We start from the raw sequence: 144179 nt of genomic DNA on the forward strand, positions 1-144179 counted from the left end.
AAGAAAAGAAAGAATGAAACGTATAAGGCGCTATCTTGTTTTTTAAACGGCTGGTTTATATTGCAGAATATTTGTGAGGCACCGCAAATATTAGAAATCGTTATATTCATGGATATTTGAGCCGTCTCTGAACCGATTTTGATCAAACAAGGATAAAATGTCATTTGAATTGTATCTTCTTATAACTTTGACACTCAGTTTTTCATTATCTCACAAAGATTTTTTTGTTTAACGCCCTAGGCAACGAAACTCAACTATCCCTTTAAAACGTAGCCCTCAGTGATCTTGAGATTATGCTGTCGATGTGTTTTGAATTTGAATTTATCTAGATAAAATCGTCACATGGCATCATTAAATTTTGTTACAGATATTTAAACCAAAAAGTTATCATAGCATTTTTCCCCCCCACCTATATAAAAAAAAATCACATTTCTCCACATAAAGATATAAAACATTTTTTATATAGGCCTATTCAATAATATTACAAATAGCTTTATAAATGTCTAGTTTCATTATGCACAAAGTATTTAAAATTCTCCTCTTACAGTTATAACACATCTTTCATATTCAATAAAATTACACATAACATTATTATCGTCTAGTATTAGGCTGATCAAAGTGCACGCACAGATTGTCTGCCACACATTGTGTACACTGCTAAAATCAGACTATTTACAACTCAAGATTATTATAATTAGGCTAGTCTTGTTTTTCCTGGCCACCTTGTACATAGTGCAGTAGGGCTTTTGTTACAATAAAATGTTTATAACGACGCTGTTCTAATACAAAGTTTCTATATAATGATGACAAGAAACTTACTCTGTACTGTGTTAGTTTCGACATCTCTATTGATGCAATTTATCCACTAGTGAAAAATTAGCTTCAACGTAAGGGTGGGGGGGGGGGGGGGTAAATACATGTACATTACAGTAGCTGTTGTCTATACAAAAATTAAAACATAATGATTATTTTTTACTTTTAAAGATTCACAATATACTTTTACTTGTTTATATTTAATACATATATATGATACAATTTGTTTACAATATATAAAGATTCAAAGACCATAGCGAGTCTTAATTAGTATAAAAAAGTTAAATTTTAAATAATCACTCTGAATATTATATGAACTGAGTGAGATATTAGCTTTAACAAAATTGGAACAATTTATATTGAGAACTTACACATAACGCACTACTTATCTATACACTTGTTTTGTTTAGCAAGAACACATAAAGATTTTTTTTAAAAATAAAATTCTGCATATTTTCAACGTGCAAACTATGACATTAGTGAAATAGATGTTCACTTGTCTATACGTCATCTTGGTCATCTTTCCTGGCAGCCTGGTACGATGCATTCTTCCTACACCTGTTTTGTAATCATATTAAAAAAAGTGTCGTGAGGTATCCAGAGAGAAATGACTATTTCAAAATAAATCAATTAAATATGTAATGTAATCTTCAAATTGGCTAGGTTTGTAACTTGAGTTTTTACATTAAAAAAATTAAGTTTAAACAATATTCATCCTAATTTTTTTATAAATGAAGAGCTTGATTCCAAAAGGAGCTAAATCCATATTTTATCAAAACTGAGTTTTTTGTCTTAAAATAATGGTTTCCCACATGGGAACAAAATGCACTATATCGCATTTTAAAATTTCACAAGGAAGTATGAATTGTTTTAGTTACAATATCATGTTTCATTCCAAAAGGAGCTAAATCCAAATTGGTTTCATTCCAAAAGGAGCTAAATCCACTTTGGGTAAATCAACTTTTTTGTTTCTCCCTTTTCCCTTCAGCCATGTACCTTTATGTTGCTATTTATGTTAAAGGTGTCGTCCTTGACCAATAATATATGATAAGAAAAAAATCTACCAGTTATTTCTGATTTTTTACTAAATTATTAAAATTTTTGGATTTAGCTCCTTTTGGAGTAAAACATGGATTTAGCTCCTTTTGGAATGAAACGGATTTAGCTCCTTTTGGAATGAAACTGTGATATATTGTTTACTTTCTTTGCAAAAGGTAATTTTAGATGTGATTTCACTGTTATCATTTAAAAGGAAAGGTTTGCAACTAAATTTAAATAAATTTCAGTGACTTTATTGAGAAAATATTCTAAAATTTCACAAATTTTAGGTACAATATCATGTTTCATTCCAAAAGGAGCTAAATCCACGAAAAATACAAATCTAAAAATTAATACAAAATCAGAAACAACTTCTAGATTTTTTTCAATCATATATTATTGGTCAAGGTTGACACCTTTAACATATATAACAGCATGAAGGTACATGGTTGAAGGGAAAGTGGAGAAATAAAAAAAGGCGATTTACTCAGAATTACCCGAAGTGGATTTAGCTCCTTTTGGAATGAAACTCTTCAAATATGGCTACGTTTTTCGTTTTTCCCTGAAAAAAAGCTCATTGTTGTCATCATGGTCATGAGATGAATCAATAGTTGGTATGTCACATTTACTTTGAACATTAAGAGAAAATTTGAAAGCCGTAAGGTTCAGAATTGCATCGTCACTTTCAATGACTTGGGTGTTACAACATGGCACCTGATTTGAAAAGTATTAAACCTTGATTGAATGGTCATATCGGTTTGTATCCTTTGGGGAAACAGTGCGAGCATGCAAATATTATCATTACTTTTACAGTCCTAGAAGTCCTGAAAATTAAAAAGCGACACTTGCCTCTTATAGTAATATGCGACTCCCAGAAGACAAATGATAATCCCAATTATCAAAATGCAGACGATCGTAATGACGATCATGGAACGGTTTGATACCTCCGGTTTGCTGTCGGTTGGGACGGCATTCTCCTCTTCGATAGGCAGGGTAATGTTCGCGATAGAGATGGCCTTTGAAGTAGCGTTTATGAGATAGGATGCTATGGCTGCACGGCCATTCAAAATGGCGTCTAAGAGGAGATCCTGAGAGATGTAAATGGGCTCAGCTGAATTATGAAAAAAAAAAAGAGAATTGGTATAGATTTCTCTTTGAATTTGTGACTGAGTTTGTAGTTGTCTGGGAAGCAGAGGTAAACAGAGATAGAGGAATACAAAAGTAATACGTGTATTAGCATGCAAAGTAATGGAAATAGTTGTCCTCGTTGAATTTATAAACACAGTCCTTTAGCATGTTCCGTTTTTTTCCTTTCCAATAAAAGAATAAGATTAAGACATTTTGTAGACGTATCTTTTAGTTTCGGGGGGAAAAAAGAGAATGTTGAGTTCTGGGGAGAGTTGAACAGTATGTTGTGAGCATTGTCATATTTATTATGCAAGTGTGGGAGAACATCAGATAAAAAATGTTCCCTAAAAAAAGCATGGCTCTTCAAATGCCTTCATATTCTAAATGTGACATGTAGCAGCCTAAAAATGAGGACCACATTCTTATGCTGCATGTTCGTGTAGTCCCATATAATAAGGGATAGATCAACGTCGATCTGGTGCTGCTCAGTTGCTGCCGGGCTCACGATCAATTGGGCAAAAAGAATTTCCGTTTCGGTTTAATAAAATTTGGAGTGGACTATTAGATTATTATTATTATTATTATTATTATTATTATTATATAAATCTATCGTTGTACAGTGCTTGTTACTTTTACCAAGTCTGCGCCAAATTTCCTATCATTTGGATGATTCCGGAAGCTTGCAGTACAAACCAATACGTATATGCTACATGTATATGATCAACTTTTTCTGATACGATTCGGCACGGTTTCTCCCCCAATGCAGTTGCATGACCAGAACTCAACTTTATTTTTAAATGAACTCATTTCTTAGAAAGGCAGTGAGTTTGATCCATAGGCATGGTGTAAAGGATTGAAAGGATTTGAATTCCAGTCTGTTAAAGTATTTGAGATTGAGAAAGGAAAAAAACTGAGTGAACACGATGTGGTCTGTTGCTTAAAGAGTGAGGAGAGGTAGGTAGGAAGTGTGGTTGACATCGCTTTAAAAACTTGAACAAGTATCCAGCATTGTATTACCTCAGTAATTAGAAGCTAGTGTAGTTTGCTAAACAATGGGGTTGCTTACTAATACTACCAAGCCAGCATCCACCATAGTCAAGCCCGGAGAAAACAAGTGCTTTGAAAATATCATGACATGTATGTCGATCCAAGTACCCTCTGATACGATTGAGATTTTTTTTTAAATGCCGGTTTAGGGTACGACGTAAGCAGGTGACATGGTCGGACATTCTGATTTTTCTATTAGACAATGCACCCAAGCTCAGGATTGTGAAAGAAATGTATATTTGTTGAGTATCAATTGAGAAAGAAATGACAATGAGCCGACTCAGATGGTTTGGTGATGTAGCAGATAAATTTTGCTTGGTTATATACTTGGGTAGCTTCAACCTGAAATCGTAATTTCCTGGTTCGCCAAAATAGCTATAAGTTTTCAACGTTGTCATAATAGTCAGATGTTAGGTTATCACAAAATAATTTACAGATTATAGTGTTAGCTTAGAATAATCACATATACTCATGAATACACATTAAGAGATATTGTAAAAGGGGAAAACACAAAGCAGCGGGCTGCACATGACTATTTCTCTTCGCAACTCCTCGCCACAATGGTCAGTCCTGCACACAGTTTAGCACAAGCTTGTAGGGAGAACCGAGCCATTTAATTGATGGCTCTAAATAGAGCAATTAAGCCATTGTTTTTTAATGTTCGTATGCATGTAAATATGCCTTTATACCGAAAACAAAACAAGTCAAAAATACACGTCTGATCACTTTTGTCATCCATGTGTTTTATTAAGAAAAGAAACCCTTTGTTTTGATATCACCCATCTAGTACCTTTTTTTTAAAGACATTTTTTGATTAAGTTGCCACCATCAAATAACGGATACTGACCGGATCGTCTCTGGACGTTGGAATGATCTCCTCGTCTCCATCGGGACAGTGGACCCGAAGCATCTGAGCATACATCAGGGCCAGCAGGTTTAAGAGCATAGACAATAAAAGAGCATGTGTATAGTTGGTCATCGTCTTCTTCTTTTCCTTCGATTACAGGATACCCATCAGCAATCTTCACATCGTCTACCGTTACAAACTGGATTCGTAGAGATTTACTGTAAAGTAAGAGAGTATGAGGTCTTAAAAGTATTGTTTGTTACCGTTCTTTATCGGGATGGATGTGCATTTATCTTAATAGTGAATAACGAATCCTGAAATTCGTTTTAGATCTACGACAGGAGAATATGAGACTACATTATGCGGTGATAAAAATCAAACTCAATCAGCTGCAATATCCAACTGTATATTCACCTCAAAATCTGTCCTCTTCCGGGACAGCATGTATCGAAATTGTTGGTGCAGAAGAGATTCAGCTGCTCTGTCACAGATGCAAGTAGAGGCTCAGCACTATCCTGCCACTTTACGATGATTTAAAGTTAGGGAAGAAAATACGGAATTAAAAAGAAAAATTCCTTTTTGTGATTGTTTACGAAATACATAAATATTTTTTCCTCATTTAGAGAATCTATTTCACATTTAAATCTTACAAATTAATATAACATTACTCATACAAAAAAAAAGAACAACATCAAATATTAATACACATATCAGTCAAATTTTAAAATTTACTTCAACATTTCCTTGGATGATTCATGTTTTCGTTTTGTTTGTACTATTTCATTTCTGCTAACTTGTATTTCTATTCCTTTTCTGGATTCTCTTTGAATCACATATTTCCATACAGAATCTATTTTACCTTTTTTTTTATAGATTTGTTGCGTTCCAAAATAACTTTCTCTAAACTCCTATTTCTATTTTTAGTAAGTGCAAAATGCCCATCTGGGTTGTTGGCACATTGTGAACATCTTACAGTATAACTTCCACATGCATACATAGATTATGAACTTTATCTGAAAACGTTCAGAAATAATACCTCATCTTGGTTCCCTCGAAGATCGACCTGGACACCGTTCTTGAGCTGTGACTTCACATCTAATTCAGATAAAGCGATATGTATTAACGGTACTATGTCCCTTTTGCAGCCAACCTCAAATTCTGTAGAACTTTGCAGGAATTATGAATATGTAATGTATGTCCTATCTGTGAAATTTAAATGTTAGCAGTTTCCTAATATTCAAATTATGCAAGGAAACCTATTTACTAGCTAGACTTCACTTTTAGACACTATGAGTGACTGACTGGCTATTTTTTTTCTTTGATATTAACATACATAAAATGAGCTGTAAAGGGTACATGAGCATTTGTCTACATCAATAACCCACTTCTTGTGATGGCCAAAATTAAACTGATTGAATTTTTGCGCAGCATAAAACGTATGACCATTCAGTGCAATGGTCTGAAAATCAAGACTATTACTTATTGGCTCTATAGCTCCTTAGTCAATTTGACAACTAATAGTTGTTATTTTCCTACTTGAAGACGTTTTCAAACACCAACTTTTTTAGGGAAGTTCTAAATTAGTATTATCTTTCAAATGCCGTTGGAATTTAACCTTTTCATATTTTCTTCAACATTTTAGAATAATTTAGGCCTGAAATCGAGGAACAGCGTACTGTTTATTATTCAAATGACTGTGAATCTCCTATGAAAGCAACAAATATTAATATGAAGTTTAAATGAAATCATTTCCGAAAATAAACGTTTTATGATTGAACATTAATGTTCGTTTAGCAATGCATTGAATCCTTCTCTACAGACAACAGAACAAATCTATTTTCTATAGTAAAGAAAGGATGCTGTTGTGACCATCACGTACATTCGCAATATTCTCCCGGGAACTCATCGGAGCAGGAACATAAGCATCTCCTTTCGTCCAAAGTCCCGCCATTGTAACACACCATACTATCACATGGACCTGGTTTGGGCGGTGGAGATGTAGGGATGACCCTCCTGAAAGTCGCCTTAACTACATTTGAAACTGGACTCGTCAGACCCGCGTCATCAGATGCTTGCAGAGCAAAGGCATACGAGAATGTTGTAACTGCTGTGACGTCAGGAACCGTTATGACGTATTCTTCTAGGGATCCAAAGGGTTTTGGGCTGGACACATTCCCTTCCAGGATTTGATTGAATTCAAGCTGAGTTGCGTTTGAGAAATTGGCCAGAAGTAGTGCAGGGGAGTGAGATATTCTGATGTCATAACTCATGGCTTTGAAATGCAATGGAAAAGACAGAGTAAGTGATGAGTACATCTGTGCTTTAAGGTCAACTATAATGCAGATTTGCTATGATAATAATCAAATTTGTATAGCGCATAACAGTAAGTTTATACGCGCTTTACATTGTAATTATTATTACTCCGGGCATTGGACTCAATTGCTTATCTGCTCATAGAAGTGCACACTCTCTACTCCCTGGGGAGCATTCAGGCCAGGCCCCATTTTACAAGCGAACACATGCCAATCCAACCTCATTAACGTTCACATCATACCGGGTACCCATTTAACACCTGGGTGTACAGTGGCAATTATCAGATCAGATAAATGTCTTGCTAAAGGGCTTTAGTGCCGGGGTGGGACTTGAATCACAAACCATGTGATTCACAGTCCGGTGATATATCCACTAGACCTGGACACCTCTATAGTATTGACATCGCATTGACCATTCTCTAAGTAACCTCAGTTTGCCCTAAGAAATGTAAATTTGCGGATATAACAGCAACCACCACCTATCACAATCCTATGTATTTCAAATGCCATCATTGGTTCATTGAGCAGGCTAAAAAAGTAATCTTATATGCTAATATAAACACCTCTTGGAACGTAGATGCTATTGCTCACAGTAGCTTTGCAGATTATCATTGAATGATCTCACAATAAAAAAAAATTGTTTTTCACTTTAGTAGTCAAATCTGGGATATATCTTAAAGAGCTGCTATATTTTACAATGAAGGGTTTTGTTTCGATATTTATAAAAAAATGTTGAATAGTTTTAATTTCGAAATATTTATCAGTATCTTTGTTGCAGCTGTTGTTATTAGTTAGTAAATAATAAGTAATAGCCAAATGATATCATCTATAAAGCACTTACCAGTTCCCGTGTCTAGATCATCACCTGGTGCGGTCCAGGTCAGAACCACTGAAGATTCATTGAGAGATGTAAGTTTAACCCGCAGGTCCTGGACCCGGTTCGGTGGGAACAGGTCTTGTCCTGGTGTAAAGCCTTGTGGAAGACTTGGTACATTGGTCGAACCAGCTGACGAGCTTCTCGTAAAAGGTGCCGCTTTCTCAAACACCAAGCTGTCAAAGACTTGATCTCCGGGTAGACGAATAGTATAGTTTCCTTCAGTAGAACAAAACAAAAGATGTATCATGTGAATTCGGCTTACTTCATAAGTCAATCAAGAAGTTTTAAATCAAACAAATACAAAACATATTAGGTTGGCCTTTACTCATTCTAGGAGCTTCATATTCAAATTGTCCTCATTAAATTTCACAATATTCTACCATTTATTCCCCAAAATTTGAAAGAAATACGAAATATGTAAACTATGTCTAAATACATCATAATAGTTTTGGACGAAGAGTAATGCCTCGTACAGGAACCTTGCTATATTTGTTTCATTTTGATTTAGAACCGGTATCACTTCACTTTATTCCCTTAGTTATAATGGTCGCTTCTTTTACATTACATCGCAGGAAAGCAATTACTTATTTTAGAGCTTTAGAGCTTTAGAGCTAGTCCAAAATAGCCTTCCAGAAATCAGCTCATAGAAATTCCAACACCATGATGTTCGGATTACGCGATTCGTCATCATATTGTTTAATTCAATTTAATTCAATTTTATTTCATTCAGTTAAAAAGACAACATTTCATAAAACAAACAGCTATATAACATAAAATACACATTAAGAACATATTTGACATTTGGACATATGTTCGCACATTTCAGTAAATGATGAGCATGGCTACTGAACTTGCCTTCGTCTGATTTGTCCATGGTAGTGGGGACTACTTTTTATAGTGATATATAAGGCTATACTGTTAGGTCAGGAATATCAAGTCTCAAATGGCAATTTCTTTGTTTTCTGGAGATATAATTTGAAGTTCATTTCATAGTCAAATGAATCCGACGTCTTCCGCCATTGCATATTTCTCGTAAATCACAATTCTTATTAAATAAGAATTGTGAAATGCCACAGGTGCGCGTTTTGGATGAAGCAGAATATATTTATTTCCTAGAGATGTGTGTGTGTGTGTGTCATACCTATAGATCCGTCTGATACCACCTGTCCGTCTTCCGTGATATTTATAAAAGCTGGTGCCTGAGACCCTGTTTTTCCTTTCAAGATCAAAGCGCTGCCATCATTCTCTGCTGTGATGCCGATACCATAGAAGCCTTCTCCAGTGTAGTTAAGAAATGATCGTGTATACACTCCATCATTTGCAGTCACATCAGCCCCTTAATGCAAAACAGATTTAAAAATCAGATTGATCTATTTTAAACCATGGCATATTGATAACATTTCTAGGAAATACTACAAAATTGATAGACACGTCTGCACATCCAGGGATGCGGATCTAAGAAGAATGGAAGAACCTATACAGAAGGTATATGTTGACGTAAAAATTAAACAGTCCGGGAACGTTGCAATGCATTCGGTCCTTCTTTTCTCCTTTTCTCCAACTTCTTGATGCTCATCCTAATTATTAAAGGAACGAAAAAGGAATTACGGTTGTCACTTTACCTGCACCATTGTCTAGGAGATCATATGTTACAGCAACACCCCCAGGTCTTTCCACTGTGGCTCGTACGGTTGCATTGATGACAGGGGAAGAGCCTTTCATGACTTCAGCATATGTGACCAGTGCTTTTATGTCTTCAGATTGGTTCAGGACCGAGTCACTGATGTATGACTTGACAGATATAACGCTTCCATCTTGCACTTCATTATTAGGTCGGGAATAGACCGAAAAGGTGACGGAATGTGTTCCGGGAAACGTGTTAGTGATTTCATAAAACCATTTGCCAATCTATGTGAAGAAAGAGAGAGAGAGAGAGAGAAAGATAAGGTATGAGTAGTTTTTTTCGAGGAAATGTCGGTGTTTCAGACTAGCGCGAGGTGACTAACATTTATTTATGTAATTACCAACTTCTTAAATGCTTTTTGCAATGACGAAATCGTCATTGCCTTGTTTTCGTTCACATTCTTCCCATTAATATTCTTCTTCTTCCTTGTTATCGTCGTTTTGCACATAGCGTTTGTTATTCCTAGTTAGGTGCTTTTCTCATATCCATTTCCTTTCAAATTTCATAGGCATAGTTTCTAGCATCTCATCAAGGTCACTACATTCTTCGATTTTCGAAATCACTCATGCATAACCATCCAGGCTCCATTTTGTCCGTTTCTGATCCATTTTAAGGCGTTACTTTCTTCCTTCCTATCTCTACTATCCTAGATCCTACAAACTTCTAACAAATTCCTTTAGATAGTGTAAGAGATTTTCTTTCATCTGCGACACATAACCCGATCTTCAAAATGCCATCTTTGTACTCAAAATTCAAATCTGAAACCGACTCCGTCAAAAATCTCTCAAATTCTTTAAAAATGGACCCCTAAAAATCTAAAATTGTAATAACACTTTAATTTCGTCTCATTTTCTCGAAATATCTTTATCTCATAATTGCACATAGCCATGCCAAATTTCACGCTCCAATGGCTATGCAAAACATAAAGAGCGCCCTCTAAAGTTCTAGGAATGGGCTTTCTTTTTGTGGCCCGCGTATCTTCATTATGGCCTGGCAAACCCGTACCCTTTTTAGGATTTAGATACTTGAAGATATGCCCTTCCCAGCCATATACCAAATTAATATACCCTAACACTGACCAAATTTGAGAAAATTGCTCTCCAAATATGCAGGTTTCAAGAAAATTGCGAAAAAAGTTCAACTTTCTCTAAAATTACGATCCTTTGACCTACGTCAATGAAACTTTGCAGACACATGTATCCATATACGTGACAACTGTCTGCCATGCTTGGTTAATTTCAATGACGTCAGCGCAAAGTTATCGCCAAAAATGATGAATTTACTATGTATTACGTAATAGCGCGTTTAATGCGTGCAGTAGATTGCGCGCTGATGTTAATGGTGTCAAACTGACCGCAATGAAGTGCCCTTTCGAATGATATCAAGTATGTTCACTCAAAATATTGTGAGTTAATCGCATTTTAGACACCATATTATACTGTTTATGATTATGTTAGTATAGACGACCGTTAGTGCCATCGCCCGTCATTGTACGCATATCGTTGTGCCAAGATTGCAGGTCTAGTTTGATTTTAATTTCATTTATATTTTTAAAACGAGGGAACAATGGAAATGAAAGAGAATGTACATATAGAATTGTTGCTGCGGTGAAACAGTCATAACAGTATTACCTCTGCTCTGCCATTGATAAAAACGCTGATCACCTTTCTCTGGGCATCTTCGTTGTATTCAAAGCTGCCAGGAGATATGGTTTTCCCATTCGGCTGGGTGAGGGTTAGGATAACACCTAATAATGAAACAAATCATAATCATGATTTTGGAATATGTTAATAATTAAATGGCCATAGGGCATAATGCATAGGAAGATATTACGATGAATATGATGAACAGAAATTGAAACAAAATATGTTCAATAATTTGTTATCATCATTGTTACCATCATTATCTTAGCAGTCAGGTAAAATAACCACCATAACATCACAATGTGGTAAACAAACAAACTAAACTGTAATGAAGAGTGTGTACATTACCGGGTATGATATCTGAGCCGTGAGTGTAGGTTACAATAAACTGGGTTCCAGAGCCAATCGATGGATCAATATAAAAGTGTCCACTGGTCACCCCTCTTGTACCAAGCGTGAATCCTACGGAAGAAAGCTTCGGAGGACAGGGGTATGGGGTATTCATTTAACATTATGTCGCATGCGATAACGCAAATCTGATACATTGTTGCAATCTTCGTTAAAATAGGGGTTTTATGTGAGTAAGATTGAAACCAATTGAAATCTGTTCTCATTGTCGACCGATAAGACACCTATATAGTTAACAAATTGAACTTAATATATATTTTTGATAACATTTTTATTGTTGTTGTTCTGTTAATTATTAACGCCAATAAATGCTGGCTGTAAGAATGTTCCGTAGGCCTACTAATGCAAAAAACACGAGTTGAAAAATTAATATGCTAATTATTCATGGAACAATATGCCTTTAACATGCAGGTAAACGGAGCTCATTTCTTTTCAATGCCACACATGAACCCTCCAGAATAGCGTTATTTTGTTGTTGTTTTGTGACATTTACCTAGTTAGTTGCACGTAAAATGATTTTTTTTTTAAAATTCATACATACATATGGAACGGAATAATGCTATCCTTACTGATGTGATGATACTGGCAAGACCCCCCCCCCAAGAGGTTTACATTTATTTGTGTAATTCTTTAAGCAATATCGTTTTTACCGTTTTTATTTTCTCTAAACTAAGATAAACAAGTCAACGCAAAGCGTAGTATCCCCTCGCGTGGTACAAATGGCCTATATACGTCAGAACAAGTTACCTCCATAGGAATACCGGTATACTATTATATTACTAGGCAATGGAGTTAACCACATTTTGACATATATAATTAGGTGTTTTTGCATATTTAATGAGCTATAACCTTTCACCTTTGACCTACATACTCATAAATCAAACTTAGGCTGTACATGTGTTTTGATACCATGAACTTTCTTATCAAATTTCATAAAAATCCGTCAAACAATACTAAAGTTATGGATTGGAAACCAGATTCGCATATCTAAAGAGCTATGGCCTTTGACCTACAAACTCGGAAATTGATCCTAGGCTGTGTTTTGATACCATGTACCTTCATATCAAATTTCATTAAAATTCGTCAAACATTACTGAAGTTATCAATCGGAAACCAGATGTGCATTTTTCGCATATTTAATGAGCTATGACCTTTGACCTTTGAACTACGTACTCCAAAATCGAACTTAGCCTGTATTTTGATATCATGAACCTTCATATCAAATTTCATTAAAATCCGTCAAACAATACTAAAGTTGTGGATCGGAAACAAGATTGCGTATTTAATGAGCTAAGACCTTTGACCTACATACTCCGAAATCAATCTTTGGCTGTGTTTTGATACCATAAACCTTTATATCAAATTTCATTAAAATCCGTCAAACAATAGTAAAGTTATGGATCGGAAACCAGATTCGCATATTTAAAGACCCAAGACCTCTGACCTACAAACTCGGAAATTGAACTTAGGCTGTGTTTTGATACCATGTATCTTCATATCAAATTCACTAAAATCCGTCAAACATTACTGAAGTTAACGATCGGAAACCAGATGTGTATTTTTCGGATATTTAATGAGCTTTAACCTTTGATTTTTGACCTACGTACATCAAAATCGAACTTATCCTGTATTTTGATATCATGTACCTTCATATCAAATTTCATTAAAATCCGTCAAACATTACTGAATTTATCGATCGGAAACCAAATTTGTTACGGACGCACGGAAGGACGCACGGAAGGACAGATGGCAGCGTTACTATATCCCCTCCGACTTCGTCGGCGAGGGGATAATTACTAGTAAGCAGAATGGTCACTCCTTTTGTATCCTTACTTGAACGCGTCCTTTCGAAGTATCCGTTCCCGAACATGTCTCAGCAGTTTGAGTTAGAGCAGTGATAAGTTCAGCTCTGCCATCATTATCGCGATAAGAGAAGCCTAATCCTCCTGAGATGGAAATTGATAAAAGAGTGCATCACTAGCATTTATGCTAAAAGGATGTTTAGTCAGAAAAATATAAAATACACACGCACATACATACGTACACATACATGCACACCTCACCCTATTCAGTAGTTCTCACTTGTATCAACAAGGACCAACTACGTCATGGGATTGTAAAATATTGTTTATTTTAACCGGTATATGTTCAGCATTACTATAAGCTGATATAACTTTTCATTGTTATGCCTGTCGGACGATAAGATTGAAATTCGAACACAGGTCGCAGTAGAGGGCCTAGAGGCAGAAGGTTGACCATTACATCGCCCGAATAGATTCCATAACCTAAGACTCATGAGTAAGAGAGTATCAGTCCGGAAAGCATGCCTCCCTCCTGATAAGGCTCCGAGAAAAAAACTCGCTTAGATTTTCTATCCTTACTCGAGGCTATGTTTGTTTGTTTCTTTTTCGACATTGGGTGGCCATCCCCCCCCCCCCCCCCTCTTGGATGTGCCTTCGATGCAAACATGGACCTACATGATGCAAAGCACCTTACCTGTTTCTAAAGAAACGGTGTTGAGTTTACCGTACGCATCATCTCCTATAGCTACAGTGTTGATCCTCACTCCTTCTTCTATGGCAGTCTGCCGAGCAGGATGAGTAGCAAAGCCTGCATCTTCCCCATCAGTCATTAATAGTATGTCTGCTCCGCTAAGTATCCCGGAGGGATGTTCTCCCAACACCTGGATGATTTTGTTGGAGTTTTAAAAAAAAAGTCTTCTAAATTCCTTTTTTTTGCGGTATTGATGTTTTAAAAATACCACCTATGATTTATGTTGACAATTTCCGAATCATTTGAGAGGATGATAACCCGCTACTTCTAGATATATATATATATATATATATATGTATGTCAATAAACTTTTTGTGTAATTATTTTGTCGTTGCAGTAATGTTTGCAGTAGTTCTGTCTATATTAAGCTGTACTCTACACCATGATTTACCTTACTACATAAAATTTAATCCTCGACAAAGATAAGTTTAAAATAACAACCATTTTCCCGGTCAAAAGCCAATTTTTTCTTTGATCAAATCGTACACCCCCTATGGCATGCCCGTTTAACTCTATAGAAGCCATAAAGAAGAAAAAACAAGAAGAAGAACAAAAAGAAGAAGAAAAAGAAAAAGAAAAAAGAAGAAGAAGAAGAAGAATAAGAAGAAAAAGAAAAAGGAAAAGAAGAAGAAAAAAGGAGGAGGAGAAAAAGAAGAAGTAGTAAAAGAAGAGGAAGTAGTAAAAGAAGAAGAAGACAAAGAAGAAGAAGAAGAAGAAGAAGAAGAAGAGGAAGTAGTAAAAGAAGAAGAAGACAAAGAAGAAGAAGAAGAAGAAGAAGACGAAAAAGAAGAAGAAGAAGAAGAAGACGAAGAAGAAGAAGGAGAAGAAGAAGAAGAAGAAGACGAAGAAGAAGACGACGAAGAAGAAGAAGACGAAGAAGAAGAAGAAGAAGAAGAAGAAGAAGAAGAAGAAGAAGAAGAAAAAGACGAAGAAGAAGAAGAAGACGAAGAAGAAGAAGAAGAAGAAGAATAAGAAGAAGATGACGAAGGAGAAGAAGAAGAAGAAGAAGAAGACGAAGAAGAAGAAGAAGACGAAGAAGAAGAAGGAGAAGAAGAGGAAGAAGAAGACGAAGAAGAAGAAGAAGACGAAGAAGAAGAAGAAGAAGACGAAGAAGAAGAAGAAGAAGAATAAGAAGAAGATGACGAAGGAGAAGAAGAAGAAGAAGAAGAAGATGACGAAGGAGAAGAAGCAGAAGAAGAATAAGAAGAAGATGACGAAGCAGAAGAAGAAGAAAAAGAAGAAGAAGAAGACGAAGAAGACGAAGAAGACGAAGAAGAAGACGAAGAAGAAGAAGAAGAAGATGACGAAGAAGAAGATGACGAAGGAGAAGGGAAAGGAGAAGAAGCAGAAGAAGAAGAAGAAGAAGAAAAAGAAAAAGAAAAAGAAAAAGAAAAGAAAAAGAAGAAGAACATATACCTGAAGTCCACTCTCTAGTCCACATCCTATACACGTGCCTCCATCTGCTGAGAAACTTAATGTGTCGCGTAAGGCAGATCTATCTGCTTGGGATGAGACTTGTATTAATCCATGCCTGATGGAGGTACTTGAAGTAAAAGTCACGATGCCAACCCATGTTTCTTCATTAACCAGATCGATGAAAGCGGTGGATGCACTGATAGCTTTCAGGATTCTGTCACTTGTCTGTAAACAAATATATTCATTGGATATACAATGAGCTGATGGCCCATCATTCGGCTATTAAGAAACAAGAATCGGTAGGTATGTCACTTGTTCCTGCCAAAATTGCCCGGCGTCAATTTTCTACACTAACTGAATTCTTAACTTAAAACCTGGACACAACCAACGGTGTCGATTTGTATCCGTGGTTGGGGGGGGGGGGGGGGGGTGATAAGTGCCAAAATATTTTCGGCAATGGATTAAAGCAACCAAGAGGTAGAAGCGTGTGGCAGGTTGCACCCCCTCCCTTCCAAGTTATTAACGTTTTCAAGTCACCCTCAATAAAGATGACATATGGGACCCATGTGGTTCCCACATGGGCTTGCTACCTGGGTTATTATCCTCTCAAACACGTAGCAAGGATTTTATTTAAGGGGGGAGGGGCGGTAGTGAGCACGCGAAGTGTGCGAATCTCTTACAGAGCGCGCTTCCTTGAGGAGTGGGTGCAGGGAAAGTTTCATTAAATTATTGGAGAAAGAAGACGATTCGTTGTACCGTTCTCGACTCTTAATTCTTGTTTGAATCAAGTTCCCCTTCCTCCGCGCGTAACGCGGAAGCTCTGACGTTTCATTAAATTATTAAAGAAAGAAGACGATTCGTTGTACCATTCTCGACTCTTAATCCTTGTCTGAATTCAGTTACCCCCCCCCCCCTCCGCCCGTGCGAAGCGCGGAAGCTTTGACGTTTCATTAAATTATTTAAAAAAGAAGACGATTCGTTTTACCATTATCGGCTCTTAACCCTTGTCTGAATTCAGTTCCCCCCTTCTACCCGTGCGAAGCGCGAAAGCTTTGACGTTTCATTACATTATTAGAGAAAGAAGACGATTCGTTGTACCATTCTCGACTCTTAATCATTTTTCTTTCTACGTCCTCTTTCTTCCGTATATTTATGGTCATCTTACGAGTAATAACTACCCCCCCCCCGGATCGACACCCATGGACACAACATTCCACTTAACCCTAATCCTGACCCTTTACTTTTTAAAAATGCAAATCTGACCCAAAATCTATGCCTGACGAATTAATGGCCGGAGTAATTGTCTCAGGAGCAAATATCGAATCACCTTTCACCGTATAATACACATACAAACATATGCACAATCAAAAAAAGACGCAAATGTATTAATATGGGACAATCCCACAGGACAACATTCAGTGAAAAATTTACCTCATTACATTTGCCATGGATCGAGTAAAAACTTCAAAAAATCATTGCAAGCCGACTTGGGCTTTCGGTCTTGGCCGTTGTTCTACAATTTTGTTTTAAATGTCAATTTAGGGGCTATCGGTTTTATGGATCTCCACATTTCTAAGACATAGGTTATACCTACATGATGGACTATAATGAAAGAACTTACATCCATGCTCCCTGATGTATCAATAACTATAACTATCCGACATTCATCTCTAATACGTGCTTGGGCCAGTGTGAATGACGGTAAGATATCAGCATCACTCAGATCCAATGGTGGGGAAATGTTGTCTGGTAATCATACATGAAAGAAAATTATATTTTTTTTTTATTAATCATAGTTAATTTCCCTGTTGTATAGATAATATTTTGTAAGTGATTTCAAGCTTCCAATTATCTATAAAGACTTGTTAATTGTTTGAATATGGAATAAACACCTCTGAATGAGGCAAAGAGAAAAATAATCTTTAAAGACTTGATGTAATTTTAACAGGAAAAATGCATCACGTTTTTATTTTGAAGGAATGACTTTAAAAATCCGAAGGCTTACATTGTGAAACGCGTTTATAAAAATGTACGTTATAACAGTTCAATATCAACGAAAAAACTATTTCACACTGTTAATTAAAAGAAGAAAAGAAGAAGAAAAGAAGAAGAAAAGAAAAAAAAGAAAAAAGAATACACTACTGTATATAAAATAATACGGCAATTTGAATAAAAGTCAAGTCAAGAATTACATGTACCTTTGAAATCTTCATGTTCCCTCATGACTTCCCATGCACTCCTTGAGTTACAAAGTCGATTGTGTTTATTTGGGGCTTCTCGGTTATGAAGGTTGTCAGGATCACTCTTGTCGTTATCACAAAAATGTTGTATCTTAGAAGAAGAAAAGAAGGATTCTATAGTAAATGAAAGAAAAATCGTACTGAAATTAAATTACCAAAAATATCATTCATCTATCACTTCGTGAATTGCGGATGAGTCGTAGTCAAGTAACTTTCTCCCTTGAATGGAGAGTCGAATGTCGTTGGGTCAAGCCCTAGATAAAGGCACTATGATTACATTGTGATTCGAACCCTCAACCCTTGCATTAAGACTCAAGTAAATGAACCAATTACCATTCATCTGTCCAAATGGATTCAGATGATGCATTCTTTATGTGTGTGATTGAAACCAATGTCCGATGAAAGAAATTATATATTTTTGAGGAGCTTCCCGTATATTTTTTCTTCATTATTATTATTTGTTAATATACGTAACCCCTAATCATAACATATAGTACGGAAATCTTAATCATGCCTTTCTCTTTCTCTTGGGTGAAAACCACGAATTAACACCTTGTAATTATATAGATGTATATAGCAACCAGTCTCGTTTTTTGAATTGTAATATTATACACAAATCTTATTTATAGGATTCGGAAATACATTTTCAATAAACTTTATTTTAGGTTTTTGATAACGAGAGTCAGACTCGACTAGCACATGTGCTACTTTGACTCTATTTTACCATCGATCACAAACTCATTGGTCATTTATTGTTTTACTCTTGACACTAAAATTACTTATAACTCTTTTAAAATATTTGTATAACGTTCATGTATATTGTTGTAGAACATGTATTTTTATTATTCATGTCATGAATTTATGTTATATTGACATTGTCATTGTACATTTATATATTTTTGTTACACCGGAGTGTTAATCCAAGATGTCTACCAAAAATGTCAATTCGTTGTGAAATATTATCAAGCAAAAAGAAGGAACATTATAATTTCTATTTTCAATTGAAATAAATTATATAGGAGAAATAAATAGAGAATACAATCATGATTTTGGAACTAGGGGATTAACATGGACATAATACACTTGTTAACATGAGCACATTATCTCTTATTCATTCTACCTCCATTTTTTCAGACTGTTTTCAAAACAATATCATGTGTGTCGATCATAGTTCTATAAAGCTTAAAGTCTTATGGTAATTTAAGCAATCTAAGCAACAATTTCTGAATTTTAGCGACAATCGTTCGCCTTTGCTGCTTTTTAATACTATTATGACGTGCAGTAACAAATTGAAATTTTAGAACTCGTGATAAATTCGGTTAACAGTTGATTCCACTTGGTTGATTCTATTGTTCGGGTTATTTAGCAGAACGAGATAGAAATTGACATTCTCATGGCTTACGACTTTGCATTAGTGTTCATCGTCTTTACAATGCTATTTGAACAATATTTGGTGACAATAGATGGCATTTCTATGTAGCGTCAAAAGCCGTCAAATAACGAAAAAATGGCACATAAAAAGATCCTCAGTACTGGGTCTGATTTAAAGGAAACTTAATTTGAACCCTGCCATATTCTGTCTCTCTCTCTCTGTGTCGCTCTCGTTTGTCATTTCCTTCAATTTCCCTCGCTTTCTTCATTCTTACCACGGAATATGTAATGTGTATGCACGTGTATGCCTCAATCATTAAGAATATACTCACTAATATCGCTGAAATGATTCTTCTCCTACCCCTTTTTCTTCATTTACTTCTCCTTAGTAGTTGTAGTTGTAGAAGTAGTAATAGCAGCAGTATCATAATAATCATTATTTTTATCATTGTTATATCTATTATTATAGTAAATATCGTAATTATAATCATTATTATAGTAAGTATGTGTTATTGTTATTATTCTTGTAGTTATTTGTATGCTTCTTCTTCTTATCATTATTATCGTATACACAATACGTCATGTGCCAAGAATTTATTGCTATGATACATCCAAGATGTCTACCAAAACTGTCAATTCGTTGTGAAATATTATCAAGCAAAAAGAAAGAACATTAGAATTTCTATTTTCAATTGAAATAAATTATATAGGAGAAATAAATAGAGAATACAATCATGATTTTGGAAGTAGGGGATTAACATGAACATAATACACTTGTTTACATTACCACATTATCTCTTATTCATTCTACCTCCAATTTTTTCAGACTGTTTTCAAAACAATATCATGTTTGTCGATCATAGTTCTATGAAACTTGATGTCTCATGGTAATTTAAGCAATCTAAGCAACAATTTCTGAATTTTAGCGACAATCGTTCGCCATTGCTGCTCTTTAATACTATTATGACGTGCAGTACCAAACTGAAATTTCAGAACTCATGATAAATTTGTTTAACAGTTTATTCCACTTGATTGATTCTATTGTTCGGGCTATTTAGCAGAACGAGATAGAAATTGACATTCTCATGGCTTACGACTTTGCGTTAGTAGTTGTTCATCGTCTCTACAATGCTATTTGAACAATATTTGGTGACAAAAGACGGAATTTCTCTGTAGCTTCAAAAGCCATCAGGTAACAAAAACATGGCAGATAAAAAGATCCTCAGTACTGGGTCTAATAATTTAAAGAACACTTAATTTGAACCCGGCCATATTCTCTCTCTCACTCGTTTGTCATTGTCTTCATTTCCCCTCGCTTACTTCATTCTTACCACGGAATATGTAATGTGTATGTGTAGGCCTAATTATGTTAATTAGGGTCAATGGTCAAATTGTCTCAATATATCTTCCATACATCCATAATGATCAAGGCTAAACAGTAGAAACTTGACAATGGATAGATCATAATGGGAGAAGCCTTTTATATAAAAATATGACATCGTGAAAATGCATTCTTCATTATGTAAATCATGAGCATACGTATTAAAGTCTAGTTATTATTATTATTATTATTATTAATATTATTATAATGGTGAATAAATTCAATTCAATTCGATTCTCTCTCTCTCTCTCCTCGCTCTCTCTCTCTCTCTCCCCTTTCTCTGTCTCTCTTCATCTATCTTTCTCTCTCTTTCTTTAATACCAAATTGAACAACATAGTTGATTTCAACATGCAGCAGGTAATAACTGACATCTCGAATTTATTTCTGTTTGCATAATTGCATTATCCTTGACGTTTAAAGGTTCTTTGTTATTCACTTATTGTACTTGAAAAAATGCAGAAATAAAATAAAATAAACTTCAATCGAATTCGGCTCATTTGAGCCGATAAATTGAACATAATATACCTGATCAAACTTAAGCAGTCCGTACATGATAGAGCCAGTGGATAATCCTGGTCCTGAGGTTATCGCCATGCACCCTTCTTCATATCCATCATCTTCATTCCCCTCACAACCTCGATAGTCGGAAGCGTCGTTACTTTCATCTTTGATAAGTGCCCTGGTGTAAATCCCTTGGTTACACCTAAATAAAAAGGCATCGGGTGGAAAGGTAGATCATGAAATCGAGATAAATCCCATTAGAATAAAGTAAAAAAATTAATAAAGTCTTGTCCTGTCTTAAAAATACAGCAAAAAAAAAAACACATCAGAGCGGCTATTGGCGTGCATCATCTTAATTGAAAAGTCATGCATCATCTTGACTTAATTGAATATTCTTGTATCAATGAAATATAAATAAGAGTACATCCAACACTCTGACAAAAAATTGCACTACGACGGTCGGTTATTTGTTTTGTTTTGTTTTGTTATTAATTTCTCATTGCTTACATTCCTTTCCTATCGAGTGTATTATGATATTTATTGAGTTTGAACATTTAAAAAAAATCAAAAAAAATCATGTTTTTTTTTTTTTTAATTGTTACTGTTCATTGGTATTTTAGAAACGGCTTGTATTGAATGAAACAATATTTTCTACTATTTTAGTTATTTAAATGCGTTTTATTAAATGCGACTTACGCCACGGGCTTCCATTTTTCATCTTCCATTGATTGGTAGTAATGGACTATATCCTTTTGGTCTCCCACGGGATCAGGATATTCATTGAAGAGCCCCCATCTAAGATGACCCCACTCATGTATCAGCACACGCCCTGAATTTAATACGTCAGTCAAAGATGTAACCAAGACTAATCCTCAGAAACAGTTATACAATACATGATTATTCGTTATTTGGTTAAGGGTTTTCATTCGAGTTCAAAGTACAAACTGTAATGATAGAAATGCTGTAACGAGAGAAATACTTGTATCAAATATGATAAAAGTGAGATTCGTTGTACATGATTAAGTACAATAGCATTTTGCAGGACTTAATTTTACTACTTTTTCCTTTATTTTGTTGGCCTTTTGAACATTCTGAACTTCAATACTTATAAAATATAAGTAACAGGCATTAGGTAATAACTAAATAGATGAAAATCCATTATTAAACGAGAGAGATACCTTCATTCGAACTCGATTATTTTTTTTAAAATAAAAAAATAGCTTTTCTGAAAGGTTTATTACCTAAGGGTCCAAAGGTATCCTTCGTTTCGGAGCTGGTTAAGAATTCTTCTATGAAATGAATGTAACTCCCTGGCTTTCCACATCCTTGCACCTGGTGTGTGTAAGGATTTGGCGCCCACAGAGAATTGGGTGGTGCAATTCTGACGTCGGCATCGTCAAAGGTCAATCGTCCTGGTGACCTGTACTCTGCTTTAGTTGACCAGGTAGATGGGATGATGATGGTGATGCTCTTGAAGTAGACACGTTTCCTTGTCGCCTGATATAAATATCCCGAACCATCAATGAACATGCGCTATAATATAAGAGAAGACAAAACACAACTTAGCCGCATGACCTACATTGAACTTCAAGTGCATGAATTAAACATTTTTTCAAATTTGGATAAGAAATTGGAAGGGACTAGTATTACTGTTGCGTCAAGGCTAAACAAAAATTAGATGAATATCATAATGAAATAAAGGATACCACATTCGATCAAGAGCAGACTGGACAAAATATGGGGAAAAGTACAATAAGTATTTCTTGAATTTAGAACGGCAACGTAATATTAAGTCTAGTATCCAAAAATTAACAGAGGGTAATAGCGATTTAGATAACGAAGAAGAGATTCTTGAGCAGATAAAATAATTTTTACGATATTCTATATTCAAAACAATCAGTAAATGTTCATGGCGAAAATGCTATGAAGTTCTTAAACGTAAACGGGAATTGCTTATTTAAAAAAGCAATGGAACTTTGCGAAGGCAAGCTGTCTAACGACGAGTGCTTTAAAGTGCTATGTGAAATGCCTTCCAGAAGGTTTCCTACCTAAAGAACTTTACGTTCACTTTTTGGGAACTTATCTCAGAATCATGGTTGCCCTCAATAATTTATATCTGCAATTTTCAAATAGTAACAAATTAAGCATGATTAAACAAACATTAAAACCGAATAAAGATAAGAGAAAGTTACAAAATTATCGACCCATTTCATTGCTTCATGTGGACGCCAAACTATGGTCCAAAGTCTTATCCGCAAGAGCACTTAATGTTTTGGATGAAATAATCCACCCCGATCAACATTGATTTATAGAAGGGAGGATAATAATTGAAGCTATACGCAATATAAATGATAAATTATATTATCTAAATACTGAATTATATCGGTAGACTTCCAGAAGGTATTTTATTCTGTCGACCATGACTATATTTACTGTGCGCCTGAACAGTTCGGTTTTGGCCCTTCTTTCATTAGATGGTTATATTGTGATATAGAAGGCTGTGTTCTAAATAATGAAACATCTACTGGGTATTTCCAAATAAGACGTGATGTAAGACTGGGGGGGGGGGGGTCCCTGTCTCAATTTTTTTTAATTTTTCTAGAAACTCTAGCAATTCGTTTCCGCGCTTCCAAAGATATAGCAGGAATTAAAATAATCGATAAAGAAATTAATTTGTCATTATATGCAGACGATTTTTGCTCCTTTTGCCACAATAATCGATCTATAAACACTTATTTGTTATACTTGGAACAATTTCATAAATGCTCAACTTTTCAATTCAATACAGAAAAAAAAAGAGATCCTAAAAGTCGGACACCAAAAGGATACTACTACCAAACCAATTGAACAAGATATAAAACAGATGGACGTAGTTGATACTATCAACCTTTTAGGAACATTTGTTGGATGTAACGAAACTCTTTTGCAAGATGAAAAATTACGTGAACTTATATCTGGACTTAAACATTTTTTGAATTTATGGAAATCAAGAAAACTAACTTTGTTTGGGAAGATACAAACTTTGGAAACATTTGGAATCTCTAATTTTACATATTTGTGTTCTTCAATTGTCATACCCAACAAAATATTAATGGAGATAGAAAATGCATGATATGACTACTTTTAAAATGGACCGGATCGAGTAAAACGAAACGTCATGATACAAAATATTAAATAATGGAGGTTCGAAAATAATAGACGTTAAGTAATTTGTAGACTAGCAACAACAATTTTGGGTCAACAACGTGAGGCCTGGAAATAGGCAGGTTGGTACCATGCCCTGAATTACTATGAAAAGAAATATGGTGAACTATTCCTGTTTAACTGCAATTGTGAAGTAAATAATATTTCTTTGAGTATGCCTGCATTTTATAGATTACTCTTAGAGAAGTGGCTTTCGATAACAATACTAACATACCAACTCTTAAGAACACAGATCGTATGAAATGGTGAATCGTTGTATCTACCGCGCTGAGCTCTCGGGGTGGGGAGTGGGAGGCGGAAACGGTTCATGGGGAAAAATCTAATTTATACAAGCCCTGAAAATTAAACATTGATTTCCTTTATTACATTTTACAAGATGCCATAGAAGCTTTAAAGTGGTTTTTTGTTTTAATTAAGTCACAACTCTGTAATATATCAAATAATATTGAATTTTGTGATGAGTACCAAATGAAATTTTCATTTGGGAAAAAAAAAAATACATCACACTTTGAGTTGCCAAACATTTTTGATGGATGATGATGAATGATAATATTGATCGATGAATGTTTTACCCGACTGCTAAGGAAGCATTTATATGTTTGTAGGTAAACAACCAGGGAACAAACGGCTTTAAAGGGCCCATACAAGTGTATTCCTGTTGGTGTGCAGTCCTGCATACATCTCATATTTTGATATGTAAACTTCTGAATTTGTTTCATAGATTTTTTAATATTTTTTGAAATATATGTTTTTAAAACTTGCTAAGCTCTACTCCAAAAACGTCAAGATCTCATTCCCCTTGCGACATGTCTGACATAGCAACGTTACGTGTTGCTGTTGTGTGTGGTATTGTAATAGGTGGTCAACTTTGGCAAAGTTACATGCCACTTTAAGTCCTCTCCGATGGTCTTTGTAATGAAGAGTAATGCCTTACCAAAAGGCACGAGAGCATTGACTTGGTTTCGAACCCGGGTCCTTCCGGTAACGAGACAACTGCTCTACCACTGAGCCATTGCGCCTCCTCAAAGGGTTATATAAGAAAGTGGTGTTACTTACCTGTATCGCCTGAACCAAGGCGTCATTCTCCTTCAGACTCTCATCAATAGCAACCACAATATCGGTATATCCGCCGTTCTCCAGCACAATAGATGACTGTGATATCATTGCTCCTACCTGCCTCATCACCATCAAAGATGCCAGACCAAAGATAAAAAAATGCAATTCAGCCTTGAATTTCATTTTGTATGGTTAATGTACCTTTCCACTGGCAGAATAATTCCAATTTTCCACCATGAAATCATGTTTTCTACGCTTATGCAGTATCCTCCGAATGCACGAATGTATCGGGACTTACAATAACATAAACACTGTTCCTCTCAATTGTTCGCAACGCCACTGTCAAGGAGTGTCCCGACGAATTTTTGCCATCCCATCATAATACACACTTCACCATCCCACCCTTATACAGACAGAACACACACATACAGACAGAACACACACATACACACACGCCAGCTCTGCCTAAAAGAGAAGTACCTTTTATTCAGAACAACATCCCAATGTTCGTGAAAAGCTATAGAACCTTATCATATCAGTGTTATCCGGGACCAGGCACGTACGCAGGGGGGTGTTTGGGGGGGGGGGTTAAACCCCCCTCTCTTTGGTATGTTTATGTGTATAAACCCCCCTAAAAAATAAAAAAAAATCCCATGGCTGACCTAAAAAAGGAGACCTTACCCCCCCCCCCCCCAACGGAGCAAAATGTCAAATTTTTAAATTTCGAGACAAAAAAAAAGAAAAAAAGTGTCCTCTTACCCCCCCCCCCGCTTATTCAGCGGCTGGCTGAGTCGATGCGAAATTTTCGGCCCGAAAAATGTTAACCCCTCCCCCCCCCCCCCCTTGAAAAAATCCTGCGTACGCGCCTGTCCAGGACAGTCACCGCGCACTACTTTTTTCCCCCCAAAAGAATCCCCAGGCTTCTTCATCCTTGGTTCACTCTAATACCATTCCAACTCTATTTTTAAAATTAATTTCCCCGCACCAGCATCCTTATCACTCCCCTTCTCTCTCTCTCTCTCTCTCTCTCTCTCTCTCTCTCTCTCTCCCTCTCCCCGTTTTTTTTAATCCGACTATTAAACATAGACGTATGATGATATGGTCATTTTGGCTCCTCCTATAAATCATACTTAACAAAATTAGACTCTCGAGGGAGCAGAGCGTGTGCATTTTCATTGTGTGGATTGTCAATTGAATCCAATGACTGGGGTAATGATAGTTTCAATGTAAAGCGCTTAGACAAGTACTATAAAGCGCTATACAAGAGTGACTATTATCATTATTATGTTTATTATGCATTCAGATTATTTAAATTGTATTATATTACATCAGAGTGCATTGTTTCATCATTACACTACTTCTATGTCTTTAGCCGAATGTATATGGGTAGGGGTAAGGGTAAGAGGGACGCAACTGTGTTGTAGGTAATGGTTAGGTATAATGTTGGCTACATATATCAGCAATCGAGATATCGGCTAGTGTATGAACAAAATGTTGTTATTAAATTATAGTGTGATATTTATGTTAGGGAACCTTAATTAAAGCTTTGCTTTGTCTGGTTTCCTACAGCTAGCATTTATGTATTTACCACTTGAATACGATAAATACCAGCTATATATTTTTTAATCCTCAACTGAATTAATGTCAACATTTAATATCATTCTTAAATGTTGATTTTTTCTATCTTCATAATGATTTGTCAAGTAAAATTCGTTGTAAATTTAATTTCTGTTATTGTCAACATAAATGAAACTAAGTATGTAGCACAACACTTACTCATGTAATCAATAATATCAGAATATCCTTTGAACTCTGCAGCCTATGCATGACACATTAAAACCATTATGAAGAGGCTTCAAATATTTGATTTGAATTTCTTTTAAATTCTTACAAAAATACCCATGAAATGTTATCCATGAGGATTCACACACCTTCTACGAGTATACTCGAGTCAGAAAGAAAATAATTTTAATATAATTTTAGGCATACGTCTTTGTTAAGTGTCTTGTATAAAACATTTTATTCATCTGTTCCAACTACTTGTAATCTAAACTCTACGTGTTAAATAGAGAGTTGATTAGTATTACCTTCCTGACAGTCAATTGTGACGCAGTGGCATATCTTCGGTTTGTGTCGATGTTGGGGGCGGGGGTAGAGGCGTCAATCGTCCAGGGTTACACTTGAATGGGTGTGAAAACACAGAAAGAGAGGGCTAATGTACAATAGAGGGTTCTCTGGTGATGTTATGATAGAGGACAAAGCAATAGCAAACCCGTGCACTAGGACCATGAAAACAATGACTGTTCATAGTCCGATGCACATGTTTTTATTGTTTGTCCTTCAACATGGCTGCTTCACCTGCTTGGGGGAAACCTCTATTATAATAATGTCAATTAATAATTTATAATGCTTTTCCCCCTCTAAATATCACTCTCTTTGCTCCCCGTTATATGTTAACGATCTCGTAATAAGGGGGCCGCTATCTACGATATTGTGTATTATACGTTTTCAAAGGTTCGACGATTCGAAAAATGACAAACGATCGTGGCTTCACTGCTTTGCATAGGATCGTGTCCATCTGCGTACCATACAGGATGAATGTATAAAATAACATTGTTGAAGGTTTCATACAAACTTCCGGTGTCTTGGTCAATTTGTCGACATTTGAGTCATCGAGGTTTTTATTATTTTTGCTTCCTAAACACAGGAAGAGGTAAATGGAAAAGCGATTTATAATGTCCACAATTAAAAAGACACTAATGATTAGTTGCAATGCTCCCTTGCGAATTCGCCCTAAGGGTATCATTCATAATTTTATGCATCCTTTAGAGGTGAAAATTTAAACAATAACAATACCGCTCGGTCCTCCCCATTGCCTTGTAATGACTTATACAATTTTAACATCCATTTACGTCATGTTACGTGCATGTATACATAGTTCATAAGTTCTAAATTCAATGCGGGAATTAATCTGGTTTTGATATTTTAGCTCCTAACTTCTTGCAGGAGGGACGCACATTTTCTTTTTGAATCCCTTTCGGACTCTATAATCCCGATAACCGCCACTGGAAAACATCCATGTTTCTTTTTCTTCATTAAAAACAATTGACTGCCGTTCATACAACAAGCAACTTCTGTAGTATGCGTGTGCTTCTAGATTATAGCACTCTTCCATTTTTGACGATTAATTACCTCACACTATCTACTACCCACATCTTTCACGTTTCAGCGATCACTGATACAATGCTTGATCAATGATCTAAATTGCAATCAGTCTTAAATGGTCATTGTAATTGGCCATGTAAATTGGTCGTCCAGGCGTAAATTGGATGAATTTGTTTGGGTTGAAACATGTTGGGGCTTAAGTGACAGCTTTAGGCACAGTGACAGTGTCGTTGATTGGTGTTCTGAACCTCCAGGAGGCACAGAGCCATTTGCTTATACTGTAATATATGCATGTTCGTGTTTTTAAGGAAATGAGCCAATCGACTAACCAATCAGGACGGTCAGGCGCAGTTTTAGAAGAATATTTACTTTTTTTGCAGATGCCTGGCTCAAATGAAATTATGAACGTCTTTTTTTTCTCGGGAGGATTAACTCTCAAGACCCCAACCCCAGCCCCACTATAAGACAGTTTCTGACAACTGTGCTATAACTGCTCGAAGGGTGTCTAGATTCAAACCCTTGGTTCTTTATTATGACAAATGTTGTGGTCGTAAACCTCCGAATATTCCTCTTTCTTTCTTTCGCCTCCTTAGATGTCAATCACATACTGCGTGATGATGCTATGTGTAAACGGCTGGTGCGAGGAGACTATATCAAGTTTTGTTTGCCATTGTTCTTCTGATTTTGCAGGGACGAACTGTTAAACGAGTAATTGACCTTCGTCCTGAGCATCATGCATGAACAGGTTGTTGGCAACCGTTGCTATGAGACTCATCTCCGATGCTAGTCACCTCTTTACCTAAAAGTGCATTTCATGTACTTAATTAGAAATCACACTGCCACACGTAATTTAATATTCAAGGTCGGTCTCTTGCTGGTATGTTGTATCAGGGATAAGGCTACATAAAATAGCTATTACATGATATTTTGATGACATGAAATCTTGAAACTCCGATGCTATTAATGCAATAGAAAGAATGAAAACAATGGAGAAAAGAGAGGAAGGTAGAAAGAAAAAAAATCTGACTAGGCTTGCCGTTCATCTACAATTTAAGTGAAAGTGCCCCATAGGCTCATCATTCAAGGTCACCATCTCCCAGCCAGGAATTGTACCTACACTGTCTTATCACCATAAAGAACCAGATAAATAAATAAAAGATAAAAAAGTAAATAAGTAAAATTAAAAATACAATTAGTAATAAAAACGAGAGGAATGATAAGAATAATAATTACGATAATAATAATGAAAATTATACCATGACAGAAAAATCATGCCTGGTTTTATTATTTATTAAATAAATCTATGTATCTACCTATTATTTGCTAGTTTCCCTAAACTACGCAGCCATCGAGAACTAAAAACGTCACATTCGCGCATGCCCCACCCCAGTACATTGCCTACCTAGGGTCACGTGCGCAAACGCACGCCCGCCATCATCCTCTGACGAGCCACCTGAGACAACGCCATAGGCATGTTGCTGGGCAAGGAGCCCGCAAGGAGAGGGAGCGGAGGGAGGGACAAAGGTAGATACATAGATTTATCTAGTAAATAATAAAATCAGGTATGATTTGTCTGATTTGATGTATCTACCCATTATTTGCTAGAGTAACACGGATAAGTCCGGGTTGCATGTCCCAAGTGGAAGGGGGTTAATTGTAATTTATGGCAGACGATGGCGCCCTCAAGGATGAAGTCGCAAACAGTACTTCACCAGAAGGAACGTCTCTGATATAAAAGGAAGTGAACGAATTGGGAGACCGCCAAAAGGTGGCCCTTATAATATCTTCCAGGCCATTACATTGACAAAGAGCTGGTCGTCCTAACGATAACTCTTGTCCAAGCACCATTTCAATGCCCTCATCTGGCTCCAGACTTTGTCCTCCTTGACCGAGGAGAAGTCAGAAAGGGGACCGAGGAAAAACTCAACCGGCCCGGAGGAAACCGACTGGTTCTTTGCAATAAAGGAGGGCCTTGGTATAAGTCTAACGCCCTGTCCCTCCAACCGGATATGGCCAGGGGAGGTACACAGGGTATGGAGAGTACTCATCCTCTGCTGGGACGCAATAGCGATGGGGAACATGGTTTTGACCGTCAAATGTATGAGAGAAGCTTTAGAAAGGACGCATCAGTCGTGAGGAAAACTGACGGAAGAGGGATACGAAGGGGTTTGCCCTGAGTTATAAACGACTCGTTTGTCCAGGGGACGAGAATACGCAAGATTTCCCTCGGTAGTGGGATCCATACCTCGAGGGAAACCACGCTCGGCGTGAAGAACTTCAAGAGGTGCCTCTGAAAGGGCCACATCAGAAGTTTGCAATCTGGAAATACCTCCGCCATACTGGGGAGGTAGCCCGGGAACTTAAGCCAGTACATGGCTAGTCCAGAATCTGGCCTATTTAATTTTGATTTCCATCACACCAATGCTACCTCTCCCTACTTACTTGCTACCAGCCGATGATGGCGTGATCATTAAATTAGGACAGCCGGCGAAAGAGCCTCAGGCTGGGCTGGTGAGCATAATTATGAGTTTGTTGATAACGCCATCTTCGACGGCTGGAATCAAGTGTGTAGGGAATTATAAAGGACCGTGCAGATTCTGGACTATACTTGAAGCTACACTGTAATTCTAATGTGTGTGATAAAACAGCTGTAGACCTTCTTCTTTGAAAGTGGGAGATCTATAATGCCGTAAAACACACATCGGCCTGGGCTGGTGAGCATAATTATGAGTTTGTTGATAACGCCATCTTCGACGGCTTGAATCAAGTGTGTAGGGAAATTATAAAGGACCGTGCAGAGTCTGGACTAGTACATGGCTCGCACTCTGCGAGAAAGAGGCAGGGACCGAGCGGCCAAGAAAATCGTGCGAATTCTGTCGTGGTTGGGGCGAGCGACCTGGTATGGGATGTCTATCTCCGCACCCAAGTACACTTGGGTACGGGTGGGGAACAGCTCCGATCTCTCCCATTTGTCTATAAAGCCTAGCTTCTGTGTAGTCAGTTATCATTGTTGTTGTTGTTTTAGTTTTTATTGGTGTGTATCATTCACTTATGAATATTTACGCCGAATTCAAGTTGCATTAACAAAATTAAATGGAAGCAGAAAAGAGAAGGTGGGAAAAATCTACGCTGTTCAATTTTTCGCATTTTGCGGAGATTCCAGACAACCTGTCTACATAAAATCATTGACCGTTTTGTGTGTATCTTCTGGCCAGCGCGGTTCGGTACATCGAACAGGCTTCTCGGCTTGCATGTTCATGCGCAGCCTAGACCCTACAATACCGGCCAAGACTATGCGATGTCTGTCGGTGTGATTCTCTCCTTTCCAGGAAATAAATCATGTTAGTCATGCCTTAGCCTTCTGTCTAGAAGGTTAGAGCGGTTGGCGAGGACTATATCTTGCTTTGCTATCTCCGCCGCCTGTTTCCGAGAGTCAATCTCGCGCTGAAGGACAGCGGCAAAATGGTTCCCAAACAGATGCTCCTCCGAGTGGGGTATCCCCGTCAAAAGGGAAGGGATAGCCCTTTTAAGAAATCCTGAGGTGGAAATGCGAATTCCCTCCTATAGTTCATGGTCAGGACGGTTATCCACAATAGACTGTAGTGTTATGAAAACCGTTAGGAAAACGTAAATTATAACCAGACAGGCGATCGGCTTGTAAAAGTCATGGGGTTCCTGACTGACCTAAAGGTTTATGATTATCATTGCAGCATTAGCTAAACCCAGAATTTTGTTTCAGAATCTGGGACAAAGTTACCCGATCCCTTTAAGGTGAGCACGATCTCATGACACCAGACCGTCAGACTCGGAAATCTCAAGTTCCCGAGACCTGACCCTGAGGCGGATTAGTGACCCCAGATAGGCAGTGAGTGGCATGCCAGATCTGGCGTGGGTCTCGGAGCCACGTACGCCCCTGTTTATCCTTTGCCCTACAGGCATGGCTACGAAAATTTAGGCCAGGGTCTCAAACCCACATTAGAAATAGAAAGCCAAGCGAGTCGTGGGACATAATTAGTCAATTTTGACTGAAGTGCCTTAAAACCCAATCAAACAACAACAACAACAGGGTCGGAAGGCGTACCTGCGCGTCGGCTGTCAAACCACGAGGGGTTTGGGGCTGCGCTGACTAGTGACTCAGAAACAGAGTCACCACCCCGACCCTCGAAATGAGCTACATGAGGAACCTGGTACCAAGAGGCGGCCGCAACCACGAGTTGGCAGTCTCCTCGCCGGGTGGGGCGCCAAGCGCCCCCGGTATAGGAAGGGCAGCTCTAGCCAGGCGGCTCTGTACTTGCCGTGATCGAGCATAACCGTGTTCCAAACCAGTGGGATAAACCGGATCCATTAGGATCGAGGTACCTGTAAAAACAGCGCGAATGTGACGTTTTTAGTACTCGATGGCTGCGCAGTTTAAGGAAAATAACAAATAATAGGTAAATACATTGATTTATTGTGGTAAATTGAAAGTAGCCAAAAATAATAATGATATTAATAATATGACATGTTAACACGGGTAGCCTCATCAGAATGAATACTGTTTATCCTGAGGGCCCTGAAATTATATAACTACCCCGGCTACAACAATACGGCGCTCAAACATTCGAGGAATGTCGTTAAGTTTTAGAAAGAAAAAAAAATTGTGTCTCAACATAACAAATAAAACTATATGGCGCACATAATGCATCTTAAAAGTCATTTTTTTAAATTTAAAAACAACAACGATATCATGATTACATAAAACAACTATTAGATGATATCTTTGGTGTTATAAATCTTGAAGAAAAAAATCGATGCTTATCCCTACCAGAGAAAGAAAGAAAAGAATAGAGAAAGAGAGGAAGAAAGAAAGAAAGTCTGACTGGGCGTGCCGTTCTCTTACAATTTAAGGGACAGGGCCCGGTAGGCTCATCATTCACAGGTCACCATCTCCCAGCCAGGCATTATACCTACTTAACATCATGACTACCAGAAAGACATATCTTAATGCGAATACTGAACAAGGTAAATGAATCAAAGATTATCATTTTTTTAAGTTAAAAAGTAAAATTAAATAACAATAGTAATAAATACGATAGGAATGAAGAGAATAATAATTTCGACAATATTAATGAGTATAATGAAGATTATACAATAATACAAAATTAGTGATAACAATACAAATAATAATAATAATAATATGACATGTTTACAGAGGATAGCCTCATCTGAATAGATTCAGTTTATCCTGAGGGTCCTGCAATCATATAACTACCCCGGCTACAACAATAAGGCGCTCAAACATTCGAGGAATGACATTAAGTTTTAGAAGAAAAAAAATTAAAAATTGTGTCTCAACATAACAAATAAAACTATATGGCGCACAAAATGCATCTTAAAAGGCATTCTTTTTAAATAAAAAAACAACAACGATACTATGATTATATAAAAAATATATTACATGATATCTTTGGTATAATGAAATCTTGAGGAAAAAACGAGGCTAAGCCCTTCCAGAGAAAGAAGAAAAGGATGGAGAAAGAGAGGAAGAAAGAAAAAAAGAAAGTCTGACTGGGCGTGCCGTTCTCCTACAATTTAAGGGACAGGGCCCGGTAGGCTCATCATTCATAGGTCACCATCTCCCAGCCAGGCATTATACCTACACTTAACACTTTAACTACCAGACAGACAAAGTCTTTCCGCGAATACTGAGCAAGATAAATGAATAAAAGATACAAAATAAAAAAAGTAATAAAGTAAAATAAAAAAGTAATAAAATAAAATTAAATAACAATAGTAATAAAAACGATAGGAATGATGAGAACAATAATATCGATAGTATTAATGAGTATAATAAAGATGATACAATATTACAAAATTAACAATAACAATACAAATAAAATGATAATAATAATATGACATGTTTACCCAGGGTAGCCTCATCAGAATAAGTACTGTTTCCCCTGAGGGCCCTGTAATTATAAAACTATCCTGGCTACAACAATAAGGCGCTCAAACGTTCGAGGAATGTCATGAAGCTTAAAGCAATAAAAACAAAATATGTCACAAAATGGCAAACATTATTGATCTCTAAATTGATTAAAGATATTAATCCAATGTCACGATAAACCGAAAAAAATGATGCTAAGCTCTACCAGAGAAAGGAAAAGATAAAGGAAGGATGGGAGGAACGGACAAAGACAGAATGAAAACCTGACTGGGCGTGCCGTTCTCCTACAATTTAAGGGACAGGGCCCGGTAGGCTCATCATTCACAGGTCACCATCTCCCAGTCAGGCATTATACCTATACTCAATAACATGAACACCAACAAGGGAATATTCTTGACCAGCAATAAAATGGGTGGAATCTAGGAAACTGGATGGTAAGCCTTTAAGGAACCGACTGTGTGTGCCATTCTTTGATGGGAAAAGACAAATAACTATATGGCACACAAAATGCATCTTAACAGCCATTCTTTTTAATTAAAAAACAACAACGATATAATGATTACATAAAAAAAAACTATTACATAATATCTTTGACGTTATGAAATCTTGAAGAAAAAAAAAACCATGCTAAGCCCTACCAGAGAAAGAAAGAAAAGAATGGAGAAAGAGAGGAAGAAAGAAAGAAAGTCTGACTGGGCGTGCCGTTCTCCTACAATTTAAGGGACAGGGCCCGGTAGGCTCATCATTCACAGGTCACCATCTCCCAGCCAGGCACTATACCTACAATTAACACCATGACTACAAAAGAGACCGTCATAGGCTTAATACACACATAATGAACAAGATAAATGAATAAAAGATTGTTTCAAAATATATAAAAACAGTAAAGAAAAAAAAAGTAATATTAATGATAGGAATGATAAGAAGAATAATAATATGACATGTTTACATGGGATAGCCTCATCAAAATAAGTACTGTTTACCCTGGGGGCCATGTAATTATATAACTACCCTGACTTCAATGATAAGGCGCTCAAACATTCGAGAAATGTCATTAAGTTGTAGAAGAAACAAATGTGTCTCAACATAACAAATATTATTGATCTCTAAAATGATTAAAATATTAGTCGTATGTCACGAAAAACCGAAAACTGATGCTCAGCTCTACCAGAGAAAGGAAAAGATAAAGGAAGGATGGAAGGAAGGTAGAAAGACAGAAAGAAAGTCTGACTGGGCGTGCCGTTCTCCTACAATTTAAGGGACAGGGCCCGGTAGGCTCATCATTCACAGGTCACCATCTCCCAGCCAGGCATTATACCTACACTTAACACTTTAACTACCAGACAGACAAAGTCTTTCCGCGAATACTGAGCAAGATAAATGAATAAAAGATACAAAATAAAAAAAGTAATAAAGTAAAATTAAATAACAATAGTAATAAAAACGATAGGAATGATGAGAACAATAATATCGATAGTATTAATGAGTATAATAAAGATGATACAATATTACAAAATTAATAATAACAATACAAATAAAATGATAATAATAATATGACATGTTTACCCAGGGTAGCCTCATCAGAATAAGTACTGTTTCCCCTGAGGGCCCTGTAATTATAAAACTATCCTGGCTACAACAATAAGGCGCTCAAACGTTCGAGGAATGTCATGAAGCTTAAAGCAATAAAAACAAAATATGTCACAAAATGGCAAACATTATTGATCTCTAAATTGATTAAAGATATTAATCCAATGTCACGATAAACCGAAAAAAATGATGCTAAGCTCTACCAGAGAAAGGAAAAGATAAAGGAAGGATGGAAGGAAGGTAGAAAGACAGAAAGAAAGTCTGACTGGGCGTGCCGTTCTCCTACAATTTAAGGGACAGGGCCCGGTAGGCTCATCATTCACAGGTCACCATCTCCCAGCCAGGCATTACACCTACACTTAACTTCCTGAATACCGGAAAGACCGTCATAGTCTCAATACACACAACATGATAATACACACATAAATGATGATAATATGACATGTGTACCCAGTGTAGCCTCATCAGAATTAATTACCCTGAGGGCCCAGTAAATATATAAGTACCCTGGCTACAACGATAAGGCTCTCAAACATTTGGAAATGTTATAACATTTTTTAATTATGGCACAACATAGCAAATATTATTGATCTTTGATTAAAGATATCAATCCGATGTGATGAAAAAAAGGATGCTAAGCTCTACCAAAGAAAGAAAAAAGATAAAGGAAGGATGGAAGGAAGGTAGAAAGACAGAAAGAAAGTCTGACTGGGCGTGCCGTTCTCCTACAATTTAAGGGACAGGGCCCGGTAGGCTCATCATTCACAGGTCACCATCTCCCAGCCAGGCATTATACTTACACTTAATAACATGACAGCCAACAAGGGAATATTCTTGAAATACAAGAAAAGGTAGGAATCTAGGAAACTGGATGGTCAGCCTTTAAGGAACCGACTGTGGGTGCCATTCTTTAATGGGAAAAGACAAAAAACTATATGGCACACAAAATGCATCTTAAAAGGCATTCGTTTGAAATTAAAAAAACAACAACGATACTATGATTATGTATACAAAATATATTACATGATATCTTTGGTATAATGAAATCTTGAGGAAAAAACGTGGCTAAGCCCTACCAGGGAAAGAAGAAAAGAATGGAGAATGAGAGGAAGAAAGAAAGAAAGTCTGACTGGGCGTGCCGTTCTCCTACAATTTAAGGGAAAGGGCCCGGTAGGCTCATCATTCACAGGTCACCATCTCCCAGTCAGACATTATACCTATACTCAATAACTTGAACACCAACAAGGGATTATTCTTAAAATTTAAGAAAATAGGTGGAATCTAGGAAAATAGGTGGAATCTAGGAAACTAGATGGTAAGCCTTTATGGAACCGATTGTGGGTGCCATTCTTTAATGGGAAAAGACAAATAACTATATGGCACAAAAATGCATCTTAACAGCCATTCTTTTTGATTAAAAAACAACAACGATTTAGTAATTACATAAAACAACTATTACATAATATCTTTGACGTTATGAAATCTTGAAGAAAAAAAAACGATGCTAAGCCCTACCAGAGAAAGAAAGAAAAGAATGGAGAATGAGAGGAAGAAAGAAAGAAAGAAAGTCTGACTGGGGGTGCCGTTCTCCTACAATTTAAGGGACAGGGCCCGGTAGGCTCATCATTCACAGGTCACCATCTCCCAGCCAGGCATTATAACTACACTTAACATCCTGACTACCAGAATGACCGTCATAGTCTCAATACACACAACATGATAATACACACATAAATGATGATAATATGACATGTGTACCCAGTGTAGCCTCATCAGAATAAATTATGTTTACCCTGAGGGGCCCAGTAAATATATAACTACCCTGGCTACAACGATAAGGCTCTCAAACATTTGGAAATGTTATAACATATTTTAATTATGGCACAACATAGCAAATATTATTGATCTTTGATTAAAGATATCAATCCGATGTGATGAAAAAAAGGATGCTAAGCTCTACCAAAGAAAGAAAAAAGATAAAGGAAGGATGGAAGGAAGGTAGAAAGACAGAAAGAAAGTCTGACTGGGCGTGCCGTTCTCCTACAATTTAAGGGACAGGGCCCGGTAGGCTCATCATTCACAGGTCACCATCTCCCAGCCAGGCATTATATCTATACTCAATAACATGAACACCAACAAGGGAATATTCTTGAAATACAAGAAAAGGGTGGAATCTAGGAAACTGGATGGTCAGCCTTTAAGGAACCGACTGTTGGTGCCATTCTTTAATGGGAAAAGACAAATAACTATATGGCACACAAAATGCATTCTTTTGAAATAAAAAACAACAACGATACTATGATTATATATACAAAATATATTACATGAATGGAGAGTGAGAAGGAAGAAATAAAGAAAGAAAGTCTGACTGGGCGTGCCGTTCTCCTACAATTTAAGGGACAGGGCCCGGTAGGCTCATCATTCACAGGTCACCATCTCCCAGCCAGGAATTATACCTACACTTAACACTATAACTACCAGACGGACAAAGTCTTCCGCGAATACTGTACAAGATAAATTAATAAAATTTAAAAAAAAAGAAGTAAAAAGTAAAAAAGTAAAATTAAATAATAGTAATAAAAACGATAGGAATAATAAGTTTAATAATATCGATATTAAATATTAATGAGTATAATAAAGATGACACAATATTGAAAATTGATAATAACAATAAAAATAATAATGATAATGATAATATGACAAGTTTACCCAGGGTAGCCTCATCAGAATAAATACTGTTTCCCCTGAGGGCCCTGTAATTATATAACTATCCTGGGTTGAATCTAGGAAACTAGATTTCCCGGCCAGGCATATTTACCACTTACACACAAAAAGGTTATGATTATATCAAGTGAATTTGGGATCACACTTTAGAAATTTGTATCTTTTGCTCCCCCTACACCCTTCCCCCCTCCCCTCTCCATCCGCATAGTATCAAAACCAAGATCCTGATACCTCACTGTTTACTTTGCGAAATGCAGTTTGATAGAGATAGAAACCTATCGTTATATTACTATGCACCGAGTGCATCGGTGTTCTAAATTATTCCAGGTTGTTTCAATCCTCTACACGTTGTAGCTTTCTGACTATCTACCTTCCCCCTATCACTGTCCCTTTCAGTGATCCGACCAGACCCTTATAGCGGTATACCGCCGCTCCCCGAAGGCAACGGAGGAAGGACAAACAGAAGAAGAAATATAGGAAATAACAACACTCCAAGATTCTATAACATGTCGAAATAGTAAATCGTCCTCCCATATAATCATTATACAGTCCATGATCAAACCAAATAAATATGAACATGCTACTTACGCAATTGGCGATGACAAGTTAAACAGGCCGCTATAAAAAAAAATCATACGAAGTGTGTATCGTCTGTCCAAGCGTCGCCTCATATTTGGCATTCTACGATGCGTCCCAATGACTTAGATAAGTCACGTGATGCCAATGGCCGGGCCAATTCCGATCAGTAAATGCATATAATTTGCATACGAATATATTCGGAGCAGGTTCCTTGCATTGTGTTTACTTTTTATCACAATAACTTCTTTCATGTAAAGTATGTTGTAAATGCCATGACCCGTATTCTACTAAATGTCCGAGTCAACCCTCCGCTGGGCTTAATAAGCTTTTATTCAAAACCTGTTTTCACAAAGGAAGTTGGTATGGGATTTGTTCTTGTGTTATATATCTTAACCCAGGTTAAGTCTTTACTGAATTAGTATAGTAGGGACCGTTATGTCCACTCCTTTTTCTTGCTTTAATACACGGAGTACCGGGAACGTCCCACAAAACTGTCTTAACTTCAAAGACATCATATTGTCTTCAAACTTGTACTTAATTACGCTTCGTGAAAGTTGGGAGTGGGGGGGGGGGGGGTTGGGGGAGGAGGGAGTGATCATGCAATCTCGAACCAGGTAAAAACGTCCGATGTACAAATGTCAAAGTTAAACATTTCAGAGGTGAAAGTGCCAGAGGTAAAAATGATAGAAGTAAAAATGTAAAAAGTATTAATATTAACTCTAAATTAATAAGGCCTACAATTATTCAATAAATCATGTAATACCTAAAGAATTCATTGAAATCGAATATTGATATGAATTTAAAGGATATTAGTTTGTATACCTCATTAGTGAGTCAATAGCACTTATTGTATTTCGATAAGTTCTTAATGGCAAACAAAATAATAATAAAATATTTGTCCCGCTAAATTTTGAATTTTGTAACGTTTGATGAACAATGTCATGGAGCCGAATATCTTTCTACCGGCTAAATCCACATGTTCAAGCGCACGTTTCTTTTTTGCGTTTATTATTATTATTATTAAACATTTTTATCTTCGATACATTTTTCTATTTTTTCATGATATTTCTGTGTGATGTTGCCATTGTTATTTTGTTGTTCTGCTTTTGTATTTTGGCACTGTTTTTTTGTAAATTTTTTGTGAAATTACACAAGTTTGTGTTCGCTTGTTCTACTCTTTACACATTCAACAATTGATGAGAAATCATAGAAAGGGACAGTGAACAGTTGCTGTGTTACCATTTCCTAATGTAGGTATTCTAAAGCCTGAAATTCATGCGCTCTTTTATCTCGCCACCTGGTCAACAGTCGCATATTAGCGCATGACTTTTCGGCGGCTTGGAGCATGGGGTCAAAGGAAAGCGGCTTGATTCCACTCCTTTCTTTCACCTTCCAGGTCAGACGTGCTGTAGCATCACCAGGAAACGACAGGTAATGTGGACGTATTGTATGAAAGAAGTTAATTCTTTTGTTAGCATGTGCTTAGTTGGGGTAAGTTACATACCACTGTCTCTTGTTAGCTCCCCGCCCCCCCCCCCCCCCCCACTCCGAGAACGGACGGACTCCATGCGTGTTACCAAAATGTCCTTTCGTAACAAAAGAAAAAGGTCGACCCGTATTGACTTTACACACGAGACTTTTGCTGAAAAAGGGGGGGGGGGTCGCTTGGAACACGCATATGCGTACCCTAAATAAGACTGAGTGGGGGGGGGGGGCGGGGTTAGCTCACTAATGATTGACATTGATGTCACAAGATGAATGAGATCCGGAGCATTTTTAAGGGTGGATTTAAGCAGGTCTGAAGAAAAAAATTGTGTGTAATATTTAAAAAATCTATGAAATATATTTAGATGTTTGAATAACAAAATTTGAGTTGTATGCAGCCAAGCGCATCAACAGGAATCAACTTATATTTGGATGTCACCCGACCTTTAAGCACAATCCGACCCCGAACAAATGAAGAATTCACTATTGACAATACTAATGCATTTTGGAACATTTCACTTTTGATTGACCCCATATTAACGTGTACTGCTCATTCCACGATTATATAATCATTACGAATGGAACGTCATCGTTAAGGGAATTTAGCAGGCTTTGAAATACCAAATTAAGGTATGATGATATAGTAAAAATCGAGATTTCGACGCTCAAAAAAGAAATACAAAACTATTTTGAGGAATTTATATCGTATTTTCCTTTTGTCAAACTGCTGCGACGATAAACGAATATTTATTGTACACATTATTTTACCACAACAAAAAACGCAGAGAAATTACAAACACGTCTGCTTGGAAAGAAAATTAAATGTTATATTGGAGCTGTTGAAAATGATAAAACATTCCTGAATTTGGAGTCGTTGCGGTATGAAAATGGTTTTAGCAGCAGTATTATAAGCGTGTAGCTACTCTCTTTACAAGCGAAATATATGCGAAATTACATAAATAATAAGAAAGCGTATTCAAAACTACGCACCTTAGGTAATATTCAGAGTAAGACGTTATATTGAGAAAGATTCTTTACTTTCGAATTACACTGTTTATGACAAATAAAACTTGAAATACACACCCTACGAAAAATTTCATTCAGAGCTACACACCTAATTAGAAATACAAAGAATTACAGCCACTCTATATTTTTCACATCTAATAATCCCATTAAGTACTGGCTACCTGTTGATTTTAATGTGAATGTCGAAAATTATAAAACACGACTGACCTAACTTATTAGTATGAATGATACTTAGATTTCCATGCATTACCCTAAAGAACATTTATAATAATTACACATTTATGGTAAATGAGTATGCAGTATTACACACCTTGAAGTATATTAAATATATAATTATAAACTAAAACGACAGAAACACAAATAGTATTGCGATGGAATAATATTGGACAACTAGGTGCTCATGAGTTTAAATATTCTTACCAAACATAATCTAAGTACGATATGAAGCTGACTTAAATCAACACATTGCTAGGTTATACGAGACTCTGTCATGTCTGTAACTTAAATTTTACATTTTGAAATTTAAGAATTCAGTTTTTAAGTTTATAAGCCTCAGCGCCGTGTTAATATTCATCTCACTTTATCCCGTTTAACAAGTCACTGTACAACAATATCATTTATGCTCTTCTATCCACCAGACATGAGGCAAAGTTCTGTTATTATACAAGTAAGTTAACTATGCTATATACGTCAAACATAATTATGAGAACTTAAATCAAAACTTGCGGTTATGAACCTGTTCGCTATTCTAGTATTATCTATACAAGCATTATGTTTTAGATGAACCTAACACTTCAAAACCTAAAATAATGTTGCTTTTTAAGAAAGTAAAAGACGGGGAAATGGCTTCTGTTTTGCCTGCTTAGTGAGTTTGAAGACGTGCTTTGTGGTGCTTTTTGTTTTTATAAGTTTGTATTCTTTCCTCTCCTAAACGAAATTCAAAATAAAGTTCTACATTTCATACAAAATTACAAATAAATGTTCACATATAAAAAATAACAAATACATTTTAACATTACTTTAATTGTTATAATTACATTGTTTAGAATACAAAATTCAGTAAAATCTTTAACATCTAAAAAGCTTTAAAATCGAGTCAAAACAACTTATTTCAACACCTGAATCAAATCTATTGTTATCATACAAGTAATAAACACTAATACTAAGCCCTATAGTTCGATATCCACTTATCATATATTGTAAGCTTCCTTATCTAATTGTGTAGAATCATAGACTTTCAGTATTCTTTTCTAATTGGCATGGATTGTGTAGGCAATGAAATCCATAAAACTAGAGACACGAGTCAGACCAGCTGGCTGGTATTGTCCACCGCACACTGCACCCCAGCTGGTAACACCAAACAGGGTCCACCTTCCAGAGTCCTGCTGCACAATAGGACCGCCGCTGTCACCCTGTTGGATTGAATTATGTCAATTTAACATTTACCCTTACATCGCATACCATAGTATAGGTCATGAATAAGATTGGAAGCATTGTGATTATTTGGCATCCTCTGTATCCTTAAAATCTAAAAGTTTTGAGCAAAAAACAAAGTACCTGGTTGAGTTATCCAGAGTGAATTAAGCCAAATCATATACACTGTTAAAAGAAAAATCTCCCTGTGAATTTATAGGCGTCACCATTTTGTTATCAGTAAAGATCTTTCCAGATAAAGATGACACTATATGCCTACAATATTCAAATTCCTTAATTAATGAAAGCAGGGTGTAAACATGGCATTTTTTAATTGATACTCAACAATTTTTTAGTCTAGGTCTGAGCAGACCTCTACTCCTAAAACTAAATATTCCTCCAATCCAATAATGAGTGGTAAATAATTTATTACTGAACAATAAACTTACCGTACATATGCCATTGTAGCCCGTAGGGTACATTACACAGAACATTGATGGAAGGACTGGGATGAATTTGAAGTTCCGTTGGCAGATGTCATTTGGTATGACAGGCATACGGGCTTCTTGCAAATAGTCAGGTAGGGGGCCTGTGAGATCATGAAGAAAGACATCAATATTTGTCAATTTCACATCAAAAACATCAAAGGAGTACAGAAAAGGGAATTAACAGCTTCTATTCACGAAATTCACGAAAATACAAGAGTTGAATTATTAAAATTCGTCAAGCGACAAAACATTCTGGAAAGGTTCTTTCTATATAATCAAAATACCATCTTGTAAAAACATTTGATGGAGATGATGATCTGAAATGTAAATTTGCACTGTCTTTCCTACATAGTAAGTTTTTACTTCACGAAACATTTCATTTCTGTAATTTCAAAATGTATACAAGTATTAAACAAATCAAACTGAGATCCCATCGGCTTTGTAAACTTTGACACGTGTTTTTGCTTTTGTAAATATCTAGAATTTAAAAAGAGAAACTCACTGTATCGTCTGGTGTAGCTGCCCCATCCTGTGAAGGTGACATAAGACCCAACTTCTAAAACATCATCGGGAGATGGAAGGCACACAGGTCCGATCTCATTCGTGAAAGTGAGAGGATGGACCAACTTAAGAAGTGCGATATCATTGGCCAACGCAGATCCGTCATTATAACGTGGATGAATGAAGTAATTCTCTACTTGATGGACCGGTCCTCCTGCACTGATATTGTACGACAATGTTCCTGCTTGGATTGCGAGGCTGAAAGAGGGATCACTGAAAAAAAATGGAAAAGATGGAAAAAGAAACTCCAAATATTGTACACAACGCGTTGATCAATGGAGATTGTTAAGTTATTTAGTACAAATAAGGAGGCAAAGCCTGGAAACGTAGTAGGCTGAATGATTTGGGGGGAGTTTATGGGGTTTATTTTTTACTGCAGTAATTTCTTAATGGTATTCGAAAGGAATAAATCACTGACGACCTTCGAATCATTTTGAAATGTATGACATGTTTTGTGGATGGGAAATCCTGAGACACTATATGCATTTAATTATTGTCGATCAACCCAAATAATTTAGCCTTCATGGCCTTTGAAATACAATAAGAAAAAAGGGGGAAAAATCATAAAATTGACTTTTATCCATCCCTCACGCAATAGAAAGCTTTCAGCACGTTGATCAATACTTTTCTAACAGACTTGTTTGCTATAAACAATTATTGTATGTATTTCGGGTATTCACGCCGAAACTAAGTTAAAAAAGTGGTACTTGTCGGTAGATAGTGAGCTTTATGCACAAGACTTACACACAATGAGCAGCAGTCACTATCCATTCTGGACTTATAATGCTGCCGCCGCATGCAAACTCGTTATCCCAGTAGAGTGCGATCTGCCATGGCCACGTGCCTAGACTGGTAACGTCCTGCCCGTGGGTCACCCGGTGCAGTTCAAGAGCAGGTCGAAGACCACATCCTTCAAATATCACTGTAAAGAGGAAAATATTTAGCAGTTTCTAACGATGTTATTCTCTATTTCGAAATAAAAATGGGGAGTGCAATTTTATGACATGAATTCTACTAATTTATATTCTCAAAAATGGAAAATCAATATCTTTTCACTTCTACTTGAATAGATTTATGTTACATTGGTATAAGTTACCTGACGGAGGCTCTGATGTTTCCTCAGGTTTAGGTCTCCAAGTGGGTTCGGGTCTCCATGTGCCTTCGGGTTCGGGTCTCCATGTGCCTTCAGGTTCGGGTCTCCATGTGCCTTCGGGTTCGGGTCCCCATGTGCCTTCGGGTTCTGGTCTCCATGTGCCTTCAGGTTCGGGTCTCCATGTGCCTTCGGGTTCGGGTCCCCATGTGCCCTCGGGTTCGGGTCTCCATGTGCCTTCGGGTTCGGGTCCCCATGTGCCTTCGGGTTCAGGTCTCCATGTGCCCTCGGGTTCGGGTCTCCATGTGCCTTCGGGTTCAGGTCTCCATGTGCCCTCGGGTTCGGGTCTCCATGTGCCCTCGGGTTCAGGTCTCCATGTGCCCTCGGGTTCGGGTCTCCATGTGCCTTCGGGTTCGGGTCCCCATGTGCCTTCGGGTTCAGGTCTCCATGTGCCTTCAGGTCCCCCTTCGGGTTCAGGTCCCCATGTTCCTTCGGGTTCGGGTCTCCATGTGCCTTCGGGTTCGGGTCTCCATGTGCCTTCAGGCTCGGGTCCCCATGTGGCTTCAGGTTCAGGTGTCCATGTGCCTTCGGGTTCGGGTCTCCAGGTGGGTAATGGTGCAGGCCCCCATGTTGTCCTAGGTTCTGTTTGGTTATTCATAGTCCTATTCGGAGTCATGTTGCCACAGTCAGATTCATCGCTAGCATCCATGCAGTCAGGTGAACCGTTGCAGATCAAATCAACTGTCAGACAACCCGAGAAGTCTAGGCACTGGAAATAATTTCCTGGACAGTCTAGAAGAGGGTAGAATGTATTTAATAAGACGAATTTACTAAGGTATAGCAAAATGTATATAGAAAAGCGTACTATCGTGCGTTCTAATGCCAATCGTATGACTAATATGAATTTGATAAGTGCCAACTATAAATGACTTCCAGGGAAAGAAACACTCTTTCTTAAAATGAAAAAATATCAACAGCTTATCAATAAACCGTATAACATATCAAAGTATATTTTTAAAGAAAATAAGCCGTACATTTGAAGTTACCAAGGACAATTTTAAAAGTGCGAACATGTAAATCTATATAATATTTAAAAGGCTGTTCTTATACGCATCCTTACATCTGCAGTTTTCTCTTTGTTCATCAGAGTGGTCCGAACAATCATAATTTCCGTCGCAGAATTTCCAGAACGGCACACAAGATCCGTTACCGCACTCAAACTCGAAGCTCTGACAAGCTACATCGTCATGAAAGCGGGATAGGTAGATAGGGAAGTGGGTAAAACAAAGTGAAGGGGTAGAGAGACAGAGAGGGAGAGGGGGTAAAAGAAAGGCAGACAGAAAGTGAAGGCAAGATAGAGAGAGAGAGAGAGAGAGAGAGAGAGAAAGAAAGAGAGAGAGAGAGGGAGGGTGAAAGAAAGACAAACAGAAAGTGAAGAGAGAGAGAGAGAGAGGGTAGGGTAAATAGACAGGTTAAAGAGAATAAGAGAAGTATGATTAATGATAAAGGAGTAAGATAATTTTAGAGAAATACGGTGATAGAGAGACAACAAAAGAGAGCATCAAAAATAAAAAATAGAGACGGAGAAAGGGAGGCAGGAATTCATAGAATATAAACAATTTAGACAAAATAAATGTATATCAGCAATAATTCATCAGAATACAAATTATACAAAATATAACAATAATACTAATATTGATATCAATGATAATTGAAATAGTAATAATAATAAGAACAAGAACATGAACTAGAAGAAGGTGGAGGAAGAGGAGAAAGAGACGAAGAACTAGAAGAAAAATAATGACAGTAATAAAACCCCAAACGTTAAAATCCAAGAGATACGATCCATCTACGAGCAAGGGTAAGGTCAAATGAAGATGAGATTTGAATGTATATGTAAATGAGCATTCAAATCTACCACAATGTGTATCTCAGACTAGATCATGATGTAAAGTAACCTTCTTTCTCTCCAATACCGTCCGTTTGATACTTACAACAGTCTTCCTCATCACTGCCGTTAGCACAGTCCACATAACCATTACATACATCATTTTGAAGGATGCACCGCTCTCCACAGTCATACTGGTGCGCAGCACACTCTGGAATTCAATAATAATAATAATAATAATAATCTTGATTTGTATGTATACGAAATACTGTCTCTGAGCGCTTTACACATATTTAATTACCCCGATCATCGGATTCATTCACGCGCGCACAATGTGCTCCATCTCAACTATTTGAGGAGTTTTCCTACCATATATTCAATGTGAGGGCATATGGCAATTACTAACACAAGGCTTTAGCCATCCTACCAGGTCCCAATTTCTCTCCTGGGTATGGAGCGGCAAATGTAAATTTGCATTTCAAGACAAATGCTTAAACCACTCGATTACGACACCTGTACATCTAAACAATATAAATCAATGTAAATCCTACAGGTAAAAATCCGCAATAAATCTACTAAAGAAAACTCTTCCTCTGAAATAATTTATGATTCACTCGCATAGCGTCAGAACATTATCATGGGTTTGAGCAAATTTTGGGGCCATGCCATGAAACAATTACTGGTGACATGATATTCCCTCTTCACAATTATTCCAAATACATTCCACCATAATGCGACGTTGGATTAAAGAACGTGGAATTTTCCTAATTTTCTGAGATTTTGTCTGACTTTCTCAATGAAGATTGAATGGAAAATTTATTAGTGTATGAAACATGAAGGATACATTTAAACCAATGTATGTAGCAACAGATTACATTGTTCCTGTTAGATTGTAATTGTACCAATTCCTGTTTGTCATTAAAAGAAGAAAAAAGGTCCCTTTGATATTAGTAGTAATCTTTTGCTTTTTCCCAAATGTACATTCTACATGAATACATCAATATAAACTAAGTGAACGAAAGTTTATACCACACTGCTGGTGTTCGTCTGTACTGTCTCCACAGTCATTGTATCCATCGCACACAAACCTCTCTGCAATCACCCGTCCATTGTCGCACTGGAAAGCTACAAGAGGATTCACACAGGCACTATTAACAGTCATATCATCCATCTTAGATTTCTTAGATTTCTTCTCTAAAACAACTGTGTATACTTCTCTTGTTTTTCACGGCGAGTTGATTTCGCATTGCTAGAGTGTGTCGATATGATTATGACAAAACAATTTTATTTTGTTTCGGTAAATGACTTCAAAAGACTAAGATATGACTTTAAGAATTGAACTGAACTAATTCATTTGATTTCATTATCGAATAAAACAGCAGTTACAAACTGACATGTTTTTTAAAAGATGAACGGGCAATTATATTTCCCCATGTACAAAGAAAATTGAACAAAGATATAAATGTGTACTGATATGGGATCTAGAAAGATGCTTCAACGAATTATCATTAATATGAGTTTTAAGAACACTTGAATATAATAATAACCATCTGCTTGAACAATATGAGAGGAGAGAAATCTTCAGAGGGGAAACGGAGTCCGAACTGAAATAAATACTTACTGCAATCCAATTCATCATCCCCGCACTGAACATTCCCATCACAGAACTCAAGACGATGAATACAAAGGCTTCCTACTGTTGGTAGGGTACATCGAGCTTCCCAAATATTTGGACACTCTGTTAATTTCAGTATGGGAAAAGAAGGAAGGAAACGTAGACATACAGAAGGGCAGGCAGATGGAATGAGAGAAGAGGGGTTCGCAGAATGTCGTAGATAAAGATAGATAGACAGAGATAAAGAAGATAGAAACTTAATCATATGTGATATATATATATCTATTTAAATTAAATATTTTGGAACTTGCCTAATATTTTGCAATTCACAAGAGCTACTATATTATGTAGCCTATTTTCTTGTAATCTAATACGTATTGCAATGTCTAAACTTGTAAGATAATACAGCCCAACTGTGATTTAGTTATTGAAGAAATGTTTATCTCTCCTCATATTCATAACCGTTCTGTGACATCTTTCCGTGCACACCCTACAAAGTTGCTAGACCCCTAAATCATAAGTGAGTATATTCAGTTATCATTTATCGATTACTTTTGAGATCATTGTACTAGAAAAAGGCAAATTATAATAACAGAGTATCAAAGATGTGAAATCATACCGGCATTAATATCAACATGACAAAGAGAGATAAGGGTACAGACACACGGAGAGAAATGAAAGGTGATGCTGATTTTCAAGTTAATGATTTATATATTGGTTTTACTGGCAATCTTTATGATCTTACCACAGCCATCCTCATCTTGCCCATCAAAACAATCAAAGACGCCATTACAGGTTTCTTGTTCCGAGTAGCATCCTGTAAATGGTCCCGAACATGGTAGCTCATCTGCAGGGCATTGTACTGCGAAATATAAGGTAAAGATGGTTGCTTCTTAGATGAAAAATATGTTATTGTCCGTCCCGTATAAAGTCAGAAGGATTCTCGATAATCTCTTAATAACTTATTTATTTACATTGATTTTTATGAATTGTTATAAGCTTTTAAAACCATTCTTGGTTTTATTCAATAACTTGGACAGTGGAAAAGGCGTAGTTTTGAGTAATGTGGTGCTTTCGAGTAGGTCCCCATCGAACTGAAGACAAAATATCCACCAAATCTCGATACATAATGTAGAGCATGTAAAATCATGGTAGCAAAAAAGAAAACACAAAGAATCAAGTAAGAAAACCTGCGATAGTTGAACATACGTTTATATAAAATCATTGAGGACGTAAATTACATCAACGGCAGCTCTGAAAGTCTGATGTCTATTTTATAAAAGGGACAAATATCGAAAAACCATTTTATATTTAAAGCTTCCATTGAATTCGTAAAGTTATACATGTCTCATACAGTAAATGCATAAAAGGAAAGAAAACAAAGGACTTACATGGCTCTTCGCTCACAGTATTGACTTGGAAGACAAGGCTAGCCGTTTCGGAGACCCTCTCGTATCGCACCCAGAAAGATTGAAGTTGAAGCGCAATATCTGGTATGATCTCTCCGGTCGTATCACGAAAATATGTCGATTCAAACTGCAATATTCATAAAGATTGCAACTGTCAACCATTAGAGTGTATTGCTCACATTAAAATAACAATTGATAGCAACGTTTTAATGGCTATATGAAAATACATTCTCTGTATTCATCTTCATAAAATTTGATCAAAATCCTGATTCCATGCACATTAAAGTAAAATGGTAATTATGCAAGATATTTTCAAGCTTAATAAATAATAAGTAGTAAACGCAATTGTTTTCACATTGGAATTGCTCCTGAGTTGATATATTTAGTTTATTAGTTGAGAGGAATTCATGAGATTAGTTTAATGAAAGCTGACTTAATATTTCACACAAATCTAGTACAATTGCACATTTTTAACATGTATTTTTTTTCTTCAACTCATTGGAATATGAGCCATTGAAAATAAACAATACTAAAATAATGAATAAAACAAGAAAAGTTAAATATGAAAGATGTAACACCCAACCTTGAAGATGACACTATCTTCGTCATAAGGATCAGGACCAGATCCTAGTGTTATGCTGTCCTCAGGTTGAACAACGAGACTCCGGATATTGATGAGTATCTTCAATTCAGGTTCCACGTTCATGAACGTCCAGATGAGTTGGAGAGGTCTGGTGATGCTGATGTATTCCTCATACAACAAAGGCGAGATCAAGAGTTGATCCGTTTGGGAAACGAAAAACCCTTCCTTTTGACCTGGAGTTATAAGTCAGAGGATGGCCTTAGGTACGCACATATCTACAGTGAGGTCAATCGTATCTTTCTAAAATTCAAACCATGACCGTTAATATACGTATGAAGGTAACAAAACCAAATCCTACATGAACAGTAATGGACTAGTTGTGAAGGCTCGGGACGTTCGTAAGAGAGCTTCTGTGTTCTGCCCTTGTTTGGTGCTTACGTTCTCGGACAATCCTTCCTCTCGACCCATGTGTAATAGAGGGGACTTGACAATGCTGGAGTAATGATAAACCTAATGGTCCCGCATAAAGTGTAATATTAATACAAATGAAGCTATCCCGGGCAAACAAGCCCAACTTTTATCAACCCATTGCTTACGGGAACCTGGTGGTCCCCGTGTTAAGCCTATGGGAATAAGATAATTCAGTAGTCAACAGGTTAAGTTGCTTCACTACACATCATACCTCAAACTATTTTTTTCTTCATATACTCCTTATTCAGTGAATTTAAGCCAGAGACGAGTGATACTGGGAATACGTTAACGGTAACTATCAATATCATGATAATTCAACACTCATTCATATGATTAAACTAGCATGACATGAATCCCTTTTCTAATACCGATAGTAACGAGTGATTTTTGATAGTCAATGTGGTGGTGCTCTGTCATGACTAACTTACCACATTTGTCCTCGTCCCTCTTATCCGAGCAGTCCAATATTCCGTCGCACAAGTTCCTTTCGGTGATCAGGTGATCGCCACAGATTATTATGTCTAAAATCATGAAAATCAACGTTGGTCATAAACAGTTACTCATCGTTTATTGGAATACAAAAAATGCATTGACCTGTACTAATTTATCATTCCTTAAGATATTGGTAAGTAACATGGACATATGTGAATATGAAAAAAAATTATTTCATTATATCTCATCGATATGTTAGACTTTATACAAAGGCAATGTCATGGATGTATTTCATTTTGACGCAATGTAGGAGAATCAAGTATCATTCTCGCTCACATAAGCTGCATATCAATATTTAACACAAAATAAACCAAAAAAGTACGGACGTCATTGAAATAATTTTCTACAACAGATTTGGGACATAGAGTCTAGGCCTTGTGTACGGACAGGGACAGTAAATTATTTCAATTTGTAATACATCACCCAAAGTGATACCATACCACCTACCCACATGAATGGAATAGATGCATGTATTTTGCAAGCTGTTGTAGGAACACTTTAGAGACTATATTGTTAACACCCACCTTCCAACTGCACTGGTACGACCTCTATCTTAAATGCCACCGTAGTGAACCTGCCACGGGCCTGTATGTCAAGCTGACCGCTCGGGAACACTTTGTCGGCAGTCTGGAAGAAGCGCTGGTCCAAATCCCCTCGAAATTTCCAAGAGTAGAATTCACCAGGGTTAGGATCTATCGAAGTTACTTCTAGAGTAGCTGAGGAACTCCTAAGGATTACAGACTCCATCTTGACGATCATAGCCAGCGAGGCATCGACAGGTGCTACCCTCCATGTCAAGAATAAATCTCTTGAGTAGAATTGAGATGGATAACCGTACGATGCCAACGCGGCGGTTTCACCTTCTCTCAGCATAATTGTGGCTAAGAGAAAACAAATATATCGGGAAAAGTATATCTGGTAAAGATTAATAAATGAACTCCATATTAAATAATTAAAAGATCACAAAGACTTTCCAAATATCAACTCAAGGGTAAATTAAATATTCTATATTCCCTAGAAATTATGTTCGGGTTACGCAATACAACGTGGTAAAGTTCGAATACATTAACAGAGAAAGGGCAAGCCTATCCAGTTTGCGTTAGGTTGATGTTTTTTAAACCCTTGCGATCGTGAGAAGAGAGTAACAGATTAATAAAATACATAAAGTGAGCTGTATCAGGTATACGCAACATTTGTCAACATCAATAACCTAATTCTTGTAATGGCCAAAATTTAACTGATTGTATCTTTGCGCAGCACAAAACATACGACCATTCAGAACAAGGGTCTGAAAATCAGACTATTAACATAAGTGATTGCAATCATTTATGTCGATTCGACAACTTATCGTCGTTATTTTCCCCCAAAAAAAAATATTTTCAGCCCTTTCGTTTTGAAGGAAGTTCTAAATCAGTATTATCTTTCAAATGCCATTGGAATTTAACCTTTTCATTTTTGGGGCCTGCAAATGGGACATAGTACTTTTAACCTCGAGGTTTCCAATAGGACTTAGGATGTTAATTTTTAAATAAAAAGTTTTAGCAATTGTTGACCATAGGCCATACCTGTTGATGAATTTGTATTTATAGTTCCTGTGAATTGGTCAGTAATGGGAAGAACATCAGTTGTGAGTCCACAGGCAGTTAAAAAAAAAGAACAAGAGAAAGAAATATGAAAGGTTAACCGTAATGTATCTCATTTGATATCCCACATTTCAATTTTTTTAGATCATTTGACAATATTTCTTGGTTTATGTTAACATTGTAATTATTATTATAGCCCCTCTCTATTTCTCTCAGTATTTTTCTCCTACTCTCTTCGGATATGATCGAAGAACAACTAAACATTGTTTGCGTATATATAATGGACATTTTATGGTCAAATTAATTTCTCTTTCTACTTGCAACAATTACGTTGATCGCATCCATCTTTTCAGTCAACGATGACGTCACAATATTGAGCTTTTTCTATGTTTCCGAATTTAGGGCATAAGAACCTCTTTATAAAGAAGAAATGAGAATATGATTTGACAAGGGAACTGTATACCAATAGACAAAGCCTTTAAACAAAATTGATTCCATTCCAATATAAGTTTCATTTGGTCTTACTAGCGTTGGATAATTTATGTAGTTTTTCGAGAAAATACCATTTTATAGACACCGAGTATTCTAGAGTTACAAAACACACACCCTTAAAACGAACAGAACAAAAGAAGCACCCATATTCTCAGTGAGTGATATAAAAGTACGATTCCATCATTGAATTACATAAGCTCCAGATACAGCTTCGATTTCATTCTCCTGTTCTTAATCAAATTATCCCGACATATGTTATCGGTTTTCGGTGTTGTGTGATTAAAAGCATAACTCCATTGGAAGCAATATGGTGCAATTGATGTACCTGATATCTCCACGACATCCATGATCAATCTGAACCCTGGATTGGTCACACTACCATCACTGGTAAACCTGAGCCAGACGTAAGGTCCATTCGATATTGCATACTCTGGAACCTGCGTGCCTGTTAGGCGGGCCAACTCTACACTCTCCTCGAAACGAGGGGTGAGACCTTCGTTCACAGTCAAGAAATCGTAATTCTCCTCCAGTCTGAAATCTGTGAAGTGCGCCCTCAAACCGTACCCCGATGGAGCAGAGACCGCCCAGACTATCACAGCATTATTGTAGTAATTAGCAGGATAATTTGGTGTGGTTATTTCTCTAGTATCACCATGGTCCAAATGAATATAAACTATCGCAAATAAAAGGGGGGAAATGAGATTCTCAGATTAAAGAGAGAAAATATTTTTAAAATTATGCTTTTGTAAGGCCAATGGAATCATTCTGGAAAGCAATTGATATATCACAATCCATGCATAGAATGCATCGGAATTTTATCGTCTTAAATAGAACGGTATTAGATAGCTCGTAGAATAATTTGGATAATATGAAGAAGGACAAAAATTTGATCTTTTTTCAAAATATGGTCTGCTCACACGATTTTGTGACATGCGGATTAACATTTACCTATAATAATAATAATAATAATAATGATGATAAAAGTGGGTTCTTGTTGTCGCACCTGTCAGACTCAACACTGCTGGCCCTCCAGGATTATTACCCCGGCTTTAGCATGGCTGCCATTATGGCGCTCTAACATTTCAAGGAATGAATTCCTGCCAGGTACCCATTAACCTCACCTGGGTCGAGTGTGGCAAATGCAGATTAACACCCGATTCATCAATTTCATACGGTAGTATATTGTACCGTATCATGAACAAAACTCATAATTTTAACTGTACCTAAATTATAATCCCTAAGCCAAATTATGAATAGCTCACAATATAACTTTACATGTGACGATGTGACGTCTAGGTAGATGTAAAAGGATGTAAATGCCCCTTAATCAGACAGTGAGTTATTTTCATATCAATGTACCAAACATGTGTGTAGTCTTAGCGGCCATCCATCTTCCAAGGCCACCTGTCTAAAGTAGCAAGCTTCCTAAATGGCTCCTTGTCTAGAACTTGTAGCGCATATGAGGTTATGAGAGTACACGGTTTACGACTATGAGCTGCGTTCCGGATTATCATCTAGGTACACTTAAAACTGCCTAATAAATCCTATAAATATACTTACTGCTCTTGTATTTTTTTAAATTGGTAACTATCGAGCTAAATTAAGAATCACAAAGAATGGATTAGTGGAGTAGTATAGCAAAATACGTGTTTTAGAATCCCCGGAAGTTATTGTGTCTGTATAATCGCCGAGGTATTGGATGCGCAATGTATTATGGGAATTAATACTGCTGTATGGGATAGCAATAGTTAGTTATAATTGAATGACACGAGGTTTCTGTTCACAACACTTTACCCCATACCTGTTGCATTTGTAGTTCCTGTGAATTGGTCAGCAAAAGGAGGAACATCAGTTGGGAGTCCACAGGCAGTTTAAAAACAGAACAACAAGAGAGAGAAATATGAAAGGTTAACCGTAATGTATCTCATTTGATAACCGCCATTTCAATATTTTTGATTATTTGACATTATTATTTTTTTAAGTCAGGTTGTGATCAACACCCACCTTAACAGAAGAATGAGTTCGGAATTAAAAACTTCCAAATGCATTGCTTTTGACATGTAGGTGTATTGTCACGTACATGAGTCTTTTAAGAATATTTTGGAGGATATTTCTTTTGGAAATTTTTCTTCTCAAAAACATTGGTTATTGAATAAAAACGTATTTTTTTAAAGAATCTGAAAACCTTTTTTAAAAGAATGTCTGCATTTTTTTTCTCGGACAAGTACTTCTTTCATGTAATTAATGAAGAGTTACGGTATACAATGTTTAAAGTATATGTCAATTAAAGTATGGACAAAACAGTCATTTTGATTTAGATTTGAGTGTTACAACATTAATAAAGAAACTTTTTTAAAGTTGTAAACGCTTATCGATTTTGTTCTCACAGTTACTCAAATTCATTAATGTAGGGTAAGGGCATAACATGGTTAAAAGTACATGCCTATATATAAACCAAACTTGTTATTATAATTCGAGTGTAACTTAGAGAAAGAGCTAAACTGGGCATCTTACGGCAATCTCTTTCATCAACAAAGTTTTTTCGTAGTTAACGCCATTGCATTCAAAATCACATCATACAGGCATACATCGACCATCCGGGCATTGGAAACCGTCGTCATGGTTACCATCTGAGACAACTAAGTATTGATGACAGTGAGTAATGACAACGAGTAAATAGGACAACATAATTATAACATCTTTCGGTAAATTTCAAATTCTTAATACAAAAATGTTGAAAAAAATAAAATATTACAAAGAACAAAAAAGAGACAAGAACACTCACCACAGTTAGATTCATCTGATGAATCTAAACAGTCATTGATTCCATTGCATACAGCACTCAACGAAAAGCATTGTCCATTCTGGCACTCGTACTGATCGCTATCACATCCTGGAAAGAGAGTTACATTCACAAGAGCACTGATGATAAGAATGTATAGCAAATTACTAATCTTCGCCTTATTCCATTGATCTCAACAAAACATCGTAAATTAAGGTTTAGATTTTTTTCCGAACGATTGCTAGACATCAAATAGAGCTAATATGTGAAACACTTGATCAAACGATCGAAATATGCATGAAATTAATGACTGCATGACCTGGACGAAATTTGCTCGATGCTCGTCTAGATGTTCCTTTGTATGATAATTCATGTGGAAGTGGATGATAAGGCCTAAAATAAAAACTTGTAGAATTGCCCTTTGTGACCTACCGAAAAATCTGAAAATCTACGGTCGGCATTTTAAAAAAGTTTTTTTTTTAAACCGTTTTTTAGATTTTTGTTATTGATGAATAAAAATATAAAAATATATGTATTTTGTTTGTTTAAATGGGATATAAATGCATAAAATCAAATTATTCGAAAATTCTCACTCGTGCAAACAATGGATAATTATGAGGTGAAAAAGATATCAATAGAATGATGATGCTGAAGCACATGTATTAAAGCATTAAAAACTGAGAAATATCAGCTAAAAGAGGGCGGGAAAAAGAAAAAAAACATTCAAATTTGAAAATATCAGCACAAAGAGAGCGACACAATAAAAAGTTTAAAAAAATAAAATCTTTTCCGACCGACCGACCGATGTTTTGGCACCCAAAGGGCAATGTAACAAGTTTTTATTTTAGGCCTAATGTAAAACAAAATATAGATGTACACTTTTTTCACATTAAAATATGCCTACCCAATTAGCTTTAACATGCGCGCCATTATTTTCATATGAGGTCTGTTCAATGGTTTTGTTTCTCACCAATGGATGGAATAACTTGCGTCCATGCGATGAAGCCTTGGTCTGTGGCGGATCCATCCGTATGGAAATGTAGCCACATATTGGGATAGACAGACCGATAGTCATCTGGTAAACTATTGCCACTCAGGTTGCCAGTCAGGTTGAATATCTGCGTACTTTCCTCGAAGATATCTGAGCTGCCGACGTGAAGACGAACGTAGTCACAGCACGACTCCATGGCCACTCTCCCAAAACGTATAACCAGGACGTACCCGACGTGGCCTTGAACATGCCAGAAGATGTTCTCGAAGTTGTTGTAGTTGTTGGGATAGTTCGGAGACGACACGTTTACGATTTCATTCAGTATCTGCATTTGGTATGTCGTGTTGGATATTACGACGTCTGAAAATACAATGATTCATTCAGTGTAACATTATGCGCATGCATTGGCAAAAGAACATTTTAGATCCCTGCATTGCAAACCATGAAATAATGTATTTTCATCATGTTATATAATTATTGAATTTTCATTTAATATGAGATCTCATTTAACTTACTGATTCAGGTTAGTACATTACACAAGTATAAAACATATCAGGGTTAGATAAATAATTCAAGACCTAAAATTTACATTTTTAATGTAATAGATATTTTTAAAATAAGCTTTTAGACAGTACTAATTTGCAACTATACCATTATATACATTTTCAAAAAATAATCGTTATTTAAAAGAATTGATCTGTATATAATTGGGGTTACAATTTGCAGAGAAATGGAATTTGAGGATTTGTATAACCTGGAAATCGTTAAACGAATATGGCAAAAAATACATCCTACTGGCAACAAATTAATACAATTTAATAGTAGATTGCATAGCTGACGATGAAAATGCGCCATTTTATTTTTTCTCCTATGAAATTACTCAGAAATTTTACATCAACTACAAAGAAGAGAAGTTGGGGGTAAGGGCCGCGATGATCAAATAGTGAAAGTCAATTACTAGTATAAATCAACGAGGGCGTAGTAAACTGTGTTGGAGGCTGTGCAGTTCCATTTCCAGGGGTGGGACAAACGTCGGAGTAGTCTTCACAACAGTCTCCAATATCAACACACACGCTGTCACAGTAACAACCATCAGGATTACACGAATACTCTGAGTTCACACAGCAGCTGTCTGAGCAGGATCCGTTTCTTGGTGCTGAGGATGAAATTAATAGAATGGTTTGTTTCCGAAATGATATATGCGAAAAATGAAAAACTCATTGATCTCGAAGTCTCGACCACCTCACACATAGATCTCAACAAAACATCCTAAACTTAGGTTTAGATTTTTTTCCGAACAATTACAAGACATCCAAAAGAACTGTTATTTGAAACGCTTGATCTAACGATCGAGATATGCATGAAATTAATGACTGCATGGCCTGCACGAAATCTGCTCAAAGCTCGTACAGATGTTCCTTTGTATGATAAGTCATGTGGAAGTGGATGATAATTTTAGGAAGTTATTGTGTCTGTATAATCGCCGAGGTATTGGATGCGCAATGTATTATGGGAATTAATACTGCTGTATGGGATAGCAATAGTTAGTTACAATTGAATGATACGAGGTTTCTGTTCACAACACTTTACCCATACCTGTTGATGAATTCGGATTTGTAGTTCCTGTGAATTGGTCAGCAATAGGAGTAACATCAGTCGTGAGTCCACAGGCAGTTTTAAAAACAGAACAACAAGAGAGAGAAATATGAAAAGTTAACCGTAATGTATCTCATTTGATATTACCGCCATTTCAATATTTTTGATTATTTGACATTATTCCTTGGTTTATGTTAATATTTTCCTCATTATTTTTTAAGTCAGGTTGTGATCAACACCCACCTTAACAGAAGAATGAGTTCGGAATGAAAAACTCCCAAATGCATTGCTTTTGACATAGGTGTATTGTCACGTACATGAGTCTTTCAAGGATATTTTGGGGATATTTCTTTGGGAATTTTTTCTTCTCATAAATATTGGTTATTGAATAAATACGTATTTTTTAAAGGATCTGAAAACCTTTTTTAAAAGAATTTAGAAAATGTCTGCATTTTTTTCCGGACAAGTACTTCTTTCATGTAATTAATGAAGAGTTACGGTATACAATGTTTAAAGTATATGTCAATTAAAGTATGGACAAAACAGTCATTTTGATTTAGATTTGAGTGTTACAACATTAATAAAGAAACATTTTTAACGTTGTAAACACTTATCGATTTTGTTCTCACAGTTACTCAAATTAATTAATGTAGGGTAAGGGCATAACATGGTAAAAAGTGCATGCCTATATATAAACCAAATTTATTATTATAATTGAGCTAAACTGGGCATCTTACGGCAATATCTTTAATCAACAAAGTTTTTTCGTAGTCATTGACGCCATTGCATTCAAAATCACATCATACAGGCATACATCGACCATCCGGGCATTGGAAACCGTCGTCATGGTTACCATCTGAGACAACATACATCACGATGACAGTGAGTAATGACAACGACTAACGGGACAACATAATTATAACGTCTTTCGGTAAATTTCAGCTTCTTAATACACATATATAATATTACAAAGAACAAAAAGGAGACAAGAACACTCACCACAGTTAGATTCATCTGATGAATCTAAACAGTCATTGATTCCATTGCATACAGCACCCATTGAAATGCATTGTCCATTTTGGCATTCGTACTGATCGCTATCGCATCCTGGAAAGAGAGTTACATTCACAAAGGCATTGCTGATAAGAATGTATAACAAATTACAAATCTTCATCTTATTCTATATGTAAGGGGTTGGGAAATTACCCTGTGACCTGTAGAGGGCAAGGTGCTGAGACGAGCCGGCACTCTTTGCTTGTCCCTCTCACAGGTGAGTTGACCAAACTCGAACCGGTTTTATATTGAGTAAATATTGATATTGTCATGCTAAATATGTGTAATGTACATTATGTGTATTGTATCAGAACGATGTCAGTGATTATTTTGATGTATCATGTGGGTTGATATGACTTTATTGAAAGCGAGGATTTAATGTTAAAATGTGTGATGCTTAGCGTTATGATTTGTTATATGCATTTACATTGTAGTACATGGTCATGTACAATTACTAGTAGTTGAATGTGGTGCCAAAATTGGGTGTAGTGCGTGCGCGCTAATGTTGTACCTGGTCCCAGGACCAGGGCCAGAGTTATACGCTCTAACTTATGTGATGAGTATAGGTCTTGGTTCAGGAACGAGGTCAGCGAGAAATATAGGGAGCATAGAAAGGGAGCATAGAAAAGAAGTGCTTATGACAGAAGTTGAGTGTTAAAGCATTGCATGTTGTTTGTATTTTGGTTGCTAAGGGGATATTAATTATGGCACATCAATCAGTGATGATCGAACTTTGACTATTTAGCCATCAGAGGGTTTCTAGCGCCCTCTATCATTGTAAACCTTATTTCTCATTTTGCAGGTAGCTATAAAAGAATATTGTTACGTGTTAAATTGATATGGGATAATAGAAGTAAGAGCAATGTTTAATAGACCAGGAGATTGCTGGAGTTTGTTTGGAAGTAAGAAAAGTATGGAAGATGAATATTTGGATTGGAGTGGTTGATGAAAGTTGTATAAAGAGATTAATTACTGATGTTTCTGGTCTTGGGATATTTTATCTTTGTTCCATTGTTATGATATTGTTAGTTTCATTATTCATTCTATAAGATGTGCTTACTTTGAAAAGAGGGAACCAGGATAGCCCTACTTAAGTTTATGTTATTAGGATATTTGCATTGTCTTGATATTAAAATGTACAAGTTAAAGGTATAGTTTATTGAACACGAATTAAGTAGTGATTATAGAGGTCGCATGATAAGGTTATTAAACCTAGCTTGGTGTGTTGGCTTATCCAACTTTGTGAATTAGTTGCTTTATATGAGTTTTATATTGACTGTTACTTATTTGTTTAAGTGTTTGGGTCAGGTATTTACCTGTGTTAATGTTGAGAGTTTCAGCTGCATTGTACTGTGGCAATTGGTTTTTAAAGGGCAAATTTACTCGTTTTATATTTGATAAAATGACATGGTTTGGGGAATCCATGATCTCCAAGATTATCAGCATTGTTATATCATATGTAATGTGTCAGTTACTGGTTACTACTAATAAAGAGACTGTTTGCTTGTCCCTCTCACAGGATCTGCCTGTCCGTCATTGATCTCAAAGTCTCGACCATCTCACACATAAATCTTAACAAAACACTCTAAACTTAGGTTTAGATTTTTTCCGAACAATTACAAGACATCCAAAAGAACTGTTATTTGAAACGCTTGATCTAACGATCGAAATATGCATGAAATTAATGACTGCATGACCTGCACGAAATCTGCTCGATGCTCGTCCAGATGTTTCTTTGTATGATAATTCATGTGGAATTAGATGATAATTTAAAACAAAATATAGATCTACATTTTGTTTACATTGAAATATGCCTACCCAATTAGCCTTAAAATGCGCGCCATTAATTTCATGTAAGGTCTGTTCAATGGTTTTTGTTTCTCACCAAAGGATGGAACAACATGCGTCCATGCGATGAAGCCTTGGTCCGTGTCGGATCCATCCGTATGGAAATGTAGCCACATATTGGGATTGCCAGACCAATAGTCATCTGGTAAGTTATTGCCACTCAGGTCGCCAGTCAGGTTGAATATCTGCGTACTTTCCTCGAAGATATCGGAACTGCCGACGTGAAGACTAACGTAGTCACAGCACGACTCCATGGCCACTCTCCCAAAACGTATAGCCAGGACGTACCCGACGTGGCCTTGAACATGCCAGAAGATGTTCTCGAAGTTGTTGTAGTTGTTGGGATAGTTCGGAGACGACACGTTTACGATTTCATTCAGTATCTGCATTTGGTATGTCGTGTTGGATATTACGACGTCTGAAAATACAATGATTCATTCAGTGTAACATTATGCGCATGCATTGGCAAAAGAACATTTTAGATCCCTGCATTGCAAACCATGAAATAACTAATGTATTTTCCTTATGTTATATAATTATTACATTTTCATTTAATATGAGACCTTATTTTACTTACTGATTCAGGTTAGTACATTATACAAGTATAAAACATATCAGGGTTAGATAAATAATTCAAGACCTAATTTTAAATGTAATATATATTTTTAAAATAAGTTTTTTAGACAGTACTAATTTGCAACTATACCATTATATAAATTTTCAAAAAATAATCGTTTTTTTAAAGAATTGATCTGTATATAATTGGGGTTACAATTTGCAGAGAAATGGAATTTGAGGATTTGTACAACCTGAAAATCGTTAAACGAATATGGCTAAAAATACATCCTACTGGCAACAAATTAATACAATTAAATAGTAGATTGCATAGCTGACGATGAAAATGCGCCATTTCATTTTTTCTCCTATGAAATTACTCAGAAATTTTACATCCAATACAAAGAAGAGAAGTTGGGGGTAAGGGCCACGATGATCAAATAGTGAAAGTCAATTACTAGTATAAATCAACGAGGGCGTAGTAAACTGTGTTGGAGGCTGTGCAGTTCCATTCCCAGGGGTGGGACATACGTCGGAGTAGTCGTCACAACAGTTTCCATTATCAACACACATGCTGTCACAGTAGCAACCATCAGGATTACACGAATACTCTGAGTTCACACAGCAGCTGTCTGAGCAGGATCCGTTTCTTGGTGCTGGGGATAAAATTAATAGAATGGTATCCGAATTCAGGGCATAAGAAACTCTCTATAAAGAAGAAATGAGAATATGATTTGACAAGGGAACTGTATACCAATAGACAAAGGCTAAAAAAAAAATAAAAAAAATTATTCCATTCCAATATAAGTTTCATTTGGTCTTACTAGCGCTGGATAATTCATGTAGTTTTTCGAGAAAATACCATTTTATAGAGACTGAGTATTCTAGAGTTACAAAACACACACCCTTAAAACGAACAGAACAAAAGAAACACCCACATTCTCAGTGAGTGATAGAAAAGTACGATTCCATCATTGAATTAAATATGCTCCAGATACAACCTCGATTTTATTTTCCAGGGGGGCGTTCATGAAACAATTAGTCGGTGGTTTTCACCGACTAATATCATGTTCACCGTTTGACCAATCACAGTCCTGGAAATAGTCGGTGACAAAAGAATTATCGGTGAACATGATATCAGTCGGTGAAAACCATTGACTAATTGTTTCATGAAACGCCCCCTGTTCTTAATATAATTATCCCGACATATTTCATCGGTTTTCGGTGTTGCATGTGTGATTGAAAGCATAACTCCATTGGAAGCAATATGGTGTAATTGATGTACCTGATATATTCACGACACCCACGATCAATCTGAACCCTGGATTGGTCACACTACCATCACTGGTGAACCTGAGCCAGACGTAAGGTCCATTAGATATAGTGATCCATGGATCCTGCGTGCCTGTTAGGCGGGCCAACTCTACACTCTCCTCGAAACGAGGGGTGAGACCTTCGTTCACAGTCAAGAAATCGTAATATTCCTCCAGTCTGAAATCTGTGAAGTGCGCCCTCAAGCCATACCCCGGTGGAGCAGAGACCGCCCAGACTATCACAGCATTATCGTAGTAATCGGCAGGATAGTTTGGTGAGGTTATTTCTCTTGTATCACCATGGTCCAAATGAATATAAACTATCGCAAATAAAAGGGGGGAAATGAGATTCTCAGATTAAAGAGAGAAAATATTTTTAAAATTATGCTTTTGTAAGGCCAATGGAATCATTCTGGAAAGCAATTGATATATCACAATCCATGCATAGAATGCATCGGAATGTTATCGTCTTAAATAGAACGGTATTAGATAGCTCGGAGAATAATTTGGATAATATGAAGAAGGACAAAAATTTGATCTTTTTTCAAAATATGGTCTGCTCACACGATTTTGTGACATGCGGATTAACATTTACCTATAATAATAATAATAATAATAATGATGATAAAAGTGGGTTCTTGTTGTCGCACCTGTCAGACTCAACACTGCTGGCCCTCCAGGATTATTACCCCGGCTTTAGCATGGCTGCCATTATGGCGCTCTAACATTTCAAGGAATGAATTCCTGCCAGGTACCCATTAACCTCACCTGGGTCGAGTGTGGCAAATGCAGATTAACACCCGATTCATCAATTTCATACGGTAGTATATTGTACCGTATCATGAACAAAACTCATAATTTTAACTGTACCTAAATTATAATCCCTAAGCCAAATTATGAATAGCTCACAATATAACTTTACATGTGGACGATGTGACGTCTAGGTAGATGTAAAAGGATGTAAATGCCCCTTAATCAGACAGTGAGTTATTTTCATATCAATGTACCAAACATGTGTGTAGTCTTAGCGGCCATCCATCTTCCAAGGCCACCTGTCTAAAGTGGCAAGCTTCCTAAATGGCTCCTTGTCTAGAACTTGTAGCGCATATGAGGTTATGAGAGTACACGGTTTACGACTATGAGCTGCGTTCCGGATTATCATCTAGGTACACTTAAAACTGCCTAATAAATCCTATAAATATACTTACTGCTCTTGTATTTTTTTAAATTGGTAACTATCGAGCTAAATTAAGAATCACAAAGAATGGATTAGTGGAGTAGTATAGCAAAATACGTGTTTTAGAATCCCCGGAAGTTATTGTGTCTGTATAATCGCCGAGGTATTGGATGCGCAATGTATTATGGGAATTAATACTGCTGTATGCGGTAGCAATAGTTAGTTATAATTGAATGACACGAGGTTTCTGTTCACAACACTTTACCCATACCTGTTGATGAAGTCGCATTAGTAGTTCCTGTGAATTGGTCAGCAATGGGAGGAACATCAGTTGTGAGTCCACAGGCATAAAAACAGAACAACAAGAGAGAAAAATATGAAAGGTTAACCGTAATGTATCTTATTGTTTAAATATTTTCACTACATAATTGAATTAAAAGAAGAGACTGGACCATATTATTCCAATATCTATACATTAAAAAGATACTAACACCACCACAATTGCATTGACTACAGTAACGTCTATCAAAATATCATATATATAACATCAGAATGTGAAAATAAAAATGATTTCACAAATAAGCAGTGACTACAACAGACATTAAAAATAATAATAACACAAGCAAATATACATTATTATGTCGTTACTAGTAGGATAGAATTTCATGCGTCTTCTATGTCATTATTATTCAAGAAAATTATGGAGGTTGAAAAGAACAAAAGCGAAATGTCTTTCGAATGACAGTTATATAGAGGAAGGATTGCATTTCTTCTAATCTCGTATAAAAGCCTCGCTATTGCTTATACTTTTGTAGAGTGTCATTTTGGAAAAGTTATTATCAAAGAGAATAAGTTAGAAATAGTTAGATAGCCTTGGTTACCTATTACACCTACTCATTATTGGAATGTTTTGGTTACATATTAGACCAAGTCACACCAACGAGATGGTCGGCAGACAGACAATAGACTGAACAAAAACGCATCAACGAGGGCGGATAGATCGTATAATAAACGAATGAAAACATGCATCATTTGTCTTATACAACGAAACTCCTAGATCCTTGTCATTTGATGTAAACCTAATTGATTCAAGATTGTTTCGTGACAGTATAGGCGGTGTCACACAGAGGCCAAAAATCCGGATTTTAGTTATCCGGATTTTAGTTACCCTCTTAATTGGCTGTCTGTCACCAATTATCCTTCAAAAATCCCTTCAAAAATCCTCATATGAAGCAAGATAATTCTCTCTTGAATGGATTTTTCAAGGGTTTTTTTAAGGGATTTTTCTGTCTGACACCAATGTTGAAATAATCCCTTTAAAGGACAGTGTAAGTTTAACGTGATTGGCTGGCATAAGGTTTTTTACGCGCTATCATAACCTGCGCGCAATTATATTAGCGCGCATTTAATGATTGAACGTGTGATGTCACAATGCTTATCTACCTAAACGGCACATGCGCAATGACCCATCAAAAATCCAGATTTGAGTTATCCGGATTATTCTTAGCCTGTCTGTCACCAGTCTGTCACCGACGTAAATGAGAAAAATAGATTTCTAAAATCTGGTTTATTCAAGATGTGTCGGGATTTTTGTGTGACACCGCCTATTATGGCTGATAATAGGCGGTGTCACACAGAGGCCAAAAATCCGGATTTTAGTTATCCGGATTTTAGTTATCCTCTTAATTGGCTGTCTGACATCAATTATCCCTTCAAAAATCCCTTCAAAAATCCTCATTATGAAGCAAGATAATTCTGTCTTGAAAGGATTTTTCAAGGGTTTTTTAAAGGGATTTTTCTGTCTGACACCAAAGTTGAAATAATCCCTTTTAAGGTCAGTGTAAGGTCAACGCGCTATCAACGACCTGCGCACATTTTTATTTGCGCGCATTTAATGAATCGTGTTACTTTGTGATGTCACAATAGGCGGTGTCACACAGAAAAATCCCGACCCATCTTGAATAAACCAGATTTTAGAAATCTAGTTTTTTCATTTACGTCGGTGACAGACTCGTGACAGACAGGCTACGAATAATCCGGATAACTAAAATTCGTATTCTTGATGGGCCATTGCGCACGCGCCGTTTAGGTAGATAAGGCAAAAAAAAAAAAAAATTGGTTGTCCTCGACCGCCCGCTCGTCATTTTCGGGCCGCTCGCATTTTTTTTTTTTTTTTTTTATTCATTTTTTTATTTTTATTTATTTTATTTTTTTTTGGGGGGGGGGGGGGGAGCAATCTTAAATGCCAAACATACCATTTTATGCATTTGCAAGGATCAAAATGCGTCCCGTAGCCAGTTTTGTCTTTTCAGTACGCAATTAGGTATTTATTAAACTTGCCATTTTTATTTTTCTATGTCAAAATGCCGTTCATTCAAATCAGGTTCTGAGCATTCTTAAACTCATTTTAAAGCCCATCTGTACTAGTTTACAGGAGGGATTAGACCACCCTGCAAGGTCACTGGACAGGTGGTTATCTCATCAAATTAGCTCTCAGTTAATATAAGATAAAGAGGATCATGGGGGACCAATGGTCACCGATTAGGCATTGTTTGCTACATAGAGGGCGCAAGTAGCTATAAGTAGTACAATGGAGATTTAAAAGGTGCTGCATTTCAAAGCCCAGAATACTTTCTGTGTTGGTCTTGATATTCATTGTACATTAAACTAGTGTTTTACCATATTAAAGAGTGTTTTATAGACTTTGTTGGTTTAAATGCTTTACAATCCCAATGATTCTTTTTTTTTTAAGGAAAATAAATTATTTTAAAAAAAGAAAAAAAAAAAAAAAAAAGACACACAAAAAAATGAAGTTTAAAAAAAAAAAAAAAAAAAATCCGCCCGCCCGCCCCTACTCCAGAAAATCAATCGAGGACAACCAAACAATTTTCTTTTTTGGCCTAAGCATTGTGACATCACAAAGTAATACGTCTCATTAAATGCGCTTATATAATTATGCGCGGGCCATTGATAGCGCGTTGACTTAACATTGACCTTAAAGGGGATTATTTCAACATTGGTGTCAGACAGAAAAATCTCTTTAAAAACCCTTGAAAAATCCTTTCAAGAGAGAATTATCTTGCTTCATATGAGGTTTTTTGAAAGGATTTTTGAAGGGATAATTGATGACAGACAGCCAAAAAGAGGATAATTAAAAACCGGATAACTAAAATCCGGATTTTGGGGCTCTGTGTGACACCGCCTACTGCTTATCTACCTAAACGGCGCGTGCGCAATGGCCCATCAAAATTCCGGATTTTAGTTATCCAGATTATTCGTAGCCTGTCTGTCGCCAGTCTGTCACCGACTTAAATGAAAAAAACTAGATTTCTAAAATCTGGTTTATTCAAGATGGGAAGGGATTTTTCTGTGTGACACCGCCTAATAAGTCTCAATTTAGTGCGCACACATAAGTATAGATATAGCAAGCGCACTTACCTCTACACCCATTAGGCGGTGTCACACAGAGGCCAAAAATTCGAATTTTAGTTATCCATTTTTTATTATCCTCTTTTTGGGTGTCTGACATCAATTATCCCTTCAAAAATCTCTTCAAAAATCCCTTCAAAAAACCTCATATGAAGCAAGATAATTCTCTCTTGAAATTTTTTTTTAAGGTTTTTTTTTAAGGGATTTTTCTGTCTGACACCAATGTTGAAATAATCCCTTTTAATAAGCATTGTGACATCACACGTTTAAATGCGCGCATTTAAATGTGTGATGTCACAATGCTTATCTACCTAAACGGCGCATATACTTTCGATTGAACGTGTGATGTCACAATGCTTATCTACCTAAACGGCGCATACTTTCGATAGAACGTGTAATGTCATGATGCTTATCTACCTATACGGCGCGTGCGCAATGGCCCATCAAAAATCCGGATTTTAGTTATCCGGATTATTCGTAGCCTGTCTGTCACCGACTCAAATGAAAAAACTAGATTTCTAAAGTCTGGTTTATTCAAGATGGGTCGGGATTTTTCTGTGTGACACCGCCTATTTACGCATAGTGCTGCGCAAGAATAGGCTTATGCGCACGCAGTATTAAGCGCCCTAACCATTACGCGCACTACTGCGCGGTCTGAAAACGAGTTCAATAGTACTGGAAAATATTGCGCTCCTTTTCATGAAAACGAGTGCAATAGATAGATAGATATTTTGGTTTTATTCAAGTACTGATTAAAAAGTCCGAAGACTAAACAGGTCAGTTTACAATATAAAATGCATAACAATAAAAATAACAAGGTAAAAAAACACATGGATAAATTAAATCATTAATAAGTAAACAAAATAATAAATATTTAAGTATATAATAATAAGTAAATAAATAATTATATACAATAACCATAAATAATTATATATAATACGATCATTGCTAGTGAAAGGACTTGGAATTCAAATTAAAAACAAATTAAAACAGCTTTGAGAGATCACAATACTAATACTTGACATAATCATTATGCAATAATTAATTAACATTTAAAAATTCACAATGGCGAACATATGAGGGCATAACTAAGAAGTTGTATTAAGAAGTTGTATAAAGTAAGGAATGGGAGAAAGCATGCGTCTTTGAGTTCGTATACGAGGTAATGTCATGTGTGTAGGCCCAGTAAATGAATCACACGTGACCGCGCATGACCAAATCATTTGATAAGAATCTGGGAGTGAGTTGTATGATTATTATTATACCTTACGTTTACATGTTCTTTCCTTTTCAGTTATTGTATTTGGGAAAATGCAGATATCAAATCAAATCAAACATGACACTCTACAAAGTGTTTTCGCCTAAAACAAATCACTGTCACGTTCGCTTATTTCAATAGGTTTCACACATGGCTATTTGTTGCCGTAGGTCGATTTTGCGAACGTATTCGCGATTGTGTTTATCAATAGTATAATGATGATAACGTACCGGGAGTTGGCTGTGATGGGGCTGGAGTTGACTCCCAGGGTTGAGGATTTGTCAGATCTGAAACGAAATGTTTGTATTGGTCACGTCTTTAAAAGACACTCTAAAATTACACAGAACAATACTTGAATATCTTGTGTTTAATGCCTAATCAACGTTCTGTTATATCAAATGTAATTTTCATAATAATATCTATAATATTCTCTCGGTCAGGGGCGTACGCAGGGGGGTGTTTTGGGGGTTCAAACCCCCCCCCCCCCCCTTTGGTATTTTAATGTATGTAAACCCCCCTAAAAAAACCTAAAACCCCCCCCCCCCCTTTGGCTTTTTTTTTTTTTTTTTATTAAAAAAAAAAAAAAAAAAAAAAAATTATACCCACGGCTAACCTAAATAAGGTGACCTTACCCCCCCCCCCCCATACGTAAAAAAATGTCAAATTTTGAAATTTTGAAATTTGAAATAAAAGACACTCTAAAATTACACAGAACAATACTTGAATATCTTGTGTTTAATGCCTAATCAACGTTCTGTTATATCAAATGTAATTTTCATAATAATATCTATAATATTCTCTCGGTCAGGGGCGTACGCAGGGGGGGTGTTTTGGGGGTTCAAACCCCCCCCCCCCTTTGGTATTTTAATGTATGTAAACCCCCCTAAAAAAACCTAAAACCCCCCCCCCCCCCCCTTTGGCTTTTTTTTTTTTTTTTTTACCCACGGCTAACCTAAATAAGGTGACCTTACCCCCCCCCCCCCCATACGTAAAAAATGTCAAATTTTGAAATTTTGAGACAAAAAAAAAAAAAAAGTGTCCGCTTACCCCCCCCCCCCCCCCCCCCCCCCCCCCCCCCCCCCCCCCCCCCCCACTGAGCGACTTTCCGGCCGGCGCGATTTTCAAATTTTCGGGAGCAAAATATTTTAAAACCCCCCCCCTTGAAAAAATCCTGCGTACGCCCCTGCTCTCGGTAACTGTGTTAACTTATTATGGGCGTTTCCAACTCCTGCTATGCTTTCTGGGTTTTCGCCTCCTTCCGTATCTGAATTATTCACTGTATACTCTATGTTGAATTAATTTTTACTTATATCATTTATATATACATTGTGTTTCATATTGTACTGTTGAGAAGGAAATGTCAACATCCAAAACTGAAAAACTATAGGAATGAGCTCCGTTCTTAACAATTTAATGAAACCTGTCTTATGGTACCGGTTGTCCTTTTAAAACTCTAGATACATGTGTGATGGCTCCAGTATTAAATATTGGAATCAATTATGGGCCTAATAAGGGCATAATTCAAATCGAATCAAACATTACATTCTACAAGGTGTCTTCGCCTTAAAATCACTGTCATGTTTGCTCATTTCAATAGGTATCACACAAGGCTTTTTTTTGGCTTAGGTTGATTTTGCGAACGTATTCGCGATCGTGTTTATCAATAGTAGAATGTTGATAACGAACTAGGAGTTGTCTGTGATGGGGATGGAGTTGACTCCCGGGGTTGAGGATTTGTCAAATCTGAAACGAAATGTTTGTATTGAGCACAATTTATATATTTTTGTCCCGAAAATTTAAAAATTGCCGACCGATATATCGATATTTCGGCCTGCGGGCTTTAGCTTGATTTGATGAAGTCTTTTCAAGCATGGGATAATTCAAAGTTCATGCGTCGATCGCAGTATCACGTAAAGCCTAGCCATGACGGAATAGTTGTCCGGAGGGTAATTGTTGCCAAAGGTTCGGGCTAGCCGTCCTGATATGACCTGCAATACTATGATTACTGCATCTCACTATAAAATAAATTCATGACATTGAGAATACAATAATTATTTCCTTGAGCATATGATTAAGGCTAACCGCACTATCTCGTGCCACGACATTTTTCATTATTCCTGTGATGACAAGAACTCAGTACTTACTTCCTTCAAGAACACTGTAGATAAAGGGGAGCAGATGAGAGACCCTGGCATACACTCCAGGAGAATACGGGTTGGCGCACCCTTCACCCCAGCTGGTCACACCCACAAGATGCCATCTACCATCGACTCCTTCGCACACCATTGGTCCTCCACTGTCACCCTAGAGCAATAATGAAGAGTTTGTAACTGAAATAGCACGAAGGATCCAAATGAAGGGGTGTTGCTAGGCGGTTTCTAATTACCAGAAATACTTATAAGAACATTTTGTTCGTACGTACATACATAAATACAAATATATTTGTATAATCCTAAATCCAATAGAAATGTATTAATGCGCTTTTCGTGTCAAATTAATGCTAGTCAGACATACAGCACAATAAAAAAAACGAATATAGATAGATATTCATTTATTAAAGATGTGTGTCTTTCAATTCTTCTTAAAAGTTAGAGTCAGTCAAGGTGGAAGTGAGGACAAAAGACAATTCAGAACACATTATGACATTGGTGTAAAGAAGGCACGATTTCTTTGATGATTTAACAATAAAGTAAACTCACCTGACATGTATCGATCCCACCATGTTCGTATCCAGCGCATATCATACGCTCTGTGATCCGACCTTCACCCAAAAGGTTTTCACAAACCTCATTCTCAATCAGACGAACAACAGCTTTCTGTATAATATCAGCAGCGTCTGTAACATGGAAATAAACGTGTTGACATGGTTGACAAGGTTAAAAGCCACATGGAACACACATGCTGCTGATGAATCCGACAATGAATGACAACTTGAAAGTCAATTAGTATTAATGTGATTATGTATCATAGTAAAAGAACCATCATTAAGCAATTATGTAATACACTCATTTCTGCAATGGAATTTGACATGTTTTGACATTAGAACATATTTTGTCATATATGCATCGTTCTTTACTTGATAAACTTCCTAGATCTTATTCGATGTCATGTGGGCGACAAATGATATTCAAAGAAGGCAGTAACTACAGGATATGAGTTTATATAGTCAAAGCAATACTCTCGCCCTCTTAAAAAAGAGATAATAGATGTAAAAGATGTAATATCACCACTTTTCAGGAATTCATTCAATCAGATTATTTAAAGTCCGTTATTGCTTGAACACGTTCTGATAATTTTCTTCGGTATAATTTGCACTGGTTTCGGTTGCACCGCTCGCCCCTCACTATTTATATAATCCGTACCTTCCCGAGTGTCTCCCCATCCAGACACCATACACCTGTGGTATTCCTTAGTCTCGTTCACAGCCTCTGCCAAACATGCTGGCCTCACAAAGTCCGAGAACTCAACACGCTCTGACAATCTGATGAGTGCAATGTCTGCATCGTTTCCGAAGGTACCGTAGCTTGGGTGAAGGATTACCTCTGTGGGTGGGATGCTACGATGATACGCTGTATACGACGAGAGACGTAGGTCCCCTATCACAATGCGATCCAAGGAAAAGCGAGGGTCTCTATCCAACGAAATCAAGGAGAAGTGCATCAATGTGTCTTTATTCATGACATTTGTTTATAATGAAATGTGTCATATTTAAATGAGAAGCAATGATCCGGTCGTGTACACCTCCCCCCACCCCCCCCCCTCCCACCCGTCGTTGTAAATGTACACAGTCAGGAGTAATACGAATTTCATCAAGCTGTTTGATGATACGACCTAGTATAGTGACTCGATATCAGTCCTGTGACTTGCAAATGAGTACAATTTATTTGGAGTATTCTTTAAGTGTGTATGTGTGTTGATCAATTACCACTACGGGCAATCTTTAAGTAGAGGAATCGGTCTAGTCGGGTACTCACATGCAATGCGCTGCGGTGACGACCCACTCATGTCCTATAAGGGTACCGCCGCAGAACTGACCCTGACGAAGGTCATAAAGGTACACCATCCAGGGGAATTCCCCTTCTTTAGCGTTGACCCCGCCAACTATTCGGGACTGGTCTGGGGTGTACGCTGGACGGGTGCCACAGATCGTTGTGTTGAGGAAATCTAAGTCCATTTCAAATAAAAGATAAACCACCATGCAAATTAACATCAGTTGTGGTAGTTAAGTCTAGGAGTTACATGACCGAAGAAGTAATCATATTATGGATTCTATTTAATAGTAAAATGGTACACTGATACCTTGGTCATTAGGCCCGAAAAAAATCATTTGGTTGTCCTCGACCGCCCGCTCGTCATTTTCGGGCCGCTCGCCTTTTTTAATATTTTTTTTTAATATTTTTTTTTTTTTTAATTCATTTTTTTTTTTTAATTCAATTTTTTTTTAATTTTATTTTTTTAATTTAATTGTTTTGGGGGAGCAATCTTAAATGTCAAACACACCATTTTATGCATTTGCAAGGATCAAAATGCGTCCCGTTGCCAGTTTTGACTTTTCAGTACGCAATTAGGTATATATTAAACTTACCATTTTTATTTTTCTATGTCAAAATGCCGTTCATTTAAATCAGGTTCTGAGCATTCGTAAACTCATTTTAAAGCCCATCTGTACTAGTTTACAGGAGGGATTAGACCACCCTTCAAGGTCACTGGACAGGTGGTTATCTCATCAAATCAGCTCTCAGTTAATATAAGATAAAGAGGATCATGGGGGACCAATGGTCACCGATTAGGCATTGTTTGCTACATAGAGGGCGCAAGTAGCTATAAGTAGTACAATGGAGGTTCAAAAGGTGCTGTATTTCAAAGCCCAAAATACTTTCTGCGTTGGTCTTGATATTCATTGTACATTAAACTCGTCTTTTACCATATTAATGTATTTTATAGACTGTGTTTGTTTAAATGCTTGACAATCCCAATGATTATTTTTTTTTATGGAAAAAAAATATTTAAAAAAAAAAAAAATGGGGGAAAAAAAAAAATCCGCCCGCCCGCCAGAAAAGCAATCGATTACAACCAAACAATTTTTTTTTGGCCTTACAGCTACGTCCTCACCCTTTGGGTCTGTTTTTGATATTGCATATTAAACAAGACGGCCCATCAAATTCAGTAGTTCGATAGCTGCAGTGCATGCAGTCCACTTCTTACTTTTGTTATATAGTAAGCATTTGGCTCGACCAAAATCATGGAGTGACTTGGGCTTGTTGGATCCATGACTCTGGTTTGACCCAAGGAAATTTCCATATGATCTTTTATTCACGTATTATATTTATACACTTCATTGCTTTTTATAATTCTGTTTGATACGAAATATCCTTTGTTTTTAATAAATTAATGACAATAAATTTGTTTGCAATAATACCACAAGAATCAACATTTTCGATTTAAAATCTACAATGACATCACAATTTCATTCGATGATCTATAGCTACAGGCACAACTAGTTGTTATGTACACTGACATTCGCTTATATGGATTTATCACGAAAATTTGTGGCGCAAGAATTACACGCATCAATTTACCAGATTACGTCACGGGATCCATCACATTAGCACGTCGAATAAAACCATAAGAACTCCACCCAAACAGGTAATAATGTGACAAAAGCAGTTACTTTAGTACAGATGATTATTGTGTTGTATGTTGTATTGTTTGTTCTTCTCTACAAAGTTGCCAAATTAAGACTATTTTGTTTTATTTCATCCCACTTTATTTCAAACCAATGAATAATATAAATATCCTACCTCCATCGGGTTCTGTGCACGATCCATCGGAGCTGCCTATTGAGTCTGGGAGACCATTACAATCAAGAGGCCAATCCTCACCAATGTATAGCTCGTAGGGGACACGAAATTCTTCTTCCAGTTCAATACAAGCCGATCGGCAGGCTCTCTTGGTGGGTCCATGATGGATGCATTGTGGGTAAAACGTTCGACATAACGTCTCGAGCATTCTAGAGGACATGACTGTTCCAGGTGTACTCTGGATCTAATAGGAATAATACCATCACAACACAAACTGTTTAACTCAGAATTAGACAACGCATCAAACAACATCTCAAAACAATGTAAACAGAAAATTGATTAGTCCGACAATGTCATACCATAATTATCAATACAAGCTTCAAGCTTAAATTTTGTGTTCCCATCATACATTTTTTATTCCGGTTAGAGTACTTGGGGACAGTAGACTTGTAAACAGTGACATATAGTTAATGCGCATGGTATCTTCAAGCGGTACCTTTGAAGCCTTTCTATCACTGAGAAAATATTGAACTAATAAATATAAAACTTTAAACTTCAGTCTGCAAGAAATCAATTTTGGTATGAACATTGAAATATTGTACTAACGAAGATCACAGCAAAACCATATAATCTAAAGATGAGAAAATAAGGTAAAGACAACCAAAATAACAACAAAAAATATATATAAGGACAATAATGTAGTTCAAAATTGTTTAATGCGTACTCAAAAAATCATTACCATCTTTTTGTCTAAGTTTGTCGATTAATGCATTTGAACAGGTAAGACACTTCAATACAATCATTATATATTTAAGCAATGTGAGAAATTTATAATTTGCAACTCTATTATGTATACCTGGTACATTGTATACATAGCTGCTTCTAAACTCTCAGCATATCTATGAGGAAAGTAAGTCTCGCTGTAAGGTACTATACTCCTACATGATGAAGGTATGTCCGTACACGGAGCTGTTGGTGAGAATCAAAGATCAACATTTAATTTAAAGTAGTTTGTGACGTCCGTAGGGTTTTCAAATTGGAAAGAAACTGTTCGACGATTTAATGGGGGGGGGGGAGGATGCAATTTTGACGATTTGCCGCGATAATAACATAAATGAATGATAACGCTAAATCTGCAAACCAAGTATACACGCCTCAACTTGTGATAAACAATAAATGAATCTCAGTATAATTATATAATTGTAAGTATTATCCAGGCAAAATAACAAAATAAAAATAAATAAAATAAAAAAGACATTTTGGAAATCACGTTATCCAGAAACCAATAGTTACATCTGAAAATTGGAGACCACGTTTCATATACGTGGTTCGAAATAATGAGCTTGGTGTCATACGTGTGTGATCAATATAAATATTATTGTTTTCGTCTTACGATATGTTTATTCGATAAGACATTGTAAGTTTGTCCTTCACCTTATAAATAATGTTTTTTTATATTTTTAATCTTTTTTGCAAGATCAAAGGAGAACGTCAGGAAAGAGCAGTTCTATTGTGTCAATACATCTGACATGGGAATATCGGACGTATATGTATTTTGTTAATTAGTGTATGTTACTGATCAAGGAAATAATAACAAACATTCTTACGGCAATACTCTTCATCGCTGAAATCTCCGCAGTCATTATAGTCATCACACATCGTAGACCGGCTGATGCATACACCTGTTGAGCATTCTGTGTCATTACACCCTCCTGAACATAACGAAATAATGATAAATAATATTTATAATGACTTTGATAAAAGGAAGATGCCAATAATGATGGTGTGACAATGATGATGTTAATATAGATGTCAACAATAATATGAAGGTATATGATAATAATACGATGATGGTAATTATAGTAATAATAGTGTAAATAAACAAATATTATTGATTATAATATAGATTATAATAATAATAACAAAAACAACAACTATAACAACAATAATATTTATGATAACAATACACCAGTTTACAGTTGTGTGCGCCATTTTAAACAAGGCCAATGACCTAGAGGTCATGTATTTATGCGTAAATTAAGATTGCGCCCATGCAAATTATGATGATATCACTGCCTGCGCGCTGCGTTGTGCGCGCATATCATCATTTGCATGGGCGCAATCTTAATTTACGCATAAATACCAGAGGTCAGAGGTCATTGGCCCCGGAACAGGGCCAATTTGGCCCTGTTCCGGGGCCAATGACCCGAGGTCATCTGTCTGCTCATGCGCACTGATACAACTGTAAACTGGTGTATACTAGTACATTCAACAACAATCATCATAATAATGGAAATATATTGTGCCATTGCCATTATGGATCAGCGCTACGTTTCGAAATCCATCAAAATTATACAGATACACACAGGCGCGTACGCAGGATTTTTTCAAGGGGGGGGGGGGGGGGGGGGGTTTTAACATTTATAAATCGGGCCGAAAATTTCGCAACGACTCAGCCAGCCGCTGAATAAACGGGGGGGGGGTAAGAGGTCACTTTTTTTCTTTTTTTTTGGTCTCAAAATTTTTTATTTTTATTTTTTAATAAAAAAATTAAAAAAGGGGTGTTTTAGGGGGTTATGGGGGGGGGGGGTTTACACAACATATTAAAATACCAAAGGGGGTTAATCCCCAACCCCCCCCCCCCCCCCCCCCCCCCCCCCCCTGTGTACGCGCCTGGATACACACATCTTTCAAAAATGCCAATGCTGCTGGAATTCACGAAAAAAACTTAAATTGGAAAGGTGATATAACAACCTGGTATAGATGTCACTCGAAGGCTGAAACCTTTTTGGATAGTTTCATAATCACTGGCAAAACGGATCTGTATCGGCGAGACGTTGACGTGAATATTTCTAGGAAGAAAAGACCCCGTCAAAGATGCGATTCGCACTCTCCCGTCGGTAGCATTCAATGATTCAATGAATAAGAAATCATAACTCTGCTCAACATCGAAGTCTATGAACGTTATCATCAAGCCATTGCCTGGTTGAGAATGGACGGTCCATGAGACGCTGAGTGAATTTTGGTAATTGGATGGGTAGTTGGGCGACGTGAAGATCCAAGAATCTCCGAGGTTGAGGTAGAAATCTCCTCCTGCCATTAAAACAGATATTTGAAGTTAACAAATACGTTTCGCTTTGTGATGAGGGATGATACCTTTGGGATGTAGATCATATCACACGGTAATTTCCAGTAACCACAACTTCTTGATGGTAAAACTATTTTCAAGTCAAGTACTTTTGACAAAGGAATTGTGAAAATCGCGCACATGCTAGATATATACGGGCGACCTATGATAGGAAAGATGCAAAAGAAAAAGTTCTTTCGTCTGTAGAATATTTTACTTTGTTAGACTGTTACAAGAAACTCCCCTCTACATGGAAACATTTTTTATTCAACAAAACTTCCACACTTTTATGCTTCCTTTAAGCCCCATTCCAACTGTAACTAGAGATGGTATCGTTAGAAATTCTGTTGACGTGTCCAAAGGGCAAATGTATTATATGTGTAGACAATTTAACAATCCATATATTTCGTCTACTTTCGCCTAACTCAATGATCTGTACAGCCTTCATTAATTCCACCGATGTTGAGTTTTTTAAGTTGCCATTTATGCTCACAATAGATACAACATTACGAATGTGTCAGTTAAAAATCATCCATAATCTAATATTAACTAAAGTCTGGTTGGTTCGTATTAAGAGAATTGAAAATGCAGCTTCCTACTTTTGTAATAATGATGATGAAAATATTGAACACCGTTTTGTTTTATATAAAGTTATAGAACAGTTTTGGTTATGCCAAAGCAGAGCTTTTCGGAACTCTCTCTACCCGTGATTTTGCCAACTAAAAATATCCTGTTTGGGCTGACCAAGCTTGTCAAAGTAAGAAACGTTTTCACCTTTAATTTCCTGATTTTGTTAGGAAAGGAATATATCTTGAGGTGTATCATTACAGAAAACATGCCCAACGTTCATTATTTGTGTACATTATGTTAAGTATTTTCAGACGGTAGAAAGGGTTATTGCTGAAAGACGCAACAAAATAGATAGGCACAATGAAAAATGGCGCTAAATGTCCAGTTTTTAAAACATAATCCCATTTATGCAGTTTAGCAGATAATAGAACGCTGACGGAAATCCTTTTTTGTTCTAGGGAGGGGGATTTTGACGATCGCTGATGTTTTTCTATTCTTTATACTATAGATCCATTTGATTTCTTCTTTGATTTATTGTTGTTAAATGGATATAAATATATGTATATTTGTATTATGTCTATGTTGAATGTAAAAATGTTATTGGATCAATAACAACTTCTCAATTATTATTTTTTTTAAAGTTGCGAATTGAAATGATAAAGTACCCACTTACCAGGCAATTGGATGGTATTGATTTCTGCTTTGAAGCCTTGGGAAACAACTGAAAAGTCACTACTAAAATTCAGCTAAAGATCGCTTCCATAAACTATGATAGGAGGTGTACTAGAATGATTTCCTCTCAAGCTCGAATGAACACAATTTTATTTAAAAGGTAAAGACCAGTATTGGAAACGCTCCAATTTCAAAAAATGAAATGGAAGCTCTTATTACCAATCATGTGAAAGAATATGTTTTGACTAATATATGATAACAATTTTGCCGGGACCCCGCCTACTGATATATTTGGTAAATTAGTTTATCTATTGGGATGTGAGAGATAAACGCACGTGTCGCGCACGTGTGCGTAGTCCCATATACATCTTTCTGTGTACAGTGCTTGTAACTTTACCAAGACTGGGCCAAATTTCTTATCATTTTGATGATTCCAGAACCTTGCAGTACACACCAATACTTATATGCTAGATGATCAACTTTTTCGGATCGATTCCACAACGTTTCTTTCACAATGCAATCACATGACCTTAACTGGTCTTTATCTTTAAGCTTCACTTAAAGATTTTTCTTTTGAGGCCGCCATCCTAGTCAAGCATGCCTATGAGTGCGGTCTCTTGCACTTTTTCCAAGGATAGTTCGAACAATAATTTGAATTTATAATTATATGTTATAGAAATGCTAAGTTCGTTATTATGGAAACAACATTTCAAAATTAATTTATTATTGTTTGGATATTTATTATTATACCTTACGTTTACATGTTCTTTCTTTTTCAGTTATTGTATTTGGGAAAATGCAGAAATCGTATCAAATCAAACATGACACTCTACAAAGTGTTTTCGCCTAAACCAAATCACTGTCACGTTCGCTTATTTCAATAGGTTTCACATATGGCTATTTGTTGCCGTAGGTCGCTTTTGCGAAGGTATTCGCGATCGTGTTTATCAATAGTAGAATGTTGATAACGTACCAGGAGTTGTCTGTGATGGGGATAGAGTTGACTCCCAGGGTTGAGGGTTTGTCAGATCTGAAACGAAATGTTTGTATTGGTCACGTCTTTAAAAGTCACTCTACAATTACACATATCAATACTTGAATATCTTGTGTTTAATGCCTAATCAACATCCCAAACTGAAAAACTATAGGAAAAATGTTCGTTCTCAAAAAATTGGAGAAACTTGTCTGATGGTACTCGTTGTCCTTTTAAAACTCTAGATACATGTGTGATGGCTCCAGTAAAAGATATTGGAAACAATTATGGGCCTAGTAAAGGTTTTCTGATACAGCAAAAAAAACTTTTTATCATAATTCGAGTGTTAAAACTTAGAGAAAGAGCGAAATTGGGTATCTTACGGCAATCTGTTTCATCAGTAAAGTCTCCGCAGTCATCAACGCCATTGCATTCAAAATCACTAGGTATACATCGACTATCCGGGCATCGGAAACCGTCGCCATGGTTGCAATCTAAGACAACATTCGTCATGATGTCAGCAAATTATAACAACGAGTAATGAAAGAACATATAACGCCTTCGAAAGTGAGTGCTAGTTTATCTCAATTCAGAATGTTAGGTAACGAGCCTACATTTGTTTTGATGCGTTTTTATTTATGTGCCGTGACAGAAAGCCCCGGGGAAAACTAACTCTGGTACGTAGTGATTACATTGTAATAACACACCTCATTACAGGGTAAGATCAATTAGAATATATGTGCATAATCATCTACTCTAAATAAAAGATGCTCTACCACCCACCCCCCCCCCCCCCCACCCCTCTCGCTCCCGTATAACTGGATAATTTACAAGTTTCTACATCTCTGTTTTTTAGCGGTATTTGTAAAGTGTCATATCAAGGTGGAAAGTGAAACAAACTCTTTTGATAACCTAATTAATTACTGAACCAAGTTAAGGATGTGTGGAACGAGAGAAATGTGAATATAACATTAATGCACGTGCTTATAATATTCTATGCTATCATCAGTCTTTAATGAGTCGGAAATGCGTTGAAATCATAAATGGCGTTGCTGACCACAGATTGGTTATATATAATGATAAAGATGACAATGAAATAGTTGCGAAATCGACATGAATAAGTACACACTTACCAGGCAATTGGATGGTATTGATTTCTGCTCTGAAGCCTTGGGAAACGACTAAAAAGTCACTACTAAAATTCAGCCAAAGATTGCTTCCATATACTATGAAAGGTGAACCATAATAATTTCCTCTCAAGCTGGTTATCTGTACTTTTTCATCAAAATTCGGTGTTCCTCCAGTGTAGATGGTTAGAGAGTCACAGCACGGCTCTGTCTGAAACTCCGTGATATTCACCACAAAACCATACCCTGAGCTCGTAATGACATGCCACAAAACTTCGGCGTTGTTGTGGTACGAATTGGGATAATTTGGTGAAGTAATAACAGTGGTATTTCCTGGGGAAAGATAGATGTTATCAGGAGCCAGCCCTATGATATAATGTGAATCAAAGAGAAAGCAAAGATAGATCAATTAAGAACCATTGCATCTAAAGCGATTTATTGAAAAGGCTACATTTGTTTCTACTTCACCATACCACACAAAGCTTCGTGCACATCCACCATTCGCTACACACATACAAACACAGATACACACACACGCGCACGCACGCACGCACACACATACACACACACACACACACACATACACGATACACTCACAAACTCATAAACAAAGATCGAATGAACACAATTTCATTTTAAGCTTCACTTTAAGATTTTTCTTTTGAGGCCACCATCCTAGTCAAGCATGCCTATGAGTGCGGTCTCTTGCACTTTTTCCAAGGATAGTTCGAACAATAATTTGAATTTATAATTATATGTTATAGAAATGCTAAGTTCGTTATTATGTAAACAAAATTTCAAAATTAATGTATTATTGTTTGGATATTTATTATTATACCTTACGTTCACATGTTCTTTCTTTTTTAGTTATTGTATTTGGGAAAATGCAGAAATCGTATCAAATCAAACATGAAACTCTACAAAGTGTTTTCGCCTAAACCAAATCACTGTCACGTTCGCTTATTTCAATAGGTTTCACACATGGCTATTTGTTGCCGTAGGTCGCTTTTGCGAACGTATTCACGATCGTGTTTATCAATATTAGAATGTTGATAACGTACCAGGAGTTGTTTGTGATGGGGATGGAGTTGACTCCCAGGGTTGAGGATTTGTCAAATCTGAAACGAAATGTTTGTATTGGTCACGTCTTTATAATACACTCTACAGCTACAAGGAACAATACTTAAATGTCTTGTGTTTAATGCCTACTCAACATCCAAAACGGAAAAAACTATAAGAATGAGCTCAATTCTAAACAATTAAGTGAAACCTGTCTCATGGCACCGGTTGGCCTTTATAACTCTGGATACGTGTGTGTTGGCTCCAGTATTAGATATTGGAATCAATTATGGGCCTAATAAAGGTTTTCTGATGCAGCAATGTGGTTTTTGTAAAGATATTTATTGATTTTAATGAGTATAAGACTATAATGCAATAATAAAATTTAATGTTCATATAATTTCAAGATTACTATGAAGCTTTCAAATTCATGAATTCTCACATTAACCAGACAATAAGAATTTTTTAAACCATGCTAATTTGTTATATCAGCTTCACAACGGTGGAATCTCACTAAGAAAACAAAAATATTGTGCTCCGTAAAAAATAGTAAAGTGAAGGTGCTCTACTTGAACTAGCACCAGCACAGACTCAATAGACTCTACGTGGACTATTTGAATAGAGTTACTAAAAAGGCGCAACTTACTGCCATCGATAGCTACGAGCACAGCTCTGAATCCGTCTCTCGAGACTGTCCAATCACTCTTGAATACGAACCAGAACTCCCGTTCAGGTATAAAGCCCGAAATAAGCTGTCCGTTAGGTTCTTCGGAGAGTTCAAAGACAACGGTGCTCTGGTTCGTGGGGTCAGGACCCCTCCCTACAGCGAGCGTATCGAACACAGGTTCCAACGATAATGATTCAAAGACGATGTGAGCCCCCGTTCCATTTTGTACACGGAACTGCAATGTACGGGTGATGTTTGGGGGATATGAATTCGGAAAGTCAGGTGATGTTACATAAATCGGCGAACCAGGTCGGAGTACTGTGTAACTGTCTTCATCACCTGGGAGAAATATAAAAGATCATTGATCCAGTTTGTTATCAAGTAATGTAAATTTACCAAGAACGTTTGACAGAAGTTATGAAAACTGATGTATTATGTTTTGTTCTTCATAGATTAAAAAAAAAAAAAAAGCAACATCTATATTTCGAAGCAAATACATCAATGAAGAAAAAAGATTAAAGATCCTCAAAAAGGGCTAAGTCCGGTCCCAGAACAACTTGCTTCGAATAGACACACAGCAATTGGAGAAAAAAATCAACACGTTAGAAAAACTGGACAGTCAAAGAGAATCTTTATTGACATAAAAACAAGGAAAACTCGATTATGAAATTGATATATACAATCGAAGGCATACGTACCAACTCGTGGGAAACAATTGTCGGTAAGTCTGAAGTCATCGACCGCCATGTGACCGGTACCTTCAACGATGATCCAACCTGGCCCCAGCTCACTGAGATCTACCTCACCTACTAGCCACATGTACCCCCTCGATCCTGACGTGTTCCACAGGAGCTGTGTCGTCATGTTGTGTTCGTCAAGATAGATAATGCTGAGCGTCCCAATGCCTGTACCGTGCATGTTGTAATAGAAGCTGAAGCATAAGGGGCTATGAGGTGTGATCCTTGGACTGATGAGCCTACAAATACGGTCGTTGCTCGCGAATAAGGTTTCGGTGAATAAGTAATACCCACCTGGAATCAACCGATTTACCAAGATAAAAAAAGGAGTTATACGTGTATAAGAATATAAATTGAAAGGCCTACCTGTACCCAGGTAGTAGAAGTAGTAGTAATAGCAGTAGTAGTAGTAGTTAAATTGTAATAATGGTAGCAGTAGTAGTAATAGCAGTAGCAGTAATACTAGTAGTAGCAGCTGTAGTAGTAGTATTTGTAGTAGTAGTAGCAGAAGTAGTTGTAGTAGTAGTGTAGTAATAGTATAGTAATAAAACAACAATGATGATAATGATATCTACATTCATATTTCTCGCGTATCCTTACCGATGAATTTCCAAGGCGCCTACAACGTAATATTATTACATTTGCTATATCGAACCTAGCTGCCCTTAGGCGCTGTAAGTATTATATGAATAAATCCCTACCAGGTACCCATCTACTATACAGGACTATATAGTAATACAAAATACCTATAGCAGCAAACGTATTGCTTAAAGAAATTAGAGTCGCGGCGGGACTCGAACAGCGGACCATAAAGTAATCAAGTATAAGCATATTAATTATACAGGTAAGGTTTAATTCAAGAAAGTGCTAAAGCTAAATGAAGTATAAACTATGAATGAACAAAAAATTTTAATGGCGTTTTCTCAATTTAAATTGGTAGGAGACGCCCCGCTATATCGATATTATAACACCAATCCTATAATGTACATTATCGTTGGCATCAGCCATCTTGTCTTAAATGAACTACTTAGCAGTACAACCGATCTTCTTCATCAATATCCATATCAAACACAGGGAAATAAACAGAACATATACAGGGAACTTACTTGAGTTGCCATAGGTATGATCACTCTCTGTCCTGGGTGATCCTCGAATCCAGTCGATATCATCCCCTTCACTCACTTGATCCCAACCACACAGGGAATGCTCAAAATTACAGTTGACCGAAAGCATCGAAAAATGATCCGGATCTTTGATATTTCAAAAGTAAGAAATGAAAAGAGTCTGCCATCATCCCTTTTAAAACTCACACTTTAAAGTCACACATTTAAAAGGCATGAGGAATGACAACTATTTCGACTCCTAGGTTGACACTTTAAAATATTGGATACCATATTTACAGTGTTGGGTACAACATGCTAAAATTGTAAATCTATAATTCTAAAAATGATGTCTCTCCTTGGCCTTCTTAATGGTGAATTAAAACTTTAGTACCGCAATCACGGTCATCAAATGTTTTAACGACAGTACATTTCGCGAGAAGTGTGCCTTTTAAAGGTAAAGACCAGTTATGGCCATGTGATTGCATTGTGAAAGAAACGTTGTGGAATCGATCAGAAAAGGTTGATCATCTAGCATCTAGCATCTGCAAGGTTCTGGAATCATCAAAATGATAAGAAATTTGGCCCATTCTTCGTAAAGTTACAAGCACTATACACAGAAAGATGTATATGGGACTACCCTATATCTCTCACAGACCATGAGAGAAACAAATTTACCAAATATATGAATAAGTAGGCGGTTTCCCGGCAAATTTTTTAGCATCATGTATTAGTCAAAACATATTCTTTCACATGATTGGTAATGAGAGCTTCCATTTCATTTTTTTGAAATTGGGGTGTTTCCAATACTGGTCTTTACCTTTAAATATTGCCATGCGGTTTTGAGTTGCTTGGACAAACAGAATACACTAATAATTTAGGACAACTGTTTAGGAAACATATGATAAATGTGTATCTCAAAATCGAAACTTACCAAGGCAAACGTATCCCGATGAAAATTCTTCACACGCAGCATCGCATGAGTGGTTGTTACACGATGCCTCCGATGGATCTTATGATAAGGAAATTATATCCGGTCATTAAATATGTTTATTCATCCCAGAATATAACGAAGGAACACAATTTATTATAGACAAACAAAGGAATATCTCGTAACTAGATGCTGAATCGTCTAACTCCTTCATTTTTTACAATTTTCTTTTAATAGGCCATATTCGTAATGTAATCAAAACTAAATGCATAATTATTTGTTAAGTGCCTCGTTACAAATGTGTTCATTTAATTGTTACGAATAATTGTATTTCAATAGTCAGAATGCGAATTGCATACATACCGTGTTGTTATGTAGGAAAAGTCATAATATTTGTCCTTCCTCACAACAAATAATGTATCCAATTTGTAATCTGACAATTGAAATACAAAAATAATTGGTATCATGGCACTTAACAAAGATTTATGCATTAAATTTGATTACATTTCGAAAATGGTCTATTACTATTTTAAAAGCTTTCAAGATAGAAAGATGATTAAGTCAGATAAATCCCATACAAATACACAAAGTAAGTTTGTATTATCTTTTAGTTCCGATTCGAAGTGAAACTATTTATTTACTTTTTATTGTCTTTGATTAAATTAATAATACAATTTTGTACAACTTTTCGACGTTTACCCACATCTTTTAGTATTTGACAGTCTTTGATTGAATTAAAAAGCAATGCATAAAAGTATGCCAACTCTTCGTATTCTAATTCACCTGTAATATATATGGCATCAACAGTCGCATGAAAGCCTCCCACCTCCCCATCAGACACGATCCTCATCCAGGCACTCTGGTTTGCGATCCGATAAAAAGTTCCGAAGGCTCCATCAGTATCCGAAATGACGGAGCTGAGATCATTAGGATTCCCACCGTATCCGATGTAAAGCTTGTCAAATGGTCGTTCCATGCTCACGAAGGAAAAGGTTAAGTCAATTGTGTTCGCGATGTGTGTTGTGATGATCAGGATCCTACCAATGTAGTTACGGTAAGGGTCCAGTGGGAAGAAGGGCCCTGGAAAGTTTAAATCCGCAGAAACACCCAAACTAAGAGTAAGATGGCTTACACCTTCGTCGTGCTCTAAAAAGGGAATACGAGAGAGTAATCAGTGAGTAGTTAAGAAATTCGAGTAAAAATATATATCATCTGCATCTTTACCACATAATTGCTTTCCAACTTTTCGCATTTAGGCTTCAATACATGATCATTTAAATAAAGGTATTGAAAACAAATAAGAAACAACATTCATCAAACTTGAGTATGGGTCATTTTTACATTGTACTCCGAATGGGCGCCTAAAATTAAGGTATGTCGCTCTAAAAATGAAAAGTATATTTCGAAGAACAATGTGTTTATATTTTCCCATGAACAACCAAGAAATTTTGAAAGAAATCCTACGGCCGAAAACGTACAAGAAAGTTTCAAAATGTTCCAAGTTTTCGAGAACAATTGGGCATTCGCCTAAAGAATAGTTCAAATGAGGATGTCACTCCTACATCTGCAAACATATCCTAGAGTTCAATCTATAAACGCTTACATTAATACATTGATGAATTACATTCTGCTGCTATGAAGATACTTACTATCTGGAATTGTATGCCTTGTGGAATTTATAAATTGACTGTAATGCGAAACCTTGGTGTAGACACCAGGGAAGTTTGGTCTCCCGCAGCCGTAGCCAAAGCTTGTGATACCCACCAGATGAAAGCGGCCATATTGATCTTCACACTGGAGAGGTCCACCGGTATCACCCTGGTTCGAAGGAAAACATAGTACAATGTTCATCTATGAATGCATGGTATTCTTTTTAATAATTTTTTTTTATAAATAATTATAAGATGAAGATGCCCATTTTAATCCAAACACTGGACATGGTAGAGGTGTCATACAGTATTACCTTGGTTTGACAGAACACACATCACACGTATCATGGCATTGTATAATGTTGAAAAAAGTTGGCATTACCGTGTGAGTAAAACAAAAATTACACCTTAAAAATTGCTAATTATTTTAAAAATCATCTTTGAACAGTAAATTATTATACATCTCAAGAAAGAGTGTTTTATCCCGAATCATTTGGTATCATATTTGTGTGGTATGTGAACTTTTTTTTTACTCACACTATATAGTCTGGGACCTGATAGTTTTTATTCGCTATGGGATGCTTCCTATTCCTTAGTAGAAAGCTACAACATATTATGAGATGCACAAGAGTATTCCACCCTGTTTAAGTCAATTAAATGTTGCAGCAAAAGTAGATGTAAAAGGTATATATTCAATAATTTTATATATTGTAGTCACGTGCATTGAATTCACGTGAATAGAACTGTGTAAAGTTACTTCAAGGTAGTCAGCATGAAGGGGAGCAAGAGGCTGAATTATCCAGGTATCTAAAGAACTCAATATCATTGGCACGCGATAAGGTACCAACTTACCTGACATGCATCCATCTGACCTGACAAATGACCTGCGCAAAGCATGCCTGGTGTGATCGGGCGGTCGTAGTACCGTTCTTGACACTCCGAATGATTAAATAGATTTACAGTAGCTTCTTGTAGTGTGTCAGATACAGCACCGCCTATAATGTATAAAATACACAATAATAGAGTATTAAAGTACGGGCTTGAAGTTTCTAAATGTCCATTAGAGACATAAAATATACGCCTACATATTATTAATTTGCTTGTATCAAATATGTACACCGCTTAAAAGCTGGTGATTGCAAAATTAACATACATGAGACTAAAACACAAAGTGAGGTTCAATTCATATTTTTTAGTGTATCACACAAATACATATATTACTTTTTGCTACCGGTGTAACAAACTTTTTCTTCCAATATCCAATACGTCATTGCCATGTTCCCCCATTTCAAAAGGTGACGTACAAGACTATTGAAATCAACTTCGTTTGATATTTAAAAAAAACAGTCGCGGTCGTTCATTCATTTATATATTTCTTATCTTCGAGTGATATATCGGAGAAGATCGGTGAGCGTTAATCATAGTCATAGTTAAGAAGGTGTAGTTGTATTATACCGTTCTCGTAAATGAATCATGAAAATAACAATTCAATAAAGTTATTGCAATAAAACTAATATTAGTGAACGTCTCAACACCTTCGTCCGTATGGCCCCATCCAGTGATATAGCAAGTCTTGTACTGGGTATAATCATCGTGCACTCCTAAGCAGATAGGACTGATGTAATCATTGACAAACTTGATCGGAGTCTTGAACTTGATGATCCCGATGTCATTTGCTATGGTTTCACTGTCGTAGTCAGGATGGGCTAAGCCTATTATCTCTAACTCCATGTGATATGGTGAGGTCATGGACAGTTTCAGATCACCCAGAACCGCTGTTTCAAATTTGTCTCTGAAAACATCAAATATTCGCAATCAATCGTCATTTATACAGGGCCACTTTAGGTAAGTGTAAACGAAGTAAATTAAGAGGAATTTACATTTTTGTTAATGAAATGAAGACCCGAGCATTTGTAAGTATCAGTATACGCTTCAGACCTACACAAAGGTCTCGCACCTGTTATTCAGCATCGCCATGTTCTTCCAAAAACATCATAGGTTTTAAATAAATAATTACCAACATGTGTTACCAGATTTAGGACTACAATATTTACTTTCCTTTTGATTTGCCAAAATGTAGATATATGTAAATAAATCACATTCTAGAGAGTAAATATAAAAAATGATGAAATAGAGGAATCAAAGAAAATATCTTTTTGAGTTCATATCTATAAAAATGTAAAACTTTCGAAATAATACTTAGGATAATCTGAGCTCATTCAAGGCTGAGTCAATGGAAATAACGACCCCCCCCCCCCCCCGCTAGATATTTGCTCAAAAAAATGAAACGTACACGCAATGTGCTGCAGTGACAGCTGTGGTACTGTTGATGACTACAGCAGCACATCGATGAACATTGGAGCGATCTCTGAGAGAAATCATCCAGGGCCAGTCCCCGAGCTGAGTCGGTGAACCACCGATGATACGAGGACGGGACGAAGAGAAGCCTGGTCGATATCCACATTCTCTTATAGCTGCAGCAGGTAAGGAAGTTAGATTTGAGTATCAATTTTTTTAAAGGGACCATCTCCCTATTATTTTCGTTTTTACTGGGATTCATATTCACAAAACAAAGAACTTGTTATTGTTGTGTTAGGTTTCAGATTTCCGAAACTGGATCAAAATAGTATTAATCGTCATAAAACATTACTTTTGTGCACATTGTACATTTCAAATAAGTCTGCCCTTTGTTGGAAGCCGAACATGGTTGACCGTACAGTATAAATCATCTAGTTAATCACAATTCACAAATTATTCACAAACTATTATTGCTATTTAGAATTTAAAGCACCTTTCGTAACATCAATCAGGACGATTTTGCATGCTTGAATGAATCTATTTACAATGCTTTTGTAAGTTATTCCAAGAATCAGATATACTAGTAATCTAATCGTATAGTGAATGGGTGGCTTGAAATAATTCACGACACTGATACTCTCTATTCATGTCATGAATTTAAAATGAATCGTGGCGAAATATTACAAGTCTTACCAACTTCACAGTCAGTGCCTTCCCAGCCAGCTTCACATATACATATGTAAGATCCGTCCGTGTTCACGCAATCACCGTGGTAGTTGCAAACAGAGTGCTTACTGCATTCATTAAAATCTTGATATCAATAGGAAAAGATCATGACAAATTGTTATTTTCCTACCAAATACACAATGCTGTGGTACACAACATCAACACGGGATATTTACGTAAACTCGTCGATGAGACATTTTCTCTTAGTCTTTGTGATCCTTTCCAAAATGACTGGAGTACAGTTTGAAATGAAATGTTTAAACTATGAAATAAAATGGATTTCAGCAAAGAACTGAACATTACCCCATAACATAATCAAGAAGATGATTTTAATTGATGTTTTAAATGAGAACCTGTAGAATCCGAATAAGAGAACAAACCTGATTCACATTGAGTGCCAATGTAACCTGAAGGACATATACAGGTAACAGAGTTAAAGTCCGCCAGGCATGTTCCTCCATTTTGACAGAAATCAACGGGACAGCTCTCAATACCTGTAGGAGAAAGACCGTAATCACATCAAACTATTCATCCGTAAAGAGTATTGCAATCGTGGGCAGCTAATAAAAATGAACAAATATTATTTTTTCTTATCACGTGTCTGGTATCGAATATAAAAATGACGGTGAATTTATAGATACTTAAAATATAGTAGAAACGTGAACATAACAATTATTCTTGACATATGCACCTTGCAAAAAATGCAAGGATTTCTGTAATGAATGATTGCCATGACATTAGCAACAATGATCCCAATATCGGCTAAATATATGCGATATACATATCTCCATGGAAGGTCATGTCATCCTCCTCCTTATCCCTCTACATATAGACATCATTCGTCTATTATCCAGTTCTTACCTATATCACACTCTGTGCCTCCCCATCCATCTTCACACGTACAAATGTAAGATCCCTCCATACTAGTACAAACTCCATGATTGCTACAAACATCGGGTATGCTGCATTCATCAAAACCTTTATAAATGTAAATGAAACAAACAACAATATGGTTTAAATGATAATAATACAATCATAGTATGAAGGTGGCATAAACACGATGACGGGTAACTGCAATGTTGATTCCTCCCGGGGATACAAGATAGATACGTTTTGTAATTTGCGACATCTCACCTCACAAAAACACTTTCTTTTCAACCAATTCGAAGGCAAGCGAAACGAAAATTATGTTTTGTAGAGTTGATCTTTTGATATATAGGCACACAACAACGATAACAAATTCATGAGATATAACACTTTTCCCCAAGGATTTGAAAATAACTCAGATAGGATATCTTATCTGGAGAGGTTTGGTTTAATCAAATGAAGCTAAGGCCATGATATGACATGAAAGACTAATTGACTATGATCAGATCGAAAAAGGTTGATAGGCCTATATCTATTTTCCAAAATATTAACTCCTCCCTGCCCTATATACTTTATCTACATACTTATTTCACAATGAAGGCCGATGAACTCAGAAGGACAAAAACATTGTAAAGAATCGGTTCCCTCCAAGCATATTCCTCCATTTTGACAGAAACCAGCAAAGCACCCGCCACCTGTAAACGTATTTGTACATATAAATATTTAATAAGGGCTCAGTTTATCACGTTGATGAAAAAAGCAATTTTCATCAACTTCCTTTGATTTTTGCCATAATTACTGTTTAGATGAATTGTCTTGGAAATAACCTTTTAAGCTTTTTGTTTTATGTTTAATGTAAAGAGGGTAGAAAGACATAATATAAAAGAATAAAATATAAAAATAACAATGATAATAATAATAATAAAATACTACTACTAATAATAATCATAATAATAAGGAATAAATAAATTGGATAAAAATGGGCGTCACCTTTCGCTGGTGCTACAGAGTTAAGACTAAGCGAGGGGAGTATATGAAGTTATATTTTACTTTTAATTTTTGTTAAACGGACCATCTCCTCCCCCTCCCAGCACACAAACACACGCATGCGATAATATATAAATGACAGTGAATTCATAGATACTTAAAATATAGTAGGAACGTAAACACAACAATTATCGTTGACAGATGAACTTTGTAAGAAATGCATGGATTTCTGTCATTTGTGATTGCCAAGACATTAGCAACAATGTCAAAAATAAAAATTAATTGCGCTATACATATGTCCATGTAAGGTTGCGTTAACCCCTACTACAGCCAACATAACAATTATTACCATCATTTTAAATATTGTACTTTTTAACCTATATAGAGACTTTCGATGTTGTATCTATCTTTAAAGTACAAGCATTGGCGTACCAGATTCACAGTTGTTTCCAGTATACCCATCAGCACATTCACATGTGTATGAACCTGGTGTGTTAATGCAAGATGCTCCGTTCAGACACGGGTTGCCACGTCCACACTCATCTATGTCTGAAATAGAATGTTTCAAGATAGGAAATATGTAATCACTGGTATTGCTCTAACTTGACAGTATAATTCAATTATCACACATAGTATGTTGTGATTCATAGTTTGCATGGGCTAAAGCCAGGGTAATATATGATTATACTTTATAGGCGCCTTGAATATCCTATGGAATGGTCATAAAGGAAATATAAAAGAGCTCTTGATATCATAACTAATGTCTTATCAAACTATTTCATTTTTTTCTTTATGCAGTATCGCTACAGTATGCTTTCTTCAGTATATTAAAACCGCCGGAAGTTGCATGGGAAATAGAAAAAATGATCCTTTGGTTTGCTTTTCCTAGGGTGCTATGGTCCATAAATTAATATAAAATAAACCAATTTCATGATATAGTTTCAGATGAAATAATTTATTACTTGTAGTTTGATTCTGCGTTGCATACAAAATGAAAGAGTAAGTGCTGGATGTTTATATGTTGTTAAGTAAATCATTTTACTTTAAAATTATTATCTTCTCATTGCGTTAAAATGTCAACCATCAATGTATCACGATGAAAGATTATTTTGTTCTATCTTACCTAAGTCACAGTGTGCGCCATACCATCCGGCTGCACATCCACCAATACCTTTACAGTAGTAAAAATAAAAGAAATATATCAGTGTGTATCGATTATTTCGATAATTGGTTATTGATCATCTGGTATACAGTATGTCTGTTGTTGATGTTAAGGATGTAGGATTTATTTCATTAAAAGAAATAGTGATCATTTTTTATATATAAGCAGACCACAACGATATCGATTTCATGAGAATAATACTTTGCCCTAATGATAATAGTAATAACAATAATAATAAACTAATAATAATAATAATAATAATAATAAGTAATACGTAAATAGGGTTAAATGGGTGCCACCTTTCACTGGTGCTACAGAGTCAAGACTAAGCGATGGCAGTATAAAATGTTTTATTTCAGTTTTAATTTTCCAAATAGGGACCATCTCCTTCCTCCCCGCCCCAAGCACATATACACTCGCATGTGATAACATATAGATTACAGTGAATTCATACATATTTAAAATATAGTAAGAACGCAAACACAACAATTATTCTTGACAAATCTACTTTGCAAGAAATGCATGGATTTCTGTAATGTGAATGCCAAGACATTAGCAACATTGATTCCAATATCGGCTTAATATATGCGATATACACATCTTCATGTAAGGTTGCGTTAACGCCTACTACAGCCAACATAAGAATTATTACCATCATCTAAAATATTGTACCATTTAACCTAGATAGAGACTTTCGATGTTGTATCTATCTTTAAAATACAAGCATTAGCGTACCAGATTCACAGTTGTTTCCAGTATACCCATCAGCACATTCACATGTGTATGAACCTGGTGTGTTGATGCAAGATGCTCCGTTTAGACACGGGTTGCCACGTCCACACTCATCTATGTCTGTAATAGAATGTTTCAAGATAGGAAATATTGAATCACTGGTATTGCTCTAACTTGACAGTATAAGTTTAATCATCACACATAGTATGTTGTGATTCATAGCTTGCATGGGCTAAAGCAAGGGTAATATATGATTATACTTTATAGGCGCCTAAAATATCATATGGAATGGGCATCAAGGAAATATAGAGGAGCTCTTGATATCATAATTAATGTCTAATCAAACTATTTCATTTTTGTCTTCATGCAGTATCTCTACAGTTTGCTTTCTTCAGTATATTAAAACCGCTGGAAGTTACATAGGAAATAGAAGAAAACAAAAAGATCCTTTGGCTTGCTTTTTCTAGGGTGCTTTGGTCAATACATTAATATGAAATAAACCGTATTTCATTATATTGTTTCAACTGAAATATTTAATTACTTGTAGTTTGATACTGCGTTGCATACACAATGAAAGAGTAAGTGCTGGTTGTTTATATAATGTAAAGTAAACCATTGCACTTTAACATTATTCTCTTCTCTTTGCGTTAAGCTGTCAACTATCAATGTATCATGATGAGAGATTATTTTGTTCTATCTTACCCAAGTCACAGTTTGCGCCGTACCATCCGGCTGCACATCCACCAATGCCTTTAAAGTAGTAAAAATAAAAGATATATATCAGTTCGCATCTATTAATTCGATAATTGGTCATTGATCATCTGGTATACAGTATGTCTGTTGTAGATGTTGACAATGTAGGATTCATGTCATTAAAAGAAATAGTGATAACTTTTGATATATAAGCAGACCACAACGATATCGAATTCATGAGAATAAAACTTTGCCCTTATAATAACAATAGTAATAATAATAAGAATAAGTAAATAAATAGGGTAAAATGGGTGTCACCTTTTCCTGGTGCTACAGATTCAAGACTAAGCAAGGGCAGTATAAGATGTTTTATTTGCGTTTTAATTTTCCAAATAGGGACCATCTCCTTCCTCCCCGCCCCAAGCGCACATACACTCGCATGTGATAACATATAGATGACAGTTAAGTACCGCCAACATAAGAATTATTACCATCATCTAAAATATTGTACCATTTAACCTAGATAGAGACTTTCGATGTTGTATCTATCTTTAAAATACAAGCATTAGCGTACCTGATTCACAGTTGTTTCCAGTATACCCATCAGCACATTCACATGTGTATGAACCTGGTGTGTTGATGCAAGATGCTCCGTTCAGACACGGGTTGCCACGTCCACATTCATCTATGTCTGTAATAGAATGTTTCAAGATAGGAAATATTTAATCACTGGTATTGCTCTAACTTGACAGTATAAGTTCAATAATCACACATAAAATGTTGTGATTCATAGTTTGCATAGGCTAAAGCAAGGGTAATATATGATTATACTTTATAGGCGCCTAAAATATCCTATGGAATGGGCATCAAGGAAATATAAAGGAGCTCTTGATATCATAATTAATGTCTTATCAAACTATTTCATTTTTGTATTTATGCGTTATCTCTACAGTTTGCTTTCTTCAGTATATTAAAACCGCTGGAAGGTACATAGGAAATAAAAGAAAAGGGTGATCCTTTGGCTTGATTTTTCTAGAATGCTTTGGTCAATACATTAATATAAAATATACCGTATTTCATTATATAATTTCTGGTGAAATATTTGATTACTTGTAGTTTGATACTGCGTTGCATCAAAAATAAAAGTGTTAGTGCTTGTTGTTTATATAATGTAAAGTAAACCATTACACTTTAACAATATTCTCTCCTCTTTGCGTTAAGCTGTCAACAATCAATGTATCATGATGAGAGATTATTTTGTTCTATATTACCTAAGTCACAGTTTGCGCCATACCATCCGGCTGCACATCCACCAATGCCTTTATAGTAATAAAAATAAAAGAAATATATCAGTTTGCATCTATTAATTCGATAATTGGTCATTGATCATCTGATATACAGTATGTCTGTTGTTGATGTTGAGAATGTAGGATTTATTTCATTAAAAGAAATAGTGATAACTTTTGATATATAAGCAGACCACAACGATATCGAGTTCATGAGAATAATACTTTGCCCTAATAATAACAATAGTAATAATAATAAGAATAAGTAAATAGATAGGGTAAAATGGGTGTCATCTTTCCCTGGTGCTACAGATTCAAGACTAAGCAAGGGCAGTATAAGATGTTTTATTTGCGTTTTAATTTTCCAAATAGGGACCATCTCCTTCCTCCCCGCCCCAAGCGCACATACACTCGCATGTGATAACATATAGATGACAGTTAAGTACCGCCAACATAAGAATTATTACCATCATCTAAAATATTGTACCATTTAACCTAGATAGAGACTTTCGATGTTGTATCTATCTTTAAAATACAAGCATTAGCGTACCTGATTCACAGTTGTTTCCAGTATACCCATCAGCACATTCACATGTGTATGAACCTGGTGTGTTGATGCAAGATGCTCCGTTCAGACACGGGTTGCCACGTCCACATTCATCTATGTCTGTAATAGAATGTTTCAAGATAGGAAATATTTAATCACTGGTATTGCTCTAACTTGACAGTATAAGTTCAATAATCACACATAAAATGTTGTGATTCATAGTTTGCATAGGCTAAAGCAAGGGTAATATATGATTATACTTTATAGGCGCCTAAAATATCCTATGGAATGGGCATCAAGGAAATATAAAGGAGCTCTTGATATCATAATTAATGTCTTATCAAACTATTTCATTTTTGTATTTATGCGTTATCTCTACAGTTTGCTTTCTTCAGTATATTAAAACCGCTGGAAGGTACATAGGAAATAAAAAAAAAGGGTGATCCTTTGGCTTGATTTTTCTAGAATGCTTTGGTCAATACATTAATATAAAATATACCGTATTTCATTATATAATTTCTGGTGAAATATTTGATTACTTGTAGTTTGATACTGCGTTGCATCAAAAATAAAAGTGTTAGTGCTTGTTGTTTATATAATGTAAAGTAAACCATTACACTTTAACAATATTCTCTCCTCTTTGCGTTAAGCTGTCAACAATCAATGTATCATGATGAGAGATTATTTTGTTCTATATTACCTAAGTCACAGTTTGCGCCATACCATCCGGCTGCACATCCACCAATGCCTTTATAGTAATAAAAATAAAAGAAATATATCAGTTTGCATCTATTAATTCGATAATTGGTCATTGATCATCTGATATACAGTATGTCTGTTGTTGATGTTGAGAATGTAGGATTTATTTCATTAAAAGAAATAGTGATAACTTTTGATATATAAGCAGACCACAACGATATCGAGTTCATGAGAATAATACTTTGCCCTAATAATAACAATAGTAATAATAATAAGAATAAGTAAATAAATAGGGTAAAACGGGTGTCACCTTTCCCTGGTGCTACAGATTCAAGACTAAGCAAGGGCAGTATAAGATGTTTTATTTGCGTTTTAATTTTCCAAATAGGGACCATCTCCTTCCTCCCCGCCCCAAGCGCACATACACTCGCATGTGATAACATATTGTGGCGGCCGCCCCCGCCTCCGTCTCCAACCTCGACCTCTACGTCGGGATTATTCTCTTTCCCAGCTGGGGAAACTGATTCTTTATATCTGTCAGGATATTCGTCAGCCGACATTATTTATAATGTCCGAGCGGTTAGAGTAATTAGATCTTATCTTTTATTTGAGGAAAGACGGGGGAAGCTACAATACTTATTTACGTTCGTTTCGTCGAAATATACGACTATGAAGGAGTACCAGTCAAGAAGAAAGACAAAGTGTTTATAGACTCATAATTTCAGTTTCAAGACAAAAGAAAATGGTCAACTTTTATTAATGCATGTACTTCAAATATTTACATCTTTTTATATCACCACTGTCACAAATACCTTGTGCTCATAAGTTATACTTAATAAATGTATACGATTGTCGTTATTATATTCGAATACATGTAAAAAGTGAAGGGCAATGATTCATTGGGATTTATGGGACTTGGGAGTTTTCCGTCTTAGTTTAATTCCATAGCATCATAGGGGGAGAGGTGGACTTAGAATATTCCTGCATCTTAATAGTAGTGATTCATTAATTCCAGCATCTTAATTCCAGCGTAGACTTCCTTGTGTACCTTTATATTCCAGGGAGGGAGAGACATCTTATGTGTGGTACCAGTTCCGACGAGCGCCCAATTCCAAGACAAGTCCTTAGGTGGGGGGGGGGGGGGGATTTCCAGGGAGAGACTAAATAGTTCTAATTCCGACGAGCGTCCAATTCCAACTCCTCGCGTTTTAGAAATGTTACGGGTTATAAAGGCATAATGCAGACGTTGGGGAAATCGATGCGCTAAGCGATCTTGGAAAGTACGCGCGCAGCGAAAATGGACTTAACATGAAGACTGTGCTATTTCAGAGCAAAATATCTAAGTAAATCTCTTATTTTACCATTAATTAAATACAACACTCTGAATGACATATCAGTTGCAGTAAATATTAACAAGTCACATTGTCTAAACAACTTTCCATCCAAATTCATGTGATATATTGATAAACAATTACAGTTTAACATCTTAAAGCATCTCAATAATGGATCCAAATGTCAATCGCTCGTATGCAAATTATTAACGTAAACATTGTGCGTCGGTGTATGATGACGCGCTTGAAAACAACAATCATTTAAGTTAGGCCTCTTTGTTACGTCACGACCGCGGAGCGGATCGTTACAATATAGATGACAGTTAAGTACCGCCAACATAAGAATTATTACCATCATCTAAAATATTGTACCATTTAACCTAGATAGAGACTTTCGATGTTGTATCTATCTTTAAAATACAAGCATTAGCGTACCTGATTCACAGTTGTTTCCAGTATACCCATCAGCACATTCACATGTGTATGAACCTGGTGTGTTGATGCAAGATGTTCCGTTCAGACACGGGTTGCCACGTCCACATTCATCTATGTCTGTAATAGAATGTTTCAAGTTGGAAATATTTAATCACTGGTATTGCTCTAACTTGACAGTATAAGTTCAATAATCACACATAAAATGTTGTGATTCATAGTTTGCATAGGCTAAAGCAAGGGTAATATATGATTATACTTTATAGGCGCCTAAAATATCCTATGGAATGGGCATCAAGGAAATATAAAGGAGCTCTTGATATCATAATTAATGTCGTATCAAACTATTTCATTTTTGTATTTATGCGTTATCTCTACAGTTTGCTTTCTTCAGTATATTAAAACCGCTGGAAGGTACATAGGAAATAGAAAAAATTATCATTTGGTTTGCTTTTTCTAGGGTGCTATGGTCGATAAATTAATATAAAATATACCGTATTTCATTATATAATTTCTGGTGAAATATTTGATTACTTGTAGTTTGATACTGCGTTGCATCAAAAATAAAAGTGTTAGTGCTTGTTGTTTATATAATGTAAAGTAAACCATTACACTTTAACAATATTCTCTCCTCTTTGCGTTAAGCTCTCAACAATCAATGTATCATGATGAGATATTATTTTGTTCTATATTACCTAAGTCACAGTTTGCGCCATACCATCCGGCTGCACATCCACCAATGCCTTTATAGTAATAAAAATAAAAGAAATATATCAGTTTGCATCTATTAATTCGATAATTGGTAATTGATCATCTGATATACAGTATGTCTGTTGTTGATGTTGAGAATGTAGGATTTATTTCATTAAAAGAAATAGTGATAACTTTTGATATATAAGCAGACCACAACGATATCGAGTTCATGAGAATAATACTTTGCCCTAATAATAACAATAGTAATAATAATAAGAATAAGTAAATAAATAGGGTAAAACGGGTGTCACCTTTTCCTGGTGCTACAGATTCAAGACTAAGCAAGGGCAGTATATGTTTTATTTGCGTTTTAATTTTCCAAATAGGGACCATCTCCTTCCTCCCCGCCCCAAGCGCACATACACTCGCATGTGATAACATATAGATGACAGTTAAGTACCGCCAACATAAGAATTATTACCATCATCTAAAATATTGTACCATTTAACCTAGATAGAGACTTTCGATGTTGTATCTATCTTTAAAATACAAGCATTAGCGTACCTGATTCACAGTTGTTTCCAGTATACCCATCAGCACATTCACATGTGTATGAACCTGGTGTGTTGATGCAAGATGCTCCGTTCAGACACGGGTTGCCACGTCCACATTCATCTATGTCTGTAATAGAATGTTTCAAGTTGGAAATATTTAATCACTGGTATTGCTCTAACTTGACAGTATAAGTTCAATAATCACACATAAAATGTTGTGATTCATAGTTTGCATAGGCTAAAGCAAGGGTAATATATGATTATACTTTATAGGCGCCTAAAATATCCTATGGAATGGGCATCAAGGAAATATAAAGGAGCTCTTGATATCATAATTAATGTCGTATCAAACTATTTCATTTTTGTATTTATGCGTTATCTCTACAGTTTGCTTTCTTCAGTATATTAAAACCGCTGGAAGGTACATAGGAAATAGAAAAAATTATCATTTGGTTTGCTTTTTCTAGGGTGCTATGGTCGATAAATTAATATAAAATATACCGTATTTCATTATATAATTTCTGGTGAAATATTTGATTACTTGTAGTTTGATACTGCGTTGCATCAAAAATAAAAGTGTTAGTGCTTGTTGTTTATATAATGTAAAGTAAACCATTACACTTTAACAATATTCTCTCCTCTTTGCGTTAAGCTGTCAACAATCAATGTATCATGATGAGAGATTATTTTGTTCTATCTTACCTAAGTCACAGTTTGCGCCATACCATCCGGCTGCACATCCACCAATGCCTTTATAGTAGTAAAAATAAAAGAAATATATCAGTTTGCATCTATTAATTCGATAATTGGTCATTGATCATCTGGTATACAGTATGTCTGTTGTTGATGTTGAGAATGTAGGATTTATTTCATCAAAAGAAATAGTGATAACTTTTGATATATAAGCAGACCACAACGATATCGATTTCATGAGAATAATACTTTGCCATGATAATAATAATAGTTATAATAATAATAATAAACTCATAATAAAAATAATAAGTAGCAAATAGATAGAGTTCAATGGGTGTCACTTTTCCCTGTTGCTACAGTTTCAAGACTAAGCAAGGGCAGTATAAGGTGTTTTATTTAAGTTTTAATTTTCTAAATAGGGACCATCTCCTTCCTCCCCGCCCCAAGCACACATACACTCGCATGTGGCAATATATAGATGACAGTGAATTCATAGATACTTAAAATATAGTAGGAACGTGAAGACAACAATTATTCTTGACAGATCTACTTTGCAAGAAATGCATGGATTTCTGTAATGTATGACTGCCAAGACATTAGCAACATTGATCCCAATATCGGCTTAATATATGCGATATACACATCGTCATGTAAAGGTTGCGTTAACGCCTAGTACAGCCAACATGAGAATTATTACCATCATCTAAAATATTGTACCATTTAACCTAGATATAGACTTTCGATGTTGCATCTATCTTTAAAATACAAGCATCAACGTACCAGATTCACAGTTGTTTCCAGTATACCCATCAGCACATTCACATGTGTAAGAACCTGGTTCGTTGATGCAAGATGCACCGTTCAGACACGGGTTGCCACGTCCACACTCATCTATGTCTGTAATAGAATGTTTCATGATAGGAAATATTTAGATCACTGGTATTGCTCTAACTTGACAGTATAAATTCAATTATCACACATAGTATGTTATGATTCATAGTTTGCATGGGCTAAAGCAAGGGTAATATATGGTTATACTTTATAGGCGCCTTAAATATCCTATGGAATGGGCATGAAGGAAATATAAAGGAGCTCTTGATATCATAACTAATGTCTAATCCAACTATTTTATTTTTGTATTTATGCCTTTTCTCTACAGTTTGCTTTCTTCAGTATATTAAAACCGCTGGAAGTTACATAGGATATAGAAAAACTTGATCCTTTGGCTTGCTTTTTCTAGGGTGCTTTGGTCAATAAATTAATATAAAATAAACCGATTTCATGATATAGTTTCAGATAAAATAATTTATTACTTGTAGTTTGATACTGCGTTGCATACAAAATGAAAGAGTTAGTGGTGGTTGTTTATTTAATGTAAAGTAAACCATAGCACTTTAACACTATTCTCTTCTCCTTGCGTTAAGCTGTCAACTACAAATGTATCATGGTGAAAGATTATTTTGTTCTATCTTACCTAAGTCACAGTTTGCGCCATACCATCCGTTTGCACATCCACCAATACCTTTACAGTAGTAAAAATTAAAGAAATATATCAGTTTGCATCTATAACTTCGATAATTGGTCATCGATTATCTGGTATACAGGTTGTCTGTTGTTGATGTTGAGAATGTAAGCTACATTTCTTTAAAAGAAATAGTGATAACTTTTGATAGATAAGCAGACCACAACGATATCGAATTCATGAGAATAATACTTTGCCATGATAAAAATAATAACAATAATAATAATTAACTAATAATAATAATGATAAGTAATAAATAAATGGGATTGGGAGTCATCTTTCCCTGGTGCTACAGATTCCAGACTTAGCGAGGGCAGTATAAGACGTTTTATATGAGTTTTAATTTTCCAAATAGGGACCATGTCCTTCCTCCCCGCCCCAAACACACATATACTCGCATGTGACAATATATAGATGACAGTGAATTCATAGATACTTTAAACATAGTAGGAACGTGAACACAACAATTATGCTTGACAGATGTACTTTGCAAGAATCCATGGATTTCTGTAATGTGTGATTGCCAAGACATTAGCAACATTGATCCCAATATCGGCTTAATATATGCGATATACACATCTTCATGTAAAGGTTGCGTTAACGCCTAGTACAGCCACCATAAGAATTATTACCATCATCTAAAATATTGTACCATTTAACCTAGATAGAGACTTTCGATGTTTTATCTATCTTTAAAATACAAGCATTAGCGTACCAGATTCACAGTTGTTTCCAGTATACCCATCAGCACATTCACATGTGTATGAACCTGCTGTGTTGATGCAAGATGCCCCGTTCAGACACGGGTTGCCACGTCCACACTCATCTATATCTGTAATAGAATTTTTCATGATAGAAAATATTTAATCACTGGTATTGCTCTAACTTGACAGTATAAGTTCAATTATAACACATTGAATGTTGTGATTCATAGTTTGAATGGGCTAAAGCAAGGGTAATATATGATAATACTTTATAGGCGCCTTAAATATCATATGGAATGGGCATCAAGGAAATATAAAGGAGCTCTTGATATCATAATTAATGTCTAATCAAACTATTTCATTTTTTTCTTTATGCATTATCTCTACAGTTTGCTTTCTCTTTAGTATATTAAAACCGCTGGAAGTTGCATAGGAAATAGAAAAAATAATCCCTTGGTTTGCTTTTTCTAGGGTGCTATGGTCGATAAATTAATATAAAATAAACACATTTCATGATATAGTATAGTATTAATGACTGCTTTGAGAGAAATAGTTGTTTCATTACGCTCAAGGGAAGGTTAGAATTGTGCTATTCCCCGAGGCTTGCCGAGGGGAATAGCCCAATTGTAACCTTCCCGAGAGCGTATGAAAACAACTATTTCTCGAATATTAAAGCAGTCATTAATACTTTTATATGCCGAAAAAAAAATAGACTAAAAAATAAAAAATAAAAAATAATTTACATTTTTGTCGAAGACGGGATTCGAACTCTTGCGTACAACAAGAGGTGTATCGAAAACCAACGCTTAGACCACTCGGCTATCGCGCGCCGTTAACATGCTTGGCAGTTTTCTCCAATATATACATTAAAATGGATTGAAAACGGCTCCGCGTGAGGGATGCTTCGCAAAAGCTCCATGAAACGGACCCTTCTTTTACTTTTGCAATGCATATTGGCACGAACTTAGATCAAGATCTATCGGCAGATGTTGTTTTTTTGTTTTTGAGAGTTAATTTTCGTCTTCATGTCAACAATGCAAGATAAAATTGTCGGTAAGATCGATCGAGATTCAATTGTATTGAAATTGCCGACCAATTTTTCGCACACGTATGGTATCCTCCATCGCTCAAACCATTTTTTAACATGTAAACCTATGGGGTAACCATGGAGACTGACCTATTTTTTTAATAACCATGGTTATTAAAAATATTGAAATGTTTTAAGCATGGTTACCGGGAATTTTACAGGAACAGTTGAAGTTTATGAATGCAATTCGACCAATCAGATGGCTGGATTTCTTAAGTGAGGTATATAATTTCAGATGAAATAATTGATTACTTGTAGTTTGATACTGCGTTGCATACAAAATGAAAGAATAAGTGCTGGTTGTTTATATGTTGTAAAGTAAATTATTGTACTTTAAAGTTATTCTCTTCTCATTGCGTTAAATTGTCAACCATCAATGTATCACGATGAAAGATTATTTTGTTTTATCTTACCTAAGTCACAGTTTGCGCCATACCATCCGGTTGCACACCCACCAATACCTGAACAGTAGTAAAAATTAAAGAAATATATCAGTTTCCATCTATTAATTCGATAATTGGTCATTAATCATCTGGTATACAGTATGTATGTTTTTGATGTTGAGAATGTAGGATTTATTTCATTAAAAGAAATAGTGATAACTTTTGATATATAAGCAGACCACAAAGATATCGAATTTATGAGAATAATACTTTGCCATGATAATAATAGAAATAATAATAATAATATTAATAATAGGTAATTAATAGATAGGATTAAATGGGTGTCAACTTTCCCTGGTGCTACAGATTCAAGACTAAGCGATGGCAGTATAAGATGTTTTATTTGAGTTTCCATTTTCCAAATAGGGACCATCTCCTTCCTCCCCGCCCCAAACACACATACACTCGCATTTGACAATATATAGATGAAAGTGAATTGATAGATACTTAAAATAAAGTAGGAACGTGAACACAACAATTATTCTTGACAGATGTACTTTGCAAGAAATGCATGGATTTCTGTAATGTGTGATTGCCAAGACATTAGCAACATTGATCCCAATATCGGCTTAATATATGCGATATACACATCTTCATGTAAGGTTGCGTTAACGCCTAGAACAGCCATTATGAGAATTTTCTACCATTATCTAAAATATTGTACCATATAACTTAGATAGAGACTTTCGATGTTGTATCTATCTTTAAAATACAAGCATTAGCGTACCAGATTCACAGTTGTTTCCAGTATACCCATCAGCACATTCACATGTGTATGAACCTGGTGTGTTGATGCAAGATGCCCCGTTCAGACACGGGTTGCCACGTCCACACTCATCTATGTCTGTAATAGAATGTTTTAAGATTGGAAATATTTAATCACTGGTATTGCTCTAACTTGACAGTATAAATTCAATAATCACATATAGTATGTGGTGATTCATAGTTTGCATGGGCTAAAGCCAGGGTAATGTATGATTATACTTTCTTATGGAATGGGCATAAAGGAAATATAAAGGAGCTCTTGATATCATAACTAATGTCTAATCAAACTATTTCATTTTTGTCTTCATGCATTATCTCTACAGTTTGCTTTCTTCAGTATATTCAAACCGCTGGAAGTTGCATAGGAAATAGAAAAAATTATCATTTGGTTTGCTTTTTCTAGGGTGCTATGGTCGATAAATTAATATAAAATAAACCTTTTTCATGATATAGTTTCAGATGAAATAATTGATTACTTGTAGTTTGATACTGCGTTGCATACAAAATGAAAGAGTAAGTGCTGGTTGTTTATATAATGTAAAGTAAATCACTGTACTTTAAAGTTATTCTCTTCTCATTGCGTTAAAATGTCAACCATCAATGTATCACGATGAAAGATTATTTTGTTCTATCTTACCTAAGTCACAGTTTGCGCCATACCATCCGGTTGCACATCCACCAATACCTTTACAGTAGTAAAAATCAAAGAAATATATCAGTTTGCATCTATTAATTCGATAATTGGATATTGATCATCTGGTATACAGTATGTCTGTTGTTGATGTTGAGAATGTAGGATTTATTTCATTAAAAGAAATAGTGATAACTTTTGATATATAAGCAGACTACAACGATATCGAATTCATTAGAATAATACTTTGCAATGATAATAATAATAGTAATAATAATAATAATAATAAATAATAAATAGATAGGGTTAAAAGGCTGTCACCTTTCCCTCGTGCTTTAGATTCAAGACTAAGCGAGGGCAGTATAAGATGTTTTATTTGCGTTTTAATTTTCCAAATAGGGACCATCTCCTTCCTCCCCGCCTTAAGCACACATACACTCGCATGTGATAACATATAGATGGCAGTGAAATACCGCCAACATAAGAATTATTACCATCATCTAAAATATTTTACCATTTAACCTAGATAGAGACTTTCGATGTTGTATCTACTATCTTTAAAATACAAGCATTAGCGTACCAGATTCACAGTTGTTTCCAGTATACCCATCAGCACATTCACATGTGTATGAACCTGCTGTGTTGATGCAAGATGCTCCGTTCAGACACGGGTTACCACGTCCACACTCATCTATGTCTGTAATAGAATATTTCATGATAAACAATAAAGGCATCAGTTTATCTTGTTCACAGCATGTATATTAACAGTATGAAGATTTCGTCTATCAAAAATAAATGCTTTTATTTTAATTCAATAACGGTATATTTAATATGACAAGGCAGTTCAAGTACTGGGTTTGATGTAAAAAAAAAAAATACTTAAAGACTGCTTACAGTTACATACAGCATTGTTATGTATGTATAATAAGGTCATTACCTCACTGCTATCAACTGATATTCCAAAGAACATGATTTGTAGTATTAGGGGTAGTAGGGAAACTAACATTTCAGAACCAAAACATACCTTCTTCGCATCGAGAACCAAAATATCCCTCATCACATTGACACGTGAAATCGCCGATACCATCCTCACAAGATCCGCCATTCTGGCACGGATTGGATGAACATTCGTCAATATCTTGAAGTAATCAAAAAGGTTTCATTACATGTACGTCAAATTGACATCTACTCTATTTTCTTGTTCTTTTCCTATACCCCATCAAAATATGCCCCTCTCACTAAAAGCAAGATGATTATTCATTTAAAAGATCTTCATCATCACATATATCTCTTTTTTTCTCTGGTGTGTCTAAAATTATAGAATATCTTTAAACTTGTTTGCTTAAAGGGGTCGTTTTATATGTCATTGGACAGAATAAAAAAAAATAGAACTGCCATCATTATAAAAATTTAGCATTCAAACTGACGAAATACTCTTTAATATGTTCCAAAGGTGTCCCTTTCCAAATCATTTTGTCATATTATCATATTATGTTATTATTTATATCTTTGTATACTAAAATCAATCAATCAATCAATAGCCAAAAGGTCTTGTGGGTCTTAGACAATCACCACGTTCCTTAGGTTTTCTAACAGTGCCTTGATGCATGATCAGCATGGCTGGATATTATTGTTAAAGGGATCAAAGAAGAGCCAAGGAGCTTGTTCGTAGCCTTGACGGCTTTATGGGAGAGTAAAAGGCTGTGTTGCACTTCATTGAGCTTTCCCTGCTAATCTGGCTAGGTATAGTTCGGGTGGACCTTTCCGAGTATTTCTGATAATTTAGAGTCGTTATAAAAAAAAGTGTCCAGGATGATCCTTTCGAACCCAAATTAATACATTATTCGTCTATATGAACGATGTACATACCTGAGTCACATCGAGAGCCGTCGAATCCGCTGGTACATTGACACAAGAAGGAGTTGATACCATCCACACAGGTCCCACCATTCAAACACGGGTTAGCTGCACATTCGTCAATATCTAAAAATGCACAATCACACGACCATTACATTTCTGTCTCGACAGAACAATTCTTAAATATACTGAATTTTATGCATGCTTCTATTACTGGGGTTACAGTGACGACCCTAAAGTCTGTCTGAAGAAGCTTGTCCGAGAATTTTTTTTTTTTTTTAATTTATTCCAGAATTAGATATATTTTAACCATATAGCGAGCGATTGGCTTTATATCATTCACGGCACTCAAACTGGTAGTCAACCCTATTTTCGTGTCGTGAATTTAAAATGAATCGTAACGAGTAATTGAAAGTCTTGCCAATTTCACAATCAGTGTCTTGCCAATCAGCTTCACATATACATATGCAGCCATAATTAGTGAAGGCATTCTTTTAAATATTTTAGCATTTAACCTAGATAGAGACTTTCGATGTTGTATCTATCTTTGAAATACAAGCATTAGCGTACCAGATTCACAGTTGTTTCCAGTATACCCATCAGCACATTCACATGTGTATGAACCTGGTGTGTTGATGCAAGATGCCCCGTTTAGACACGGGTTGCCACGTCCACACTCATCTATGTCTGTTATAGAATGTTTCATGATAAACAAAAAAGGCATCAGTTTATCTTTTTCACAGCATGTATATTCAAAGTATGAAGATTTTGTCTATCAAAAATAAATGTTTTTATTTTAATTCAATAACGGTATATTTAATATGATAAGGCAGTTCAAGTACTGGTTATGATGTAAAAAAAAAATACTTAAAGACTGCTTACAGTTACATACAGCATTGTTTTGTATGTAGAATAAGGTCATTACCTCACTGATATCAACTGATATTCCAAAGAACATGATTTGTAGTATTAGGGGTAGTAGGGAAACTAACATTTCAGAACTAAAACATACCTTCTTCGCATCGAGAACCAAAATACCCCTCTGCACATTGACACGTGAAATCGCCGATACCATCCTCACAAGATCCGCCATTCTGGCACGGATTGGGTGAACATTCATCAATATCTAGAAGTTTACAAAAAGGTTTCATTACATGTACGTCAAATTGACATTTTTTTTATTCTCTTGTTCTTTTCCTAAACCGCACCAACATTTGCTCCTCTCACTTAAATCAAGGTGAATATTACGTTAAAAAGATCTTCATCGTCACATATATCTCTTGTTTCTCTGGTGGATCTAAAATTATACAATATCTTCAAACGTTTTTGTTTAAAGGGGGTTTTATATGTCATTGAACAGAATAAAAAAAAGAACTGCCATCATTACAAAATTTAGCATTCAAACTGACGAAATGCTCTTTAATATGTTCCAAAGGTGTCCCTTTCAAAATCATTTTGTCATATTATCATATTATGTTATTATTTATATCTTTTTATACTAAAAATCAATCAATCAATCAATAGCCAAAAGGTCTTATGAGTCTTAGACAATCATCATGTTCCGTAGGTTTTCGAATGGTGACTTGATGCATGATCAGCATGGTTGTATATTATTTTTTTAAAGGGGTCAAAGAATAGCCAAGGAGCTTGTTCATTGCCTTGAAGGCTCTATGGGAGAGTAAAAAGCTGTGCTACACTACATTGCGCTTTCCCTGCTAATCTGGCTAGGTATAGTTCGGGTGGACCTTTCCAAGTATTTCTGACTATTTAGAGTCATTATAAAAAAGTGCCCAGAGTGATCCTTTCGAACCCAAATGAATACATTATTCGTCTATAGGAACGATATACATACTTGATTCACATCGAGAGCCGATGAATCCGCTGGTACATTGACACAAGAAGGAGTTGATATCATCCACACAGGTCCCACCATTCAAACATGGTTCAGCTGCACATTCGTCAATATCTAGAAATGCACAATCACACGACCATTACACGACCATTACTTTTCTGTCTCGACAGAACAATTCTTAAATATACTGAAGTTTATGCATGCTTATATTACTGGGTTAATCAGTGACTACCCTAAAGCCTGTCTGAAGAAGCTTGTCCGAGAATAAAATAATTTTGTGATTTATTCCAGAATTAGATATATTCGAACCACACAGCAAGCGATTGGCTTTATATAATTCACGACACTCAAACTGGTAGCCAACCCTACTTTCATGTCGTGAATTTAAAATTAATCGTAACGAATAATTGAAAGTCTTGCCAATTTCACAATCAGTGTCTTGCCAATCAGCTTCACATATACATATGCAGCCATAATTAGTGAAGGCATTCTTTTAAATATTTTAGCATTTAACCTAGATAGAGACTTTCGATGTTGTATCTATCTTTGAAATACAAGCATTAGCGTACCAGATTCACAGTTGTTTCCAGTATACCCATCAGCACATTCACATGTGTATGAACCTGGTGTGTTGATGCAAGATGCTCCGTTCAGACATGGGTTGCCACGTCCACACTCATCTATGTCTGTAATAGAATGTTTCATGATAAACAATAAAGGCATCAGTTTATCTTGTTCACAGCATGTATATTAACAGTATGAAGATTTCGTTTATCAAAAATAAATGTTTTTATTTTAATTCAATAACGGTATATTTAATATGATAAGGTAGTTCAAGTACTCGGTTTGATGTAAAAAAAAAACAATAAAAAAAACTTAAAGACTGCTTACAGTTACATACAGCATAGTTATGTATGTAGAATAAGGTCATTACCTCACTGATATCAACTGATATTCCAAAGAACATGATTTGTAGTATTAGGGGTAGTAGGGAAACTAACACTTCAGAACTAAAACATACCTTCTTCGCATCGAGAACCAACAAATCCCTCTGCACATTGACACGTGAAATCGCCGATACCATCCTCACAAGATCCGCCATTCTGGCACGGATTGGGTGAACATTCATCAATATCTAGAAGTTTACAAAAAGGTTTCATTACATGTACGTCAAATTGACATCTTTTTTATTCTCTTGTTCTTTTCCTATACCGCACCATTATGCTCCTCTCACTTAAATCAAGGTGAATATTACGTTAAAAAGATCTTCATCGTCACATATATCTCTTGTTTCTCTGGTGGATCTAAAATTATACAATAACTTCAAACGTTTTTGTTTAAAGGGGGTGTTTTACATGTCATTGGACAGAATAAAAAAAAGAACTGCCATCATTACAAATTTCGCAGTAAAACTGACGACATGCTCTTTAATATGTTTCCAAGGTGTACCTTTCTAAATCATTTTGTTATATTATCATGTTATGTCATTACTAATAACTTTTTATACTATAAATCAATCAATCAACAGCCAAAAGGTCTTGTGAGTCTTATACAAGCATCACGTTCCTTGGGTTTTCTAACGGTGCCGCGATGCATGATCAGCATTGTTGGATATTCTTTTTAAAGACCGCCAATACTACTGGGCCAGAAGGGATTAGACCACACAGCGACTCATTAACTCAGCTCTCAACTACCATAAGAAAAAGAGGATCATGGGGGACCAATAGGCACCGATTGGGGAAGTTTCTATATAGAGGTAGCAAGTAGCTACAAAAGGACAGTGGGGCTTTAAAGGGATCAGAGAAGATCAAATAACGGGGCGTTGTGGCGTGCGCCTGTAATCCAGCTAACAATGGAAGTTTCAAACTGATTCAGCCGAGGACGCAGGTCACGTCTTTTGGATGGTGACATTAAAGGTCATTCCCCAAACGTAAATAATCATATCTGATTAAAACACTTCTGTAAAAACCCAATTACACACACGCACATGCCAAGGAGCTTGTTGAAGGCTCTTTGGAAGAGTGAAAATCTGTGCCACTCTTCATCGAGCTTTCCCTGCTAATCTGGCTAGGTATAGTTCGGGTGGACCTTTCCAAGTATTTCTGATTATTTAGAGTCTTTGTAACCAGGTGCTCAGAGTGATCCTTTCGAACCCAAATGAATACATTATTCGTCTTTATGAACGATGTACATACTTGATTCACATCGAGAGCCGATGAATCCGCTGGTACATTGACACAAGAAGGAGTTGATACCATCCACACAGGTCCCACCATTCAAACACGGGTCAGCTGCACATTCGTCAATATCTAGAAATGCACAATCACACGACCATTACACGACCATTACATTTCTGTCTCGACAGAACAATTCTTAAATATACTGAAGTTTATGCATGCTTCTATTACTGGGTTAATCAGTGACGACCCTAAAGTCTATCTGAAGAAGCTTGTCCGACATAGCAAAGGACTAAGGTATGCATTAAGGTAAAATCATCGTATCATAGACTTCTTTCATGTCTATTATACAGTGCGTCCCCGAAAAATGAAACAGAGAATTATCGATGTTTTATCATAACTTAATCACAATTATAATTAATCAATGCCAAGCTTGTTTGCTGTCAAGAGAATATTTTGTTCAAAAAGTTTGCATAAAATTGTTAAACAGGTCGCACGTTTAACAAAATTGTAACGTTTTGAGTCCTAAGTAATCCTGTAAAAAGTTGATGTTACCTACCGTTCTCGCAGTCGATTCCATTAAACCCTGCGACACAATCGCACGCGTATGTTCCAACTTCGTTGATACATTGCGCACCGTTCTGGCATGGATTCTCAGTTTCACACTCATTAACGTCTGTTACATATTTTAAAGACACACAAACAAATATATGATTTAAATGAATCAAGATTTAAAGATGCTTTAATATATATATATATATATATATATATATATATATATACTTGTATATATTATGGGATTGTAAACAATAACCACTTTAAGTATCATTAAATAACTGTTCGTTTCTACAAGAAGAATTCCAAATAGACCATCAAATAGACAAATTTACAAATTGTATGCATGTTTCTTGAATATAAGGATCTATTGACAACTCAAAATCTTGCAAATGCTTGTCTGACATAGCAACAGTAGACGAATATGGTCTATTGAATTACAATTAGTAATCAGGGCTATTGCTATTGCTGGGTGTTTGCATTAATTGTCATTAGCTGAGACTCCGTGGTCCGAACGTACATCTAAAACCTAACAGAGTTCAATGAAATGACGTCATACTGGCCAAGTTGTCAAGGTTGCTTGTTTCAAACAATTGTTTGCTAAACAAAGGTGTGGCGATCACACCAGTCCTAAATACTGACTTTGCCCTGCTCCAGTCCGTTGCTTGAACGCAGTGAATCACATGCACAGGCTTTGTTGTTTAGAACTAGTAACCTGGACGACAAGCAAATATGACATGAGCACTTTGGTACTCTTTACGGGTGCCTTTGTTTGAAATTTCTTGTTATCTGTCATTCCGCTCACCCCTACCCCTAAAGAATGAAGGAAACCTTACCAAGTTCACAGTTATTTCCAGAGTATCCCTGGGCACATTCACAGCTAAATGATCCGGGTTGGTTGCTGCAAAGCGCTCCGTTCATGCACAGATTCTCGGTTTCGCATTCATTCTCATCTGGAGTCAAATATAATATAAGGATGCCATAAGGATCGTGTGTCTACATTTTGATATGAACCTACTATTTATATTTACGTGTGCGTTTAACTTTAAACACGAAACTTCGACAATTTTCAACATTCCTATCTATCACCTTTTGAAATGTGCAAAAGTTGCAATTACATATTATGCAAACCTAACATGATTTAAATCTGATATTATACAAAAGGGTATTGATATTGAGTTGATTTTCTGCATATCATATCATACAATTATTAATACAAAATAAACCATTTAGACCAAGATTCACACTAATTCTGTTCAGGCCTACCATCCTTCCGAATGCAGAATCCATTTGAGCAAAAGGGAGCAATCAAGACTCCTCTTTATTAAGTTAAAACAATGCAAGCATATGAAATTGTGGAAATCAATGTCTTTGATTCCTGTCTTTTTTCGCGTTGAAGCCATCGTGAGGGCTCATTCAGCAATAATAGGGACTTTTAGATTCTGCACGACGAGAACGTGGACTGCCTTTTTAAGGCAATGTGACGTCACTGCCTGTGCCTTAAAAGGACGTCACATTGCCTTAAAAGGACAGTCCACGTTCTCGTCGTGCAGAATCTAAAAGTCCCTAACAACAGGTATGATCGTACATCATTTGATATCATTGAACTTGTGCGTTTCATACCAATGTCACAGTCTGTTCCTTGCCATCCAGTTGCACATACACAAACATACGACCCGATGATGTTCTCACATTCTCCTTGATTGCTACAAGCTCCTGCAATAGCGCATTCGTTAATGTCTATTTGAAAGAAAAAAGATTATAACACAGATAATTATGTTTTATGATAATTATAATATTTGCAAAGATTAATCTATTTGTATAGAACTTGTCCCCAGCCATGCAAAGAGTCCCAATGATATTAAAAACATGTCGATCTCAAGTCGAAATGGGCAACATTTGGGACTAATTGGGCATCCTTTCCTAGCAAATACTGACATACTAAACATTTACTTCACACATTAATAGGAATCATACTTTCAATTGGTACTAGATCTTTGTAGACTGATCATTCTTAAAAGCAATTTAAAAAACCAAACCAGCCTTAGGGACGGGTTCTAAGTATTGGTGTAAGGGATATTAGTAAGATTATAGTTACAAAGTAGCGTTAGACTTATAAGTTTCAAGCACTTTGTGTGCAGGTTAAAATCCCTACTGTATCGAAGTATTTCTTTTCTTTCATTCATGGTGCATATAATCTCTAAAGGCAGGGATTTACACACAAAAATACACTAGGCACACGATAATATATAATCTCTTTGTTCACAATGATTGTTACACCAATGGAAGATAGATATATTATGTACGACATCTGGAAACAAAATGCATCTGAAATGCGTAAATCTTGACCCCCCCCCCCTAATACAAAATAAGTAAAATTTGAAATGAAACGAACCTGATAGACAGGAGCTTCCCGTGTAGCCAGCCGCACATGTACATGTGTACTCCAATGAGTTAGACCCATCTGCAGTACATTCTCCACCGTACGCACAGGGTTCGTTTGCACATACAGCTGTACAAAATTAATCATATCAATAACAACTGTTAAACCGCCATCTTATATTGAAGGAAAATGTCTTGTATCCGATAAATAGGATAACCTGTCATTTACGGCCACACAATGACAACTGAAATATTTGTCGCTATAGAAGATGGCCTTTTTAATCAGATTGCACACTGTACGTTCTTCCCATATAGGAAGACAACATATGTGACCACTAAAGACAGGTGGTCTCACTATGAACATGACTGACAAAGAAAGCGGACAAAATATACAGTTCCTCAGGTAGATAAAGGAACATCCCTTCACTGCTATTATGTAAAAAGGTGAATATACATGTGACACCTGTTCTACACATTTTTACATAATAGCAGTGAAGGGATGTTCCTTTGTCTACCTGAGGAACTGTATATTTTGTCCGCTTTCTTTGTCAGTCATATTCATAGTGTCTTTATGGAGAGGAGGCAACTAAGACATGTGTAATTGTATTGTTATTGTAGGTGACATGAAAGCATGTTAGATTATTAGTAAAAAAAAAATATGTAGAGGATTCATTTTGCAGCTGCATAATGTTACCAATCTAGACATGATCAAGAGGTGGATCCAGTCCTACAATTCATATTCGGGGAAAACGCATCTAAGATCACGACTAGCCGTCATTCTAACTGAATCGTTCATTTAGACATTCATGAACAATTAAAGAAGCTATGCATGTAATATTCTGTATCCATTATGAATACATATTATTCTCATTCACTATTAACATTCGTTAATCCTATTCATCAATCTTGGATACGAAAAGGGGTCAGTAGTTCCATTTTTTTATCCTGTTTTGTAAGTAAAATATTCATTATCACTGTTGTTATTATAATTTATTTATATTCTTTCATTATTGTTATTATCACCACCGTCATCATCATTATCATCATTTTTTTCGCCTTATTGCTAAATTTAGTTGGCGATCGGTGTACGTGGTTGTACATTACACGAGTACTGATATGAGTAGCCTTGTATTTAGGACATTACTTACGTGTGATAATTTGAACTGATGTATCATTTGAGATCGAATTTGCCGCTTCCATAATATTGTTTTGTAGCTCAGCCAAAATGATATTAATCACATCGATGCGCAGTTCTTCTTCCATCGGTACTTGAAATATTACAATAAATATCACTTGTATGCTACCACGGCTAAGGAAGAAAATAATAAATATAAATTTGAATCGCATATCCTGACAATGGTCATAATAAAGTAATCGAAAATTTGAGAACTTTCCAAATATGACCCTTTTCGAAGTTTTCTGTTGAGTGCTATATATATACAAGATTATTATGGATGCATCACTACATAGACCTACACTGTTTGCAGTACTTTGATGACGGTGCCTCAATGTTAAAGGTTACTTTAACATGGCATCGCAAACGAGATTTTCAGAGAAATTACGTTTCACATCGTTTTTCGTTCAGAAATAAACAATTCTTAAGAATTATCATATGATAATTTGGGTCAACATTAAAAATCATATCAAATTTGCAAAGATATGCTTCTAGTGATATTAACCAATTTAATCGAAAAGCATTAACACATAAAATATTATATAAATATAACTGCGCAATATGGCCTCATTTGATATTACTGATTGGGTCCTCAGCTATATTATACATTTAAACGTAATGATTTATTGAAATGCAAAGTTCACTATACAGATTGAAAGTATGATATCTGTTTGAAGTTATTCTTCTTTTTTAATTATATTTCAGTGTCAAATGTTCAATAACTACAGTTTATCATTGCTAGAGCTTTAAGACCATCAGCTTGCAATATGATTCATAACAGATATCAAATAATCCATATGAGCAAACACAGCATAAGAGGGAGCTGAGAAGAAGGAAATTAACACTTTTATCACGGACATTATCTCTCTTTTACATCACGTCATGTATTTGCTATTGAGGCGGGACTCTTGTTTGCCGTTATATGTTCTATTTAACTTCCAAAGACTTGCAGACATATTAAATGGTATTGATAAGTACCTGAAGCCTAATATAGACACGCCATCATAAGTGCTGTCATTCATGTACTGCTGATCAACCTACAAATATATAAAAGAAAGAGAAACTTAAAAGCAAAAGCAGACTTAAGAAGAAAAAAATAGAAAAAATAAAGAAGAAAGAAGAAAAAATAAGAACAACAAGAAAAAACAAATAATAGGTGCCATTCATTCAATTCAGTTAGCGTTAGAAGGAATTAGTGTAATTTATGAATGAACTTTATCTTTGACGTAGTAAAGTAAACTTATATAATCGCAATACAACCGTAGATGAGACTACGTAATCCGACAAAATAATGGTCAGGTGACATTGGCTCCAGGTAATTCCTTTTTGTTTCAATTTGGTCAAAGATTTTTGGCTAGGATCGCAAGTAGGTTTAATGTTACGAATAAGGCCATTGTTAGATATAGAGTTGGTTTTAAACTTGAAGCGAACTCGCATAGTGTTAAAATTGACCGCGGAACTATTTTTGTCGGAGAATAAAAATACTTACGGCGTTCACAATATCGTTTGATACCTCCATGTAGGCTACAGACGTGTTATCATTGAGATCAGAGGTGAAGTTACGGTCGTTCAGGGAGATCATTACTTCAATCTCGGTCTTGTTGAACCCAGGTGGTGAGCCTGTAGAATGAACATAATGTATGGTTATCTCAATTTATGCGACTAATTTACTTTGGAATAACAGTCCCCCAAATGGGAAGCGGGATAATATAAGTGATGACAAAGGTTTGATCACTTAAACGAAAATAAATGTACAACGGAGATTAACATCTATATGGCCATCTGTACGGCGTTCTGAAGAAAAAGTACATTTGTTGTCATCTCGGTTTGTTTGGGGGTTTTTTATGATAAATTTTAAGCATGTCTCTTTTTACATTCTATATTCTATATTCAATATTTGGACATTTGAAGTAAATTAGTTTTTTTAAATTTATGAGACATCAGTAACTTAGATCATAGGTTTAACATAAGACATCAAAAAGCTTGCGTGAGCTGGCATATTTGTTACACGTCATTGAGGTTTAACCATAGAAAGTAAAGAGAGTACATTGACCTGTTGGAGATGTCCAAATATTTGTTGTCATCTCGGTTTTTTTTTTTTTTTTGGGGGGGGGGGGGTGGGGGTTAACAAATTTAAAGCATGTCTTTTTTAAATTCTATATTCTATATTCAATATTTGGACAATTAAAGTAAATTAGTTTTGGTAATTTCTGTTACATCAGTAACTTAGAGCATACGTTTAACATCAAAAAAATTGCGTGAGCTGTCATATTTGTTACACGTGATTGAGGTTTAACCATTGGAAGTAAAGAGAGATCATTGACCTGTGGGAGATGTGTGAGAAGTCCCGGGTGGGGTTCCTGGTATGATGCCTGTGGTGGTCTCCATAGTGTTGGACGATTGATCTAGCAATATTTGAAGAAGAAGAAAAAGAAGAAGATGAACGAGAAAGAAAGAAAGAAAGAGAGAGAGAAAGAGAATTGAAGGGGTTGTAAAAAAAAAAAAAAAAAAACGGAAGAGACATTAAGACGTTTGTATGGTTTGATATTGTTTTCATTGGAAAACATGAGACATGAGTCACCTGACTATATAACATTGGAAAACTGTCTCCTTCCATTGATATTGGTAATAAGTTCAGAAATTCTATCCCGAAATATTTCGTTTAATATATTCCGATTACTAATCTACGTTGTGTAACAAAAACAGATGGAAAGCGTATGACAAGGGGACAATTTCAGTAACCACACAGTGTATGCGATTTGGTATAGAAACAAACTGAGACATAACTGATAAACAAGGATAATCCTATGATTGATATCACTTACTATCTATGATGTAGTAAAGTGCTAGACCGAGAGCGATTACAGCGCACACCATCAAACCCACAACCACCAGGAGTATACGTAGAATTGACCGTTGCTTCTTGGCGCGGTTTTCACGTTTCTTCGTCTGCAGGTGACCCATCTGAATGCCAAGGTTCAACTTCTCTTCGACATTGGGATCCATGGCACCATCGACCATGTACCGAGACTCCGGTTTGGTCGTAGTACCATCCATTACGTAATGGGACGAAGTGGAACCCCTGGACGATGATCCATTTGACTTTCCGTTTGACCATCCGAGGTCGTCTTCAGGCTTGAAGTCGGTGTTGAAGTCCTGATTTTGGCGGTGGTCGCCATCGTCGCGATAGCCACGGTTATCATGGCTAGCTGCACGACCCTGAAAATAGATATGTTGTTCAATTACTGACAGATATTACGGCTAAAAAGCCCACGAAATACAAGTACCATTTTGTCCAGTATTTTTAGTCTCCTTTTTTCTTCTTTCTGTCTTTCTTTCTCTTTTTTTTTCCTTTTTTCAAAGTGATGTGTTACCAATATAATATGGCTTCGTAGATTTCATGGAAACTGCATCGAGGGTTACACGCTTAGAAAAGATTCCTACTAAATGTAAAAGGTATTATGTGTCAGTAGATATAATGCATCTGTCTTATAAAACTGAAATTTAAAAAAAAAAATGCTCTCCTCTTCGCCATGTTTACAAGTGCCATAAACATGACAAAACAAGAATGACCGAATAGTCTCTACCTATTCACACTTCTCAACAAAAAAAAATGTCTTCCTCTTCTCCTCATTCTTTGTTTTTCTTTTTCTATTTTACCAATTCAGTTTACATTCCTTTTTTTCCATTTTTGTTTTGCCCGAGACAAACAAATCATGTTTCTGTGAAGAGTTTATGACAATAAATTGTTATTTCTTGTTTTTATTCGTTAGGTGCCTTAACTTTGAGCATCACATGACTTGATTGAAGCCATATTTTAGCATTCACGAACAAAGCTTTTACTAAATAGATTAGACTTGTACAGTTCGCTTCTTTAGAATTATCTTTATCCTGATGCGAATGCATTTTGGCAAACGCTCTTTGGGGGAAATTACCCAAGTAGGCCGTACGTATAAAATATTTATTTTCAAGAATATTTTTTTGATAATAATTGTGTATAGGCGATATTAATGATGTCTTAATTTCTCCTATATTTTAAGTGTCATAGTCCAAAACATGCTAAAGAATATATGCCTGTCAAAATGGCATTTACAAGACGGGGAAGGGGCTAGAACTGCACCCCCCCCCCCCTCCGAATTTTGAAAATACAATATTTTGGTATATAAACCCATCGATTATTAATAACGAAATTACATTTTTGCCGACTTGCCTAGCTCGCTCACAAGAAAATAGAACCTGGTTTTCGGAGAAGATGCCCCTTGCCAAAATGTGCCCACACGTCTATGTTTATAGCTATAAATAATGTTATCGGTTGAGTGGCCTCCAAATATTTTTTGTCAGAATCCATTGGTTTCATGCACTAGAAAATATCGGTATCACCAGCCTTGAAAGCTGTGTAAAGTTGGTTTCTGCCGTTTGGGTTTCAAATGGATATGTGTCATCTCATATCCAAACAAAACGGTCTGTGTAAAGAGCATTATGAAGAAAATTCTGTGGTCGCTTTTCAGGTGATCCAAATATATTTTCTTGAATTGATATGAGCGATGTCAAAGCGATACAAAGCTTTAAAGGCATCGTTTAACAATGTTAAAACTGAGAAGCACGGCCCTACATGTTATCAGTGTCTGTGATATGGTGTAATATTGAAGCCCTAACAAAATTGCGCTTCAAAATGACCAATAAGTGCCTCTAAAAAGTAAAAATCTTTGAGTGACCGGTTTTACCATATTCGTTTTCCCAAGTAGAATGTAGTGCTATGAAAACTACTAGGAAAACACAAAATTTGATTTCGATTTCCAATCATGAATATCTTGATAATCAGACAGGCGATCGGCTTGTAAAAGTCATGGGGTTCCTGACAGACCTACATGTTTATAATTACCATTGCAGCATGAGCTAAATCAAGGATTTTGATTCAGAATCTGAGACAAAGTTACCCAATCCCTAGAAGCTGTCTTTCGTTTTTTTTTGCAACCACATAACAGACAGACTCCGCCTTCGACACACACTGATCGTCATGCATGACGAATGGTGCAATTTGACCTATCGCCTCTTATTCTTTACAATCTCTTTCCTCTCTTGTATTAAAAGATCGGTATGGTACGATTGAGTTGTCAGCTAACACTGGCTTGCCTTAGCTGGTCTTTTAATGGAAGATACACCTTGAGTCGTTGAAGGCTGCGTTGTATTGGAGAAAACTCAAAACGCCACAGAGAACGTGTTATCTTTAGATATTCCACCTTTCCCAAGAATTTATTAAAGATACCTTGTCCAAGCTTAATATTGTCAAATTGTTTTGAAATGAAATCAAATTGAGTTCTATCTTCTTTTGTACTTGTTTACAATACCGTTTCAACAAGCCAAATCACAGTGCATAACTTCGCTTAGTGACGTGTTTAGTAAGCAAAGTGCAGAGTGCCGAGAACCATTTCCAAAGTATTAATATCACCATTCATATTCCTGGATTTGCAGAATGGAATTGGATTTAGTAGCGGTATTGCAGCGAGCGGCTAAATAATGAAAGATAACAACAAAAGTAATAATAATTATTGGATTTATATACCGTTTTTTTTTAGAGGATACCAGGCCCTATCCCTTAGCATATTTACAATTAAGAAGAATTTATTGTAAAGGTACGTTTTCAGAATATTTCTGAAGAAATCAATTAAAGTACCATTTGTTTTTCTTTTTTCTTTTTTCTTTAAAAAAATTCTTTCGCAAAAATGTTTTTTTGTTTTTTGTTTTTTGTTTTTTTTATAAAATAATTTTTTGATGCAGGATATAAAACAAATATACCATGCCTCTATTCGAGGTACTGGTTCAAACTATGGGCCTCGGTGGCTCCAAAAGTACCATTTGCTTTGGGGCTGCGCCCCTCAGCAAATAGTACTATTGGAGTCACCTCTTGCGCATAGTTTTAACCAGAACCTCTCAAGACAGTGTATATTTGTATACTATTTATAAAAGACCGCTATGCATTGAGTCACGCGTAGCACGACGAGAACGTGGACTGCTACGTGTTACATCCTTTATGACGTCCTTTTAAGGCCTTAAAGGGACTTGGTAACATTGTTCAGATGAGAGATAGTAGTGCTAAGGTAGTGACTTTAATGTTAGATGTACAATTAAAGATAATCTGAAAATTTGAGCGAAAACAGACCATTATTCATGGTACAAATTTAGAAAAACTGATCTGATCGATTCCTTAATTCTCCCAACTATATTATTACAATTTAATTATATTTTAGGTGATACGAATCCTCACAAAGCAATAAAATGGCTCTACATTCCATTCCATACATTTAAGTGTTGACAGATTTTTTATAGCCTGTTTTATGTCTTTTTTTTCATGGAAAAACGGTTGGGAAAATTCAAAAATTGTTGGGAGCTCACTGTTTAATAGAGGATGTCATACATCGACTCCTTCAAAGAAAACTATATATATCATCGTGGTTTGAGAATTTGTGCAGGATTGTTTGCATGTCAGAGGGTTAGTACAGTAGAAGGAATATAGTAAGTAACATTTTATACAAAAATTAAGCAATTTTGTCATCAACCTTCAACAATGTTACCAAGTCACTTTAAAAGGACGTCACATTGCCTTAAAGGGACGTTGTAACATTATTCAGACGAGAGATAGTGGTGCTAAGGTAGTGACTTCAATGCTAGATGTACAATTAAAGATAATCTGAAAATTTGAGTGAAAACGGATCATTATTCATGGTACAAATCGGGAAAAACTGATCTGATCGATTCCTTAATTCTCCCAACTATATTATTCTACTTCTATTCTGCTACTTGTCAAAGCCTGTTCAGCATCAAGACAAGGACAATTTAATTACATTTTAGGTGAATGTAAATCGTCACAAAGCAATAAAATGGCTCTACATTCCATTCCAGACAGTTAAGTGTTGACAGATTTTTATAGCCTGTTTTATGTATTTTTGTCATGGAAAAACGGTTGGGAAAATTCAAAAATGGTTGGGAGAATTTACTGTTAATCACTGTTAGAGGGTGCCTCACATCGACGCCGTCAAAGAAAACCATAGATATCTTTGTGGTTTGAGAATTTGTTCAGGATTTTTAGCATGTCAGAGGGTTAGTATAGTAAAAGGAATATAGTAAGTAACATTTTATACAAAAATTAAGCAATTTTTTTCATCAACCTTCAACAATGTTACCAAGTCACTTTAAAAGGACGTCACATTGCCTTAAAGGATGTCACACCTAGCAGTCCACGTTCTCGTCGTGCAAAACTGAAAGTCCCTAATAGTTGTCCTTATGAATGGCGGTTCTTATGAGTTATGAATAGCGAGGTAATTTTTGTATGGTTTGCTCGCTATTGATATTGGCCGCTATTCATAATTCATTTTGTCACGCTTCATGGATAGCGGTCCTAATGAATAATGGTTCTATAGCTTGACACTAAGCAACGAATTGAAAGGATTTGAAGCCAGCCTGTTATCGGGATTTGAAAATGAAAAGGGAAGGAGCTGATGAAGGTCGAGGTAAATATGATGTTCTCTGCTGCTGAAAGAGTAATGAGATGTAAAGATGAGGAAGTGTGTTTAAAGGTTTAGACCAGTTCTGGTCATGCGATTGCATTGTAAAAGAAACGTTGTGGAATCGAACAGAAAAGGTTGATCATCTAGCATGTAAGTATTGGCGTGTACTACAAGGTTCTGGAATCATCAAAATGATGAGAAATTTGACCCAGTCTTGGTAAAGTTACAAGCACTGTACACAGAAAGATGTATATGCGAATACCCTATATCTATCCAGTCCAGATAGATATAATAATTTACCAAATATATCAATTAGTAGGCGGTTTCCCGGCAAACTTTGTATCATCACGTATTAGTCAAAACATATTCTTTCACAAGATTGGTAATAAGAGCTTCCATTTCATTTTTGAAATGGAGGCGTTCCAAAACTGGTCTTTACCTTTAACAAAGATTTAAAAGATTGAACAACTATCCGGTATTGAATTCTGTCAGTTACTGGAAGCCAGTATATTTTGTTTGTTTTTTATTGAAAATTATTTATTAAAAACGATACATAACAGCCCGAAGCTGTATTGCATATCGATTCACAATACAATATAAATCGCATTTGAGTTTGCAAAAATATACATTAATCTTAACAAATTGATAGCATAACATAGTTCAAGTCAGTACATTATAAGATGAATCATCCTAGAGATGTTGTTATGAAACGCTGAATGAGGGAGAAGAGGGAGAAGGAGAGAGGGAAATATCAGGAGAAAACGGTGAGCGCATGAGAGAGAGACGGAAAGAGAGAGAGAGAGGGAGTGATGAAAGAGTAAGAGAGAGAGAGAGAGAGAGAAAGTTTTAACAAGATCTACATTTAAAACATTATAACGACAGAAAGTAACTTAACCCTAATAAGGCCGTGCTATTTGAGGTCTTAGTATGGCCGGGGGGCCATTATGGCCCCCCCCCCCCCCCTTAAGATCTCGGCCGCGAAGCGGCCGATCGCCGCGAAAATTTGCACGCATGTCAAGTGAAGTGTATAGAATAATATGATAATTTCAAATTTTTTTTAAATTCACTCATTTGCATATTTATGGTAATTTATGCAAATAAAGTCATAAAACTCACATTTTTACCCATTAATCATATATTATTCATAATTAGGCATTCTTTTTCACTACATATATTCATTAGACCATTCTGAATAATAATACAACACAAAAATTTGGAAGAGCCAGCTTATTCCTTATGTTATCCCTTGTTTTGATAATTTCTTATGTATTTCATTGTTTTTTTAACTTATGTATTTCATTGTTTTTGTTGTTTTATTTTATTTCTTACTACAATTCAACTATTTTGACACCCAAAACAACCACCTAAACTTTAAACAAGACCCAATAACCCATGTTTGATCTGTTTTTAGGAAAAATGACTTTTCCATATGTTTTGTACACAAATCACGAAAATGAGCGATTTTCGGGCTGACATGCAAAGACAAAAGGTCACGTGACCTGGTAACCGTAGGTCCGATTTTCAAAAAAATTCTTTTAAAAGTTGCGCAAGACTCGAAAGAAAAAAGTCAGCGAGTGGCGGGGCGCCATCCATATGCGTTCTCGAGCAATCAGAAAAATCGTGGAGGGGGGGGCATAATGCCCCCCGGCCTTATTAGGGTTAAGCATGGATTGAAGGGCATATCAAAACTAATAAATCAACGAATTTTAAAATCGACAGATATTCAACTCTTTTAAAAATGAAAAGAGGGTGCACAGAGAAGAATAAATCGAGTACAAAGATGATCAGTAAACATAACAATACAAAAATATTAAATTCGATATTTGGCAGTTTGAGTGTGAGAGAGAAAGGAAAAGGAAGAGAGAGGGGGAAGAGGGAGTGATGAAAGAGGGAGAGAGAAAGAAAGTTTCACCAAGATCGACACTCAAAACATTATAACGACAGAAAGTGACGTAGGCATAGATTGAATGGCATAAAAAAAAACTAACAAATCAACGTTTAAAAGAAACACATATTCAACTCTTTTAAAAGAGAGAGAGCGAAATAAAGAGAGTGGGAGAGAGAAAGAGAGAGAGAGTGAGAGCGATTAAAGAATGAGAGAGAGAGAGAGAAATAGGAAGTTTTAACAATACAATGTCTTCATTAAATACATAATAACGAACAAAAAGTGACATAGGCCCGGACTGAAGGGCATATCAATACTATCAAATCCACATTAAAAAAAAGACACATTATTCAATTCCTATTGACATTATACATCACCATAATATTTTCGATATAAAAAAAATAATTTATCGATGGGGTAGTTTAACCAGGTATCCGGTGTTGAATTATGTCAGTAACTGGAAACCAGTGTAAAGTTCATTTAACAATTGGGTAGCGTGGTAACATTTACACGCTTATCCTGGAAACGTAATTGGAGTCTTCCCAAATACTGCTTTGCCGATTCCCAAAGCGAGGATCCGCCAAAGTCAAACCTGGAGAGCTCTGACAACATTCTCTTCCAATTACCCTTACTCAAACACTTATAAAACAAGCAAACAATGAAGACATACATGCATGCGTAAAAGTATGTTAACACTACAATTTAAAACATATAAAGTTTCTATTACTGACATGTATATAGATTTATTAAAGAAAAATATTAAAGAAATATTCATGAAAAGTAGTGGACGAGGAATTTGCTTGCTGGGGAGCGAATTTTCTCTCTTTTATTGTTTGTTGTTCATGTTCGTAAGACCACAATGATCATATTAATCGTACTTTCGCATCATTTCTGTCTTCTTCAGTTTAAATCTTCCAAACATTGAATATAACATTACCCTTTCTTGTAGCATATACATACCTCCATTCCTTACTACCAAATCCCTCCAATGACTCCGTCGAAATGTGTAGATTTCGGGCACGGAAGGAAAAAAACAAAGATGTCTTGACAATCCTGGCCAAGCAAGTAATGCTGTTGTTAAGCAACTAGTGCTTGTGTGATTCCTTATAGAAAATACACACACAAAGCAGCGAATTTGACGTGACTGACTTATTAGAGCAATATTATGACGTAGGGTTCGCATTGGGACCTACAGGATGTTCTTATTGTTTGCCGAGAATAAAGCAAACACTGCCTTTATGCTTTCATTTTCATTTTCAGTTGATGGTTATCAATAGAAATTACTGGATGAAGTCAAACGCTGAAAGATGAGTGGAATGAAATCTGCAAGTACGGACACGAAGAGCACATGGAGCTCTAAAATGACAAAAAAATAACCTTTTTTGCAGCAAGGCCGAGTTGTCCCCGGGTGCGAGTTAGCCCGGATTAGGGTTAGGTGGTTCAGGGTTAGGGTTAGAGTTAGGTTTAGGGTTAGGGTTACGGTAAAATGACCAAAAATTACCTTTTTTGCAGCAGGGCCGAGTTGTCACCGGGTGCGAGTTAGCCCGGATCCATTAATACATACCCCCACCCCGGCCTCCCTGCTATATCTGTCAGAAATACACTGGAGTCAAAATATATATAACGGTCATTTGAGACAAAAAAAACACAGTTGGGAAGAAATGAGAAAGGGAAAGGCAGAAACAGAAATTGAGAGTAGGATAAAGAAAAAGATATCAATTATTCCCGAGAACTGGATGTCCCATAACGATAAAGCTTCTAAAGCGTAGACTATTTAAAATAAAAAAAAATTTGTGCTGGTCAAGAATCTCAAGTTTTGACGCAATGATGTGGTTTTAATATCATCATGCCTAAAAATAAACTTATTGTTCGCAAAATACATCTAACTGCAGCACAAAGATGAATCAAGATTTGGAGTTCGATTATATACCGAGTCAAAAGAAAGCACAGGGGACAAAGTCTAATCATGCGCCAGATACCTTTTACTTGTTTGCTGCAAATCCTTTTTTTTTCAACAAGTTCAAGTTCGAGCAAACGAAATAGAGTAAAGAATATGAAGTGCGTCAGTCTATTAGCTTTTAGATTTCGCTTAGGAAATGTAAGTTAAAGTTGATGCCCAACGCCGCTTTTACACAGGGAAAAAATTCTTTAAAGTTGATTAGTTTAAAGCCTATCTGCACTAGTTTGGCAAGGAGGGATTAGATCTCCCTGCGTGGTCACTGACAGGTGGTTATTTCATCAAATCAGCTATCAATTAACATATGAAAAAGGGGACCATGGGGGATCGACGGTCACCGCTTAGGCATTGTTGGCTATATAGAGAGCGCAAGTTGCTACAAGTAGTGTAGTTCCGCTTTAAAGAGCTTTAAACTAATCAGCTTTACATACAATATCATTCACACACAGAAAATTTCAGTGCGATCGTTTCGAGATTCACTGCTCTTAAATGCGCAGTAGGGCCATTGCTCATTGTGTGTTTACTATCAGGCAGTTTGGCGCGCGCTCTTAGCTCCACCCAGTTAGGGCTTGGAATCTGGCTAGAAGACATTAATTTATATTTGCATTGACCTTCATGCTCTATCTCCTTATTTTTTTTAAATTGATTATATCGTGAAATTAAAAAGACAAATCGGAATTTGATAATTGCCAATGCGGTTTGTTCATTTCCGTGTGGTTTTAAGCAGCTTATGATCACGTATGATCTCTCTCTCCTGGCTTGGAATCTGGGGTAGAAGACATTAATTTATATTTGCATTGACCTTCACGCTCTATTTCCTGATTTGTTTGAAATCAATTATTTGTTGAAGTTAAACAAAATAATCGGAATTTGATACTTACCAATGTTTGTTCATAAATACCAAATACAGAGGAGGAAATGAGGTAATGTCACCTAAATTATTATGTTAATGGATCACTAAAATCAGGTATCCAAATAGACTTGACCTAAAATAATATCATAAATAGCTATATATGATTACATAATACGGAATCTGATTTATATAGACTATGTTTAAACACAATAAATGTAAGAGGAAATAGAGAAAAATAAAATGAATTTACTCTATTGCATTTGATATTTACTTACTTGACTTAAGTGCTCAGGACGGAGTGTCCCCTTGCGCTCCTACGGGTGGTCTGCCTCCATTCATTTCTGGCCTGGGCTTGGTGTTGGGCAGCCTCCAGGCTTAATCCAGAGTCTTGGCGGATTTGGTCTTTCCACCTCAGGGGAGGACGTCCTGGTGGCCGTGGCACAGTAAAGTAAATTGCATTTGATACCTGTATTCTAAATATTTGAATGATAAGAATACACGATACTTGTATATCAAATATAACCGTTCTCAGTCCCTATATGCTTTTGGAGGATAAAGAACAGATATAATTAGACAACAAAACGAAAATACTATTCTAATCACATACCAACTAAAGTTGAATTTAAGGAAAATTGCTCGCGAAAAAACGAGTTTTCAGAGTTTTCAAACCTCCTTTTGTTTCGTCAAACCTCTTTTTGTTCTTTACAAACCAGGTTTGTAAAAAACGCGTAAAACGCGTCATATGACGTACGAAAACCAAGGTTTGTCGACAAACCTCCTTTGTGAATTCGGGCCAAACTCTTTACAGTAAAAAATGGATATGGAGTGCATACAAAGATTAACAGCAGCGCCATACGGCGTCAGCACACACTCTCTACGTGCGGAACACCTATCCAATTGAAAAGCAAGCTTGAAAAAGAGAGGAAGTAATAGTTAAAAGTTCGCTTTCTAAAACAATTCACGAAAGATATGTACAGACATACATTCTTCAGCCAGGTAGGGATTACAATGACTTTAAGCCAGGCTGAATATGCCACTGACATTGATATGAACGATTCTGTAAACATAGGAAAAAATAACCATGTGAGAGCCTGCGGCATGTATGAATGTAACATTCTTGTATCAGGAGATATTTTTAATGTATTCTTTTTTTAACATGGGCACCATACCCTACGAGGAGTCCTCAGATCTAGGGATGTCATGTTACCCCCTCCTCTCCCCCCAAAATGCATTTCATCCATTCAGGAGGAGTCGCCAATCCTATAAAGCTAAACATCATTTTTATTTATTTTTAGATACAGGAAAATGCAGAAACAAATCTATTCAACTAATTAACAAACGTATTGCCTGCGAAAAACTGAAAAAGAAATATATATATATATATATATATATATGTGGATGTTACAAAAATCGAAGTGGTATGCTGTTAACATGGAGGATTTCACTTTCCCTACTTTATGTATTGTGGATTACGGGAAAAAACATATTATTATAACATGCTAAGAGTCGTATTAATAAGAAATGGGACATTTTATGAGTTCATCAGGAATTTGACTATTGCATCCAGACATTTCAATTTCATTGGGCTTAATTGAATGTGTTGGCCTAACAAATTGAGCAATGAGACAATATTTAACAAGCAGTTGCACTTCAAATCCAGGAGAAACGTGGAGGTGTGTTGCATGAAAAGTAAAGGATCCTTGAAGAGTTTTAGAAGATGCAGACATGTAGCTATGTTTGTATTTACAAAGTAAAACCCAAGTTCAACAAATCAGGGACGACATTAGCGGTCCAAATTTGTACAGGGCAACTACCAACAACTTGTTTTGACATCGTTTGAGCTTAAACTTCGAACTGAATTGATTGACGTTATTTATTCAAGATGATTAACCTTAAACAAATCATATATAATTCAAAGCTAAACAATTACGGAAAAAACGAGAGAGATAAACTTGCATAACAACATGATATGAGGATAATAATGAAAAAACCAACACAAGGATATATTATATAAAAGGTACTTTAAATGTTCACAAAAGGTGAAATGGGGATATGAAGAGAAAGGAAAGGGGGAAGAAAGAATGAGAGAGAGAGAGAAAAAAAAAGGGAGATAGAGAGAGGAGTGGAAGATGAAATGAAACACGTACACCTAGAATAAATCCTTGAGAGGCGTTGGCTCTGAACTGTACTGTTGGGGAAAAAAGGAGTTTGCTCTGTGTAAATACGCATATTGATACTGCAGGAACTGTAAATAATCCATTTTCTTGTTGTTCCGACAGTCTATTTTGAGATCTGATGAAATCAAAAGTATTTTAGAGGACCCATTGTCATCCAAAGCAAATAAAGCGAATCATCTTGACTCAATCATAAAGAGTCAAACTACTTTACGGTGGAAAGGTGTAAGACTAGGATGCGATGTAACGCCCACTTGGAAAGTTGGAGCAGTTGCATTAAAGCACCTCTACGTTATGTAAAGATTTCGACATGGAAAAGTTTGAGTATGGAAAGTATGAGATTTCGACATGGAAAGTTTGAGTACTCATTCAACCAATACTACTATATGCTATTTATATTTTTTTTACAACGCACTGCCATTTGTAAACTATATGCAAAATAATACCAACAAAATATTAGAGATTGATTATGCCGACAAGGCGCTGTTTTTAAAATATTTGTATAACAAACACGTGCTTAAAGCATTGATGCTGCAACTTGTGCTTTAAGCCCACCTTTAAACCCAAGAAAAAGCGGGATATACTCTTTAAATGTTGTTCTGCTCATGATGAGTCAATAGTCATTTATATTGACTAATTATTTAACGGAGTTGATATTGAAAAAGAAAATCCTTCTCATATAAAAAGCAAAAAAATATACAAATAAACATTAACAATTTTGATGCAAATACTCAAATAATAATGACATTGAACTGTAGAATAACCTGCAAATTATTTTAGCAAATGAAAAGAGAGAATTAGAATAAAGCCTGAGAGGCCTTGTGGGGTAAATTACCTCAAAGAAAGAAAAAGAAAATAGTTTGCAGAAATATTAATAGTTTTACTTTAACATATAACAAACACAACGGAAAAGACAGTATCAGAAATATATAAATAACATAATCTAATGATTACGACTAACATAAATCATTCATAATTAAGTATAAGATGAACTTTCAGTTGTCCTTTAAAAGTGTAAATGTAGTTGGGCAAGTATGAAAATCATTAGACACAATTTCTATCGGAATGAAATTACATGTTATAGTCATTTTATGAAACATAATGGGGATCTTTGAAATCGAGGACTCAATGACGTCGGGACAAGGGCCAGTATAAGTAATATAACCTGTTACCCCACCCCCTCTCACACACACACATACCCACACACCATTAAAAACTAGATTGAATATGAAATTGCATAGAATTTCAGATCACCCCCTCCCTCACTATTCAAATAATGTTTTTTCATGTTTGACAATAATACCGTTAATCATTTTTCGACGTCATGACATGCTAATAGTGTGCATTGCCTTTGAGAAAGCTGTGTCAACAAAATGCCCCTGGTTCAAAAGTTTTGATTTGTTGTTTGTACCAAAGCGGTTCGTTCCGCCTCAAGTCAGTATCAAATCCACCAGATAAGTCGGAACTATTGGAGGAGCGAGGATTGTCTGATTTCCTTTGCCATCGCTGTGGTTAACAAGCAATGGCGAGTGACAAGAAAAAGGTGGGATATACTTCTTAAAGCCTTCTAAATTTATATTAAATTTAAATTAACCCTGACATCCCTAAACAAATACAAATGTATGAGCTTTAAAATGTTAAGTTTATCGTGTATATAGAGCCCTTAAATAGTTACTGTAAATATTTAATCTGCAAATTAAACAGTTTGTTATTTGTTATGATTATTGCTAAATCGTACCGCGTGGATATCAAACTAGGCTTAGGAAAATCTACGAGAGCGTGAAAAGCAAAATTTGAAGATTTTTTTTTCCCCAGTTAGTTGTGGATAATATTTTTAAGTCGATAGTCATAAGATTCTGTTCAGTGGCAATGAAATTGCATAGCTGAAATATTAAACCGATTTTCATGAATGAATAATGTAGAAAAATTATCTTGTCAAACAGATGTATATAGAAAGTGGACGTTTGGCAGGCACAGTATGGCAAGGTTGGTCAGACAGGCCATAACGGTGTACCAATAATTGAATAAGATAATTGTTTCTGGGAAGATCCAATATACAGATTCGACATATCGTATGTTTTAACGCTTTTACTAATCATTAGTGCACTGTATATAGAAATATCACCACTGTGGTTCATCATGGTCATACGATTGCATTGTGAAAGAAACTATCTGGAAGTAATTGGACAAGTTTGATTTTACAGCATAAAAGAATAAGTGTATATTGTGACTTTTTGAAAATGTTGGCGTAGTTTTGCGAAAAGTTACACGCACTTCACATAATGACAATAATAATAATGGGTTCTTGTATAGCGCTCATATCTGTCAGATTTGACACTCCTGGCGTCCCCGATAATTAGCCCGGCTTTAGCATGGCTGCCATACGGCGCTCTAGCATGTCAACGAATTAATTCCTGCCAGGTACCCATTTACATCACCTGGGTCGAGTGTGGCAAATGCAGATCAATGTCTTACCTTGTAATCCACAGTCCGGGGTGACGTATCCACTCGACCACGACACATCATAGAAATGTATCAATAAGATTTCACAAACAAATGACATGAAATTGTGGTCCAATCATTTTAGCCTAATCTTGACAATTTTGTAATATGGTGGCTTTTGAAGAGCAATCCATCCAGGAGACTTTTCTTCTAGGATATTCCTCCTCACTGACATGGAAGAATGAATAAGCTCACAGGTTATACAAATTATTTCACCTTTCCCAGAAATTAAATTATCTTTAAATAATTAATAGTGGCTTTAATATATTTATGTTAAGGCTGTTAAGGCGTTTGGGTTCTTTTCTTCATATTTGGCATCGTCTACTCTTTGTATTATGACCGTGTTCTCCTATCTGTGTCATATAAAGTCTTATCCCGTTCTCGTCTCTGCTGGCATTCCCTTTCCCCCTACTTTGTAGTTCCTTTTGTAGTTACGGACTTGTTAATTTAATTACTCATTATTCCTAATTTGAGGTGTCAACACTTGTACCAGCATTGCCTTTTAGCGGCCCCCTATGAATTCCTAAAAGGTTGTAAATGTTTGTAATTGATTTGTAATTGTTTTGTTGGAAACATAAATATATTGACATTGAAATTAAAATTGTCTGCGTGCTTGCTGCTTACATTCTTGGACAAATCCTACAATGTCTCTGTCCCCCCGCCCCCCCCCCAGGTGTATCAAAGTGAGTGTTACGTAATAACTGCAGGGCCCTTCCCAGGATTAGTATTGATATAGCCTAGATGAGTTTATCCTGTGTTAAAACAGTACATCATAATTATCATTTTTTTATTACTACATGTATTATTACTAGTAGTACTGTTGTTATTATCATTATTTTTTTAATTATTATTATCATCATGATCATCATTATTATCGTTATCATCATCATCATCATAATTATCATTTTTATGTTATGTAGGACATCAACGGTGTTGACAACCGTGGATACGATGACCAAACCGAGATTGGGATGAAACCCATGTCGAAGGCGCCAGAAAACTGGAGGATGTCCAAGCACTTTGTTGAAGAGAATTCAGATGGGGTACCCTCAAGTCTGAAAAAGAAAAGCCATACTCGATACAAGATCATGATCTCCCTGATGGTGTTCCTAGTGGCAATCATTATTGCTATGGGAGTCGCACTACATATCTTCATTAATGGCAAGTTATCACGAGTAAAATCATATGTTTACTCAGAATTTCACATCCTATTTTTTCTCGTAGTCTTGCCATGACTATAATGCATTTCAAAGGTCTAATCATCGGCAAAGAAGGATGTTGTGTATCTACGTTTAGGCCTCTGTGTTTAAGATTAATCTGTTGTTACTCGTCTTTCTTAATCAAACATGTAACATAACACAAGTAGACCGACATACTTAGGAAAGTCTTACATTTAAGCCAGATCTATGTTTTCCGCGGTCATTTCCAGGCTTACATGGTTTTTATATACAATTCACTTATTTTTTGCCAGCTTAAAAGCTGTCATATTCCTTTTATTTTTGTCACACCATTTCTAGTTTGTTAATTCAGGGCCTGCGTTTTGTGAATAATTTCAAAGACAAATTAACAATCCTTCCTTACAGTAATCGCCCAATTTTCTATATGATGGCACTGAGGTGATAATACAAATTTATAATCACATTTTTTTCCTCTGTTTTAAATGATTTACGACAAATATAGACGACTCTCGAGATGTCTTCGAAACCCTCAAGACGACCACAATGACTAAGATGACTACGCCAAGAGGTTCGTAAAACCTTTCATAAAGTCTAGATTTGCACCAAATTATAGAGTATATTAGATTATTTACTGCTGCACTAAAATGAAAGCCAAAATCGACGTAGTTCTGATTAAATTTACTTACACTTGCTAGAAGACTTTAGTCTGGGTATTTTCCTACAATTTTCCTATCTGCTACACATTTGGGGTTTCCTAAAGATTTTTGAAGAAAAAAAATGAAGTACATGAAATGAATAACTATCCATCCACCCCAGCCCGTACTGGTTCCATTGTCATGATGGTCGTATAATCATTATTTATTTATGAACCAACTGCGCATTGTATGATACAGGTGGGAGCAATCTTTTCAAATTGGGAGAAACAAATTTACGAAGTACTCTAATCCTATCGATTTGGCCATGTTTGATTTTTTGTTTGTTTTTTGTTTTGGATTTGATATTTTTTCCCACTCAAATATTCACAAATTAAAATGGTATGTATAAATCATACATTATTGCAATAAATAATAAAACAAATGAATTATACAAGTAACGAAATACTGATAAGTATGTACGTAATAAAATAAGTTTACAGAGTACATTTAGGTTTGAGAAAAAGACAAAGTATTTTATACTGCTTGATTTAACTGATGTAACTGGCAGTGATTTTCTTAAGTGCACAAAGTGGAACATCTCCCAGATGTAAAGATCTGTAGATTTTGGGGGAATTAGTATCATGTGCTAATTGAGAATTGGTCCATAAACACCCCTTTATCCTTAATCTTACTGTATTACAAAGCCTTTCTGGAACATCTCGTGACTGTTTGGGATTTGAAATAGCTAGTCAGTGGCTGATCTGGGGCTGGTGTGTAGCTGGCGGGGGGGGGGTGAACTTGACAGGCACTTATAGGTCTTGTGTAGGCTTATAACATATGATGTATAATCATTTAATTTAATAAAATGATTTCGATACCACGTTTAAAAAAATGTCTATATCTTTTACTGCGTTTCTATTCCCAATTGTTATTGATTATTTTTGTAGTCTTAAATTTATTTCTAACAAAAACCTAAAACATCAATATATGAAATTATATAAATGTATATGAAAAAAACATGTTGGGAATGAATTAATATATCAATTCTTAAGGTTTGGTTTGGTTTAGACAATCATGTAATATCAAAATCTGAACAGGACCTGAAGAAATTGTCGAGAGAGAATCTTATATTTCACGCAACCTTAGTTGTCCCAGGTGCAGATAACCTCTCCCTTCCCTTGCCAAAAAGCTGGGAAATATATAATTAATGCAGTGTTATTAACCCATTGTTTACTGGAACCTGGTGGTCCCTGGGTTAAGCCTATGGGAATACGATAATTCAGTAGTCAACTGGTTAATAACAGAATAAATGATTTTTTCAGGCGGAGTGAGCATTGTTGAGCTGGGAGTCAATATCACCCTGCCTGATCGGGAGTACACCGATGATCTGGGAGATAAATCATCATCTGCTTATATGAATTTCACCAATGTTGTAATTTCATCAGTGAGTAGACCAATCAAATTCCATCTTGTCAAGAATGATATTGCACTCAGTGTGTAGCTTGCCGTCTTATAGGCCCGAATTCACAAAGGAGGTTTGTAGACAAACCAAGGTTTATGTGTGTCATATGCCGCGTTTTGACGCGTTTTTACAAACCTAGGTCTGTAAATACAAATCTAGGTTTGTCAAAACGCGTCAAAACGCGTCATATGACGTACATCAACCTAGGTTGGTCGACAAACCTCCTTTGTGAATTCGGGCCATAGTGTGCATTCGTGTGTAACTCGTGCTTTGCGATCGGTCAGCGAAAGAACACCCAGAGAAAAAAAATTCTTAGATTCTCAACAATGAAGAAAATCTTTCACTGAGAGCAGGAATCTCAGGACGTGACATAGTTTTTAAAATAAATTGTTTAAGAAATGATTAGTAGAATTTCATTCAGTATTGTCCGCGATTAGAAACAGCGATGATAAAAGGAAAGGATATAATTGAAAATTATTTGATGCTCGGTTAAAAGATTTGGAAATGCAAAATTATGAATTGGAACATTACACCAACTAATCCGGTAATTAATATGATACTTTCATGGTCTTAAAGAAGACCATTATTTTTTTTCTCTTGGAAATGTTATAACAGTAGTGACATAATGATATTGATCATTTAGGAGTGTTAAGAACAAAAAGTACCATAGCGCTTACAACAACTTCACAAATAATGTGAACATTGTGCGAGAAGCATAAAACTCATAAAGTAGGTAAATCATATATATCACTGACACTAGTTTAACGATAATACTTGATGTTTATATATCAATGACTTGCTCTTTTTTTAAGGGTAATCTGCCTTTTATCGAGACTATCACATGCTTAGATGATCTTGGTAACTAATTCTGTGCACTTTTCTCTGCTGGCATGGAGTATAATGTAAATTTGCGTAGAAGAAGAGTTCAAGGTACACATACGCTTAACGTGTTAGGTATTTACCTTTATTGACTTTCAAAAAGAAGTAAATGAAATAGAGTTAGCACAATGCCAACATTGATCCGCAGTGGTGATGATGCATCGACCGTTTTAAGATTGAAGTATTACCTCGCTCATATTTGGATATGTATGTTTGTTAACCCCAAATGAAAGCGAACTTTAAGAAGAATGGAATTCATTTCTTTTTCAAACTTTGCTTTGCTTCGGTTCATTCATTTTTATTTGTCTCTTTTCAGATTAATGCGACATACGCAAACAACTCGCTTTTTAACGGGGCCGCTGTTATATCAGTCAGGTATGGATGAAAGTAATAGTAGCTATGAAATTTTAGCACATGTACAAATTGTATGACCGTTGTTTAAAAATAGTATAGATGTTGTAAACTAACGGTGATTTGTGATGTAAAGAACTTGAATAAAGCACGATCGAAACATTTTTCGAAAAACTCATATCAAGGGCAATTTCAATACCCTATTGTTTGTCCCTTAGAACTCGTGTTTAAATTACGTGGTATATCATTGTCATGTTCACCCATTTCGACAGGTGACGTACAAGGCTATCGAAATTGCCTTCAGTTGATTTTCGAAAGGAGTTGCCTTAAAGGTAATACAAAGTTTTGGGAAATTTTGAAAATTGGGTGGATAGTGAATATTTACAATTTTGTTATATTTGGATGCCCCTGTAGATGTTGTATATGCACTTAAAAAATTAGCCCCTAAAACACTTCTGTTTTCGATAAAAATTGAATATAAAAATTTACCGGTGCTCCCGGTAAATTTTGATAATTTTCAAATAGCGCCTATGGCCGCACAATGGTAGCTGCGACCATGAAAATATCAGAATATGTAGTTGTGATATACAATTTCCAAACGGGAATAGCCAATTGGTCGATTTTAATCAAGAAACATTGTTTCATAGCTAAATTAATATCTTGACCTTGAGAGGGAGCTATACAACATAAAGAGTTTATTATTTATAATTTCGTAACTTTAGACTCGATTTCATTCGCGACAACGTTCACTGAATATTGTAGGATCGCATAGGCTTCCACTATGTTATTTTGAACCAAATTCATGATCCCATACCAAAACTTTGTAATACCTTTAACAGGAGGGCATTAACTCACGTACACTGTTGTGTGGTTGTGACAATATAATTGATTCTGGAAATATAAAGTTTATATCGTCTCAGAATATTGTTACATCCATATAAAACTCAATGTTCGGTAGAGTATACAACAAATTCATGCCTTTAGTGTGTGCAGAGGAAAACGTACTGGCGGGGGGGAGGGGGGGATAAATGTAAAGTAAATCTCACCATCAACCGTCCCGCGCCTTTCCTAGTATCGCCACGGACCAAAGTTGCAGTTACTGGAGGAGAATGTAAAATTTCGTGTCGTCTCGATTTTTTATCATTTACATCATTACTATAATGGCAACAGATCGAAAGATGGCACTATTTATAGTTTATTACTCTCTTTCATCTTTATCACTTCACAGCTCGGGGAGTATCAAGGTCGAGCTTATGATGTCGTTTAACATGCCCCTGGCGGAGACAGAACGAAGCAATGCAATCGAGCTCACATTGGATAACCTTAAACCTAACATGCAGGATGCATTGGATGACAACGCCATCGTTGACGTCATTACACGTAATAACTATAATTCACTCTCTTAAAAAAAATAATGCTACGCGGAATTCTAAAACTAATTCTTCAAATCTTAAGTATAATTATTAACAAATAAGGATCAGCCACATACAATAAAGCCTTTCCTTATCGTCATGTGTCGCAACTGTTGAAAACTATCACAGTGAAATGTAAATACATGTATAATGATTTCTGAAAATATCATATACATTCGACAGATTTATGGTACAACATGTATCACGTTAGACTTCTTTCATTATAACACTTTAATAACCATACTCAAAGCCGTCTAACAAGCTTGAGAGATGATAATTATTTACCATGCATTCTTCATTTCGTGTTTTATTCTTCAAATTCATACCAGCTCTGTGTGAGATCGAACCCTGTACCAATGGAGGGACATGTAATGATACCCTAAACTCATCGGACTACTCCTGTACCTGCGAAGAGGGATATACCGGCAAATCGTGTCAAAATAGTAAATACTCTCAGTCGGGCTTTTTCGTAAATTCGTTTCTATAGTTGTGGGGGCCCGTGATATGAAGAATTGTGATTGAGCAAAATTGATCAAAAGTCAAATTGCTTTTCATAGAAACCACAATTTCTTCCTTGAAGTAGAAAGACCACAATGCCTCATCTTTGTCATACTATAATATTTGAGTATGTTGTCAAACGTAAATAGGACAAAATATGAAAATAAAACTGCTTTTTATCAAATTGAAATATATTTATGAATTAGACGGTTGTAATTTTGCTGGAGGAGGAATCCCAAAACGAAGCGTGAAAAGTAGATGCTACGATGCACACCCTCGCGACCACCAACGGCTTTTGCTAATTCCTATGTCATTAATCGAGAACTTACTGTTGACGATCATCATAATGTTAAGAGGTTGAAAAGTATTATCAAGCTATTAATCCTTTTAAATGGTCTGTTTTTGAACTACATATTTGAAATATATCTGTTCACCTATCCCATGTTTAAATAATTTCAGTTATCGGAGCATGTGCGAGCAATCCTTGTGAAGATGGAGGAGAATGTAATGACGACGGTGGCTCCTATACATGCACATGTACTTCTGGTTTCATGGGGGAGAACTGTGAACAAGGTAAAGACGCAATAATATTAGACCTATACTTGAATTCTACTCCAGGTTGTTTAGTTAAGTTTCTATTTAATGATCATTTTATCATAACGACCAAAAATTCTACATGACATCGGAACTGCTCTTACAGTTTCAGAAAGTGTCATGCCACATTAAATATAGACTCACTGCACATATCTGTATGAAGGTTTAATGGCCTGGGTTTATCATAATGTTAGGAGTTGTACATTATTATCAAGCTATAAATCATTTCAAATATTCGGTTTTGGAACTACATATTTGAAATATATCTGTTTACCTTTCCCATGTTTAAATTATTTCAGTTATCGGAGAATGTGCGAGCAATCCTTGTGGAAATGGAGGAGAATGCAATGACGACGGTGGCTCCTATACATGTACATGTACTTCTGGTTTCATGGGGGAGAACTGTGAACAAGGTAAAGACGCAATAATATTAGACCTATACTTGAAATCTACTCCAGGTTGTTTAGTTACGTTTCTGTTTAATGATCTTTTATCTTAACGACCAAAAACTCCTTCATGATATGGGATTCGTCTGCTTTTACAGTTTCACGAAGTGTCGAGCCACGTGAAATCTAGAATCTCTGCAAATATCAGTATAAAGTTTTAATGGCCTGGGTTAGAAAAACTATTATCGTAATGTTAGCAGTTGTACATTTTTATCAAGATATATATGATTTCAAATTGTCGGTTTTTGAACTACATATCTGACATAAATCTGTTCACTTATCCCACGTTTTAATTATTTCAGTTATCGGAGGATGTGCGAGCAACCCTTGTAAAAATGGAGGACAGTGCGAAAACACAGAAGGCTCCTATACATGCACATGTACTTCTGGTTACACTGGTATAAACTGCGGACAAGGTACATACGCAATAATATATGGCCTGTACCTGAAATTTGCTCCAGGTTATTTAGTTACGTTTCTATTTAAGGTTCATTTTATCATAACGACCAAAAATCCTACATGATATCGGAACAGCTTTTATAGTTTCAGGAAGTGACATTCAGAATCACTGCACATATCAGTTTAAAGTTTTAATGGACGAGGTTAGAAAAACGATTTTCATTCAGCTATAAATAATTTCAAATAGTCAGTTTTTGAACTACATATCTGAGAGAAATCTGTTCACCTATCCCACGTTTAAATTATTTTAGAGATCGGAGCATGTGCGAGCAATCCTTGTGAAAATGGAGGAGAATGCTATGGCGATGGTGACTCCTATACATGCACATGTACTTCTGGTTTCATGGGGGTGAACTGTGAAACAGGTAAAATCGTCTCAAATAAGTCATTTTACATAATGCGTTCTAACTTAATGAAAAATTTTGTATGACAAAAATATACGTGATAATATTGAGAAATGTTTTGGAAAACTTTGGAGAAATCTGTGCCGCAAATTCTGAAATCCAAATTGGATTCACACATTAGTTTTAAATCAACTTTTATAAAGCCATGAAATAGCTGCATTATATTTATACAGCATCCTAAAGCGGTACATCATGATTTGTTTTCTTCAATTTTTGAAATATAAATCCTGGATAGATTAATAATTGTACTTTTCTTATCTTGTAGATATTGACGAATGTGATAACAATCCTTGTGAAAATGGAGGACAGTGCGATAACACAGAAGGCTCCTATAGATGCATATGTACTTCTGGTTTCACCGGAATGAACTGTGAACTAGGTAAGATCCTACAGTATATCAGGGGAGTGTTTCACAAAGACTAAGATCGACTTTAAGTTGGACTTAAATTATGGCAGACTGTTCATGCCACTGTTTACTCTGACCATTATGATATTTAGATAATTTGTTTTTTCATTCAATAATGAATTATCAAACAATGTAAATTATGTAGATTTGTTACCATGATGAGTACGTTCCTTGAGAGAGTAAATGATGATAGCCAGTAGTATAGTGGCATGAACTGCCTGCCATAGTTAAGTCCAACTTAAAGTCGACGTTAGTCTTTGTGAAACACTCCCCAGGTATACTAAATATACTATGATTAAGTTACTGCCGGCTATGTATGATACATTTTCAGGCGCGGATTTAGGGGCAACACCAGCCCATACCCATCATCTATTCAAAACCAAATCGTGCATATTTTATACTTGCGTAGATACACTAGAAAAGTACAGTGAGAAAGTGTGCCATACCTATTTCAGACCCAAAATGCACGTGAAATAGTGTGATCATCTTTTCTTTTTTAGAAAGATTATGGGTTGTCACTCATATTTCGCTTCTTATTTTACTTCTTATTGGTAAATTACAGTCTTAAATGTAATAACGTGTTTTTATTTTGTTGTATAGACTTTTAAGAACTCTGCGTACCTTCCTCTGCTCTCTTCTGTCTTTTCTCTTCTTCTTCTCTCTCTCTCTCTCTCTCCTCTATCAGTATGTTTCAGGTGATTTACTTGTTTAAATCCGTAATTACGGACCGTGCAAAACCATTCAAGTTAAAATACTTGATTGTTACAATCGTTATATCACAGCTAGCGACTGTGGCTTCCGACCGGCCTACTCTTCGTCCCGTCCCCGTATCATCGGTGGTTCACCGACTCAGCTCGGGGACTGGCCCTGGATGGTTTCTCTCAGAGATCGCTCCAACGTTCATCGATGTGCTGCTGTAGTCATCAACAGTACCACGGCTGTCACTGCAGCGCATTGTGTGTAAGAATCAATTCAAATTCACTAAAGGAACAACTGTCAATATTATATTCTAAAATTCTAGATGCTTTTGGGGTGACAATAAACCATAAAGCTGTTATATGAATGTTTATCGTTAGAGGGCTGGTTATAACTGGAAATCATTTAAAACTGTACTAGACAACGAAAAGAATGTTTCTTATATTCGTAAGAGGTTGCATTCATGACATTGATTAATGCATGCGTTGTATATACATATATTTCTACCTTCATTACCAA

General features: G+C 36.0%; 4 protein-coding genes across 6 annotated transcripts in view; 1 reads left to right on the top strand and 3 right to left on the bottom strand.

Moving 5' to 3' along the window:
• Positions 1-1251: 1251 nt before the first annotated feature.
• On the bottom strand, positions 1252-39621 carry LOC100893057 (calcium-activated chloride channel regulator 1). 3 transcript variants are annotated; one of them, XM_030983980.1, is made up of 22 exons: positions 39514-39621; positions 27608-27699; positions 25521-25637; positions 22502-22793; positions 21957-22089; positions 21285-21462; positions 17965-18097; positions 17388-17512; positions 15767-15991; positions 14294-14480; positions 13631-13743; positions 11738-11864; positions 11378-11493; positions 9685-9970; positions 9204-9398; positions 8027-8278; positions 6753-7145; positions 5910-5968; positions 5288-5394; positions 4874-5091; positions 2701-2962; positions 1252-1371 (listed from the first exon to the last, which is right to left on the bottom strand). In XM_030983980.1, the coding sequence occupies exons 3-22, from the start codon at positions 25626-25628 to the stop codon at positions 1314-1316; spliced, it is 3567 nt and encodes a 1188-aa protein (XP_030839840.1). In that variant the 5' UTR covers positions 25629-25637; positions 27608-27699; positions 39514-39621; the 3' UTR covers positions 1252-1313. The 3 variants fall into 3 exon arrangements, with proteins under 3 accessions (XP_030839840.1, XP_030839841.1, XP_011665627.2); XM_030983981.1 differs by lacking the exon at positions 25521-25637; XM_011667325.2 differs by lacking the exons at positions 27608-27699; positions 39514-39621 and having other exon boundaries at positions 25521-25952.
• A 2169-nt stretch (positions 39622-41790) lies between these two features.
• LOC100893142 lies at positions 41791-66313 on the bottom strand. The gene is made up of 27 exons (XM_030984935.1): positions 66297-66313; positions 65687-65814; positions 64211-64558; positions 63384-63581; positions 62408-62788; positions 60469-60576; positions 59470-59496; positions 58832-59029; positions 57853-58233; positions 56886-56993; positions 55902-55919; positions 54426-54773; positions 53591-53617; positions 52550-52906; positions 51962-52054; positions 51063-51295; positions 50462-50606; positions 49816-49932; positions 49077-49193; positions 48485-48580; positions 47562-47666; positions 46688-46804; positions 45574-46359; positions 45222-45399; positions 44419-44690; positions 43878-44017; positions 41791-43427 (listed from the first exon to the last, which is right to left on the bottom strand). The coding sequence occupies exons 1-27, from the start codon at positions 66311-66313 to the stop codon at positions 43266-43268; spliced, it is 5205 nt and encodes a 1734-aa protein (XP_030840795.1). The 3' UTR covers positions 41791-43265.
• Positions 66314-72235: 5922 nt separating this feature from the next.
• On the bottom strand, positions 72236-127866 carry LOC579064. The gene is made up of 59 exons (XM_030984936.1): positions 127715-127866; positions 120190-120583; positions 119689-119769; positions 118854-118984; positions 118343-118401; positions 117339-117499; positions 116204-116320; positions 115432-115548; positions 114645-114761; positions 113813-113929; positions 113272-113385; positions 112098-112211; positions 111646-111762; positions 111077-111190; positions 110237-110350; positions 109795-109911; positions 109237-109350; positions 108392-108505; positions 107948-108064; positions 107374-107421; positions 106699-106815; positions 105942-105989; positions 104453-104569; positions 103690-103737; positions 102996-103112; positions 102225-102272; positions 101533-101649; positions 100971-101018; positions 100279-100395; positions 98514-98561; positions 97817-97933; positions 97252-97299; positions 96555-96671; positions 95990-96037; positions 95291-95407; positions 94517-94564; positions 93826-93942; positions 92991-93101; positions 92401-92517; positions 91920-92033; positions 91507-91623; positions 90809-90989; positions 90051-90307; positions 89368-89510; positions 88516-88684; positions 87650-88012; positions 86870-86947; positions 85942-86085; positions 84797-85129; positions 84078-84437; positions 83434-83490; positions 78658-78996; positions 77511-77615; positions 76760-76872; positions 75904-76147; positions 74077-74266; positions 73465-73733; positions 72802-72938; positions 72236-72406 (listed from the first exon to the last, which is right to left on the bottom strand). The coding sequence occupies exons 1-59, from the start codon at positions 127718-127720 to the stop codon at positions 72236-72238; spliced, it is 7932 nt and encodes a 2643-aa protein (XP_030840796.1). The 5' UTR covers positions 127721-127866.
• Positions 127867-133125: 5259 nt separating this feature from the next.
• Positions 133126-144179, top strand: part of LOC115918117 — a 22013-nt gene continuing 10959 nt past the window's right edge. Inside the window, exons 1-13 of the mRNA XM_030984937.1 lie at positions 133126-133281; positions 135161-135401; positions 135921-135986; positions 137376-137497; positions 138711-138769; positions 139974-140125; positions 140487-140600; positions 141115-141228; positions 141549-141662; positions 141998-142111; positions 142406-142519; positions 142824-142937; positions 143747-143924. Coding sequence (XP_030840797.1) covers positions 133261-133281; positions 135161-135401; positions 135921-135986; positions 137376-137497; positions 138711-138769; positions 139974-140125; positions 140487-140600; positions 141115-141228; positions 141549-141662; positions 141998-142111; positions 142406-142519; positions 142824-142937; positions 143747-143924 — 1523 coding nt within the window. The 5' untranslated portion in view covers positions 133126-133260. The remainder of the gene's footprint in view (positions 133282-135160; positions 135402-135920; positions 135987-137375; positions 137498-138710; positions 138770-139973; positions 140126-140486; positions 140601-141114; positions 141229-141548; positions 141663-141997; positions 142112-142405; positions 142520-142823; positions 142938-143746; positions 143925-144179) is intronic.

The sequence above is a fragment of the Strongylocentrotus purpuratus genome, unplaced genomic scaffold, assembly GCF_000002235.5.
Source record: "Strongylocentrotus purpuratus isolate Spur 01 unplaced genomic scaffold, Spur_5.0 spur5_scaffold_14, whole genome shotgun sequence".
Lineage (NCBI taxonomy): Eukaryota > Metazoa > Echinodermata > Echinoidea > Camarodonta > Strongylocentrotidae > Strongylocentrotus > Strongylocentrotus purpuratus.

Bases quoted from the DNA above. Each gene is read 5' to 3' on its own strand.
- LOC100893057 (XM_011667325.2), bottom strand. From the start codon at position 25,703: ATGAAATTCAAGGCTGAATTGCATTTTTTTATCTTTGGTCTGGCATCT. The intron at 9,399-9,684 runs GTAAAGTGACAA...TTTTGCATTAAG, and splicing joins TCTCCTAGACAATGGTGCAG to GGGCTGATGTGACTGCAAAT. The intron at 7,146-8,026 runs GTAAGTGCTTTA...TGCATTTCAAAG, and splicing joins TGATCTAGACACGGGAACTG to CCATGAGTTATGACATCAGA.
- LOC579064 (XM_030984936.1), bottom strand. The intron at 116,321-117,338 runs GTAAGTAATGTC...AATTTTGTACAG, and splicing joins ATCAGTTCAAATTATCACAC to CTGTATGTGCAAACGAACCC. The intron at 91,624-91,919 runs GTTTGTTCTCTT...ATTGATATCAAG, and splicing joins TGGCACTCAATGTGAATCAG to ATTTTAATGAATGCAGTAAG.
- LOC100893142 (XM_030984935.1), bottom strand. The intron at 63,582-64,210 runs GTACATCAATTA...TTTTATCCCCAG, and splicing joins GGGTGTCGTGAATATATCAG to CACCAAGAAACGGATCCTGC. The intron at 62,789-63,383 runs GTAATTGACTTT...TTGTATTTTCAG, and splicing joins GCCCTCGTTGATTTATACTA to ACGTCGTAATATCCAACACG.